General features: G+C 41.8%; 1 protein-coding gene across 3 annotated transcripts; it reads left to right on the top strand.

Moving 5' to 3' along the window:
- Window positions 1–40,472: 40,472 nt before the first annotated feature.
- Window positions 40,473–123,997, top strand: LOC137465599 (protein ARK2N-like). Of its 3 annotated transcripts, none has more exons than XM_068177669.1 (5): window positions 40,473–40,708; window positions 61,982–62,792; window positions 86,218–86,400; window positions 114,253–114,379; window positions 123,343–123,997. In XM_068177669.1, the coding sequence occupies exons 2-5, from the start codon at window positions 62,075–62,077 to the stop codon at window positions 123,419–123,421; spliced, it is 1,107 nt and encodes a 368-aa protein (XP_068033770.1). In that variant the 5' UTR covers window positions 40,473–40,708; window positions 61,982–62,074; the 3' UTR covers window positions 123,422–123,997. The 3 variants fall into 3 exon arrangements, with proteins under 3 accessions (XP_068033770.1, XP_068033769.1, XP_068033768.1); XM_068177667.1 differs by lacking the exon at window positions 123,343–123,997 and adding an exon at window positions 117,986–119,511 and having other exon boundaries at window positions 40,474–40,708; XM_068177668.1 differs by lacking the exons at window positions 86,218–86,400; window positions 114,253–114,379; window positions 123,343–123,997 and adding an exon at window positions 67,299–67,884.
- The last annotated feature ends 20,182 nt before the right edge of the window (window positions 123,998–144,179 follow it).

Raw genomic sequence — 144,179 nt, 5'->3', positions numbered from 1 at the left:
AATCCGGGGAATTGGGCATGTATAAGAATTTATGGATGCCCCACTGTTTTCCATATTTGTATTTGAGTGGCTTGCAAAAATATGCTATCTCAGGTTGGCCAGTTGCTCCCCTGACCCTGACATAATCATTCCCTACTGGCACCAGAGCTTTGTTTAAAACTGAAAATGTTGCTCCTGTGTCCACCATAAGTTCCACCTCTTTTCCCTCCTTCCCCAGTTTCATTTTTATAACCACTGGATCCCTTGGGGTAAGGTCCTCTGGTCCCCTTCAGTCGCTTTTTATACAAGCAACCCCCACCTCCCTTCCCCGGTTCCCTTTCCCATTTCCTTTTCGTTCAGGGCACTCATTTTCCCAGTGTCCAAATTTTTTGCAATTTGCACACTGATCTTTGCCCAGCCAGGGTGGTCCTTGCCTAGGTGGTCCTTGTCTCTGCCTTCCTCTTTTACTACTGCCATTACTTTCTCATCCCTTGCTTATATCCTTCTTCTCGATTGCTGAAAACCCTCCATGCCTCATCTAGCAAGGCCTCCAAATTCCTTCCCTCTGGTCCCTGGAGCTTCTGAAGTTTCCTCCTGATATCTCCTGTAGATTGCCTTAAGAACAAATTTATTAGCTGTTGTATCCCTATCTCAGATCCAGGATCTAATGGTGTATAGCGACGCATTGTGTCTCTCAGGCGATCTAAAAACTGAGAAGGTGTTTCAGATGGGGTTTGCTTAATTGCATACATAGCTGACCAATTTATAGTCTTGGGGATGGCTTGTTCCATCCCCTTTGCTACCCATTCTTGATAATTGTGTATTTTTATTAATTTCTCTTCATTATTTGGATTCCAGTTTGGATCCTGGAGGGGAAAAAATGTCCTTAATATCCTCTTCTGTTGTTTTGCAAAAGTTTTCTGCTAAATCCCCTGCTGTTTTTAAAACTAGCTGTTTTTCCGTCTCTGTTAACGCCTCCAAAAATAACTGAAGGTCTGACCAGTCTGGGTTATGCTGCTTAATCATATATCTTAACCTTTTAGCTGTTCCTGTCAGGTCAGTCCTATAGTTCTTGGAAAATCTTTCCCACCCTTCTAAGTCAATTGTAGAAAAAGGGACTTTAATTAACACTCTTTCCCTCCCAGGTCCCACTGCCTCACTTATAGGGGCTAGTATTATTTCCTTTCTTTGTTTTCTAGTTTGAGATACTATGGGACCGCTCCAGCTCATGGAAGGTTCCTCATCGCCACTATCACTATCAAGCAATAGGGGATACAATGTTGTTTGTAATTCAGAAGTGGGTGGAGGAGCTGATGGTCCAGCTGGCCTCTCTTCCAAGGGAGCTGAATCTACTCCTCCCCTTAGACCCCCTTTGCTTCTCAGGAGGTGGTTCAAATAAATCCAGCAACTCTTGTTTTTGTATCTCTGCTTGATAAACCTTGACATGATGTGTGCAACACTGCTTTATTGAGCAGGTACTACAACATCGTTCAAGCTGCTTTCGATTAGCTTTTGCTTTCCTTTTCAAGGGCTAATACCAGGGGATTAGAGGGGGGCCTGATCCCACAATCCCTCAGCCATTCAAGGTGATATTGGAGGGAGAAAAAGATATCCGCATACGAAATTTCAGACCATTTACCCTCACGTCTGAGAAATAACATTAGCTGCAATAAGGTGTCATATTCTACGCTTCCAGTAGGGGGCGACCTGGCTCCATTTTCCAACCGATATAATCGCCACTACTGGGTGCAGTACCTCAAAAGGGTACATTTGGATTCGGTATTTCTTGAGCCTTCAAGAAGACCTCCGGAAGGAGCCTCTAGAAAGCAAACCCCCCAAGGCCCCTCCCCCACCTGGTTCGGGAAGAATTTCCTTGGAGAGGTGGGAAAAAAAAAACCTGTTTATTTAACAAGCAAAACATTCCCCAATACAAAAACAACACCAGATGACAAAACTCTTTCATCGTTCTGAAGAGATGGCAAATTCAGAAAGCCTCTCCTGGGAGTGGTCGCCCAGTTCTCGGTCTCCGGTGCCAGGGATGGCTGCTGCAGGTCACAAAATGCAGACTCTCCGTCTTTCTTGGTGTTTCCCAGGTCCCGGTGTGGAGCAGGTTCAGATGATATTCAGGAAAGGGAAAGGGAAAGGGAAAGGGAAAGGGAAAGGGAAAGGGAAAGGCAAGAAAAAAACAGTTCAGGGTAAAAATTGGACTGCCTAGCTAAACTAAGTAATAAGCAAAAGCAAAGCGAAAGCAAGCAAGCAGGCCAAGCCTCTCCTAGACACAGACCATGGGGGGAGGTGAGCTGGCTGATAACAAGACAAAACTGATCTTTTGGCCACTGTCCAAGCCAGGAGTCCAGATTCATCTGGTTTCAGGGGCCCAAGAAGCCTTGTTATCTCAGCCTCCTTGCATACTATATCCTGTTCTTGATAATCATCCTTCCCCTTATCAGGCATCCTTGCATTCTTTCTTGCTGTTTTGCACATATGCCTTTCCTTTCTCACGAAACCAAGGGTGCAGCAAATATTAAGCAATGCCCATCATTTATGTGCCTATTCTTAATCAATACCTTCTAATTTCTGTGATTAATATATCCTCTAGTTTCTGAGCCCATGTTTCACCTAGTCCTTTTCCAGGACCCTGACCCCACCAGGGCTCTGCGTCCCTCCTAAACTCCTCCCATAGATTCAGTGGGAGCTGAAATCTCCAAGTGAGCGGGGAAGACAGTGAGGTTGAAACCAATAAAGGGACAGAATTAGGAGCAGAAGTCAGCAGGAAAGCCATAATCAACAAAGAAACAGAGGTAGGAGCAGGCGGTTACAGAGTCATGGGCGGGGATGGGAGTGATCATGGTCAGTACGTCAGTACAGGCGGGCAGGGCTGAAACTCCTGACACAGGCAGAGAAGCTGATATGGGTAGGGAGACCGGAGCTCCTGGCATGAGCAGAGAAACTGGAGACAGGGAGACGCAACATTTCCAGGGGGTCCCAGCCCCTTTCTCTGGCTCCCTGTCTCATTTCTCTATGAGAAATCCATTCCCCTGACATCCAGTCTATTCCCCTGACAACTTGAACACCTCCCACTCTTCACAGCACAGAAAAATACAATCCACCTTCTTCCAGAAAAGTTAAACTCCAAATCCACAATCCATATCACATATACTTTCATTCATTCACACTCACTTTTATTTCTTTAATATGTCTCACTCACTCCCACTCACAACAGGACAACACAAAAATAAGGTACCTTTGTTCTCAAGTCACTTGTTGATATCCACCCACGGGTATTATAAAATCTCAAAATGTTATTGGCCAACCCCGGATGCTCTTGGGTATCTCTCAATCCAGCTGTGTTGTTCAACCCCGGATGTTCTTGAGCATATCCTCAACCAGGCAGAATTTAGTTCAACCCTGGATGCTCTTGGGCATATTTATCCCTCTACCCAGCATGTTCTATCCTGGATGCTCTTGAGCATATTTATCCCTCAACCCAGCAGAATTTTTAGGGGCCCCCTCCACTTTTTATCCCACTTTTCCAGTGGATTGTGCCTGGAAAACCCTCAGCTCCCTTCCTCCAAGGGGTCCCACCCCTTCCCTGAGTCCAAGTCCCAGTTACCCCAGGGGATTCTCTGACTCCTTTTATCTCTCGCTTCCTCTCTTTACTGGCCATTTTTCTCGCGAAAGAACCAAACCACAGCGTGGGAGACTCATCACTCACTTAGCAGGTCTGGGATAGCCAGCCCACCTCTCACTCACAAACATTCATCCCCCCATGTTTGCCCCCCCAAAAGAATACTTTACCAATCCTCTTTTCTTCTTTGAGTTCTATGTGCACAAGAATTTATGGAGCGATCTCAGTTTTAAGGGGCCTTTTCTTCCCTTTTCCTTTGCTTTACATGTCTCTTGTCCAGCAGGTGTTCTACCTGCAACCACCGATCATGCCAGGAGAGACAGAGGGAGGCTGCCTAAACCTGGCAGGGTGTGCCTTCCCCGCTCGGGTTCTCCTGCTGGTCTCAGGAGTGAGATGCTACATCCGGGACGAGTGCCCATTTGTGAAAAACATGTTCACTCTCCTGTGAAAATTTAAACAGTTTAATAAAGCACAATAGGAGACAAAGACAGTAAAGCAAAGATTATTACAGGCCGGGTGCAACTTGGTACTTAGCCAAGACCACGCTCTTACCTTTGGGGATACCCCTTAAATACCTTTTCCATTACATCAACCTGTTGCATATTCATAGACCCTTATGCATATCCATAAACTAGCTTACATTTTCCAGGAACTATTTTACATGGTCCCTCCTTGGGTTCGCCTTTTTAGAGCATGTGTGTTTCTTGGCTATGGTTTTGGCTCCTTCTCTTTATCACCTCCAGTTTGGGCCTTGGTCCACACTGTCTTCAGAGGGTGAATGCTGATAGTTGGCACATCTGCAGCAGATGTCCTCATCCTATGTTCATTGGATGTTATCTCATCCAAGCAGGCATTTTAACACAAGCATAGCTATTTCACTACTAAGATTAATTAACAACAGAAATAAAAAACTATCTTTATAACAAAATTACTTTATCATCACACATATAAAATCCATTTTAAAATTTGCAAAAAGCCAATCATATAATATGTATCTATAACAAAACCTTTCTACATTTTTGGAAGTGAGCAGCATTTCTCACAGCAAACAATTTAACAATTAGCTCGAGCTTAAAGATCTAATAATCATTAGCGTATGATCTGCCTAACTTGAATCCTGATTGTTATGTGTAATATGGATAATTTGCGCCTATAGGGTGATACATGGCTAAAGTTTTATATGATTAAAATATAGACATAAAGCATGCGAGCCAGAGCCAGAGGCTTGCCTCACATATGTTGAAACCATTGCCGATAAGACTTCATTTACAAGTTAATACATGTAGCTCGCCTGGAGATGGGTCATTTCTCAAGATGATCTAGGAACTCCCAGGCGATGATCATCCTGACAACTACCTGAGATTGGGATCGCTGGAACCACCGAAAGATACATCTCAATGCCGAGTTCCCGTAACTCCATCATTGATGTACATCGCTTGCCGGACCTCAAATTGTTCAACTCAGCGCAGAGAAAAGAGACTTTATGAATATGTGGGACTTTGAATGGAAAGAAAAGGCTGATCGTCGAAATCCCGGCCTCGAGCAAAATAAACTGCATAAGAACCGCTCACGCAGGACGGTTGGTGTAAAGCATAGGAAATCCTCTGCTGGAGTGGTCAAACCTGTGTCTCATCCAGCACCGATCCCGGGCTCGGCACTGTCCTTTTCTTTGTGGCTGGCTCAGATAGAATTCAATCGCTATAATAAAAATTGTTTTTTTCATTTTTAATTTGGTTGGGTACAATTTTTACCTATAACAATCTTGGTGACCCCGACGTGATCTGACTTGGGGCATCTAAGGGCTCCCTGCCCTCGGTCTGGGCAGCACACCGCTGATTTCAGCGGCCGGACAGGATCAGGGAAGGCCACAGAACCAATCAGATTCCGAACCAAAAGCCACAATCAAAAAAGGATAAAGACGGGCCCAGAGCACTCGGGTATTCAGAGTCTGACCCTCCGAAGATGCAGCAGCAACTTTTTTCACTCATAAAATCTCTGTGCATGAAGAATCCACACGGGAAAAAGGACCATAAGTATCGCGTGATTGAGTGAGGTGTGATCGAACGTGTGTGTGTGAGACGTGACATTGTCACGGGGCGAGAGTGGACCCCAAAATTGCAGTTCCACTATCCCGCGAGAGACATGGTCGGTTGCGGTGGAAGCGAATGAAACCGGGTGAACTCACATCACATAATAAAGCCTGCAATTCGGAGGATTCAGGGGTTCAATCACAGGAAGATCAGAGAAGGAAGGAACATTCTCAGGTACCCGAGAATTGGGAAACCTTTTCGGTCCAGGACTTGGGAGTCTAGGGAAAGGTAAGAGAGCTCATTTTTATCAGCCAAAAATCCACAGATCGGCTCACTGTGCGACTAGTAGGCTGGTAAGACTCGGTTGGGGAAGGACCAGGTCACACGCTCGGCAATGGCCGGTTGGTTTTGGAGTCATTCTTGGAATTCGACACAGAGGTACGGTAAGGAGATTTTAAAATGGGACAAATGAAAAGTAAGATCCAGGGGAAAACCCAAGAGAAATCAGGGAAGTCGGAAAAGGGGAAAATGGATAGGGTGCCCAAGATCCCGAGGGAGAGCCCCTTGGGATGAATGTTAGAACATTGGGACGATTGTCCTGCAAGGCAGAGAAAATTAAAAGAGAAAATGATCCATTATTTTGTAGAAGTATGGGGAGGTACGGAAATTGGGAAATACATGTTTTGGCCCACGTATGGCATGTTTGATACGAAAATGTGCCAAGCTTTATCTGACTATCTATATGGGGAAAGTGGGTTGGACAGTGAGGAGATGGACTACGCCAGGTTATGGGAATACACCAGTGCAAGGCTATTCCCAGTCAAGACTTCTGTCAGCAAGGTAAGTCCTAGCAAAGCGTGGGAGCTCTTAGAAAATCTTCCGCCACCATATCAGGTCCCTCCTCCTCAAGCACAGGCCCCCATACCCGCCCCAGCAGCTCCCCCATCACAACCCACACGGGCACAGGCACCGCCACTTAATATACAGCCCTCGGCGCTAGCGGTGCCGGACACACTGAGACCTTCCCAGTCTCTCCCCCCACACAACACACAGATGATTATTATTCCCCACTTCACACTGGGGAAACCGTGTCTCCTCCTGACAGTAGAACCTGGCATAAAACGAGGAAAGATAATACTGATGATAGTGAGGAGGAAAAGGATAGACCCAACCTCTACCCCTTAAGGGAAGTACCTACCGCTCCAGGAGTTATCGGATATGTAAACGTACCGATTAACACGGGGGATGTGAAACCCTTTAAGAGGGAAATGGGAAAATTAATGGATTACCCTCTGAGGGTGGCAGAGAGGTTGGATGAATTCTTGGGGAACAGCATCTATTCGTATGATGATATCACCGCTATACTAAGGTCTTTGTTCACTGCCGAAGAGCAGGATATAATAAGACAGGCTGCTATAACGGATTGGGAATTCAGGAACCCCCAGGGAGGGAGTGGGGCCGAGAAATGGCCTGAGCAGAGGCCATCGTGGAACGCCCAGGAGGAGGAGGACTGGCTTAAAATGATAGGACTAAGGAACATGGTAATATAGGGTATCCGGGGGGCGGTACTGAAGGGACAAAATATTAGTAAAGCATTGGGGGGAGTGCCAAGGGAGGGACGAGATGCCCACCGAATGGTTAGAGAGGCTTAGAAAGAACCTCCAAATGTATTCGAGGATGGATCCTAACTCTCCCGTTGGGGGAATTTTGTTAAAAACACAATTTGTTGCTAAATCGTGGGAGGATATTTGGAAAAAATTTGAAAAAATAGAGATTTGGCAAGAGAAAAGCCTGCAAGAGTTGCTAAGGGAAGCCCAGAAGGTTTATAGGAGACAGGAGGATGAAAAGCAAAAGGCACAGGCAAGAGTGTTGGTGGTGGCGATCAGGGAAGCTCAAAGGCAGGAGCAAGCTAAAAACCCTGCGAAGCCAACACAAGCCCAACGGCCCCAGGGAAAGCTGAAGAAGAATATAAACAAACAGGTAAGCAGCCCTGAGTGCTTTTACTGAAAGCAGAAAGGGCAAGAAAAGAATAAAAGATGAAAGGATCTTCCAGGAGGATTAGAGGTGTCAGGGGCTCTATAATTTGGGGTCCAGAACACCTGGAGAGCCCTTGATAAAATTAAAAATTGGACCCCAGAAACAGGAACTGGTTTTCTTAGTTGATTCAGGGGCAGAAAGGACCACAGTCCAACGACTGCCACCTGGGTGTACAAAAAGTAAAGATTCAATGGTAGTTATTGGGGCAAAAGGGGAACCTTTTAAGGTATTGGTATTAAAGGATGTGGAAATAGAATCTAAAAATAAAATTTTTATCTGGAATATCTTATTAGTAGAAGAAGCAGATTATAACTTACTGGGGAGGGACTTGATGGTAGTCCTGGGGATAAGCCTGATTGCACAAAATTCACAGCTCACGGTAAGTCTATATAAATTATCTACTGAGGATGTGAAAGAAATAAATCCCAAAGTCTGGCACACTCAGGGGGAGGCGGGAAGGTTGGATATGGAACCCATACACATCGAAATTGAGAGACCGGAGGATCCTATTCGGATCAAACAATATCCCATCCCCATGGAAGGCAGACAGGGATTAAAACCTGTTATAGAGGATTTAATAAGAAAGGGCACGTTGGAGCCTTGTATGTCAAGGCATAACACACCTATCCTAGCAGTGCAAAAATCAGATGGGAGTTACCAGTTGGTGCAGGATTTGAGAGTTGTAAATCAGAGAACAAAAACTTTGTTCCCTACAGTCTCAAACCCCTATACCTTGTTGAATAACATATCTCTGGAGGACACTTGGTATAGTGTCATAGATTTAAAAGATGTCCTCTGGACTTGTCCTTTAGCCAACGAAAGTCAGGACTATTTTGCTTTCCAGTGGGAGGACCCAGAGACAAAGAGAAAACAACAACTAAGGTGGACATCCCTGCCTCAGGGGTTTGTGGATTCACCGAATCTCTTTGGCCAGGCCCTTGAGAAACTATTGAGTGAATTTGTGCCAGTACAAGGGACCAAATTACTGCAATATATGGATGACCTACTGGTAGCCGGTCCCAAGGAAGAAGATTTAAGGACTGGTACAATAGCCTTGTTAAATTTTCTGGGACAAAAGGGGTTGAAGGTCTCAAAATCCAAATTACAGTTCACAGAGCCCGAGGTAAAATACCTAGGACACTGGCTGACAAAAGGTAAGAAGAAATTGGATCCCGACAGGGTAGCAGGGATCATCACCTTACCCGCCCCCCCACAAACAAAAAGAGAAGTCAGACAGCTACTGGGGCTCCTGGGTCACTGCAGGCAATGGATCGAGGGTTACAGAGAGAAGGTAAGATTTCTTTATGAGAAGCTTACCACAGACAGGCTTAAGTGGACAAACCAGGATGAGGAAGGCTTCAAGGAGTTAAAAGAGACCCTTATGGCAGCTCCGGTGTTGAGCGTCCCAGATGTAAAACGACCCTTTCAGTTCTTTGTAGACATCAGTAATCACACTGCCCACAGAGTCCTAACTCAGGACTGGGCAGGGACCAAAAAGCCGGTTGGGTTTGTATCAAAACTCCTGGACCCTGTAAGCAGGGGGTGGCCCACTTGCTTACAAGCAATTTTGCAGTAGCAATATTAGTGGAAGAGGCTAAGAAAGAAACCTTTGTGTCTAGACCCCCCACAATGTAAGGAGCATTTTACAGCAGAAGATGGATAAGTGACTGACAGACACTAGGCTCCTGAAATATGAAGCCATCCTGATCCACTCTCATTATTTAGAATTGCAAACAACAAACAACTTTGGCACAAAATCCTGCTCAGTTTTTGTTTGGGGAAGCCACAGGGGTTCCTTCTCATGATTGTGCTGAGGTGGTGGAATTACAAACCAAAATAAGACCTGATTTGGAGGAAGAAGAACTAGAAGAGGGAGAAAAATGTTTTGTGGATGGGTCAACAAGGGTTATAGATAGGAAAAGGAAATCGGGGTATGCCGTGGTAGATGGGAAAACTGGGGAGGTGAGTGCCAGTTGGTCAGCCCAAGCTTGCGAGTTTTATGCAGTATATAGAGCTTTGCAGAGACTAAAGGGGAAAAGGTGAATGATCTTCACAGATTCAAAATATGCATTTGTGGTAGTACACACCTTTGGAAAAATCTGGGAAGAAAGGGGGCTGCTTAATACTCGTGGGAGAGGGTTGGTGCATGAGGAAATAATCAGGAAAATTTTGGAGGCCATTAGAGGGCCAGACGCAATTGCCATAGTCCACGTGAAAGGACACCAGACCAGAATGCAGTTTAGAACCCGAGGAAAAAACTTAGCAGACAAGGAGGCAAAAGCGCAGCTTTACTAAAGGTAATGTCTTGGTTCAGGGCAAAATTGGGAGAGTACCCCTAAAGGGGTTCCTCGAGAAAGCAGATTCAATTGGCCCCTCCCCCCCAACTGGTTCGGGGAAAAGGAAAAAAAAATTCCTTAGGGAAAAGTGGGAAAAACTGTTTATTAAACAAGAAAACCTAAACAATATTAAACATTAAAAACTTCTTGTCACTCTAAAAGAGGGACAAACTCAGAAAAATCTTCCCCCCCCACCAAGGCTGCTGCTCGGCTCACTCAGTCTTATCAGTCCCTCTGGTGCTGGAAATGCCGCTGCCCAGGCCCGGCCCACTGGGCCACAGGTACGAGCTGCTGGTGCTCTTCTTGGTGTTCAGTCCAGAGCAGGTTTGAGCAGGTCCAAAGAAAAGGAAAAGCCACAGTCCAGGGAGCTTCTTTGCCTCAGCTAGCTAAAACTAACTAAAAAGCAAAGGAGAGCTCTGTCTCGCTGTCTGTCCATCCGCAGACAACACAGTCCAGGAGAGGAATGTGGAGGAGTGAGTGCAGTTTCTGGAAACAAACTCTGCGCTTCTTCTCCCCCCCTTCACTCCTGGAACAAGTCTTAAAGGTGCAAAACTTATTATTCAGCATAAACAGGACAGACGATTGGGGAAAAAAGCATCATGCAGTCAACCTAGGACAGGTAAGCACTTCAGAGATCGGGGAGGGGGAAGTCTAAGAATACCTCCCCCCCATCCTTCTCAAAGGGAGATTGAAGGATACCAGAAGATCGGAGGTCGGCTGGAAGAAGGTAAGTGGCTATTACCAGACAGGAGGGAGTTACTGTCCAAAGATTATACCAGAAAAATTCTGGGGAGGTTGCATCAACAGACACATTGGGGGGGCCAGGCACTCGCAGAACAATTCTTGAAATTCTTCCGGTGTAAAGGAATCTAGGAATTGGCAAAACAAGAGGTACAGGGGTGTATGATCTGCCAAAAGGTTAATTGGGCAAAAACCCGGCAGGTGGCATTCGGTAGCCGCCTGGTGGCATACTGGCCTTTTGAGAGGATTCAGGTGGATTTTACTGATCTACCTAAAGTGGGGAGATATAAATTTTTATTGGTAATAGTGGACAAGCTAACCCATTGGGTAGAAGCTTTTCCATGCTCCCGGGCTACAGCCCAAACGGTATCAAGGTTCCTATTGGAGGAAATCATACCTCGATATGGGTTAGTAAATTATACAGATTCAGATAAAGGGACACATTTCACCTCAAAGGTCATTAAGCAGCTAGCCGATGCTCTGGGAATCCTCTGGGAATACCACACCCCATGGCATCCTCAGAGCTCTGGACAAGTTGAAAGAATGAATCAAACATTAAAAGCCCAATTGGCAAAATTAATTATGGAAACTAAAATGTCCTGGGTAAAATGCCTCCCCTTAGCTCTGTTAAACATTCGAACTATGACACATTCTGAGACTGGGCTCCCGCCCTTTGAAATGTTATATGGGATGCCATATGAGCATGGCATAACGGTGGGACACCCGAGATTAGAGGATGGGCAGCTACAGCCCTACCTTATAGCCATAAGTAAGAATCTTCAGGGATTGCGGAAATAAGGAATAATAATGCAAAATACCCCCCTAGGTTTCTCTGTACACAAAATACAACCTGAGGAGGTGGTACTCATAAAAACTTGGAGAGAGACTACACTAGTGCCTCACTGGGAGGGCCCCTTTCTTGTCCTCCTAACCACAGATACAGCAGTATGAACAGCAGAAAAGGGGTGGATGCACGCATTGTGAGTGAAGAAGACTGAGCTCCGGGAAGGGACACCGGAGTGGGAAATCACCTCCCCCCCTGGAGACCTGAAATTAACCTTGCGTCGGCCAAGTAAATGACTGATAGGGACTTCATAAGGTGCCCTGGACCAGATTGTGAATGTTATCCATTTGTGCATTTTATTTGCGAATATTGTAACAAGGTTTGGGTAAAGCACTGCAGAAAGGGAAATTGGCCAGGAGGGTTGTGTGATAAGTGTCTGGAAGAGGAGCAGTGCCTGACTAGCCGTGTTTTGGGGTTCACTACAAGGTTGGGAATAATTGAACAAGACTCTGCAATTTGGTTTTGCCTATTTCAGGACGGGCTAAGGGGCAAACTATGGTCAAAGGCTCGAATCATTACTGTTGAGTGTGGGAGGTTAAACAAGGTACCCTGCAGTGCAGACACTGTTAAACTACACAGGTGGGGCATTTTTAAATGGAGGTATGCTGTGGCAAGCACATTTCTCTCTCTCTCAGGATTTTTATAAAGGTGCACAGAGAGAAGTGAAAGAGAAAACAATTTCTATTTCTGCTCCTTGTTTTTCTCTTGTGGAATGTGTTTGGAGAATTGTTTACCTAGAGCGAATGCCTGGTTGGATCATGGTGGATTGTTTGGGCCTGATGGCCAATGAGATCCACCTGTGTCTGGATTCTGGCAAACAGGGTCACAAGTTGTGGGTGAGTTAGATATGATAGAGAGAGTAGCATGTAGTTTTTAGTATCCTCTTTTATATAGTATATTAATGTATCATAGCATATATATAATAAAGAAATCATTCAGCCTTCTGAAATAAGTCAGACATCATCATTCTTCCCATTGGGTTCGCCGACATCTGCAACAGGTATGCAGCTCGGTCCTGGCATGAAACCACAGGAAACTATTCTTGCTGCCAAGAAGATGGTTTACCCCACCGCTGGTTGCCATCCAGTGGGCGTCAGTGGAGGCAGAGGAATGTTAGTGGCGGGAGTAATGCTGATGTACCTGAGTCTAGTAACGTGCCTCAAAATTAGTACGCAAATAAGTAACACTAACACGTCCGACCTGGAGGGACGGTGCCCCGGCGGTGGGTGCGGACAAAGCATACTGACTGTCCGGGAAGGACAGGGGGAGTCGGAGGGTCCGACATTCCCTGCCCCAAGAAACTGCAGCAGGGGTAAAGCAAACAAACTTTTCTTCATGAACGGCACTCAGCAGGGGGAACACAAAGTAAAAGGAAGGACTGACACGTGGAGTCAAACTCTAAAACTCAGAGACAGAGTGAGTTTTAAAGTAGGTATGTTTATTCGGCCGGACGCATGTGGGACATTTCCCCAAATACATGCGTGCCCCTTGCTTACACACGTGTTCTTTTATCCCCTGGAGTGTTACATATGCATTAAGTTTCCCCGTGGATCATTTCCTGGCTCCCCTCCCTCTCCGCTCTGTATGCTAATCAGCTTGTGGGTCCTCTGCGCCTGCGCAGCTGTCTCTGGTGGTCGTCCCAGGATTCGGGGGTCGTAAAAGGGATGAAGTAAGAATGGTCTTCTTCAGGCTGACTTTTCGACCCCACCGCTTTGCACATGCCCATTGATTCCTTGGCCACGGTCCAAGCCAGGGGCCAGGATCCATCTGTTTCCAGAACATAAGGGGCCCCATTTTTCAGTTGTCTTTACACCCTGTATCCTGTTTTCCATATACATTCCTTCTCCTTATCAGGTCTCTCCTTGTTGCTCTGCACGTAGTCTCTTCCTTTCCCATAGGCCAGGATATGGTGTATTCTCACGTAACATAAGGATGTGGCCCTAAGCAATATCCATTATTTTATATGCCTATTACTATTCAATAACTTCTAATTTCTATGATTAATATCTTCTAGTTCTAACCCCATGTTTCAGGACCAAATTTCACTTGCAAGGAGCGACCCCTAAGGACGGGCAGTCAGTGCACAAAATACATAGGAGAAATGCCGAACCTGTATCAATCTCAGCCTGTGATAAATGTAACCACGCCATATGGGTTGGGGGGGAAATGGAGTCAGTATTTGTAGCTTATTTCCAGGCAAACCCCCTGTGCTATGACAACAACCAATTGGGAATGTGTGTAATGGGAGGTAAAACATACTGGGTTGGGAAGAATTTGAACCATGAGAGCAAAAAGTCCCTCAAAAATGAACCAGTTATCCTTGATATTTTAGAGGATCAGGATGACAGAGCTTGCTTCCAGTATGACAGGATATTTTGCCTTTCAAGGAATAAGGAAGGGGTGGACCCAGAAAGCAAAATAAAACAGGTAACACAGGACTTAAAAAACAGGAGGCAGAGATGAGGAAAAGCAGGATGGAATGGGAGAGGTTAAAAACCTTGAGTGTACAATACGAGCAGCTGGAAAAACAATACACTCCCAGGGTCTTGCCTGCATCAGATCAAAATTTGTTTGTGGATCTGATGCAAGAAATTGCAACGGAATTAGGTCTGTCCAATTGTTTGATCTGCGGAGGGCTCAAATCCGCTGAGAAGTGGCCTTGGAAAGGTGAGGGTTTAGCACCAGAGCAATTGCTAAAATGGGAAGATAGTAAGACTTTGAGAATAATTCAGAGGCCTGAGGGATGGATCCTAGACAAAAGGGTAATTGGAACATTCTGCCTTAGCCGGGAGGGAAAAGAGTACACTGAAGTGGTGGGATACACCCCGTGTGTATCCACTTTAACTGTAAATTCTTTTAAACAAAAGCAGGATCTGGCAGCCAGAGAACCCGGCAGGGTACTGGAGCCGAGAAAAAGGGGGTCAGTGTGAATGGAGTGACAAGATTGGACTCTGTTGGAACAAAAGCCCTGGAGCTAACCCTTACCAATCCCTAAATGGATTAAGTAAATACTGGAAGGAGCACGAAAGTTAGGTGGAAAGCCCCAAATGGTTTGTATTGGATTTGTGGAAAGAAAGCATACAGTGAACTACCTCAACGATGGAAGGGATCATGCACGGTAGGATTAATAAGGCCTGTTTTCTCTACCCTGCGCCGCTCCGAGGGCAGTTCATTAGGGGCCCCCTTATATTGAAATGAACAGGGCTAATGCATTTATTATGAAGAGTCTGTCGCTGAAGTCCAGAGCAGCAGCCGTCCCTTCTTTCCTTGTAGCACACCAGCAATCGAAGGGTGAGGAGACGTGCAGAGTCTGTTGCTGAAGTCCAGAACAGCAGCTATCCCCTCTCCTTCCCTTGTGGCAGCCTCCGGAAGTTCTGTCTTACCGTCTCCATTTCCCACAGCCTAGTCTAGTCAGGTGATGGTGGCGAGCAAAAACTTATTAGGGGATGTGTTTCCCTCTTCCTCAGCTAGGGCATTTGTCTATCCCCCTCTACTGTGTTTAGTTCTTTATTTAGGGGTGTCTTTATCCCCTAAAAACATTCCCATGATCCCAAGGGGTTTTTATTTGCATTTTAGTCCCAGATTGGCAGCATGGGGGGGGTGGGAGTCCAGTTATCTCCAGGTAGTTTAGAGAAAACAAACAGAGCAATTAGCTAATTAACATTTCAATATCGGTACTCAGCTAGAGTTAGTAGTTGTTTCAGTGTTGCCATGGGAACTAGGAAGGCCCTGCCCGGGAGTATAAAGAACTTTGTCCATTACAGTTCCATAAAGACGGAGAGAAGGTGGAAGAATGCTTGTCTTTTCCAATAAGGAAGTAGTAACTCTTTATGGGCCCCATCACTGCCATCTCTGTGCGAAGAATTTCTTGATTATCGCATCTCTTTCTTGAGCTAGTTAAAAAGTATCTTACATAGCATAGTTTCTATTTTAACATTGTGTTATAACTTAAAAATACATTTAACACACTACTTAAGATAATTAATACAGCATAACTTTCTAACATTACACATGTAATATTAATTGTAATATTTGCAAAAAGCCAATCATAAAATATACATTTTTCACAAGAGATATATCAGAAACTTTGCAGCTGAAGCTGGAACTGTGGAGTGTCCGGTCAGGTCGGGGCTGCAGGGCTACAGTGTAGCAAAAACCCGGAACAGTGGCAAAGAAATTGCGGGGGCTGAGCAGTGACAGTCCAGCTCCCGAACACGGCCAGGAAAAGCTCCCTTGAATGGGAAAAGGGCTTGGGGTCCTAGGGTTTCCCCTGAGGCACCCGAGATGGTGAAAGTCGTTTTTTTGGTGAGGTAGGGTGTTAATAAGGTCCCAGTTCAGTGGCTGCTCTTACGAGTGTGAAAAATGCATATTTTATGATTGGCTTTTCGCAAATATTAAATTGAATACTATATGTATTATGTTATATTGATTAGAAGTGCTGTATTAACATTTTAATAATATGGTATATGTACTTTTGTAGTTAAAATAGAGCCTATGTATGTGGGGTTTTTTTTTACTAGCTCAAGCAAGAGATGAGATAATGAAGAAACTCTTCACACAGAGATGACAATGATGGGGGCCCATAAAGAATTACTGCCTCCTTATCGGAAAAGACAAACATTCTTCCACCTTCTCTCCGTCTTTATGGAACCACCAGGATTAAGGGGAAGAAGTTGACAAAAACCAGAAAAGTTCTTAATTTGCAAGGAATTTATGCATCATGTATGAGATGTATGAATATGCAACAGGCTACTGCTTTTAAAGATTATTCCTTTGTTCACAAGGCATGCTTATTGGGCTTAAGTGCCCGAGAGCATCCGGACGTCCGTAATTCTTTGCTTTTTATTGTCTTGTAATTGTCCTAACTCTAAATTTTCATTACTCTAATTGTATTACTATTTTTATAACCATTTTATTATTATTAAACTTTTAAAATTTTAAAAACCAAGTGATTGGCGTTTATAACAAATGGTAGCAGAGGATGGTTCCTAACACCTCTCTGCCGGTGCCTTAAGAGAGTCAGAGTGAGAAGACGCGTCCTGCCCTGATTAGGCAGCCTCACTCTGCTCCCCTGGTGCTGCCGACAGATGCAGGTTATGATCCGATGGACAAAAGGAGACAATAAAACAAAGAAAAGGGAAAGGATTCCCTAAACCCGCGGTAATTAGCCCCTAAGACCAAAGTGTACACGAAGAACAAAGACCCAAGGACAAGGGATAGGTAAGTATTTGTTGGGATGGGGTGGATAAGGGGGGATGAATGTGTGTGAATGAGAGGCGGGCTGGTTACCCCAGACCTGCTAAGTGAGTGCAGTAGTCTCCCATGCTGCGTTTCCGTCTTTTTCGCGAGAAAAGCGGCCAGTGCAGAGACGAAGCGAATGATAAAAGAGTGAGAGAATCCCCCCGGGGAAAATTGGGATTGCTCGGGGAAAGAGTGGGACCCCTTGGAGAGAAGAAGCTGAGGGTGTTCCTGGTATAATCCATTGGGTAAAATAAAAGGTAAAAAGAGGGTTTTCTTGACATAATTAATTAGAGAAGTATAAAAGGTAAAAAGAGGGTTTTCTTGGCATAATTAATTGGAGGAAAAAAATTCAAAAGGTAAAATGTGTGGGAGGGGCCCCTAAAAATTCTGCTTTGGACAACACAGCTAGATTGAGGGATATCCAAGAATACCAACGCTGGCCAGTAACACCTATTAAGTGAAACAAAAGGTACCTTCTTGTTGTGTACGCGACGGTGGGTCCCGCACAAACAAGTCCCCTGAGGGTGGGAGCTTAGGCAAAACCCTGCAAAAACTTGAGTGAAAAAGTCTGCTGGGTTGAGATATTAACCTTCGAGAGCACCCAGGATTGAGTAACTCAGGGCCCTTCCCAGAGGCCCAGCGGTACTGAAACCCAGAGAGGCTGCCCCCAAAGCAAGGATGGCTCAGTATAGTAGGACCTTTCAGCACCGCAGCTGCGTAAAGTAGTCGTCTAACCCATTCCCCCTGGGGGGAGGGGGTGTGGGGAGTACAGATCGGGCAAGGTGTGGAGGTCCGAACCCCTGACTCTGAGGCTATCTCTAGGGAAGAGGGATAGCCAAACCTCAGGGAGGTGGAAGGGGTCAGGGTGGGGGCTTACACGATTCACGATTCTCTGGCAACAGAAATCCCTTTGTGTAAGTCTAAGAGGTTTGCTAACGTTTCCTTCCTCTGTGCAATAAAATAAAGGGAAATGTAGAAGTATGAATGGACAGGCCTGAAGGTGTAGATGTGTGTGCGAAAGTAAGTGGAAAATAAAGGTGAGTAAATAGAAATTAGTGAAAGATATGCAATGCAGATTGTTTGCTTTGAGCTAAATAAAAGTGAGTGTGCACGAATGAAAGTATATGTAACAGAATTGTGAAGTCCAGAAGTATGAATGAACAGGCTTGAGGGTGTGAATGTGAGTGAGAGTGAGCGAGAGATAAAGGTGAGTAAATGGAAATGAGTGGAAGATATGTAATGTAGATTGTTTATTTTGAGCTTTATTTTTTTAGAGGGAGATGTATAATGTCGAATGGTTTGTGAGAGAAAGGATTTTTTTGCATGGGTAGTTGAAAGAAGGTAGTATTTAGGATGTTAGAAAATGTGAGGAAAAAAAAAAGGAGCATGGAATGAATAGATAAGATTTTGGGAAAAAAAAAATGGGACAGAAAACCAGTAAAAAGGAAGAAAAAGGGGAAAAGGGAGTGGAACAAGAGGGAACCACACCACTCGCAGCCGAGCCGCTTGTCCCGGGCCCTGGCTCGCCGCTTGTTTCAGCTCCGTCTGTCCCAGTCCCGGCATTTGTCCCAGGTCCCAGCGAGCCGCTCGTTTCGGCTCCGCCTGCCCCAGTGCCGGCGCCTGTCCCGGTGCCTGTTTCGCCGCCCGCAGCCTCTGTACCAGTCCCCGTCTCGCTGCTCGCGGCTGCCCAACCGGTCCCTGCCCCCATCCCGCCTGCCTGGTCCATGGCCGCTCTGCCGGCCGCGCCTGGCGGGCTCTCGTCTGTCCCGTCTGTCCCATCCTTGACCGCTCCTCCTGCGGCTGTTTCCTCTGCCCCATCCCCAGAGACTCTGACTGTGCCAGCTGCTCTGGGCACCGCCGCTGCTGCTTCGCCTCTGCTGGGAAGAGCTGACCCAGCCGCCATTAACTACGGTCCTGGCTGGTATCCCCTGGAAATGCCCCCTCGTTTGGCGGTTCCGGCAGCGAACCCTGCCCATGCTCCCCTGAGCTCCGTTCCCCTGGTAACCGCAGCTGCAGCCAAAAAAAACTCGCACCTGGAGGACACCCCTTATAGGAACACGAGAAGTTCAGTTAGAAAACAACATTCTCCAAACTTTTCCTCACAACACGGGAGAAAGGCTATAGAAAAAGACTGGGATCTGTTTCCACTAAGAGAGGTCCCGATAGGAGGGGGTGGAACTGAGTTTGTAAATGCTCCTTTAACTTCTTCTGAGGTCCGGAATTTTAAAGAGGAAATCAAAGGGATTTTGAAGGATCCCATAAGCACTGCTGAACAATTAGACCAATTTTTAAGTTCAAGCATTTATACCTGGGAAGAAATGTGGTCAATAATAAAGATACTATTTTCTCCAGAAGAAAGGGAAATGATCAAAATTGCAAGCAAAAACAAGTAGTTTAAATTATTTCTTCCAATTTGCATTGTGATTTTTCATCTTGAAATTTGTAACTTGCTATACTCTAAAGTTGAGAAACTAGTTTACAGCTGTGACATAGCCAGACCTACTTTTAATTTATTTTGAATCGATGTGAAGCTGTTCTATCACATGGTTCTCAGTGTGTAAAGTTAAACTAAAGGTAACACCAGCTACTTAGCAGGTCAATGAGAAACATTTTTTCTTCCAGCCCGTCCTTTTACATGTACCCAAATGTGTTTTGCTTTCTTAGTTTTGTGTTTTGTTTGTGTTTCTGGAAGTGCTGACTACTTGCAGTGCACCTAGAACAGCAGCTAGAGTTGTGCATGCATAGCACTTTTGAAAAATAAGGCTCATTTTTTTTAACCTCGAATTGGAGATGGCTACATATATAAATGGGAACACACAAAGCTGGATGAAGAAAAAGTTTCAGTATCTTCTAATGTAAGCTGTTAATTTGTTACTTTCAGCATCACTGTGGTTGTGTGACACACACACACATTAAAAAAAAAAAAAAATTGGTGGGGGGGAATCTCTGCTTGCTGTAGTTTTATTTCTGGAATGAGTTAGACAGCTATGAAGAAGTTGTGGGTTCCTTGTGTGGTTTACCCAGGCCTGCAGGGAGGGCTTAGTCGTGATTCCTTCTGTGCTGCAGGTAGCCCTGCAGCGTGGCAGCAGTAGCTTGCCTCTAGTGAGTTTGCAGGCAGGGTGCTTCACCACTGCAGTGCTCAGGTGCTGTTTCCTATTGTGACATTAAAGCTTAAATTCAAGAGTGCCTCTTGCCATCCAATTATTGTTTGTACCACAGGAGCCTCTTTGAACAGTGTTTCCTAACGGTCAAAGAGAAGGTATTGCAGAGACAAATTCCTTACTTTCTGTCTCCCCCCACTGTATTCATGTTTTGTCCATTCTCTCTTCAAAATATGGATTTGTAAAACTCATGCTCTGTGTCCTCAGATGCCCTTCCCAAATCAAACCTTGGCTTCATTGCAAATTGCATTGCACTAACTAACATTGTCTTAAATTTTTTGGTGCAGGTAGGGTCACTTTGGAAGTAAGTTGTTGTTTACCTTGTTCTTACAACCTTTTTGAGCTTGTGAATGGAGAAAATTGTGATAGAAAAACAAGTCTTTAGTTTTAGTACTGTGTCAGCTGTGAGTGGCTAGTAGCCTTGGTGGAGAGTACCATGAATTGCATGCTTGAAACGCACATAACAAAAGTAATTTAATTTGTAAAGAAGTTGAAAAAGGGGGAGGGGTGTTTGGCAGACTTATCCCTCTGAGACATTGGAATGTGGACTGATGTTAGAAGGTGGACTGATGCTGGAATGTGGATGCTAAAATGTGAAGAGAGAGAAAGAGAGGGAGAGAAAAAGAGAGAGGGAGGTGAAGGACAGAGTTAAACGCAAGACTGTTAAAAAATAAATAAATAAATAAATAAAAGAAAGGGACCACCACTAGAGATAAGATCAAGGCAGAGATAGCTGACTTTCACAAAGTGATTTATTTGTTTAAGCAAGAACTCTTTTCTCTTTCTGGTTTTTGTTGTTAAGAAGAGGAGGCTTTTTGTTCTGAAGAATGAGTTAAATGTTGCCCAAAAAGTAAAAAAACAAGAGATGTGATACATGTCGTGTTAAAATTGGCCTGGTCTTTCTATTTAACTACTTACAGCTCACAAGAAGAATTGGCCTATGCAGCTATTAAAACTGCTGGATACAAGAAGAAGAAGCAGCTGTAGAAAAAGTTTTAGTTAAACCCAAAAAGTTTTTAAGAAAACTAATGGTAAAAGTTAATGCAGTATTGTCTTTCTTTTAACACTGTGTTATTAAGAAGTCCTTTCCAGGTACCACTAAAGCAGCAATCTGAACCACGGAAAGAGGGTGAATTCACAACAGCAAAATCAAAGAACTTGTGAAGAACCTTGAAGAATGGACTATCACATCTAAACCGGGTGATACCAAATTGACTTTCAACTGGGACTGGGTGGTAATAGTGACACGCAGAGCTAGACTCTAAAACTCAGAGACAGAGTGAGTTTTAAAGTAGGTATGTTTATTTGGCCGGACGCATGTGGGACATTTCCCCAAATACATGCGTGCCCCTTGCTTACACACGTGTTCTTTTATCCCCTGGAGTGTTACATATGCATTAAGTTTCCCCATGGGTCATTTCCTGGCTCCCCTCCCTCTCCGCTCTGTATGCTAATCAGCTTGTCAGTCCTCTGCGCCTGCGCAGCTGTCTCTGGTGGTCGTCCCAGAGATTCGGGGGTCATAAAAGGGATGAAGTAAGAATGGTCTTCTTCAGGCTGACTTTTCGACCCCACTGCTTTGCACATGCCCATTGATTCCTTGGCCACAGTCCAAGCCAGGGGCCAGGATCCATCTGTTTCCAGAACATAAGGGGCCCCATTTTTCAGTTGTCTTTACACCCTGTATCCTGTTTTCCATATACATTCCTTCTCCTTATCAGGTCTCTCCTTGTTGCTCTGCACGTAGTCTCTTCCTTTCCCATAGGCCAGGATACGGTATATTCTCACGTAACATAAGGATGTGGCTCTAAGCAATATCCATTATTTTATATGCCTATTACTATTCAATACCTTCTAATTTCTATGATTAATATCTTCTAGTTCTAACCCCATGTTTCAGTCCCCCCTTTTCAGCAAAATAGTAAATTCTTTTACTTAGTACAAGCTCCAATCTCTACGATATGTGTCTCCCAATGCTTTACCATGTATCTGGGATAAAGAGGTTAGTATTGTTATTCGTTGTAACAATTTGCAATTCCAAATGAGTATCACAAAGGATAGTGTTAAACTTATACCCACTAATATTAGTAAAACAATAATGGGGTGACATAATGTATTTAGGATTCCAGTTGCAGTGGGCGACCATCCAAAAAGTGAATCCCACCAACTGTGACTTGCATCTTGTTTCACTCTTTGCAGAACCTTGCTTATTTCTTTTATGCCATGATGGACAGTAATTAAGGTTTTCTCCCCATTTTTTTTTAATATTCTCTAGAATTTTGACAAGGTCCTGATGTTTGATTAATTGTCTAATTAAAGTGAGGTTCATTCCAATAGGCGTGGGTGACAACCTGTGGTACATCTTATTGTTGGCATTAATTAGCTGATGAGACACAACTGGTGCCAAATACAGAAAGTCACACCCTGAAATCCTAACAAAGTTGCAAATACAAAAGTTAAGATAATTCTTACCGAGCAAAGTTACATTACCCTTATCTATTTCTATAAAAGTACACGCAGTTCTCAAACATACACAACCTTGACCAATATATACAAGTACAGTCCTTTGATTCGTATCCGGATGAATCTCAAAGTGACAAACACCTTGTTCAGTATCAAGACATATATCTTGACCATCGATTGTGTTACTCTCACAAATGAACCCCTGTTGTTCCCGGGTAACGCAAGATTCTAGATTCACAGTTTGCCATTTTTCACCCACTCTCCGTGCCCATGCCCTGTGCTCTGAAGGGTGGAGCACTGACTGCTCATGATTCAGTCCCAGTGCTATAATAGGATGAATAACATAAACTGTGGCATTGCGTATGGTGAACACAAAGGCAGTAACTACGTTGTCAGTCGAGTCATAGGTAAAGTTTACCAAAGTCCACCAAGCCTGAAATTTCTTCTCAAAATCCATAGCACTGTCCCACACGGCCTTTCGAATCTCAATTGGAAAGGCTCCTTCGCTTCCTTCCCTTATAATTGAGGCAGCTGTTGATTGCAACCATAATTGTGCCTGTATACAGCTAAAGGCCAGAGACACATTATCTTGAACCATAGCAAGTGCATCTATGATTGACCCATGGTCTTGGTCCTCTGCCTTTTTCAACCTTGGCAGTATTCTCGAGACCTGCCACTGACTGGTTCCCAATGCTAGCAAAGATGACTGTAAAGGTTGTTTTAATTTAGTTAAATCACTTGTTGCAGTGGCTAATTTGTTCATTAATATTTCAGAATCAATTCCGTTTAGGACTCCCAGCCCTGTCCCTAATATTCCAGTCAGATCTCTTTGCATTCTGCTTCCAGTATATGCTTGTTTCTGCAGCCAGGTCATCCAACCTTCAAAGGACGTTTTTAAAAAGGGAGAGCAGGCTGGTTGAATTTCAGAGATGTTAGTTTGCATTAGTAATTCAACACGCTTAAGAGACCATTCTGGGTTAAACAATAACTGCTGTTGGCCTGTATTTCTTATTACATATGGGCCGATGTTGTAAATTTCAGGTCCAGGCCCAAGAGGTGTGATTTGGGTTTGGGCTGGGGTCATGGGCTCAGTTGTGGCATTTATTTTAAACTTGAAGGAGAGCCCAATGGTATCCTGGGCCCAGAGACAAACTACCTCAACAGTCTGTATTAATGTAAAGTTACACCAACAGTCTATTTCACTTGAACGACTACAAACCTCCCAGTTTTCGTCCGTGGGAGATGTTAAAACACTAATTTGGGTTGCTCTCCTATGATCGGTTCCATTGATCATCCGACACCCTATCCTAATTTCTTCTCCTATGGTTCCTTGAAGTGACCATATTCTTTGTCTCTGCCACTCTTGTCTTTCATATGCTTGGTTTCTGTGCATGACTACAGTTGATAGATGTTGCAGCAGATAGGCCTGCTAGGCCCCTCTGGAGATTAGCTGCCTAAGGGCAGAGAAAATGCATAGTCATGCTGACTAGCAAAAGAACCCCTTTTCCCGCGCCTCAGACCCTCTGTTATCTTCCTGTAAGACAATAGGTCAATTTGTACCCTGACCCACACCATTGGACCATTTCTCAAAACCCCTGTACCCTATAAAAACCCCTCAGTTTCCCTAGCTCGTTGGAAGTAAGCTGTCCCTGAACCCTTCACGGAAGATGAAATAAAGATCCTCCGGTGGAACCTCACACAGCGCTCCCCGTCTCTCTCTCCCTGCGTCTGCCCGAGGCACCCTAACAAGCCTATGAGCTGAAATCACTTTTAAAAGAGCTGAACTCTGCTTAAGAGCTGCATATCACTATAACAGCTTGCTGGGGCTAGCCTGTGCCTGGGAGCTCTGCCAAAGGTGCTTGGGCAGGAGGGTGTGCAGATACCCTTCTCACCCCAGAACACCAAGGCAGCCGAACCAACTGAGCCTGACCGGGAACAAAAACAATAGATAGATTCAGACCCTTTATGTCAGAGTATTTTCCCATGGATCCAGTGTAACAAGTAAAGGCTTGGGACCAAGGCCATTCAGCATTACTCTGCCTAGAGGTGGGTTTTAGTTCTAGGATTGTGATTAGGGTTGCTAACAAAACAATTCTCCTGGTTAGACTTTTGCAACCTAAATTGCTAAACACCCCCGACCGCAATATACTCATTTTGTTCGAGTGAATTTTAGTTTCAGTTCATTATCACCCGATGTTACTTTCCAAGGGGCCTCAGGAGCTTTCTTTACTCGAGAGTGGTGAATCCAGGTGTTCTGCTCTGGGATCTTAATCGCAGTGAAAGTGGTGAGAAGCACTTGGAACGGTCCTTCCCACTGCGGCTCCAAGGTCATTACTGTAAGAGACTTGACATACACATAATCCCCAGGCTGTATGCCATGCACTGGTCCATCTAGCCCTCTGCTCTGAGTTCCAGCCACGTGTTTTTCAATTTCTCTGAGCTGCTTACCTAAGGCCACCATGTAAACAGCCAGCCTTTCTTCCCCAATTTGGGTGGATATTCCCTTCTGTACACCATATGGTCTCCCATAGAGCATTTCAAAGGGGCTCAGCTTTGTTTTGGTTCTGGGCTTAGTTCGGAGTCGCAACAATGCTAGTGGGAGAGACTGGGGCCAAGGCAAATTAACTTCTTGCCCTAGTCTCACAATTTGTTGCTTAATCAAATGATTCATTTTTTCAACTTGGCCACTTGACTGGGGGCGATATGGTGTGTGAAGTTCCCAATCTATGCCCAGAAGCTGACTGACCTGTTGTACTATTTTAGAAATAAAATGAGGTCCCCTGTCTGAGGATATTGTGGCTGGAACTCCAAAGCGTGGTATTATTTCTTGTAACATCACCTTTGTTACCTCCCGAGCTTTTGCAGTCCTGGTGGGGAAAGCCTCTGGCCATCCTGAAAAGGTATCTGTTAGTACCAACAAATATCGATACCCCCCTTTTCTTGGCAATTCTGAAAAATCAATTTGCCACTGTTGACCAGGTCCATGGCCCTTTCCAATTTGGCCAAGTTTTGGTTTAGGGGTATTCTTAGGGTTAGTCTGGAGGCAAAGTTCACACTGCCGGGCTACCTGAGTGACAGTGGCATATAAGTTCCTAGCAATGATTTTTCCAGTCAAGTAGTTATGCAGGGCATCAATTCCCCAGTGTGATTTCTGATGTTCCTCTTTTACTAATGACCATAATAAATGGGAGGGGATAACTAGTTTCTTTTCTGCTGTAACAGCCCATCCCTCTTGGTTATATGTTCCCTTTTCATCTTCAATTAGCTTTCTGTCCTTCTTATCATACACTGGCTTACCTTCTAGGGAGATTTGGCCATCAGGAATTAAGGGTCCCTCCACTGTTACCTCACCTTTTGCTGCTTCTTTTGCCTCTCTGTCCGCCAGCTCGTTTCCCTCCTCCAATTCTGAGTTTCCTTTTTGATGTGCTTTAATGTGCATGACTGCCACCTTTTCAGGCAGTTGGACTGCTTCCAATAGTTGTAGTATCTCTTGCGCATGTTTAATGTTCTTTCCCTGTGAGTTTAATAGTCCTCTTTCTCTCCAGATAGCCCCATGGGCATGCACCACTCCAAATGCATATCTTGAATCTGTATAAATGTTTATTCCTTTTCCCTTTGATAACTCTAATGCCCGAGTCAGGGCAATTATTTCTGCCTTCTGTGCAGAGGTACCTGCTGGTAATGGTCCTGATTCGATTAGATCCCTTGATGTGGTAACTGCATATCCAGCATGTCGCTTTCCATTGATGACGTAGCTGCTTCCATCAGTGAACCAGGTTTCCGCGTCATCCAGAGGGGTGTCCTTCAGGTCTGAGCGGCTGGAATAAGTGGCTTCGATGGTCTCCAGGCAATCGTGATGAATTGGTTCTCCTTGGTTCCTACTGAGAAAGGAAGCTGGGTTGACAATGTTAGTTACCACTATCTCAACATCATCTTGTTCTACCATGATAGCTTGGTATTTCAGAAATCGTTGTGGGGAGAGCCAGTGGCCACCCTTGGTTTCTAGGACTGAGGATACTGTATGAGACACTAGCACAGTCATCTTCTGGCCCAGGGTGAACTTACGGGCTTCCTGAATGTTCAGTACAACTGCGGCCACTGCTCTGAGGCAACCTGGCCATCCTTTCGCTGCTGCATCTAGCTGTTTAGAAAGGTAAGCAACTGCCCTTCTGTATGGGCCCAGGTCCTGTGCCAGTATTCCCAGGGCAATTCCCTGTTTCTCATGAGAGAAGAGAAAGAATGGTTTACTCACGTCTGGAAGTCCTAGAGCTGGAGCTGACATGAGGGCCTTTTTCAGCTGACCAAAGGCCTGTGTGGTTTCTTTTGTCCACTGAAGGTCTCTGCTTCCATTTGCAATGAGCGAATACAGAGGTTTCACGAGCAATCCGTAGTTGTATATCCATAGTCTGCACCATCCTGTCATACCCAGGAATGTTCTCAGTTCCTTTATCGTCTGAGGTTTTGGGGTTTGGCATATTGATTCTATGCATTCTTTCCCCAAAGTCCGTTGTCCAGCACTGATTTCATACCCCAGGTAGATCACCTTCTGTTTTACCACCTGAGCCTTTTTCTTTGACACCCTATATCCCTGGAGCCCCAAAAAGTTTAAAAGGCTTACCGTCCAAGCCACGCACACTTCTTCTGTGGGGGTGGCTATGAGGATGTCATCTACATACTGCAACATTTTGCCTTCTCCTGGTGGGGCTTCCCAGGATTCCAAATCCTTTGCGAGTTGTTCTCCAAACAGGGTGGGCGAGTTTTTGAAGCCTTGTGGTAAAACTGTCCATGTGAGCTGAGTTTTGCGTCCACTTTTGGGATTTTGCCATTCAAATGCAAAAATTTTCTGGCTGGTTTCATGGAGAGGGAGGCAAAAGAAAGCATCCTTCAAATCTAAAACAGTGAACCAAGTTAGTTCTGGTGTTAAACATGTCAACAAGGTGTAGGGGTTGGCTACCACAGGGTAGAGATCCTCAGTGATCTTGTTAACAGCCCGTAAATCCTGCACGATCCAGTATGTCCCATCAGGTTTGCGGACAGGCAGGATAGGAGTGTTAAAATCGGACTGGCATTCTTTCAATAACCCCAGCTGTAAGAAATTTTCAATTATCGGGCTAATTCCTTCTCTATCTTCTCTCCTCAAGGGATACTGCTTAATTCTAACTGGTTGTTTTCCTTCCTTGAGCCTAATTTGTATTGGTGGTGCATTTTTTGCCCTCCCTGGTACGTTGGAGGCCCATACTCCCGGGAAGACTTGATTCAGAATCTCTTCACTAATTTCTTCTTTAGCCTTAATGGTTGTCAGTATTAAGCTCAGCACTTCTACATATTTTTGTTCATTCACCTCCAGAATAACTTCCCCATTTTTAAATGAAATAGTTGCCTCCAGTTTCTCCAATAAGTCTCTCCCCAGGAGAGATTCTGGGGAATTGGGCATGTATAAGAATTTATGGATGCCCCACTGTTTTCCATATTTGTATTTGAGTGGCTTGCAAAAATATGCTATTTCAGGTTGGCCAGTTGTTCCCCTGACCCTGACATAATCATTCCCTACTGGCGCCAGAGCTTTGTTTAAAACTGAAAATGTTGCTCCTGTATCCACCATGAATTCCACCTCTTTCCCTTCTTCCCCCAGTTTCATTTTTATAACCAGCGGATCTCCTGGGGTAAGGTCCCCCGGTCCCCTTCAATCACTTTCTGTGTGAGCAACCACCACCTCCCTTCCCCGGTTCCCTTTCCCATTTCCTTTTCGTTCAGGGCACTCGTTTTTCCCGTGTCCAAGTTTTTTGCAATTTGCACACTGATTTTTACCCAACCGGGGTGGTCCTTGCCTAGGTGGTCTTTGTCTCTGCCCTCCTTTATTTTCTTCTTTTATTACAGCCATTAATTTTCTCATTCCTTGCCTATATCCTTCTTCTCGATTGCTGAAAACCCTCCATGCTTCTTCTAGCAAGACCTCCAACTTCCTTTCCTCTCCCCTCTGGAGTCTCTGAAGTTTCCTCCTGATATCTTGACTAGATTGCCCTAAAAATAAACTTGCTAGCTGCTGTATCCCTACCTCTGATTCAGGATCTAATGATGTATAACGACGCATTGTGTCTCTTAAGCGATCCGAAAATTCAGAAGGACTTTCCGAAGGATTCTGTTTAATTGCATATAAAGCGGACCAATTTATAGTCTTGGGGATGGCCCGCTCCACCCCCTTTGCTATCCATTCTTGGTAGTGATGTAACTTTTTTATTTGCCCCTCATCATTTGGGTCCCATTTTGGGTCTTGGAGGGGAAAGAAGTTCTTAACATCCTCTTCTTTTGCTTTGCAAAAGCCTTCTGCCAAGTCTCCTGCTGCTTTTAAAACTAGCTGTCTTTCTGTGTCTGCATTAGTTCCAATGAGGTATCATAATCTAGGCTCCCAGTCGGGGGCCATCTGGCTCTGTTTTCCAGACGATACAAAGGCCACCACTGGCTACAGTATTTTACCAGGGTGCGTTTGGACTCGACACCCCCCGAGCCTGCAATCTTCTTCCAGTTAGCTAAAATGCAGCCCAGAGGGCTTGCCTTGGGAATTTATCTGCTCTCTCCCAATCCCATTATTTTCTTATCTTATGGCTTTTATCCGGATCTCTCTCACACTCTTACACAGTCTTTTCCTAATCCCTTTCTCCTAGCTCCAGATCTCTGGAATTAAATAGATCTTAAAAAAAACAAAACACCCTTTAAAATTTCTAGCTCTGGATTCTCCTGACTCTGCAGCTTATACTGAGCACAGTAACTGTGTCTCATACATGCCGGGCAATACCACCACTCCCTGCAGGTCCTGCACTCAACCAGCTCCCCCTCTAGATATTGCCCTTGTCAAAACAGAGGGTCCTAAGGTTCAAATCCAAAACCACTGGGGGAAAAGGATCCCCTCCAGCTGTCCTGCCATGGCTAGTAAAGTACACTAAACAAACTCTAAAAACAATACTCACAACAAAAACATCAAACAAATAGCAGTAGCTGAGAACAACATTTATCAGAGCAGGCTTCACAACGAAATACTTTACACAAAATACTCACAACAAAACCTTAGACTGCATTAAGCAAACCTAATACTCACAGCAAAAGCATCAAAACAGCACCAATAGTGCTTCAAATGAAATGCAATATCCAAAAACGACGCAAGGAGTTCAAAGAGTCCACACAAAGTTGCCACAATTATAACTTTTGACGCAAGCATCAGAAATATGCCACAGTTTCCCAAACACGAGTTACTTCACACAAAACCTTTAAAACTCACACATGCGCCCAGACAGCAACAAAGCTCACACACACATCAGTGCAAAATTCACACACATAAACACGAGTTACTTGCCACAAAACCTTTAAAACTCACACATCAGTGCAAAATTCACACACATAACAGACAAAACTCACATACACCTAGACGGACAAAACTCACACACACATATCACAAACCCAGACAGCAACCATACACCAAGGATTCAGTGAATCCTCCCCCGCTGCCTTTCCGTCGGTCAGCGGCCCTAACCGATAGCTGCCCTTTCAGCTACCGGTTACATGCAAGTCCAAACCAAACCAAGACCATGCTCTATGCGGTCAGACGTCTCTGATCGGCTTACCAGCGGTCACTACGGGGCCCCCCCTTTTTTAAAAGATACATACCGTTTCTCCGCTGGTTAGGAGGTCGTTCTCTGCCCCCGCAGTAAGCGACACGAGAAGCGGAGTTCCTCCAGAGAAATCCTGGGGCGCGCCTTAGGAAGTCCGCCCCCGTGCCGGTCCCACGGCTGGCAGAGAAGTCCCTTCGTGGTCGCCAATTGACACGCGGAGCTAGACTCTAAAACTCAGAGACAGAGTGAGTTTTAAAGTAGGTATGTTTATTTGGCCGGACGCATGTGGGACATTTCCCCAAATACATGCGTGCCCCTAGCTTACACACGTGTTCTTTTATCCCCTGGAGTGTTACATATGCATTAAGTTTCCTCATGGGTCATTTCCTGGCTCCCCTCCCTCTCCGCTCTGTATGCTAATCAGCTTGTCAATCCTCTGCGCCTGCGCAGCTGTCTCTGGTGGTTGTCCCAGGATTCAGGGGTCGTAAAAGGGATGAAGTAAGAATGGTCTTCTTCAGGCTGACTTTTCGACCCCACCGCTTTGCACATGCCCATTGATTCCTTGGCCACGGTCCAAGCCAGGGGCCAGGATCCATCTGTTTCCAGAACATAAGGGGCCCCATTTTTCAGTTGTCTTTACACCCTGTATCCTGTTTTCCATATACATTCCTTCTCCTTATCAGGTCTCTCCTTGTTGCTCTGCACGTAGTCTCTTCCTTTCCCATAGGCCAGGATACGGTATATTCTCACGTAACATAAGGATGTGGCTCTAAGCAATATCCATTATTTTATATGCCTATTACTATTCAATACCTTCTAATTTCTATGATTAATATCTTCTAGTTCTAACCCCATGTTTCAATAGTCTGGGAAAACCCAAATGAACCAAGGAAAGTACAAAAAAATAACACCTAACTGAGAAATAAGGCAAAGCTTACATCACTGGTTTTAAGCACTGCCTAAATAAGTCCTCAGACGCCTCCGACACCTCCTTAGGAGAGGAACATTGCCACTTCAAACAGGAAGATCAAGATTATTTTAATCAGTGTTCTCACATTCTGGCCTTAGCCTGTGACTTGTACAAGGAAGAAGGGAAATTACCATCAGTATTATACTGTATACTTTATTTGATTCATCCCAGTGCTGGACATGCTAACTGGGTTATAAGTAAATGTTCAAATTATGAGAATAATTGGTATTGGAGCTCACAAAATCTATGTTCTCATTGCAATAGGTATTGAGTACTGAATCTATCCCCTATACAGATAGAACTCAAAGCAACTGAGGTAATAACTTTGTTTTGTGGATGGGAATTATCAGTGCCTGTTGACTGAGAGATACCTGAGGAATGGTAAGAAACCTCAGTTAAGGAGTGTTGAAAAGGACTTGCCTAAAAATATTTAGTAAAAAGGAGCAACAAAGGAAACAGAGGGCAAGCCTGGATTGACCACTGTACTCGCCACCGAGAAGATCACACATACCTGCTATGGGAAGCAACTCCATAGGCAGGGGAGGTGGGGGTATAAGCCATACCAGACCTCTGTTATTCCTGTTTCTGTCTCTCATTTGTTGTCTTTTACCTTTTGAGATACTGGCAAGATTGTGTCACAAATGCTACAGAAAATATTACACGGAAAGAAACCAAAGTTCCTTTTTTGTTACACACACCCATGTCAACAGCCACTGTTATAACCCATCCAAACTGAGTACCTGCAGGAAAAATGGGGAAAAATATTGAATTACAAGGAACTTAGGAAAAAGTGGTACTAGATGGGGCATTGAATGTCCAAAATGAGAGATGGATTTGTTTTACATTTGATTTCAGAAATACAGTCCAAGATTTGGCGAAAAGGCCATTAGTAAACAAAAAGGTGAAACCAGCACAGCAATCTACCTCTGTATTAAACCCAAATTATATACTGAATCGTATTATAAGATTCCAAGCACCCATAGAGAAGATAACAAATAAAGCCGCTCAGGCATTGGAATTAATATTGAATCAGCAAAGCCAAACAAAAACTCTAGTGTATCAGAATAGATTGGCTTTAGACTATGTATTGGCTAAAGAAGGGGGTGTTTGTGGAAAATTTAATATATCAGATTGTTGAAAATAGATGACAATGGGAAAGTCATCCTGCGGAAAAAAAAAAAAAAAAGAATATGAGAAAGAAATAACCCAGATACCGGTCCAAATCTGGGAAAACAATGTTAAAAACTAACTGATGGGGTAATGTATTGAAGAATGGATAGTGGAAGAAATTAAGATTCTTCCTTGGATGTTTTACAACTGTTCTGATGTTTCTTCCTCGTTTAATCCCATCTTTTATTTGATTACTAACATAGTCTAAAGAATGCAATTGGATAAGAAATATTGCTCAAGCCAAATGATTTATAAACAATAAGAGGAGGGATTGTGAAAAATGCATATTTTATGATTGGCTTTTCGCAAATATTAAATGGAATACTATATGTATTATGTTATATTGATTAGAAGTGCTGTATTAACATTTTAATAATATGGTATATGTACTTTTGTAGTTTAAATAGAGCCTATGTATGTGGGGGTTTTTTTTACTAGCTCAAGCAAGAGATGAGATAATGAAGAAACTCTTCACACAGAGATGGCAGTGATGGGGGCCCATAAAGAATTACTGCCTCCTTATCGGAAAAGACAAACATTCTTCCACCTTCTCTCCGTCTTTATGGAACCACCAGGATTAAGGGGAAGAAGTTGACAAAAACCAGAAAAGTTCTTAATTTGCAAGGAATTTATGCATCATGTATGAGATGTATGAATATGCAACAGGCTACTGCTTTTAAAGATTATTCCTTTGTTCACAAGGCATGCTTATCGGGCTTAAGTGCCCGAGAGCATCCGGACATCCGTAATTCTTTGCTTTTTATTGTCTTGTAATTGTCCTAACTCTAAATTTTCATTACTCTAATTGTATTACTACTTTTGTAACCATTTTATTATTATTAAACTTTTAAGATTTTAAAAACCAAGTGATTGGCGTTTATAACACGAGCAAAGGCTCACCCACGACAGAAGAAGCAGGATAGGGATGAGCTCCGGCGGCGCCAGAGAATCTCCCTCCAGTAAGCAGCAACTCGACTGTCCTCCTCTGAAGCAGAGAGAGTAAGAGGGCTAGGAGCTGTGCCCAGCCCCCTTTTCCCCAGCCCAATTCTTGCGGTATCTGTGCCCTTCCAGGAGAAACCCCCAGCTAAGAGAGTAGCCAGCCGCACCCTTCCCGTGGCAACTTCTTTTGTCTCTCCTAAGTACTGGTCACTATGGTTTCTTAGCAACAGATGGGACAAAATTCCATGAGAGAAAGAAAAAAAGGGAAAATTCCTAAAGTGCAACACAATGTTAGCCAGCCATAGATTTATAGGGGCCCCTCTGGAGCAGCAGAGGAGAGCTACAGGTCTATATCATTGATTAGAAAGGGGGTAAATGATGCCTTAAGTTTTAGCTTTCATTTGAAAAATGCCAATCACTTGTTTTAAAATTTTAAAAGTTTAATAGCAATAAAATAGTTATAAAAACAGTATTAAAAATTAGAGCAATAAGAATTTGTACAATAACAAGACAATAAAAGAAAAGAATTACGGACATCCAGATGCTCTAGGGCACTAAGCCAGGAAAAGCATGCCTTGTGAACAAAGGATTAACCCTTAAAAGCAATAGCCTGTTGCATATTCATAGATCTCATACGTGATGCATACATTCCTTTCAAACTAAGGATTTCTCTGGTTATTGTCAACTTTCCTCCTTAATCCTGTTGGCGCCTCAAAGACGAGAAGGAGGTGGAGTAAAGTTTGTCTTTTTCCGATAAGGAGGCCTCTTGGGGATTTTGGTGTCTTGTTGCTGTTACCTCTGTGGGAAGAATTTCTTGATTATCTCATCTCTTTCTTGAGCTAGTTAAAAAGTATCTTACATAGCATAGTTTCTATTTTAACATTATGTTATAACCTAAAACTATATTTAGCACACTACTTAAGAGAATGAATACAGCATAACTTTCTTACATAACACATATAATATTTGTAATAAACGCCAATCACTTGGTTTTTAAATTTTTAAAAGTTTAATAATAAAAAAATGGTTATAAAAATAGTAATACAATTAGAGTAATGAAAATTTAGAGTTAGGACAATTACAAGACAATAAAAAGCAAAGAATTACGGACGTCCGGATGCTCTCGGGCACTTAAGCCCAATAAGCATGCCTTGTGAACAAAGGAATAATCTTTAAAAGCAGTAGCCTGTTGCATATTCATACATCTCATACATGATGCATAAATTCCTTGCAAATTAAGAACTTTTCTGGTTTTTTGTCAACTTCTTCCCCTTGTGAAAAATGCAGATTATATGGCTCTACGCAGATATTTACTATATGTATTATGCTAGTGTTATGAATGAGCACAAGAGGCTATCTGTGCCAATCAGTGAAATTTATTGATTACAGTATATGTATGAAAGCGGAAGCAAAACAGCGCTGGACGGCAGGGGAGTCAGCGCTCCGCCAACAGTCGCGCGCTTCACTTGAACCCGTCCCATTTTATCCTGTCGTCTTTCCGGGTACGTGTCAGTATGATCTGCGCCTGCGCCCCCTGTTGCTAGGTGGTCGTTCCTCTGCCTCTTGGTGGTCGTAGGCTGAAGACGCCTCATCTTCCTCGCGGTTGTCCTTGAAACCTGGGGATTTCTTAAGCACATACCATTGCAACATAGGTCCGCCCACATGCCTTTGCGGTTACATATTTACAGAACAGACTGACCTCAGCCTGTTTCTTATCTCAGCCTGTTTCTTGGAACATCTCGGTACGAACAAAAAGGTCATTTTTTTACACTAGTGTGAAAAATGCAGAATGTATGGCTCTACGCAGATATTTACGATATGTATTATGCTAGGTTGGAAAGTTATGCTGTAGTAACATTTTAATAATATAGTAAATGTAGTTTTGTAATTGAAATTAAGCTTCAGTAGTTAAAATAGAAAATATGTGTGTGTGGTATTCTTTTTGCTCAAGAGAAGAAGAAGATAATCAAGAAATTCTTCACACAGAGATAACAATTACAAAAACCCCTAAATCTTCCAGAGGAGAGGAATTTATGGCTTTCCTTATCAACAAAAAACCGAACTTCTCCAAACTCGACTTAGACTTCAAGGCGCCTGGGATTAGCAGGAATTCCTCAACAAGTACCAGACGAACTTCTTGTTTGAAATAAATATATGCATATTCATGAAGTGATTTGTGTATGCAACAGGTTACCCCTCTTAAGGAGGGAATTCTTTTTTATCGGGGTCCTTCTCCTGGCTCACTTTTGTCCAGAGAGAGGTACCCAGCCCGGGCTGTAACTTTTTGCTGTTATTGTCTCTTTAATTGTCCTAACTCTATTTGTTTAATCTTTATTACTATACTTGTATTATTTTTTTTTCCATTTTATTTTTATTAAACTTTTATAAATTTTTAAAACAAGTGATTGGCGTTTATAACACGAGGTTGGAAAGTTATGCTGTAGTAACATTTTAATAATATAGTAAATGTAGTTTTGTAATTGAAATTAAGCTTTAGTAGTTAAAATAGAAAATATGTGTGTGTGGGATTCTTTTTGCTCAAGAGAAGGAGAAGATAATCAACAAGTTCTTCACACAGAGATAACAATTACAAAAACCCCTAAATCTTCCAGAGGAAAGGAATTTATGGCTTTCTTTATCAACAAAAAACCGAACTTCTCCAAACTCGACTTAGACTTCAAGGCGCCTGGGATTAACAGGAATTCCTCAACAAGTACCGGACGAATTTCTTGTTTTAAATAAAAAATATGCGTATTCATGAAGTGATTTGTGTATGCAACAGGTTACCCCTCTTAAGGAGGGAATTCTCTTTTATCGGGGTCCTTCTCCTGGCTCACTTTTGTCCAGAGAGAGGTACCCAGCCCGGGCTGTAAATTTTTGCTGTTATTGACACGCAGAGCTAGACTCTAAAACACAGAGACAGAGTGAGTTTTAAAGTAGGTATGTTTATTCGGCCGGACGCATGTGGGACATTTCCCCAAATACATGCGTGCCCCTTGCTTACACACGTGTTCTTTTATCCCCTGGAGTGTTACATATGCATTAAGTTTCCCCATGGGTCATTTCCTGGCTCCCCTCCCTCTCCGCTCTGTATGCTAATCAGCTTGTGGGTCCTCTGCGCCTGCGCAGCTGTCTCTGGTGGTCGTCCAAGGCTTCGGGGGTCGTAAAAGGGATGAAGTAAGAATTGTCTTCTTCAGGCTGACTTTTCGACCCCACTGCTTTGCACATGCCCATTGATTCCTTGGCCACAGTCCAAGCCAGGGGCCAGGATCCATCTGTTTCCAGAACATAAGGGGCCCCATTTTTCAGTTGTCTTTACACCCTGTATCCTGTTTTCCATATACATTCCTTCTCCTTATCAGGTCTCTCCTTGTTGCTCTGCACGTAGTCTCTTCATTTCCCATAGGCCAGGATACGGTATATTCTCACGTAACATAAGGATGTGGCCCTAAGCAATATCCATTATTTTATATGCCCATTACTATTCAATACCTTCTAATTTCTATGATTAATATCTTCTAGTTCTAACCCCATGTTTCATTATTGTGTCTTTAATTGTCCTAACTCTAAATGTTTAATCTTTATTACTTTACTTGTATTAATTTTTTTTTCCAATTTATTTTTATTAAACCTTTATAAATTTTAAAAACCAAGTGATTGGCGTTTATAACACCCTTAATCCTGGTGGTTCCATAAAGACGGAGAGAAGGTGGAAGAATGTTTGTCTTTTCCGATAAGGAGGCAGTAATTCTTTATGGGCCCCCATCATTGTCATCTCTGTGTGAAGAGTTTCTTCATTATCTCATCTCTTGCTTGAGCTAGTGTTATAAACGCCAATCACTTTTTTCAAAAATTTAGAAAGTTTAATAAAAATAAAATAGTTATAAAAATAATACAAATGTAGTAATAAAGGTTACACAATTAGAGTTAGGACAATTAATGAGACAATAACAGCCAAGAGTTACAGCCCGGGCTGGGTACCCCTCTCTGGACAAAAGTGAGCCAGGAAAAGGGGGGACCCTGTTAAAAGAAATTTTACTCCTTAAAAAGGGTAATCTGTTGCATATACAAAACACTTTATGAATATGCATATATTTTATTTAAAACAAGAACTCCATCTGGTACGTGTCAGAAATTTTCTATAATCCCCAGGCGCCTTCAAGGTCTAAGTCCAGCTTGAAAAAGTTCGTTTCTGTTGTTAAGGAAAACCATAAACTCCTCTCCTCTGGAAAATTTATGGGTTTCTGTAATTGTTATCTCTGTGCAAAGAATTTTTTTTATTATCTTCTCCTTTTCTTGAGCTAATTAAAAGAATACACACATAATTTCTATTTTAACTGCTAAAGCTTACAAAACTACATTTACTATATTATTAAAATGTTAATACAACATAACTTTCCAACCTAGCATAACACATATAGTAAATATCTGCGTAGAGCCATATAATATGCATTTTTCACAGCTAGTAAAAAAAAACCCCACCTACATAGGTTCTATTTTAACTACAAAACTACATATACCATACTATTAAAATGTTAATACAGCACTTCTAATCAATATAACATAATACATATAGTATTCAATTTAATATTTGCGAAAAGCCAATCATAAAATATGCATTTTTCACAATATTCATTGTAATATTTGCAAATAGCCAATCATAAAAGATGCATTTTTCACATTTCATATTTTTCAGATTCTGTTCTTCCTAGGCGTGTAGTTCTGAGCTTCATATTAAGTGTTGGTAAACTCTCTTCACAGAATAGGTAGACAAAATGTAATAAACGCCAATCACTTATTTTAAAAATTTATAAAAGTTTAATAAAAATAAAATGGAAAAAAAATTAATACAAGTATAGTAATAAAGATTAAACAATTAGAGTTAGGACAATTAAAGAGACAATAACAGCAAAAAGTTACAACCCGGGCTGGGTACCTCTTTCTGGACAAAAGTGAGCCAGGAGAAGGACCCCGATAAAAGAGAATTCCCTCCTTAAGAGGGGTAACCTGTTGCATACACAAATCACTTCATGAATATGCATATTTTTTATTTAAAACAAGAAATTCGTCTGGTACTTGTTGAGGAATTCCTGTTAATCCCAGGCGCCTTGAAGTCTAAGTCGAGTTTGGAGAAGTTCGGTTTTTTTTGTTGATAAGGAAAGCCATAAATTCCTCTCCTCTGGAAGATTTAGGGGTTTCTGTAATTGTTATCTCTGTGTGAAGAATTTCTTGATTATCTTCTCCTTCTCTTGAGCAAAAAGAATACCACACACACATATTTTCTATTTTAACTACTAAAGCTTAATTTCAATTACAAAACTACATTTACTATATTATTAAAATGTTACTACAGCATAACTTTCCAACCTAGCATAATACATATAGCAAATATCTGTGTAGAGCCATATAATATGCATTTTTCACACAAAACAATTCCTTTTCTAGCTTGGGAGCAAGGACAACCATTATAAGTTTCAGGCCTAAGAGCATAAACAACGTTGGACTGAAGAGAGAAAACAAGAAAGATGGGACTTCATAATCTGAAGCTGTAATTGGACAATTAACTCCAATATGCTTATGGACCAAAACTTATAAAAGTGTGAGACCTTGTGACTGGTCGTCCACTTTGTGACCATTTTGGGTTCATCTTGGGTGTAGCCCTGGCCAGGCTCTTGTACTGCCCAAGGTGTATCCATTAAGGCCTTTTAATAAATACCTACTTTATTCTTTAACTCAATCTAGCCTCTGTTCTAGGTCAGCCTTCTTAAGGCATCAGTTCAAGAAGAAGCAGGAGAATCAGGAGATGAGGGGCCATTTTTTAATGCCTCTAGTGAAACAGAGTGGAAATTTAACAGGGTAGAAATCCATTTGAATTTAGGTGAAATGTGCCGCTTTGAATTATTAGTAGCTTGCTAGCATAGGTAAAATATGCTGTGTAGTCTGGTAGTTCTGCTGCACTAGTAAAAACTGCCTCAGCTGAGGAGAAAGAAAGCGAATTTCTAAGCTGAAGAGATAAGAGAGCTTGAACTTTGAAACGAAGAAAAAAAAAAACCAAAGCTGAGTCTGCAAGAGATGGACAAAGTGACCAGAGAGTTCTCTGTACAAGGACTGTTCTCTGTACAAGGACTAATTGCAAGTTGTAATGCAAAACCAGTAAAATGAATATGCATGAACCTATTGTGAAACTCTATACATATGTACTAGTAAGGGGGACTAAAAAAGGATCGGGAGTTCTCAGGAGCCCATGTTCTTTAAGGGGGGGACAATCCCCACATGTGTCCAGCGCTGGAATAAACATACCGGCTTTACAACTTTTACAAGTTGTGGAGTTAGGTTTTTTTCCGCAAATCACCATCCTGCTGTTATAAGTTAGGGTAAATAATTTGTCCAATCCTTTAGAGGTTGATTAGAAAATTTATTGATTACAGCAAGCAATGACAAGCAAACAGCGCTGGGTGTAGCCGGGGAGTCAGTGCTCCGCCAACAGCTCACACTATTTCCCTTTTCCCACGGTCTTTTATTCTCTCTCTTCTTCCGCGTTTGTGGCTTTTCCGGGAGTACTCTGCACGTGCGCCTCCAGTTGCTAGGGGGTCGCCTTCTGCTCTCTGGTGGTCGTCTGGATGAAGGCTCTCCTCCTCTTCCTCGTTGGGGGTTTATGACCCTGTAACAATCTTTCCATATATGGTTACACACCTCCCGACCCTAGTTGCACAATCAACTTAAGGAGTCAGCATATCCTCGGGTTTCCTGTTATTCACAAAAGCCTCTTCCTTTGCCTGAGTTCCTGTTTAATGATGAACAAAGAGACTTCTCTTATCTATTACAGTTTCCGACCTATTTTTAACAGATGCATGCACATGTTTTTATACTACCAACCCTATGACTGATTCTGTGCCAGAAGCAGTGGCTGTGGAGGATCAGGATCCTCCAAGGGTACCTCTGTTGTATGATGCATATTTAACACTTGAATTTCCCAGGCATTTGTAGGTCCGGATCAGGCATTAGGAACTATACTGAACTGATTGCTGCCACATGTTTTCAAATTGTAGAGCACTACCTGCAATGTATTGTGCAGTTGTGCAGCATATATACCCCAGGGATGAAAAGCTAAATACCCTGATTAAGAAACATCAGAAGGATGTTTAATGTATGCGTTACAATGTCGCCCTAATGGCACATCACCTTCCTCCTCAGTTCTTTTCCTTTAGTGAGTCGCTCCGACTACTGTGCTTGCTTTATACACTCTACTTCGCCACTGGCTAACTACCACCCGCCGCTCCTCTTAGGGTTTGAGGGTAGGGGAGGGAGGGGACGAGCCTCGGCCGCTCTGCGCCGTGGAATGGTGCTGGCGGGCTCGGCGGCCGCTCTGCGCAGTGCTCAGTTGTTCCGGCGGTGGCGGAAAAAGGAAGTGACGCCACATGCAGAGCCCTGCGGTCTCCGGTGACATTCTCTCTGGCGCTGGGGGTGCGGAGTGGCGTCTGCGCGGCTAAGATCCAGATCCTTCCGGCCACCCATGCCACAGCTGTTACCCCCCGGGTGGAGGCTAGGAGGGGCCTTGCGGTGTCCAGGTGAGTGGGGCCGGCTCGGTCAGGCCTCACCCGCTGCCCGCTTCTGTAGGGCCGGGCCACCTTGCCTCAGCTGCGGGGGCGCCGGAGCCTTTGCCGTTAGCCCGGCTGCGCGTGGGCGGGAGACGGCGAGGCGCCATGGGAGAGGCGGATACTGGCCTCGCATTTCCCCAACCCTACCCCGGGGCTGGCGGAGGCGGGAGGGCACACTTCGGGGGCCCGGTCCCATCAGGGTCGGGAAGGCCCGTGCCGGCCGAGGGCTTTTCAGGGAAACGTGAGAATCTGTTGGGAGCTTTCAGTACTGACTGCTTCGGTAATAGTGATCTCCATCACGGACCGGCCCGGTACTGGGACCGCGGGATCCAGCCTAGCCGCCGCTTTTTAGCTCTAACCTTGCCTGGAGTCAGCGGATGAAAGCCTCACCACAGCTCCTGGAAGCAACTTGGGCCACTTAGTCTTTCCTGGGACATCTGTAAAGTGCTGTGAGATCGTGTTAGCTGTTTCGAAAAAACCCTTTGAAAAACAAAGGGTGTAAACTGCTTCAGTTTTATGCTTCTCTAGTTTTTTGGCTTCTTTGTTTACCTTGTGGGAAGCTATATTTTATGTGAAAAAAAGTTCCAAATTGTTTGTTGCTTATCTAGCCTGAGTTCTCCTTGAGCTCCTAATATCTAGGTTGCAGTTAGTTAACACCTGTAATGACCATTTCTATGATATAAGAGCTGAAAGTCAGGCAGTCACAACAGCGCAGCTTCTCCGCTACTCTGGAAAAGGGTAACATCGCTTTTGCAGAGCAAATAGGTTTGTAACAAGCTCTAAGGAGTCATTAAATTACTTGTTATGTGTTTTCTAAGCCCAAATATCTTTCCCCCCCCTTCATGTATGATACCAAAACAGTGAGATGAAATGTGGAGAACTCAGCTGTCTGACAGCAATAATTTTTAAGCATAATTTTCTGAATATTTCTTACCTTTAGTGATCTAGCATAGTTTGATGCTGGCAAAAGAAGCTCCAAAGGGAGTGATTATGTGGCTGCTAAAGGCTTATAAAATAGTGCTTTTTGTGGTTCATATATACCATATATACCACTGGTATTCTGTGTAGGGACTTAGGAGGAGGGACTTATGGGGGTAATGGAAGATAGTATGTGAGTTTGGGCAGCTGGTATTTATGCCCAAGTATGAGGATAACACTTCTGACTCATTTTTAAGCACTTTATTTTTTAATTATAATGTGTTGACTATTTCTGTTTGCTCTTTAGCCTACTTGCTGGTTGACATGAAAAGGTGCAATGAGATTCCTGAGAAATCAGGAAGAGGAAAGTGACCATAGTCTTACACATTCAAGCATATGATGTGTATTACAGTACAGCCTGGGCATTTATGCTTTTGCTCGATAAGTGCATGCAGTCTGCCTGCCTGGTAGAAATTAAAGTGCACAAGCAACCTGGGAAATGAGTGGATACATTAAACTGGGTACTGTGAAGGGAGGGGAAAAGGTAGGGAACCTGATGCCAACCACAAGGCAGTTGAGAAAGGTCGATAGAGTGATCACAACACAGAAACTAAGCCCTGCTCTAACTGATAAAAGAGAAATAGGAAAGATGTTTGTGTAAATTTCACAAATGAGCCGATCACAGTGGCAGCTGACAGTGTGGAGGTAGGGATTAATCAGGTAAAATAAGATTGAATTACCAAGATTAAATATGGAGAATCATGAGAGGCTTTGAACACTAAATGTTAGGGAGATAAGTGGATATAACTTGATCTTGTTATAATGAGACCGAGTTATATACCGAGATCTCATTGATATAACTTGGTCTTGTGAGTGAACTGGTGATTGGTCACCATCTTGACCACAGTAACCAGGAAGCAATCAAGTTTAAAATCTCTGTTGCCAGAAGGAAAAGTGCCAGCAAAACCTCAACCCTGGATGTGAGGAGAGCAGACTTCAGGCTGCTCAGGGAACTAATGAGTAAGGTCCCCTGGGAAAACACTTTTGCAAGTGCTGGGGTCCATCAGTGCTGGTCATTTTTTAAACATTACCTCCTAGGAGCACAGGAGAAGGCAATTCCTAAATGTCAGAAGTCCAGCAGGCAAGGCAGAAAGCTAGCTTGGCTGAACAGGGACCTTCTTCTGGAGCTAAGGCAAAAGAAAAAATACTTGTATTTTGAAGACTTTCAGGCTAGCATTTTTGTTTCAATGTACGTGGATTGTGGATTTGATGTTACAGTGAGACTTTTGTAGCATCCTGCACAATGCTCTTCTGTTGTGATGCTTAAAAAATTCCTGGAAATGGGCAGAAAAAGCCAGACCTTGATTGGATAAGTGGTTTTTCTGGCTATGTTTCTGCTCTAATGTCTTGTTTCATGGTGCTTGGTCATTAACATTTCAAGACTTATTTAAGAGAAGGCAGATTTCACTTCCATTCATCCAAAATGGGTAGAGGACAAGAGACTCTCAGTAGCAGAGCTAGAAATAACTAAGTGCCAGACTTTATAATATGAGCTGTCTGCATGATGAAACAATTGCCATTTCAATAATTTGTTTTTCACTGGAAATAATTGCATTTCCATTATACCAGTTTGAGGTTGGTGCTCTATGTACTGTACTGTATTACTGTATAATAGTACTGTCAAACTTTCTGAAGTAAAAAGAAGCAACTTGACGTGATAGCCAGGTATGGTTAAGAAAGTGCTGTTCTCTTGTATTGTGGTTTTCTTATCAGCTGGTAATTCTCCTGACTCTTCAGCACACTCTCTCGATTCTTGCTCTCTTGAAATGCCAGCTCTGGCCAGAGGCAGTTCTAAATAATCTGGCAAAAGAAAAATTTTAGGGGAAAAATGTTGGTAAAGAGTAGGTCAGGAAGCTGTTTATGAATTCCATGTACTTGTGTCTGGAAGTAAATGTAAGATAAGTGGAGTTTAGAGGCTGTCTCCTAATGAAGTTGAATAAAATGCTGGTAGCCTAAGGCCTCCTCATGTTTAATAAGATGTCTTTTGGAAATGAAGTTTTCATTGTGTGAAAGAATGGGCTTATGGGTAGCAGTGCCCATGAGCTGAATTACTGATAAATACAGTTTGAGTTGTCAATAGCTGTGGTTCCTCCAGAGCTGGTAACACCTTTTGATCAGCACTATGCAGAATCTGTGAGGAGTTATAAAAAATATTGCTTTGAGTATTGTTTTTAGAAAGCCTTAAAGGTGAAGTTTTATTTTCCATGTTTCCACTTACTGTTATTAATAAATCATCTTAAAGGCAATTCACAGGCTTTGGATCCGCTCACTGTAATAAAGAAAATCCAGAAATTGTTGAATAGCATAAAACTAAAGTAGGGAAATACATTGAGTATCTTGCCAGAATTAATTTCATAAGCCCTCAATAATTAGCTATAGACCTCACCTCAATTTAAAGTTGGGTTGATAACAGACACTTGATTTCCTTTTTTTTTTGTTTTTGTTTTACAATATGTAAATGTTTTTTCTGCTTTTTTAACACCTGTAGTGGATTACACTGTTTGTATGGAGCTCATCAAGCTACAGCAATAATAACACTGTTGAATGAATGGAATGGGATTGAATCAATACTCCAGACTTGATGCTCTTTTTTCTTTTATCTCCCCTTTTGCTGAGCGAGTTTGTATATATTGTTTGTCTCCTGTTGCTAATTATTACTTTTATTCTTAAGAAAGCTCTGCCAGCTGAGCCACTTTTTCCTAAATCAAGACAAATTATGCAAAAAGTAATTTTGGGGTAATTGGTGCTTTTATTTAAAAATAAGTAAGGGTTTTTTGGTTGTTTTCTTTGTTTGTTTGGGTTTTTTCCCCTCTTATCAGTACTTGCATGGTACTGCTGAAAACCACCTTTTAATTTTCTTTTGCTCTTCTTGTAGCTGGTAGCTTGGTATCCTCTTACATACTGTGATTTAATTTCTGTAGTCAAATATATGCAAAGTCTTCTGTATGTCATGGGAAAAAAAATGTCTGTTTCCTGGTCTGTCTGTTATCTTCTTGAAGTAGAGGTTGAATTTTTTCACCTCTGCCAACTGGGAGTAAATACTGTAGAAAGTATCAGTAAAACCTATGTTAGAGGCATTATTCATAATGCACATGCAACTGGCTTTCGGCCTAGTCAGTTCTGGTTTTTTTTAAATACAAAAAGTAGCTTTTGATAATTTGTTGAACCAACTTGTGTTTACTTCATACTATTTTTTCACCTATTTGTCAAAAGCTTATTCTAAATTAACTCTCTTCTGCACTGTCCTTTTTCTCTACCAGGCTTCCTTTTTCTTCCATCACAGACTGTGCCACAGTCCTTATTATTCTTCCAATGCTCACAGATATTTGTCTATGGCTGTGGCATCCTACAAGAATTTTCTTTTTTGTTTGTGCTGCTTTCAGCTGGGGCAGAGTTAATTTTCTTCACAGTGGCTGGTATGGGGCTCTGTTTTATATTTGTGCTGAACACAGGATTGATAATATAGAGATGTTTTTGTTATTGTGGAGCAGGGCTTACACAGAGCCAAAGCCTTTTCTACTTATCGTGCTGCCACGCTGGCAAGGGGGCTGGGGGTGCATGGGATGCTGGGAGGAGACACATCCAAGACAGGTGACCCCAACTGACCAAAGGGATATTCCAGACCATATGACATCATGCTCAGTATATAAAGTGGGGGGAAGGAGGAGGAAGGGGGGGACATTTGGAGTGATGGTATTTGTCTTCCCAAGTGACTTATGCGTGATGGGGACCTGCTCTACTGGAGATGGCTGAATACCTGCCTGCTCATGAGAAGTAGTGAATTAATTGTTTGTTTTGCTTAGCTTGTATACGTGGCTTTTGGTTTCCCTATTAAACTGTCTTTATCTCAACCGAGGAGTTTTCTAGCTTTTACCCTTCTCATCCTCTCCCCAGTCTCATGAGTGAGAGAGCAGCTGTGTCAGACTTGGCTGATGGCTGAGGTGAAACCATGACATTGTTGCATTAGTTTCTTAGGAAAGCTCAACTAAGGAGGAGAATGTTAGGATTTATAAAAGATATACATTCAAAGGTTAGGTGTCTTGAGCTAGCTGTGCTCTTGAGTATGGTTCAGGGGTACAAGTGAGCTTTTTGGTTGAGAAGATAGCATGTTGCTTCCAGTGAAGCTATACTTCTGTCACAGTCTTCGCTTGTTGCGACTCCTAGTCCGGCTTGGTTGGGGGGGAACATGGCAAAATAAAGGAATGGGTGCAATGGACGTGCCCAAAAATAAAGACTTTATTAGCAAAATAACAAACATAGAAAATGCACGATTAAGGGTCAAGATCCAAAGATGGGAGAGGTGTAGCAAAGGCAACAAGTTATAGGGGTAATCTGAGAGCAGGGATCCAATCACGAACGCAAACTTGGAACATGACCTTATTTGTAACAGGTTCTGAACCAAGGGAGAACAGGAACCAGAAACCTGACCAAATATAGAATAGTTCCATTAACATATTGACTCCCATGACTACACTCTTCTCACCATGACTGATTTATTAAAGAAATATGGATATTGATCTAGTACCGATATCCAACTGTGATGGACAAAAACTCTCTAACAGTTTAAAGTTAGAAAGTGTATGTTTATTGCAACGCCAGGCAGCATGCGGGATAGCTCCCAAATATACACTGCACCTTTCAAATGATTACAGAGTCCTTTTATCCATACAAGTATTGAATACCCAAAATACAAATGCATATTCATAATTTTGGTAGATCCCATTCCTCGCTTTGTATGCTAATCATTTCAAAAGCTATTAAGCATGCGTAGTTTGTTCCTTGAAATGAGTCGGTGGTCCCTTTCATGGGGAGGGGTCCCAAAATGAGGAAGTAAATGAAGTCTTCCTCATTCTGACCTTTCCATCTTTTCAATGCAAATATCACAAATGAACCTTGGTAGAACTCCCATTCCCTGTCTTCAATTGGTTTCAGAACAGAGGAGGCCCACAATTGTCTTATGTTCCTAAAAGCTATTTGTCAGTTTCTATATTCTTCATTATAAACCTAGCTAACTAAACATTGTGTTGACAAGCAATCAATTATTAGTTAACTACTAACTCTTAACTTCATTGAGGCCTACTCGTTTATTTTAATTGACTCTAGTAAGGCTTATCTCTAACTAAAATCTTAGCTCCTCTAAAATCTCTAAATCCCTTAAAGTTTATGTTTCATTCCCCACTTCTTTGGAATGAGTAAATTCTTTTACTCAATATATAGATTCCTCTTCATCTGCCCAAGACATATGTCTACTGTCTCTCAATTCTAAACCATATGCTTTTGATAGCGAAGATAGGGCCGTCATTCGTCATATCATCTTCCAATTCCAAACAAGTATCACAATAGACAAAATCAAGCTTATACTAACTAAAATAAGCAACACAATGATAGGATGAATTAAAGTATTAGGTATGCCGGTTGCTGTTGGTGACCATCCAAAAAGCCCATCCCACCAATGATGAGACAAGTGTTCCTCAAATAGTTTAAAAACTCCTTTGATGGTTTCTGTGTCATGGTGTATAGTGATTAAAGTATTTTTCCCTGCGTCTCTAATCCCTTTCAAAATTTCTCTCAGTTCTTGATGTTTCAACAACTGAGCAACTAAAGTCAAATTCATTCCTATGGGCACAGGCACTATTTCTTGTACAGTAACTAAATTGGCTTTTATATACTGGTGTGATACTACAGGTGCCCGATAAGATGAGTCACATCCCTCAATTTTGACAAAGTTACAGACACAAAAATTAAACTGAATCTCATTCATGCTTAGATTGTCTATCATTACAGTGGGGCATGCTGTCCTGAGACAGACACAACCTTGTCCTATATATACAAGCAAAGTTGTTTGATTGCCTGAATGTGTTTCGAAGTGGCAAATACTTTGGTCCGTATCCAGACATGTGTCTTTATTACTTTCTAATGTCCCCTCACATATGTACCCCAGTTGTTTCCTCATGGAACAGGGCTCTAGGTTGATGGTTTGCCACTTTCCTCTAATTTCTCGCGCCCATGTTCAGAAGGATACAACACAGTCCCTTCATGGTTTAATCCCAGGGGAACTATTGGGTGAATTAAGCTCACTGATGCATTATGTATTGTTAAAACAAAGGCTGTTACTTTACTAGTCATAGGGTTATAAGTAAAATTGACCAAAGTCCACCAAGCTTGCAGTTCCCTTTCTATATCGGACGCACTATCCCAAACAATTTTACGGAGTTCAGCAGGGAATATTCCCTCTCCGCCTTCCCTGATAACTGCAGTGGCTACTGATTGCATCCATAGTTGTGCTTGAGTACACCCAAGAGCTAGTGAAACGTTTTCACTGGCTGTGCCTAATGCATTAATTATTACTTCATGGTCTTGCTCTTCGGTATTCTCCCACTCTGGTAATACTTTGGATAACTTCCAATGGTTGTCACCTAGTGCTAATAGGGAGGATTGTAAAGGTTGCTGTAATTTAACCAAGTCATTCCCCACTGTGGTTAATTTATTCATCAATACTTCTGAATCTATGGTGTTTAGCACTCCCAGTCTAGTCCCTAGCAGCCCAGTGAGATCCCTTTTACTCCTAAAGTTAGAGGGCATTCGTTTTTGAAGCCAAGTGGTCCAGTCCATGAAAGGATTTCTGAGAAATGGGGCACACTCTGGCCGGATGTCCAAAGCATTTACTTGTATTCTCATTTCTACTCGCTTCAGAGACCATTCTGGATTGACCAGCAGTCTCTGGATGCCTGTTTTCTTAATAGCATACGGCCCAATTCTAGTAATCATAGGAGCTATAGGCTGCTCTTCTACTTCTGGGATAATTGGTCTTTGGGTAGTAACAGCTTTCCTTTGTGTTGGTGGGGTAGTTCTAGTCCTGTTCTTATGATAATCAATACACACTTGAGTGATATTAAAGTCAAGATCATACTCTCTAATTGCGCATCCCTCTAGTTTTAGTCTAAACTCAGGACATTTGCTCAAACATTTGTCACAGCATTCAGGGCTAATCCGAATGGGTTTCATGGGCGGATGATAAGCCTCATGGAACCCATCTTGCACAAATGCATAGTTACATCCCCAAACATTTCTCCCTTCCCACAAATGTGCATTTGTGACCTTTAGAATCTTGTTTAGGGCCTTACAAGAGTGGGGATCGTAGGCCCTTCCTTGGCACCGGTATATTCCAGTTACGTTGTACCTGCGTGGTATTGTATCGGCTCCTGTTACAACTATGTCAGTGGCTATAATAGTTACGACCTTCTCCATCATGTCCATGATTTCTTTAGGTCCATCTATTCGTTGTTCCGGGTGAGCTTCAGCCTCAGTTCATTGTCGCCTGGTGTCACTTTCCAGACTCCTTCAGGGGCTTTCTTCACTCGGGAGTGATGGATCCAGGCCTTCTGTTCTTTGATCTTGACTGCAGTAAAAGTACTGAGGAGCACCTGGAATGGTCCTTCCCACTGCGGTTCCAGGGTTTTTTCTGCAAAAGATTTAGCATATACATAATCCCCAGGTTGTACATTGTGTACTGGTCCATCTAGTTCTCTGTTTTGAGCTCCAGCCACATACTTTTCAACTTCCCTCAGTAGTTTATTCAGGGCTACCATATACTTATGTAGGGTTTCCTCCCCTACTTGTGTCGGTGTGGTTCCTTCTTGAACCGCATATGGTCTCCCATATAATATTTCAAAGGGGCTCAATTTTTCTTTTGTCCTTGGTTTTGTCCGAATTCGCAATAATGCTAATGGGAGAGCCTGGGGCCAAGGTAGGTTCGCCTCTTGTCCCAATCTCACAATTTGTTGTTCAATCAAATTATTCATCTTCTCCACTTGGCCACTCGATTGAGGATGATATGGGGTATGTAGATCCCAGTCTATCCCCAGGTGGTGTCTAATTTGTTGCACAATTTTGGAAATAAAATGTGGCCCTCTATCTGAGGATATGGTGGCTGGAACTCCAAACCTCGGTATTATTTCTTGCAACAGTGCTTTGGTTACCTCTCGTGCTTTAGCTGTCTGTCTTGGTTTGAAAAGACAGGAGTCTGTGAAGGAAGGCAAAAGCCTCCTGTGAAATGGAAAAGGTAAACCCCCTCCTTCCAAATTATCACAATTTCAGAATTAAAAGGGCTCTCAGGCAAAGACATGAGAATGGGAATAACAGTCTTTTACTAGGAAGGAAAAAAAAAACTAAATAACAATGCAATTTAGCACAAGCAAAAAAAAAAAACCACTGGCAGAGTGAGAAAAACCTGACACCCTGAGAAGTCAGGGTGTTGATAGTAGTCCAGCCAGATGGTGGCTGCTCCTCCTGGAGCGGCAATCTGCAGAAGGGTGTAGGCCCTTTCTGAAGATGCGGCGAAGGAGCAGCTGGGCCTGGTTCCTGATTCCTCTGGGAAATCCGGCGAAGAAGGCTGTCTGTTGTCTCAGAAATGCTTGTTTTATGGTGGCAGGGATGCTTGGCTCCTCCCTCTGGGTGGAGCATCTCACAATGGGATGATGTAACTAGTCTTACCAGCCACAGTGAGTAATTCAATAGCCCATTAACAGGAGATTATCTTCCTGGCAGTGTCATTGTTCTTGAAAGAGATAAGAAAAACTGCCTAACTCCCAACAGATGGCAAAAATAGAATACATGCTTATTTTACAAGCCAGGACACTGTCCTAGTAGGAAAAGCTTCTGGCCAACCTGAAAAGGTATCAGTCAATACCAGGAGGTAACGATATCCCCTCTTCCTGGGTAACTCTGTGAAATTGATTTGCCACTGCTGCCCAGGTCCGCAGCCTTTCCCAATTTGTCCAACTTTAGGCTTTGGGATGTTTTTAGGATTAGTTCAGAGGCAAAGGCTACACTGACGAGTTACTTGTATTACTGTGCCCTGTAGTTTCCTAGCTATAATTTTTCCTTTCAGATCATTATACAGGGCATCTACTCCCCACTGTGTTTTTTCGTGTTCTTTTTGCACTAATGACCACAACAAATAGGAAGGCACTACAAGTCTCCCTCTGTTACAGCCCATCCTTCTTGATTATAATTTGCTTTTTCTGCCTTAATACGTTTCTTATCCTTTTTATTGTACACTGGCTTACCTTCAATAGAAATCTTTCCATCTGGGATCAATGTTGCCTCCACTGCCTCCTCAAATACCTCACCTTTGGCTGCGTCTTTTGCCTCTCTGTCCGCCAGCATGTTCCCTTCTTCCAATTCAGAGCTCACTTTTTGGTGTGCCTTAATGTGCATGTAGCTACCTTCTCAGGTAGTTGTACTGCATCTAGTAGTCTCAGTATCTCTTGTGCATGTTTAATATTCTTCCTTTGCGAATTCAATAGTCCTCTCTCTCTCCAAATGTCTCTATGTGCATGAACCACCCCGAATGCATTCCTTGAGCCCGTGTAGATGTTAAATCTCTTTTCCTTTTGCCAGCTCTAAGGCTCAAGTTAAGGCAATTATTTCAGCCTTCTGTGCAGAGGTGTTTGCTGATAAGGGTCCAGACTCTATTACCTCTCTGCTTGTGGTAGCCGCATACCCAGCGTGCCTTTTTCCACTGATGACATAGCTGCTTCCATCAGTAAACCAAGTCTCGGCACCTTCGAGTGGGATGTCCTTCAGATCCGGGCAGCTGGAGTAGGTGGCTTCAATGGTCTCCAGACAGTCATGGATCACTGGTTCTCCTATACTCCCACTGAGAAAGGAAGCTGGATTCACAATGTTAGTTACCACAATTTCAACATCATCTTGTTCTACTAGTATAGCTTTGTACTTCAGAAACCTCTGTGGAGAGAGCCAATGTCCCCCTTTTGCCTCAGGGACTGCAGACAGTGTGTGGGATACTAGCACAGTCATCTTCTGGCCCAGGGTAAATTTGCACGCTTCCTGGATGTTCACTGCCACTGCTGCAATGGCTCTGAGACACCCTGGCCATCCTTTAGCTGCCCTATCCAGCTGTTTGGAGAGATAAGCCACTGCTCTCTGATACGGGCCTAAGTTCTGTGCTAATATTCCCAAGGCAATCCCTTGCTTTTCGTGGAAAAACAGGAAAAATGGCTTACTCACGTCTGGAAGTCCTAAAGCTGGAGCTGACATGAGGGCCTTCTTTAGTTGGTCGAAGGCTTGGGTTGCTTCTTTTGTCCACTGGAGATCGCTGTACCCTTCCGTGATCAGGGCATATAAAGGCTTAACAAGTAACCCATAGTTATAAATCCATAGCCTGCACCACCCTGTCCTTCCTAAAAAGGTTCTCAGACTATTACTCTAATTTCTCGTGTCCCTTTTTCAGTATCCTTTTTCCCATGGTCTCAGGTTGATGCCTTCTGTATATGCTACTGAGGCTAAACCACTATTTATCCCAGCCAGCTCTGTTTCCACATACTTCTTGCTTACTGAGTCCCGAGACCACTGTCACAAGTGCTTTCTTCTTTAGGAGCACTTGGGCCTGTAAAGATTGTGGTATGTATTGTTAGCAATCTGGTGGATGCTGAAATCAATTGGTACCTCTTATTACTGGTCAGAAAAGATCAAGGTTTGGTCTTAAGAGCAGCCCAAGAGCAGGTGGTATCTTACTGTCAAATTTTCATAATTTGAATGCAACATGACTTTGCCTTTAGTGTACTGATACCATTTATTTTTCAGTAGTATGCCTACTACAAATCTATCTTGCAATATTTAGATTTTATTCTATGAGCTTAATAATTAAATAAACAAATAATATTAGTGTATTGTGGATGAGAAAATGACTTGAGGTGAGGGATTGGTTGGCTTACAGCTCCTTTCCAGCCTTTCTGTAGAATTTGGGCATGTCACCTGTTCTCTCAGTTGGCCAGACCATATGTCCTGGTTTCAGCAGCGATAAAGTTAATTTCCTCTCAGTAGCTGTTATAGTGTCGTCTCTTGGATTCAGTATGAGAATAATGTTGATAACACAGTGATGTTTTGGTTGGTGCTGAGTATCATAGCTAGAGCTGGTCTGTAAGCTGAACAGATGAAATAGACCATAACAGACCCTAACTCCCAGCCTAGTTCATTAGAGAATAGAAGAAACAAGTCCCCAGGTAAGACAATGATAGGTTGGATTCGAACTCAAACAGGGGACCCCAGCTAATCTCATTCAATCCTGAATGCAGACATCTGATTGGCCAGCGAGCTGGGCAGTGTTAAGACCTCGACCAATCAGGTGTTTAGGCATGGGAATTTTGAACCCCCTCACTAAAAGTTGGCTGTTGTTGCACGATCTCAGCGTGTTCAGTTGTGTGCCTATCTCCAAAACTGCGACAAATGTAACAGCTGAGTAGTGCTTACCCAGGTCAAGGACTTTTCAGTGTCTCATGCTCTGCCAGTGAGGAGGTGCACAAAAAGCTGGGAGCCTAGCTGGGACAGGTGACCCAAACTGGCCAAAGAGAGATTCTGCATCATAGATTATCATGTCCAATTATAAACTGGGGCAGTTACACAGAAGGGGGGCTAATAGCAGTTTGGAAATAGGGTTTGGCATCAGTCAGTGGGTGGTAACTGTATTGTGCATCACTTGTTTTTCTTGGGTTTTATCTTTTTTTTTTACTATTATTATTCTTACATTTAACTTTGTTTCAATTATTAAACTTTTCTTATCTCAACCCACAAGTTTTACTTTGGATTCTCCTCCCTGTTCTCCTGGGGTGAGAGGGATGGTGGGCAAGTTGCTGCGTGGTGCTTAGTTGCCAGTTGGACTTAAACTGTTGCCTTTTTCCCAACTTGGAAATGAAACTCGATATAATTTTATTAAGGAGGTAATATAAAAGTGGATCTTTATTTAAAGGCCTTCAGGGGCAGTTATGGAAAGATGTCCACAAAAGCCCACTCACACAGGTTGAATACAGTTTTTATAAGTTCACCAATTCAGCATAATTGACAACAAAGCACCAATTAGGAGGACAAGTGGTGATGCAATTCCCCCCCCCCCCCCCCCCCCAGGTTGAGCCCCTTCTCTGCAGCCTCTGCTTCAGCAGTAGCTGTACTTTGTCCATTAAAATGTATCTCAAAGAGTTGTACTCAACCTTGGTAGCCAGGAAGAACTAAGATAGCATAGGGGTCTTGTACCCCTCCAGGCTTGGAGCTTTGGAATTTGTTTTGTGTTTCTGCCTAGGGTAAGGCCATGGAAAAGTACTGGGAAAACTCGTCACTAATACAATAGACTACAGAGCTACAAAAATATGTGCGAAAAATACAGAGAGCATATAAAAGAAAAAAAAAAAAGACGAAAACCAAAACGGCATCAAAACCACACACCATAAAATGAGCAAGTTATTGCTCCATGCCAGGAAGCCTTAATGTCTTAGCTTAAAGCTAAGACATTAATTGGAATAGAATGAAAGTATTTTAAGCTTTAAAGTACCTGAGAGTTGCCTTTGTTTATTTCCTGTGTTTATATGCGTAAAAATGTCTGTCCTGGGTTGTAAGATATGTTTCTGTTCTATTTCCCATTTGTTAGAGGTAGGACAGTTATCTTCTGTTAATTGGGCAGTTTACTTTCTCTCTTCCACAATCAATCCTCCCTCTGGGAAGATATCTTCTGTTAATGGGCCATTGAATCTCACTGCATGACTGATAAAATTACATCATCCCATTGTGAGATGCTCTGCTCAGGGGGAGGAGCCAAGCATTCCTTCTTGGATATAATCTGAGATTTAGAACACCAGAAGCAGCCTTCACCCACTGTATTCCAAGAGGAGCAGTTTTCTTCTCCACTGGATTCCCAGAGGAAGACCAGACCCATCTACACTACCACTGGGCTTTCAGAGGAAAACTACACCCTTCTACAGGATCACTGCCTCAACAGAACCGTACCTGTCACTCTAGGAGGACTGCAGCTACCATTCAATTGGACTGCTACCAACACCCTGACCCACAGGGTGTCTGGTCGTATTCTGACTCTGTCAGTGTTTTTTGTTTGTTTGTGGGTTTTTTTGTACTATTGCATTTGTACTTTTAATTTTCCTAGTAAAGAACTGTTATTCCTGCTCTCATATCTTTGCCTGAGAGGTAGTTGTAGTGTCTGTTAAGTAGGCAGCACTGTTACTGGAAAGGAACATTGCAGAGAACCTGACAAAACAGCTCTATTATCTGCTGAGAGTCAGATGTCAAGGGTTGTGCAATTTTGGAAAACAGATCAGGTGAATCTCTAATGTTCTCCCTTGCTCCAGGCCTGTGGCTGCTGTCGGGCAAAATGCTCACCTTGCTGTCCTTCTGGACCCTGACTGATCTCATTCAGTCAACTATCCAAGGTGCATAGCTTTCTTCTGTGAAGTTGAATATCAAAAGGAGTTGATGGGGACTCACTGCCCCAGCACTGTGGATGTGACAGCCTGGTCAGAGAGAGAGAAAATGAGATAAGTTTTCTCACAGACTTGTGAGAATTTTAGGTCATTGTAGTGAAACAATGATAGCTTGTTATTGTAAACAACCTCCAGGTGGTGTTTTTCTACTCTTTGTTTTTCTGTTCTTCTCAAGGATTGTTTGTGAGAAAAGTGTTTTTGTTAATTAGCCAATCAGGTAGAATGTGTCAGGACAGTCTATAAAGAGGAGAGTTTTTTGAATTAAAGTTGTTGTTGTGCAAACCAGCCTTCTTGGAGTCTGTGCTGATTTCTTGCTCAATAGTGACAAGCATGTAGGCAGTTCTGTCTCTTTACAGCGTCAGTGACCTTTGAGATTAACTTAAGGGCTCCTGTAACTGCAGCCTGTGCCTCATGGCACTCATTTCTGCTTCAATATTGCCAAATATCAGCAATAGCAAGGTACATTTGTGCCTGTCTGTGCTAGACTAGATTTGATTTTTTTGAGAGACAGCACAAGACCTCCTCGAATGAATACTGCAGTACTGAGATGGCTTTACTACTTTGAAGTTACATTGCAGTTGTCCTGATCTGTTAATGAGTTATTAGTGAATAATTCAATGTTTGATTACTTTCAGGATATTTCAGATAATTTTTTTTAATCTGAAAAGTATGATTAATTTACTACTGTTATGCTCAAGCAATGTAAAATGTGGCTTTTTTTTTTGTGAGCATTACTTTATTTATTGACCACGGTAGAACAATAGATAAATAGATAAACATTTTTTGAAAGGAGGAGGTTTATTTATACAGAACAGCATGAACCAGAAGTGGAAACAGAATACATTTCTTTTGAGTAACAGAAATGGATAGGTAATGTGGGAAAATTTGTTAAAATCTTAGAAAAACATGGCACATCCTAATGATGATCCTCTGTAGTGTGATCTTCTGCAAACTAATATATAGCAGAGAGAAAAAGAAACAAAAAGTATGGCTAGCATTGATTTCTGGCACTGGTTTTGTTGATAGAATAATGAAAAATCTAAATGTGAGTCACTTAAATTTTTAGGAACAGGTAGTAATGAAGATATGTCTCCTCTGATTTTTAGAGAGCCTTGTAGTCTTTAAATTGCTGCGTACTTCAGAAATATGATTTCACTGTGAAAAAGAAATTAGATTTTTAGAAGGCTAAGTGCAGCCAACCTTGTGTACTTTTATCTGTGTGCTGATGAATTTATTTTTACTAGGACTGTGATTTTTTTTTTCCATCATGAGATTCCAGCGCAGCTGGTGAATGGGTGAATTTTTCTGGAAGCCTGTGTGCAGACTTATGAACTAACCCATAGCTGATAGTTATCTTTCATTTGAACAGAATACATGCATTAAGCATTGCAATGCAAAAACCTGTATTTAAATGTAAAGTATCGCTTCTTATTTACAATGAAACATGTTGCTTTTCAAGGTTGTAAAGCATGCTCCGCAAAGCTTTAACACATATACTTGGAATTTTTATTCAGTCTTGGATAATTTGTACATGCTTGGTAGGAGCAGCCTATTTTTAACCTTTGTTTATTTATGCAAAACCAGTTGAAACATAGCATTAGTTTAATCTTCTTTTGTTTTACTCTGCAATTCTTTTACTATGTTATTCCAAAGGGTCCTATTCTTTAGTATTGCTAGCAGGCCTGATTTATGAATCATCTGATAAAGAACCAGCTCCACTCCCAGAGATATGCCTTAGGTAGAATCGTATGCCAGTGAGTCAGTTTTAGGGCAGAATTTTCAAAGGAGCACTATATAAATTACACAGTAGCCCTGTGGGAATGTCTTAGTGTTATGAAAAATCTACTCTATAGCATTCTGAACACACATTCACACAGAGCTGAGTCAACTGTGTTGAGTTCAGTTAAATGAGTGCTAGTCACACTTCTGTTGTTTTAAGTGCATGGATATGTGTGACGCTTATGAGAAAATAAAAAAGAATGTATGCTATCTTGGGAAGGATATGAACAAGTCCAAAAGACAGCATTTGAGAGGTCCAGAGAGTGTTTGTATTTCTACATTTGTTTGGATGCAAATTAATTTTTTCTGATAGAGGTCTAATTATTTGGATTGATTAGTTTTTAGTTTTTTAGACATATTGCTGTTTGGCATCGGATAATGGCTTTAAATTGAAAGAGGAGAAGTTTAGATTAGTCATTAGGACGAAATTCCTTACTGTGATGGTGATGAGGCACTAGAACAGGTTTCCCAGAAAAGTTGTGGCTGCCCTGTCCCTGGAAGCATTCAAGGCCAGGTTGGATGGGGCTTGGAGCAACCTGGTCTAGTGAAAGGTGTCCCTGCGCATGGCAAAGGGGTTGGAATAAGATGAGCTTTAAGGTCCCTTCCAACCCAAACCATTCTGTGATTCTATGATATCTGTATGCATTATTTGTACAAGAATGTCACTGGTGAGTTCATTGAATTATGTGTCTTGACTTTTAATGGAAAGGAAGGTGATTCGAGAAGATTCTATGAAGTGGACTTGTGTGTTGCAATCAATTCTTCATTACCCAGATTGTGTCCTTTTTTCATTTAAACAATTTCTAGAACAGGCATAAGAAGGTGATACAGTTGTAAGCAGGGAAAAGAAGTGGTCTGTTGGACTCTGGTTATGAGGAAATATGTTGGTAATAAGCTTCTGAGAAAAAGACCTGGTTTGCATCATATAAACTAGGCATTCTTTATTAATAATCAGTTCAATAACACCTAAAATGACAATGTACAATTAAGTTTCGGCTGCCTTGGTTTTTTATTAAGTATTTCAGGCTGTTGAGAGATATTAGTTGTCTTGCATAAATGAGTAGGTTTTAAGTAGAATGACTTACATAGAGCTATAATACTGTGTGATTTAGGATGTTGTTTGCTTAGCTTTACTAGTTTAGAATGAGTAGCTGTATTTGCTGAAGCCTTCAGCTGCAAGCTGTGAACTTGCACCTAGACATGTTTTCAGCTGGAATGGAGTTAATTTTCTTAGTAATTTTCCTAATAACTGCTACAGTGCTGTGTTTTGTCTTTAGTATGAGAAGAATATTGATAACACTCTGATGTTTTAGTCATTGCTAAGTAATATTTATCCTTAGTCTAGTTTGCTATGCTCTACAAGTGAGCAGATGCACCAGAAGATCAGGAGACTAACAGTCAGCAGAAGCTGCAACTCCACAAGATTTGAACAGTTAATGGCCTGTCTGCATGGACACAGAAAAAGAACCCAATAAAATGTTAGAGGATCCCAGACCAAAAATTACCATTGGACCAAGAGGTGTGTCAAGAACATGTGAGGGGCAGGTACAGGTCATAAGGGTATAATTGCTCCGGGGATCTCTTTATTCTGGGTCACTCTCTGGAGACACACAGCTCAAGCTGACCTGCTGCTGTGCCACTCAATTAAGTTATTTTTTATAAATCCAGTGCCTAAGACTCTCCTACAGGAAGCCTAAGGTTGAGTCCAAAGAAGGAGGAAGTGTGCCCAAGATTGTGTGTGTGTGTGTGTGTGTGTGTGAGCAAGGAGTCAAAAGGGGCCCCTGTTGGCCCACTGAACCCGCCCACTGTGAAGGGACTCTGAGCCCAGCAGTTAGTCTCATGTGGTATTTGTGCGACTCCTTGAATAGTGTGAGAATGCTCAGTCAGTTGCTTGTCCTTTAACACAGGCCTTATAATTTGTTTGGATGAAATTAATTTCCTTCTGACATTGTAGGAAATACAATTATAAAGAACATTTATTGAGAGCAAACCAAAGAAAAATGTTGTAAAGTATGTATGAGTGGCCAATTATTGATAGATGAAGGGCACACATGCCATTTTCTATATAACTCTTTCTGCAGTAGTATATATTATGTATAGTTGTACTTTAAGAAGCTACTAACACCTCTGTTTGAATTTATTTTTTTGGTTTTGTAATAATTTTTATCTTCAAAAGTCTCAGAGCAAACAGTGCTGTGAAAGAAACACTCAGTACTCTCTCCTGTGTCTAGTCAAAACCTGTGAGTTTAAGGTGTGATGAGACCAAACAGCAGGTACTTTATCAGATTTGGATTTTTTTTTCTAAAGGGATGGTTTGTTCTTGCCCTCCTTTTTCTGCTTCCTGTAAGCTCTGGCATAAAATTGCACTTATTTTCTTGTTTTGTTTTCTTTTGACTTATTGAAATGAATCTACCCATGAAAGGATAAGCCAGTTCTGGTGCAAAGGAGGGACTGTGACTGCACAGTGACAATTAGGGTAGTAAAAGACTAGGGAATAAAGCTCATCCCTGTTAGTGGCAATGAGAGAGGCTGGACTGTCTCTGCTAATCTGACCTTCAAAATCCTTCTGTATTTCTTCAGTGAAGTGGAGGTTTTATAGTGTACAAATCATATGACTTTACAAATTATTTCATGATTTAAAAATATTTCCCAGATAGGGGTGCAGTTAGATGTTTAATGGCTTCTGCATACTGGTGTGTTCTATGTGTGGCTGGGAAATAAAATAATTTCTGTTGGAAAAATCTAGCACAGAAGTTTTTACGGAATTGCCTTTTCAAATAAGTTTAATATTTTTGCATCAATGAAAGGAGAATGATATTTCTAAGCAATGTCTGATTAAGTATCCATCTGTGTCGGTAAGCATCACAACATTTTTCAGTGCTGTGTTCTCATTTAAGTAAAAAACGTGTCTTTCTCTAGCATCACCTCAAGATTACTTTTTCTAGTACTGTTACTAGAAAAGTGAGTGGCAAGAAAAGAATGTGATTTTTTTCAGTATAGCCTCTTCCTCTCTCTGATCTATAAATTTCTCAAGTAGAACTAAATAAGGACATTAGTTTTTCTTTCTTTGAGACAAGGCTTTTCTTGGCATAGATATTTTCCCCTGAACTGTGTTCTTCCCTGCATCAAACTCTGAGTCACAATGGACTTTTTTTCCAATGAGATAAAGACAAAGTTGTATTTTATTTACATACTAATACTCAATTTTTTATGTCTAAATAGCCAGCTCAGGGGACCTAGAGAGTGCAAACCTCACCAGAGCAAGTATTTCTTCCATGCATACAGAAACACAGGTTGATGTTGACCAGATGTAGTGTTGTGAAAATACTAGTCCCTGTGCTGCCATCTCACTGAAAATATAATTCACTGATCACTGTATGAGGGATCAAACCAGCATGGTTTGAGTAGTTAAAGTTCCTACTTATTAATGAAAAAAATCTTATAAAAACATTGTAATTAGACTGTTAGCAAGGTGGCAACATATAGATTAAACATTTTTTTCTGGCTGATAGGCCAGAGAGATGGGAAAGCAAGTACAGGTGTTCTTATAGTCCCTTTGGAAGCTGCTTTGTAGATGGTATTTCCAAGTAGGATATTTGTAAAAAGTCTCTAGTTCATTTTGGCTGCCCTTTAGCTTCTTGCCAAACTCTCTTCTTTGTTCTCTGGGCTAAAGGCTGAATAGTGCAGAAGCTGTTCTGCAGTTATTAGTATGAATATTTAAATATATTTCTTTTTGCCAGACTGGTACTCTTTTGATATGTGTTTGAGCAACCAATTTTTTCTTTGCATGTACATTTAAAAATTCTTTAAAAAGCTGGGAGTTGCTCTAGCAGGTGCAATACAAATTCCACTGTATATAACACTTGGTTAGTCATTCAGTCATCAAATCTGTTTTACTTACCCATGTAATAGAAGAATTATTTGATAATGAAGATTTGTGGGTAAATAGATAGAAATAGTGATTTTTTTACAGTATAGGGATGTATTTATGTCTCAGAACATGTGTACTCATTTGGGTTTGTTGATGCTGTGCTGTGGCCTTGGAAATAAATTGGTTCCTACATTAAATTACAATCTCTGAAAATTCTTATTTTAAGTTGCTTTTAAGAGAGTTTTACTCAGTATTCACAAACATTTTTTCTTTATATGCACTTGTATTTTATTCCTATTTTTGTTTTTTTGGAAGTAAAATGCTTTGCTGTGTGTTTGGGGTTTTTCTTTCTCATTTAGCAGACCTGAACTTATCTTTCTTTTGTTGTCTGAGATTAACTAACCTTTCTTTCCTTAACACTGGTGTTTCTCTTCCATAAGTATTTTCATCATTCCCTTGCACCATACAGCATTTCATTCATTAGCCCAAAGGAAGCATGAACTCTCTTTTAATTTTCTTTATAAATGAAGTTTCAAAGTGGGTTAGGGTGGGCAGGACAACACTGAGCTTTTCACGGCATCTTTTAGCATCAGGGAAGTAGCCTCATATTGTGCTGCAGATGGAGGGGAGGAAACAGCATGCAATTACAAACATACAGGAAGCTTGGGATGGATGAGGAATCTGATGAAGGATTGTCAGGGTACTGAAAAATCTTTCTGAGCCATCCATGCTTTCTTGGGCTCTTCAAGTACTAATGCCCTTGTCTGCAGAAATGCATGTTTTGAAAGCAGTAAATTAAATATTCTACTGATTTTTCTCATCTACACTTTTTAAAGTGCTGTAAATTTATTGTTTCTATACTTCTAAACCCATAAATGATTTGTTCCATACCATTCATCTGTAAGCAAACGTATTGAATGAAATATCTTTATTATATCTTGAATTACAAGTGGAGAGGGACTTCAGCAAGGGGGAATGGCTTCAAACTGACAGAGGTCAGGTTTAGATTAGATATTGGGAAGAAAGTTTTGACTGAAGGTGGTGAGGCACTTGGAACAGGTTGCCCAAGGAAATTGTGGATGTCCCATCTCTGGAAGTATTCAAGGCCAGGATGGGATTTTGAGCAACTTGGTCTAGTGGAAGGTATCCCTGCCCATGGCAGGGGGTTTGGAATGAGATGACCTTGAAGGTCCCTTCCAACCCAAACCATTCTAGGATTCTATGAACCTACTGTCTGTAACTGAAAGCAATGTGTTGTTTAGGTAATACTGTGAAGAGCAGGACTGAGTTATTTGGGTATATTATTCTTCCTCTTCTGTTCTTGTTTAGGCTGCTGTATTGCTGAAGACCTTATCTAATTCACCCAGTCTTCCAGACCATGTGCTCCATGCTTTGACACCAGGAGGACCTTAGTGTTCTGAAATGAAGATGGAGACAGTGGGAAAAGCAGAACTTGTTGATTCAGTTCCACCAAAGACGTCTGAAAAGCAAGAAACTGCTCCTGATGAAGATGGACCTATAGAACTTGAGACACAAATTCAGAAAGACAACATGCACGCTGCAGCAGACTCAGCGGTGCTTTCTTCAATGCCTTGCTTACTGATGGAACTGAGGCGAGACTCTTCAGAGTCTCAGTTGGCATCTACAGAGAGCGATAGGCCAATGGGTGGTCGAGTTTATGAGAGTGACTCTTCTATTCACTGCATGCTTTCCCCTTCCTCCAGCGGGCATTTGGCTGACTCAGACACATTGTCTTCCACAGAAGAGAATGAGCCCTGTCGAGCTGAAGGTACTGTAGAGGGAGACCTTTCTGCAGTGTCTGGGGCTGCAGTTGGGAGGAAATCCAGGAGATCCAGGTCTGAAAGTGAAACTTCAACAATGGCTGCCAAGAAAAACCGACAGTCTAGTGATAAGCAGAATGGTCGAACTACCAAGGTAAAAGGTCATCAAAGTCAAAAGCACAAAGAAAGAATCCGTCTCTTGAGACAGAAGCGGGAGGCAGCTGCTCGCAAGAAGTACAACTTGCTGCAGGACAGCAGTACCAGCGATAGTGACCTGACATGTGACTCAAGCACGAGCTCATCAGATGATGATGAAGAGGTTTCAGGGAGCAGCAAGACAATCACTGCAGAGATACCAGGTAGAGGCTGTTTTTTAAACTGAACTGTAACACATCTGACATAATTTTTCAGCTGTCTGTTAAATTAGATAAGTCACACTTGAGAAAAACCAGAAGAACTGCAGCTCTGTGTAAATTTGAAGACTGCAGTGTATTAAGACATGGGCAAATTTTAAAATCTGTCCTGAGGTTTCAGATCACTTTTGCACACCAACAAAGCATAGAAATGGTAAATTGGAGGAAGGACTATCTTTGAATTCTGGAATTTTCAGATCTTTTCATTTATAAGCCTAGATAAGCTCTTGTCAGTGCTGTCAAATCCCATTAGATGGTGATAATCTAATAAATATATTCTGAAGATAAATAGCCAGCTTTGCTTTAATATCTTAAGACCACAGATTGGCAGCTGTGTTAGAAATAATACAGCATACCTCTTGCCTGTGTTACAGTAAGGCCCTGTTCATTACTGCACTGTGCTTTCAGCTCTATGTTTCTGTGCATGACAAACCTGCTTCGCCTTATTCTAAGTTCTTGCAGATTGCAGCTGGTCATGTATTTTAGGATATAAATATGAATTTGTTTACTCAGGTACCCAAGCTATATCCACACCTAAATTTTCAACATCTTAGACAAAGCTGTTACCATTTTCCTATGTCATAAGGATCTATAATTTCTATATTTTTAATTTTCTGACACATCTGTGTTAAGATTATAGGCAGCAAATTATAGGGACCTTCTCATCATTTTATTACCAAAAGAAACATTAATTCTTCAAGTTTTTTGTCTGCTGAGTCTTTGTTATTAGCTCAAGTGCTGTGGACAGGATTTTGTGTGAAAAATTATTTCAGCATATTATACCACAGAACCATCATCATATAGCAATCAAAAATAAAATCACATAAAAATAAACTTTTTGGCTTGCTAATTTTTACTAGATTACATGCCTTTATGCCTCTTGTGTTAGAAGTTGGGTGTTGGGGTTTTTTTTGAGATAAATATCAGCTTACATAGGGCAAGAAGATTTAAAGGAAAACTGCAGTAATTAGTCTTGAGTTTCTGAACTAATGTTTGCTAGATGAATTAAAATATTTGCATCAGATTTTACAAATAGCTGTTTTAACTGACTTGGTTATGGTGAATGATTCTGTCATCGTGAGAATTGGGATTTTTCCCACATATTGCTAGGAAGCAGGTTGCACAAACTAAATGTTTATTAATAGAAAGTCTGGGAAAGGCATAGTCTATAATTATTGTGTAGTAAACTTTTAATAGAGATCTAAAAATATTTGCCAATTTAATAGTTACTCAGACTTCTAGCTTTTATAATTTGATGCCTTTTTCTTTGCTATATTTATACTTTGCTGGGCAATTAAAGCCTCATTTAAAGCCTGTTGAAGAAGACTATGTCATTGAGTTTTGGGACAGGTTTCTCCCCACCTCACAAACCCTCTAGGGTGCTTTGCGTTACTAGGCTCTTCTGTATTTGAGTTCTTGCTATTAACCTTGCAATGTTTGCAGTGAAGAGGTCCCATTGCAGTACACAGAAGAACTTGATTATTTAGTGAAGGCCCAGTTTTGCCTGTGATGCAAGATATGAGAGTGCACAAACCATCCGGAGGAACAATGACACTTATTCGTAGCACATATAATTTGCTTTATGCTAACTTCCACTTATGACATTCAAATGTTTGAGCTGTCCTTTTGCTGCAATTAGGTACAATGTGTACCTGCCACATTGTGGTTTTCCTTTAAACAGAAATTACTTTGGTTTGTGGGAAATGTTTTCCAAGTACAAGTGAAAAACAATGTCTATAGACATAAGGACAAGGTTGGCCAAAAATGCATCCTATGCTACTTGTGGTTAATGAAATATTGTGGTCTTAACAGATGCTGTGAGTGTGAGTAGGACTTCCAGCTCTCCATTGCAGTGGTAGGTTCACATGCCATTTGCGATCCCTCTTATTGGAACTGGCAAAGTACTTAAATTCTTTTTCTTGACTAGAAAGCTGCTTTAGTGCACTTGGTATTACACTGTGAATAGCTTCAAATTTTAGGAAATGAACACATAGTTAGAAATTATTACAAGGTATCAAAAAACATTACTGGAAATTCAGTGCATGAATGTCCTCTGCACACAGTCAAAAGAGGTTTAACTTGATACTTGAACTTGAGTATCAGGACATAAGCATGAAAAAACTTTTGTAGTTACTTTTGAAAAAGTCTGTATGCATTGATGCAGAAGAGTTTTACAGGTAGTTGTGTTCCCCTCAGTTTTAGTGTATTTGGACATTTCAGCTGTAGTGCAGTGTAGTGTAGTGTAGACATAAAAATATAGAGCTGTAAGTTTACAGATAGCAAAGAGACCAGTTAGATAAATGCTAATATTTTTAATATAAAATGCATTTTTATTAGGCTTGATTTTTTTAACCCTGAAAGACACAAATAAAGAAAAGATTGAATAAGGCTTGTTATAAGAACTGCAAGGGAAGCATTTGAAACACTGATTTACTGCTACTGTAAATTGTATATGTACTATGAATTATGCCTTTTAAAAATAGTATTGCAGGGTACTATATATTTCAATACCTAGTTTCTTCAGTTTGCAAAACAATTTTATCAACTTTGACCATGCTAGTTCATTCTTAACTTTAAAAACCTGGCTAGGTTGTCTCACATACCATCATCAATAGTTTTTATTTAAATTGCAATTAAAACTTACTCAATGTTACTTAGAGGTGTCTGTTCATAAGCCTGTGGAAATCAGAAAGACTGTCATTTAGTTACTTGATTTTAGGATAAGATCCCTGACTAAAGATGAACAGTATCATATTGGATGTTCAATACTAGGAGTATATGAATGGAAGGAATTTTTTTTTCAGGGAGGAAAAAGACATTGAATATAAAAAAGGAACCACATTTTAGGAAAAAGGTACCATTCTACATAATTATTTTAGTTAAAATGCAGTCAGAGGAATGTTAATTAGTTACTATAAAGTATATATTTATTTTTGAGTAGAAGACATGAATGCTAAATTTCCAGCCTGTCTGATAGGTAAACAGATGGGGGTTTAATAGAATATTTTTGGCCCCTGATGGTAGTGTTGCTGCTGCTTGGAAAAAAGATGATAGTCCTGGGCTTTGTTTAGCTGTTACTGAAGGTCTTATATATACCCCATTTATATAGCTCCAAAAAAAGAATGTGTTGTTTAAGCAATACTGTAATTTAATGTACACACTGAAATCCCAAAAAAATTTTAGTGCCTTATATTTTTATTAGTAAATATTTGGTCAGGTTGTGCAATGATTTCTCTCATTCTTAGGATATTTTCTATTATTCTTAAGCTAGAGGATCCCACAAGTTTCATATTTACATATTAAATGGTCAAGTTCTGTAGCTGCTTTGTGTATTTTAATATGATTCTTGTCTTGTTTCAGAATTACCTTAGGTAATGTTTGTGTGTTTGGATGGCATGCACATATGGTTTATTATTTCTCAAACAGGTACAAAGCCTCTGTTTTTTTTCGGTTTTATTGCTGCCTAGATGATTCCTGAGTGAACTCTAAACATAAAAATATAGATACTACTGCCTTTTGTTATTGATATGTAGAGTAAGGTAATGAGGATGGCCTTTTCTTCTTGCTGCTAAAGTTCTTTCTGATAATCCCAAAGCCAGTCATTTTAACCATCATTTTGATGGATAGAAGGAAGGAGAACAATTTCCTTCCAACTATGCCCTGTTTTCTGCCTTGCCTAGGATTAATGCTAGGAATGCTGCACAGCTGGTGGCTCGTGTGAGAAAGGGCACATTTCTAGTTGTTGTGAGGTTGATCACTCCTACATGTCATGTGTATTAACCCTGTGATGGAGCTGTGTCCATCAGACCTAACAGAGGTTGTTTTTACCTCATATTTTAGCATAGCATTCACATATCTTTTCATGCTTGTGTGTTTTTGTTTTTTTCGTCATTGGTGTTTGTGTTTTCCAAAATTAGACCAAGAGCTTTGGGCTTAGCTACTTTGGATGCTGCAGTCACTATATCAGCCTTTATCTCTCTCTCATGTAGAATTTTGTCTGTGTTTAACAGTCTGTTATAAAAAGGTTCAAGTATGTAAGTACAATATGCATAATTATTCAGATTTACAGTTAATAGTATTTTGGATCGCAGCTTAACAGAACTAAACATGTTATTGTATGATGTTTTTTGACACCTTCAGTTGAATTAAAAATAGAAATTGCAAGGGAATTGGAATAATTTAGTTTATTTATAAAATAAAACCTTTGACAGAATTGTCTGAGAATTCTAGAGTAAAAATAATTTTGAAGCCAAAATGTCTATTATAACCTCAGTGAGTGTAAAATTTTTTTTTACAGTAATACTGTTGGCTGATATTTGCTAATTCCTCCCCAGTTGACATATCTAAGGGACAGCATTAGAAAAGTTGTTTTCTTGAGTTAGCATGCCTTAATAAGCAATAATATGTTCTTACTTAATGATATCTTATCAAATGGCCTCAATGTCTTTAAAGCTGGCTTCAGTCGTGCTGGGGGATCTGGAGAAACGACCAGGGAAATTCCAGGATTGCTTGACAGGGGCACCGTGTGGGATAGGAACTGCATAGGCAATGTCCTGGAAGAGGCCATGAACTGCTTTGCCGAGATGCAGAGGCAGACAGAGGAGAAATTTCGCATGTGGATAGAAAAGCTAACTCATCTTGACAAGGACAAAGAAAGCAAACAACAACCGGAGCCCAGAGAACCTAAAATTCAACTAGTTGGCCAAAGAACCCCCCCTACCACACAGTCAGGGGCTTTCATACAGATGCCTGATAGCCAAGTACTTCCACAAAAGTTGTTTAATTTTTACATGGGCTATCAAAATGTCAATGCTACATTCGAGTTTCCAGCGACTTTTAATAATAGTTTTCTATCTATCTTTTCAGAGAATGGGAATATTGCAGAGCCTGATCTGAATCAATCATAAACTGGAAAAAAAAATCTCGTCTTTGCAATTTTGATGTTTCTTTGGATTATGCTAAAAACAAGGATTCCTCTTCTCTCCATATGTTTGTTTTGTTTTCTCTTTTGGGTTTTAATACCATTACTTTTTGGGTTTTTTTTTTTTGTTTTTCATTTTATAGAGAATATATATATTGTTAAAAAAATCCTCAGTATATTCACATGCATGTGTCAGCACACACATATAAACACCTTTAAAGATATGTAGGAGAAACCACCCTAAGCTTTCATCATGAAACTTGAGAAAATATAACTTAAAATCCTTGTTTAGATACCCCAAAATCAGTAGAGCTATGTTTACTACAGTAGGAGCATTCATCCAGATGGTCCATTTGCATGTTAAAACATTTATATAAGTACCAGACTAGATACAAACTCATAACATTTTCTTAACTATGTTTACTTCCGAGTTTTTCAGCTTGAACATGTCATACATTAGTGTTCTTTTTCATTTTAGGCAGAAATAATAAATAAGCTTACTTTTAAGATTTAGCTATATGTAACAAATGTGCACAACTGATTTTTTTTGTCTCCCATTTAGTGGTTAATTTTCTGTCCAAAGTTTTTATTAATGTCTCTGCTATGTTGCACATGGCATGTTTATGGAGGCAGCTGTCTTATATTGTGTACACAAATAGGCACATGTACACATATATATATGTGTTTGGTTTGGGTGGAAGTAATCTCTCGTTTTAGGTGTTTAGTTTGCTGCTCCCTGAATCTCCTCCTGAGTCAATGGGAAGAGAGAAGCACCTACAGAGGATACCTTCTAGCAGTCTTTCTCTTGCATTAGTTGTCTAAACCTTCCTTATCAACAGTTTAGAATAGATAACTTCTGGCTGAAATGAGGTGAGATAAATCACACCCAACTGCATGTGCATGCATGACCTGTGCACACAAAATACTTCTGCTTTCTTTCTGTTTATGCAATCAAACTGTATCCTTCATGCTAGAAAAAAAATAGCCTTGTCAGTCCTAAGATAACCAGCTGTCAGTGGATGGATTGAGCCTTGGCACAGGATGTTAGAGGAAGGCCTGACAGTCAGGTAAATAAACTGCAGTGGTCTGGAGATTGCTGGTCTGGGTCAGACAGCAAGAGCTTCGGAACCATGTTTGAATGCCACTGAAATAATTATTTATTTCTGATGGAGAATGCCAGAACATTAGTTTCATTTAATTAATGCAAAAACTTGCTATTGTATGGATCTTTTTATACTAATAGTTATCCTGAATAGACAGGCTTGAAACTGTGATGTTTAAAGTTGGATTAATTTAAACTATATATTAGAATTCTTTATTTAATTCTTACTATTATCACTATACACTGGGATTTTATTGGTTACTTTTCCATTGAGACCTATCTTCATGTCAAATAATTTCTCTGTAACTGCCAAAAATGTATATTTTTCATCAGTTAAACTTGCTAAAAGTTTCTAATGTAAATTAAATCAGAATTTTAGTAATGGAAATTGAAAATCTTTATAGACATAGTTTAAGTAAAGAGAATGCTATATGTCTCCATAAACGCTGCTATTTTGCTTTTTGAAAGAGACACTTTTCCCCTAATTATTTTAGTGTTATTCCCTTTCTTTCTATTGGAAATATCCACTGTATATTCTGTAGGTCTGATTTTTTTTTTTTAATCTCCCTGAAGTCAGTGGGAGTTTTTTCATCATTTTATATTGGGGTTTGGATCAAACATGTAACAAAAACTCAATAAATTATTTTTTATCAGTATATTGACACTGGCATTTTTACATTATTCTTGGCCTGGACTTACTTTTATTTTAAGTATGTGATGCCTTCATTAAAAAAATGAGATTAGAGAGCTATATTATTTTCAGAGTAACTGTTTGAAAGACTATGCAGGAGATCATTTTTAAGTACTGGAATGATTTCTTGCCAGATTACCTTCATGTATAATTTTGATATAGATTTTGATATGAGCTTGTGTCTTGGTTTGAAAAGACAGATGTCTTCTAAGGAAGGCAGGAGCCTCCCCTGAAATGGAAAATATAAAGCCCCTCCCTCTGAATTGTTATAATTTTGAAATTAAGGGGCTCTCAGGCAAAGATATGGGAACAGGAATAACAGTTCTTTATTAGGGAAGAAAATTTAAAAAAATAAAATAAACAATGCAGTAATACAAAACAACACTGACAGAGTCAGAATATGACCTGACACCCTGTTGGTCAGGGTGTTGGTAGCAGTCCAATATAAATGGGGGCTGCAGTCCTCCTGGAGTGACAGATGTGGTTCTGTTGAAGCAGTGATCCTGTAGAAGGGTGTAGTCTTTCTCTGAAGATCCAGTGGTGGTGTAGATGGGCCTTGTCTTCCTCTGGGAATCCAGTGGAGAAGGCTGCCCTGGTGTCCCAAAATATCAGATTATATCCAGGAAGGAATGTTTGGCTCCTCCCCCTGGGCGGATCATGTCACAGTGGGATGATGTAATTTTTATCAGTCATGCAGTGAGACTCAATGGCCCATTACCAGAAGATATTTCCGGGAGGGAGGATTGGTTTGTGGAAGAGATAAAGAAAACTGCCCAATTAACAGAAGATAACTGCACCACCTCTAACAGATGGCAAAGAGAATACACACTTATTTTACAATCCAGGACAGCTTGTTACAAAAATCCCTTGTCTAAAATTGTGTGCATTTCAGGTAAAAGTTAAGTTATTCTATGTTTGATTGTAATTTAATAAACTTGTCCTCATCTCTTTAACATTTAATGTCCTTCAGGGTAGATTATTTGCTGATATATATGAAAACAATAAATCAAATGCTTCTGGTGTTCAAAGATTAAGTATATATCTATAAATACCTTTATGATGATGATAAGAGAAGCATATTTTAAAGCATGCCAACTTTACAAGTGTTCCCATGCATGTAGAACCAGCTTTTTTCAGTGACTGCTTTCAATGTGTAAGAGTCCCTGTCCTGGCTTAGGAATGGTATTCTCCAATTTAGTGTTCACATTGAAACCACTCTGAATCACTTGCTGCTTGCTCACAGAGAATTGGAGGCACAAAAGGTAAAGATCATGTGTTGAGATAAGAACTATTTCCTGGAAACAGCAACGAGATAAGAAAATGAACAGTAACAGCTACAATATTAATAACAAAAGTGTGCAAGAGAGGCGAGCGATTCACTGTGCAATTGCTCACCACTGTACCACCAACAGAGCCTGACAACATGCAACTGCTGCAGCATTACCCCAACCCAGAAGGGACCCCTTTCCCCATTCCAAAAAACTTGTGTGAAGGAGTATGGAATAACCTCCCGGTCCTAGCCATGCCCCATCCTGGCTACTGTAAAAATTAACCCTGTCCTGGACAGAACCCGGACATTATCCAGTGCTTATTCTACACCATCTATGTCATACCCAGATCCTACACCTTCCAACTATATGCACACATGTATATATATATACATATACAAGCACAGGTGACATTTCCATAGTCAACAACAGATGTTTGTTGAGTTTATTTAGTCCATGACTGTGGGTTCTGTCCATCTTAGATGTCTTTGTGGGCAGCAAGGCTTGTGAGTTGTTGGCTGGTTGCTGTATCACGAGTTCATGACTGGTGTATCTGGAGCAGTCCCTCTTCATTGTCTATGGTAGTTATGGCATACAGTGGCAGTGTCATTCCTTAACCAATATTATACAATTCAACATTGCTGACTGTTCTCACCCAAAAATCAAATCCCCTTGAGATATACATTGTATTTCCCTGTCCCTCTGCATTACCCACCCAGGCCCTCGAGCAAAAACAATCCCACAGATGGGTTTGCCTTTGCTTGAGGCAGGACTAATCCAAACTGTCTTCCTTAACACATTCCTCATATATATGGGCATGGCCAGCTCAATTGGCAGCGCCTCTAGTGTTAACTGACCAGGTGGCCTTTACTATATGTAGATCCCAATGTTTGAAGGTTCCCTCACCCATTGCTTTCAGTGTGGTTTTTAACAGTCCATTGTACTGTTCAATTTTCCCAGAAGCTGGTACATGATAGGGAGTATGATACACCCACTCAATCCTGTGCTCTCTGGCCCAGGTGTTTATGAAGCTATTTTTGAAATGAGTCCCATCATCTGACTCAGTTTTTCTGGGGTGCTATGTCACTGCAGGACTTGCATTTCAAGGCCCAAGATGGTGTTTTGGGCAGTTGTGTGAGTCACAGGATGTGTGTCCAGCCATCCGGTGATTGTTTCCAACAATGTAAGCACATAGTGCTTGCCTTGGCAGGTTTGCAGGAATGTGATGTAATGAATCTGACAGGCCTCCCCATATTTATATTTTGACTACTGTCCCCCCCATACCACAGAGGCTATACCTGCTTGGCCTGCTTGATTGCAGTGCATGTTTCACAGTTATGAATAACTTGAGAGATGGTGTCCATGGTTAAGTCCACCCCTTGGTCACAAGCCCATCTGTATATTACATCTCTTCCCTGATGACCTGAGGCATCACGGGCCCACTGAGCCAGAAATAATTCAGCCTTACAGTGCCAGTCCAGATCTACCTGAGACACTTTATTCTTGGCAGCTGGATCTACTTGTCTGTTGTTGCGATGCTCCTCATTAGCCCAAACCTTAGGTATGTGTGCATCTACATGATGGACTTTGACAGCCAACTTCTCTACCCAGGCAGTGATCTCTTGCCACAATTCAGCAGCCCAGATGGGTTTTCTCCTGCACTGCCTATTGGTCTTTTCCCATTGGTCCACCCACCCCTGCAGAGCATTTGATACCATCAACAAGTCAGTGCAGAGATGTAGTGTTGGCCATTTCACTCATTCAGCTGGAGCCAGCTGGATGTCTTTCAGCTCTGCAACCTGACTTGATCTGCCTTTGGGACAGTTTGTGATGATCTCCAAGATCCCAAGGCAGTTAGGATTTCCTATCTGAGATTACTGTGTGATCAATGATCCACTTAATCCATGAAGCACCAGTGGCATGATGTGTGGAAGGGACTTTCCCTTTGAACATCCAGCCCAGCACTGGCAGTCAGGGTGCCAGGGGGAGCTGTGCTTTGGTGCCAATCACTTCTGAAGCAGCTTGAATCCGTTCATCAACTGCCAGTATCTCTTTTTCAGCAGGGGTTTAACGGGCCTTGGATTCATTGTATCCCTGACTACAGAATCTGAGGCCATGTTTGAGTCTTCCTGCGTACTTCTTTTCAGAGACTCCAGGAAGGACCATTCTCCCCATCTGTGGAGTAGAGCACGTGCCTCGCATCCTGTCCTGACTGGCCCAAGGGATACTGCATGAACAATTTCCTGTTTAATTTGTTCAAAAGCTTGTTGCTGTTCAGGATCCCACTTGAAATCATTCTTATTCTGGGTTACATGATAGACAGGTCTGTTCTTACTGAAGTTCCAGCATGCCCAGCACAGCGGGACTCAGTGATGGCGTGACTTTGTTCAGGCCACAATAGTCCACTGTCAGCCTCCACTCTCCATTGTACTTATGCACTGGCCATATAGAACTACTGAAGGGTGAATGAGTCTTGCTGACCAATCTCTGGCTCTCCAGTTCACAAATCATCTCATGGATGAGAGTCCAAGTTAGTGTGGTGTTGTCAATGGTGCAGTGTTGTGGTAGTGATTGGTACCTGTTGTTCTTGGAGCCTCAGCAGTCCCACAGCAGAAGGGTCCTCTGAGAGACCAGGCAAGGTATTAAGCTCTCTAATTTCCACTGCCTCCACAGCAATCCCAAAAGCCCCACAATACCCTTTTGGGTCTTTGAAATACAGTCGCCTGAGGTAATCTATGCCAAGGATGCACGGAGCCTCTGGGCCAGTCACAATGGGGTGGTTTTGCCATTTGTTCCCTGTCAGGCTTACTTCGGCTTCCAGTACAGTCAGCTGTTGGAATCCCCCTGTCACCCCAGAAACAGAGATGAATTCTGTCCCTACATATCTCAATGATATCAGGGTACATTGTGCACCAGTGTCAATTGAAGCCTTATACTCCTGTTGGTCTGGTGTGCCAGGCCATCAGATCCACACAATCCAATAGATCTGACTGTCCCCTTTGTCCACCTGGCCAGAGGCAGGGCCCCTCTTGTTCTGATCTGATACATGGGGTTGTGGGTTGGAGACAAGACACCCAACACAACACCAGGGGGTCATCAGCAAACAGCCATTAGTTTAATATGGCTGCCCCTTTTATAGGGCTTTGGATTTCCCGGGCTCAGATAGTTGATTGGATGAGACCTCTCTCCACCCAGCTCTCTCTGGCCAGTTGTGTATGTGCATCTCAGCTAGAACAGGGTTGGCTGAGGTCTTTGATTGGGTTTGAATCCAACCTATCCCCACCTTATCTGAGGACTTGTTTACTTCTAGGTTGGTTGAGTTTAGGGGGCAGCTTCAGATCAGCTGCAATGCGACAACACTGGTCATAGTACTCGTTGCTCACTTCATGTAAATATGCACTGGAGGTCACTTCAAGAGGATCTGAAGTAATATCAGCCCTTTTTTCTGTCTGAGGACTTGCACACTAGAAACTGGTGTAGCATTTATCCCTGAAGAATTTCCTGTGGTGGTTGTTCTTCCTCTCATTTCACATCCCCGTGCTGCTAGGCCAGGGGCGGATTTCGATCCCACTTCCTCATGTCTTCTCCATGGTCATGCAGGTAAAACCACAGGTTACCTGGTGGTTTGTACCCTTTCTAGCAGGGAGCGCTTGCCCCCAATAGCAGAGACTCTGGTCTGTACTTGCAGGGCATGGGACATTTCCTTTCTAACTTACTTGAGTCTTTCAAGTCTGTCTGCAGTCTTGGACAGTTGTTACAGAGCTAAGGTGCAGGTCAGTAGGGAGGAAAAAAGATGAGATTACTGGAGTCAAGTAGTCAGCTAAAGCACTGGTTGTTCTCCTTCTTTCATTGACATCAATGCCAATGAGTTGGTGTACAATGATGACACACTGTACAAACTTCCATCACACCAACTGTGTACACTGGACCTCATCTGGATCTAGAGGGGACTGCTTGGTATTTGAATCCCTATAGATTACCTCCAGCACAGCTAATTCTCTCAGGTACTGGATACCTTGCTCCATGGCATTCCACCTGCTTGGGTGCACTATTACATCATCCTTGAGAGAATACCTTTCCCTCACACTTGACAGATGTCGCCTCCAGAGGCTGAGAGTTTCTGTTCTCTTCCCAATCCCCTCATCAATGCCCATGGATGCCAGTTGCTTGGCTTTACTACCATCTAGTTTCATGTTATGGGCCATGATATCACAGCGTGGGAGCAGCCAGGTCACCAGGGGCTCACCTGATTGGTGACTGAAATATTTTTGCATGTCTTGCGGCTCACTCAGGGATAAGGATTGGACAATTATCTCTGACTCTACCTCTTCCTCCTGTTGTGAGGGCCCTACTTTCTCTTCATCCCCCACTAAGCAAACTGATTTGATCTTGGATTTCTGCTGTATAGGAGTGACTGCTACTGGTACAGGTTGTTCCTCTGGTTCAGCTGCAGTTTGAGTTGCCACAGTGACTGTTGGTCTGCTTTTCTCCTCCTCCCTCTGAGGGTTCTGTCTAGTATTAAGCCATATCCAATAAATATTAGACATTGCCCAGCATGTTGCATAACTTCGTGCCTCTCTGGAATTTCCACATCATTTTCCTTTCACATATTTTTTCACTTTAAGAAGGTCCTGTAGTTGTTCGGGGGTGAATTTCCAGACTATCAGAGAAGTCCTCCAAATACTGGCCCATGTCCTCCCACATTCCATACCACCTATGACTATCCACCTTTGAGGCAGATCTTTGAATGACCTCCCTAGAAATCTCTTTTGTGACTCTAAATGGGGTGTGGACCTCACTGAGGAGACCTGGCAGACTTACCAACAATAACATGATTTCCTTAACATTCAAAGGAAATTGAAAATTCTCAGAACCTTTTCTACCAGGTCTGAAGGAGGTAAAGGGGGTGAAAGGCTGGGGAAAATCATCCTTCCCTGTTCCATCCACAGACTGGGTATGATTATTAATGTACTCCCAAAAGTAGTGCCTGAAGTAAGGGTAGGAGAGCAGCACTCCTCAAATACACATCCCAAATGACACTCATTGCCTTTGATGTTATCATGTCATAAAGTGATATCCCACAGTATAGCAACAAAGCAATCCTGATCCTTTCTCCCTGCTCTGAAAAAGACCACTGTGGATGGGCGCATTGCATATACAAGGAATATATACCGGATTAGGTTCCACAATCACGTGAACAGACCAAGCAACATTGTATCCAGTGGTTCATTGCCTCATACAACAGATGCTTAGATCAAATTTGTTTCCAACCCGCTCTAGGCAGACCTGTTGCTATCTCAACTCTTTGTTCCTCACATTGGGCACTAAATAAGGCTGTCATGGTTTAGGAATGGTATTCTCCAATTTAGTGCTCCCCCTTGCTCACTCCCCCTTTCCTCTCCTCTGCTGGTCTGGAGAAGAGAATTGGAGAAACAAAAGGTAAAGATTACAGGTTGAGATAACAATTTCCTGGAAACAACATAAGGAACAGTAACAGCAACAATATTAATAACAAAAGTGTTCAAGAGAGGTGAGTGATTCACATGCAAATGCTCACCACTGTACCACCGGCAGAGCCTGACAATACCCAGACCTTTGTCTGGTCTGGGAAGGTCCCTTCCCCGGGAAGGGACCCCTTCCCTCCTTCCCAGAAAATGACACTGAGGTGGTATAGAGTAACCTTCTGGTCCTAGCCATGCCCAGTCCCAGCTACTGCAAAAATTAACTCTTTCCTGGCTGGAACTAGGACAGCCACTTAACTCAGTATGTGTAAAAGCATGCCTTTAATCTTTTTAATAAAATAGTATATATGGAGCAATTAGGTATTTGTTATCAAATTGTGTAAGGAAATCAGTTTAACTTATTTATCTCTCAGACTGAAACACCTTTATATATGGATCTCATAAATGGATAATAGCTTTGTTCGGATTTGGAATGTAGCCAGAGAAATTTCTGCTAAGCTTCAATGTCTCGGGTAGTCTTAAAAAAATTGCAATAATTCTGTGTATTAATAGATAAAATTTGGATTTGGTTAATAAGAGTCAAAATTTAAAACTTTTTAATTTCATCAGTTTCAGTTAATTGTTTATTTCAGTGCAAGCAACTTTGAATGTGAATGAACAAGCAGAGGATAACAGCAGCTGAGCATAGATTTGAAAGTTGTGCTCTTTTCAGGATAAAATTATCCCAAGGTACCCAGAAGACTGAGGGAATAGTTCATATTAGATATAATTTAAACCTAATTTCCCCATAAAACCTATCTAATGTTAAGAACATTTGTGCAAGATCAATGGTTGTAAATGGTAAATATTAATTTCTTTGGTCACTCTTTTCACTTGCCTCAAAACTGGAGCCAGGTCTTCAGCTATCATAAATCAGCTCCTCTGAAATGAAAAGTGTGTGTTGATTTACACAGTTGAATATCTGGTCCATGAGCTTGTTTTCCATGTGAAGCAGTATGCTTCTCCCTCTGCAAACTGAGAGGGGAACCCCACCTTTCTGTTGTTGTTCAGGTGTAGTATAATCTACCTGATGAAGGATTTGGCAAGCTGTGCCATTAAACAGGAACATCTCTTTTCTTGCTTTGTATTGTGAATTTGAGAGATTCAGAGCCCTGAAGAAACCAACCTTCAGATACCAATAGTAGTGATGAGTGTGTATTTTCAATAAGTGTGCAACAGACTTTAGCATCACTTTGAGAAAAAAGATTCCCAATACATATTTTCAGATTATTGGGTTTTTTTTCTTCTGGGAATTCTTTTGCTATATTAAATGCAGCCATATGTTTTGTCATGATTTCCATTATAAGGTCTTATTTTTAAAGGACTTTGACTATGAATTTTTGGGAAGTTAAATTTGCTTCAGCTGAAATTTTCATATACATTTTAACCTCATCCATTCTGTATTTCATTAAATCAGTCTGACTTATTTTAAGATTATCAGAAGGAAACTCCTACTTTCCAACTCAGTTACATTTTGAATGTATATTTATGCTCACATCTCAAGAAATTACTTGAAAACCACCAAATGTAACAAGTAGAGGAGAAATCAGTAGTTTTTCACAGATGTGGAGAATCACAGATGATAAAGTTTCTCTAATTTCCCTAGGTTTTATACTTCATAATGGAGTAAAGAAACACTATTTTCTTTAAATAATTTTACTTATAGTTTCAAAGATTAAATACATTGAGTCAGATCACCTGGTGTAATTCTGGTGTATTCCTAGAGGTCAGAGAATCACAGAATAGTTTGGGTTGGAAGGGACCTTAAAGACCATCTATTTCCAACCCCTCTGCCATGGACAGGGACACTTTCCACTAGACCTGGTGGCTCCAAGCCCCATCCAACCTGATCTTGAACACTTCCTGGGATGGGGATTCACAACTTCTCTGGGCAACCTGTTCCTATATTGTAATTTTTAATACTTAATTACATGTTTTCTAATGTGGCAGCTGTTTCAGCATAGGAGTAATGGGACACCTGTACCACTCTGGAGTTAGGATTTTGCAGCAGGTGAAACACAGCTTCCTTTGCAAAAGAAAAAAGCCTTTATGTAAAGGCTTCATTTAAATGTCTATAAATGTCAAACTGACCGCTCAGTAAATGAAAAATTAAAGGATTTTATCCTAGAATTTGACTTTTTTTAGGAATCCTTGAAAGTCCAGGGGCTTTAATGTGCAGTGGTTTTGCAGGCTTGGCTGCATGTTGTTTCCCAGGCATTTGTGCTGCTTCCCTCCCTCAAGTGGGGTTTGGCAAGCAAGGTCTTTAGGAAGTTCTACCCTTCACACTTTTTAAAAATCTGAATATCTGGAATTTTGCTTCAAACATCTGAATTCTCAGGTTTTATTTAGAAAAAACATTGAAGTAAAGGCAGTGAAACTTTTTTTCAGTTTTTTCCATTGCAAAACATAACTGAGCAAGGAAAAAAAAGAAAAAGTCTTAAAACTTTCATATATACTACACTTCAGTATAATTTTTAACAGTATTTTGATAAAATAATTCAGGCATAAGTATACATCTCTATTTTTTTAAGTTCACAGTGTCTTTTGGTGTTTTTGCAGGATAGTTAGGTTATTTTATCTGAGCTGCCAGAGTTAAGACTGGAGGACCAATTTTAACTTCAATGAAACAGGATTATATTTGGTAGTTATTTTACAAACTGAAATGTGTTTACTTTCACTGATTGCTTTTGTAATATATTTGCCTCTTCTTGTATCCACATACTGTAAATCTCTTTTTTTTTAAAAAGTAATATTTCGAGTATGTTAAGAAATTAAATTCTAGCCCTATTGATGTTAGTAGAAGTTTTTGATTGGTTTTAATGGGGCTAGCATTTAATCTCATTAGAAATTAAACTTATTCTGTAGTTTTTGGTCAGATCCTTCAGATTAATTTCAGGGGAGTCTTTGCCTGATGAGGGTGTATAAATCAGACCAGTTGAGTAGATGTTTCTAAAATAATTGGAGTCTGCACTGTGACCACTGCAGTTACATTTGGAAGCAGTAGAAGAAATGCACTTTGTAATTTGTACTGTAAAAGCTAAAATATTTGGGCTGATTGATAGAGATAGTACCTTGAAAACATGAAGCTAGAAATCAGTCTTTCTCACAAATTTTGTTAGTCTCATAGTGTTAGATCATCAAAATGAAGGCATGTGAAAAATAGGCTTATTATGTTAGAAGCAATTTCAAGCACTCTGTTAAATCTCACCAACTGATGGGAGCAACGGATTAGTCTGGAACATCAAAAGCTTTGCATCAAGGCTGTATCAGTCCTTCCATGGGAAAGTGCAGTTTGTACTTGCAAAAATGAGATGTTTTCTGGAGAGGTATGGTAGGGGGTGTGTGTTTGCTGCCTTTTCCTAATGTAAGTGGTATTTACACAGGGAATTTTTTTTTAACTGTCATGGCTATATAAGAGTGGAGGTTGTGATGGTTTCCAAAAGCCTCCTGATAGACTTTTGCAAGTAAAACTGGGGAAGAGATCTGTCTAATATATCTGTTTCCATAATTAATGAATCAGTAGATGGCACCAGGGTAAATAAATCCTGTAATGAGAAATAGAGGCCACTTCTCGATAATTTCAATGCACAGCCATATTCCATGTGCCTTTGCTTAACACAATAAAAAAGACTTTATTATATCTTTATATATAATTTGATGAAACAAATCCAAGATATTTTCCATCTAGTCATTAAAAAGCCTGAAAGAATGGATGTTGATCAGCAAGACTTGAATTTTTGAGATCTCTTTTGATGTGATATATTAAAAATGATCCAGTCTGAGAACAGATACTCATTTGATAATGTTGTTTTGATTTTATTATTTTATTATGGTTAAAAAAACAAACACAAAACCTTTACTGTGTGAAATTAAGGAAAATGGGAGGAAAGTGGGTTCACCAATAAAGTTCACTTTATGATTTTGGAAGGAATGATGTTACACTATTTTTTTAATGTATTTACAATGTATTCTTTGCCTAACTCTGTACATTTTGAAATGTAACTATTGTAACCTCAAATAAATAAATAAATAAATAATCATCACAATTAAGTGTTTCATGTTGCTAAACAACATTAAAAAAGCACAGATCCTGCCCCCCATCCCCTCATGGGAATTGTTTTAGGGTTCAGCTAGTTTATGCCATTTGAACTGTGCATACTTTATGAAACAGCAGCTCTAGGTCACATTTGAAATAATAACAGGGTTGTATTGGTTATCTAAACAAAAAGGCTTTTAGCCTGTAGTCTTTTATATGAAGCCTTTCTGTTTGGATCAAAGTTACTGATGTGTCTACTGTAAAAATATTTTAGCAAGTAATTTAAGAAGAATCTTCTAGGTTTTGGCACACAAAATATTTCAATTACTGTAATGATCATCTGATCTTAAAATTTATATAGGTCTTAGACTCTATTGCATGTTTTGTGTAATCTTGAAGTAAATTGCGTTATTGCTTAAATTTAAATGCCAAGTGTAATTGAGTGCATTCTTAACTCCTATTATTTTAAAATAATGTTTCAGTATTTCCTTTTGTTATATAAAAATACATCCAATTTAGTTTGAGAGATTGAGACAAAGCAGTACCTATATTCACAGTAAAGATGTAGAGGTGAGGCTGGAAGAAGCTGTGTCTCCTTTGGCTTTCAAATACTTAGGTGACTCTGTGTGTCACCGTTTTAGCTTTTGCACATTTCATGAAAGCATTCCTAGACACTATTTTTAAGCTCCTCAGTAATTTGAGGGGAGTATTGTTTTCACCAAAGCTGCACTCTTCTGCTTGTTAGCCTTGAGCAAGCTGCGAATCTCTGCTTGCCTCAGTTTCCTCCATAGGCAAAAGGAGATAATTAAGCACCTCAGAGGTCTTTGAGATCCTCTAATGGAAAGCTTTCTGAGAGGGTAAAGTGCTGCAATTATTATTGCTAATATTATTGTACCTGTTATGTGTGTTTTAAAGCTTAGTGTGATATTTACACTTAAATAAGGCTCCACGTGTCCTTCATTGTAAACACACTGACGACTCCAGAGGGCAATTCAGACCACCAAAATTAACCTTTTAATTCTGAATTTATTTTAATCAGAATAGCCTTCTGGAGATATCAGTCTTTTTCATCTACTTGTAGAGAAAACAAGAAAGTTTAAATCCCATCCCTAAAGCTGGAATTAATCTTGCTGAACTTCAGAGATGTATAAGTTAGGTGCCTTGGCTAAGGTGGCTGCCTAAGGTCTTTGTGTTTACTGGGGAAGGAGGGGAGATGGTGATGCTCCAAGCTGCAATTTCCAGACTGGGATTACCTTACTCTGAACAACTTGTCTCTGGCTACAGTGGTAGGGAGTTTAGGTGATGATGAGCTTGGCAGAACTTGCCTAAATTTAGGAAAGCTAAAGTAATGATTTAGAATCAGTCTCATGGAATGGTTTGGGTTGGAAGGGACCTTAAAGACCACCTAGTTCCAACCTCTCTGCCATGGGCAGGGACATTTTCCACTAGACCAGGTTGTTCAAAGCCCCATCCAACCTGGCCTTGAACACTTCCAGGGATGGGGAATTCACAGCTTCCCTGAGCAACCTGTGCCAGTGCCTCACCACTCTCAAAGTCAATTCCTGTCCAATATCTAATCTAACCCTGCCCTCTGTCATTTTGAAGCCATTCCCCCTTTTCCTATCCCTCCATGCCCTGGTCCAAAGTCCCTCTCCAGCTCTCTTGTAGCCTCTTTAGGTACTGGAAGGTGCTCCAAGGTCTCCCTGGAGCCTTCTCCAGGCTGAACAACGCCAACTCTCTCAGCCTGTCTACATAGATTTAAAGGTCTAAATTCCCCATTCAGGTTCTGCTAGCCAATATTTTTTTATTTCCTGTGCATTGATACACAGTGGTTGCAGTGCAAAAGTATGGTGCTTCTTATAGAATCACTGCTTTTAACCTGAGATTTTAGTGTTGATTCTCCCATTTTACTTGTGTTGCCAATATAATGAAATAAGGGATAATAGGAGCATAGTTCTTACAACACAGTTTAGATCACTGAATGTTGAAATGTGGCTCTATGAAGAACATGGGAGCAGATAGCAGATAAGAAATTACTGACTTTTCTATGTTGCAAGCTTAAAGTGAAGGTTGATATGTGTAGACATGGATTTTTGTGCATGTGACTTCTGATTTAGTTGTCCTGAGTGGAGTTAGTTTTAATGTGTAAATTAAGGGAGAATTGGACACTTGGAAACATTGACCCCAAGCTGACCTCTGCCTCTGAATTCTTTAAAAATAAAAAATGCAGTCTTTCCCTCCCCCTATTAAGATTAAATGTAAACAGCTGGATTTTTCTGCTGGTATTTGCTAACTTTCATATTTTCCTTTTTCAAGCATTGATTGCTTTAGAAGTGAATTATAGCTTATCACCAGGGATATATACATCTTCCAGCTACCTTTGTTGCCTTTTTCCCAACCTGGAAATGAAACTCGAGATAATTTTAGTAAGGAGACAATATAAGAGTGGATCTTTATTTGAAGGCCTTCAGTGGCACTTATGGAAAGATGTCCACAAAAGCCCATCCCCTCCAGGGATGAGTACATATTTATAGGTTTTAGGAAATTAGCATAATTGATAAAACGCAACAATTAGGAGGACAAGTGGTGATGCAATTCCCCCCCAGGTCAAGCCCCTTCTCTGGAGTCCCCCCTTCGGCAGTAGCTGTACTTTGTCCATGAAAATGTATCTTGAAGACTTGTTCTCAACCTTGGTTTCCAGGAAGAACCAAGATAGCATTAGGGCCTTGTACCCCCTGGGGCTTGGAGCTCTGGAATTTGTTTTGTCTTCCTGCCTAGGGAAAGGCCATGGAAAAGTACTGGGAAAACTAGTCACTAATGCAATAGACTACAGAGCTACAAATATATGTGCAAAGAATATAGAAAACATAGGAAAAAAGGCAAAACCCAAGCCAGCATCACCTTGACTTCTCAAAAGACACGATTTTTCTTAAATAGATTGTTTAAGTTACTGATAAGGGAACCTCCTAATTGTGTTACATTGTTTTGATTCTGGCATGGTCTGTTTTGGTGTGTTTTTCTATCTGTTGAAATCCTATTACAGTAAGTAATTGCAAGGAGTGGCTCTATTGCAAAGAAAAGATTATGAAGTTCCATTTTGCTTGTCGTTAATCCTTTTACCTTTTCAACCTGGAAGCCTTTTTTTTACTTTATTTCCTAGCTGAAGCCAATAGCCTTTATTTCTTGGTACTACACATAAACTTTGCATCATGTCACCAGGTGATCACGTAGTTGGCTAAGGAAGTATTATTTATTTCCAAATTTAACTGCTCCTGTCCCATCCTTATAGCACTGAAAAGGAAACAGGCTTTTGGGAACAGAGGATTTTTTTTATATGCCGTTGCTGCAACTTTTATCTAGTTGTAGTTCTCTACAACTTATTGCTTGGGTATTTTTAAACACACATAGGCATTTATTGCTTATTTCTTCTTTTATACATGCTGAGAATCCAGGAACTTCTTGCAGCATTGTGGCTATTGTCTTTATTGGTCGTTTACTTGTGATAGATATGGTTAAAACTGGTGTTGGGCCCTTTTGTTTTCAAATCTGATTCTAAAAGGCAAGGTTAAGAAAAAAATAGATCTCTGCTGTGATTGCTTTGTATATAAGCAGCTTGTTTTTTTCCAGATTGGTAAATTGGTGGCTCTTACACTGACAGATGTAATGACAGTATTTAAATTATATTGAAAATATTTTTGTCTGTTTGATGTATACTAAATTGAAGCGGAGTTATATGGTGTTCTGTTTGGAATTGTGGAAGATACAAGAGTGGAGCTACAGATAACAAGTTATGCTTGTATTTCCTACTGATGAAGACTTTCACACAAGTTATTTCTATGGGTAGGTGATGAAAATATCACTCTGCATGTATATACATTTATAATACATTTTTGCATGATTACACATGTAGGAGTGGTACAATTTTGACTTGAGACTATTGGTGCCTTTTGTCCCAATGCAATTTTATTTGTATAGACATGTCTATCTAAAAATCAAATTTCACTTCTGCTTTTGGAGATCTGAATAAGAAGTGAGAGAAACAAAGACCTGAAGAAACAGTACATAGCTCCTGAAATTTTAGATAACCTATTGAAAAAATGGGCAAATAGTCAATATTGTACTTGACCCTTGTATCTTCTCCACTCAACTGTTTATTTTTATAGCTCACGTTATATATGTTCATGTTGAACTCTAATGATAATACTGAAAGACAACATGCCTCTCTATGATTCAGTCCAGTTGTAGCTTATGCATGTAATTTAATCATCAGCTGTCACAAATAATTAACTGAACATCAGCCAGCTTAATTTTTAACTTGGTCTCTTGGTCTTCCGTTATTTTGTAAGTCTTTTAAAAAGACAAAGATTGCCTTTCAGTTAATCATCATGACTTCTTTTCCAGTCATAATCATCAGCTTTTCATGTTGCAAAAAGTTTGATCTTTAATACATTGTCATTTAACTACACATTTATTTCTGTCAGGTCTGTTTGAAATTTCTAATATAACATCATTTTATTAAATTTTTGTTTTGGAGGCAGGTCTGATTGGAAATATTTTGTGAATTTCTTCATACCTTGTTGCCATACTGATCTTTAGACTTAAGCGATATGGTCGCTCTTCAATGAAGTGTGTTGCTGATCACAAAATAGGCACTTCTGAAAATAGTGAGTTGAATTATGTTTCAGGCACCAAGTTACAAAAACCCAAAGTAAACAAAACCAAAACAAAAGAAACCCCACCCGAAAAACCTCAGGAGAAACAGATTTTAAGAGAATTAAATTTGAACCTTTTTTCTATTTCATCCTTGATTTTGTTGATGAAGTCTTGGCCCAAAGAGAGTTTTGATTGTCTCATTTGGGGAGTGGGAACTCCAGACACTTTCATCCACTATGAGTCAATAAGCTGTAGCTGGGGTGAACCATTTGAGTTAAACTGCACATACTTTCAGAATTATTTTTCCATTCTCTCTGCTTCTACATTAATCTTTGTCTTGAATTTGACTTTTTTCTGAGCCTCTTCTGTTTCTAGCATGCTTTCCAATTATAAGTGATTTTCATTAATTACAAAGAATATAGTTGGTCCTAACAAAATAGACCAAAAATAGCTTTTTGTTACTCCTCAGGAACAGATTTCAGAATCTCATAAGCTATTTTCTCTCCCTCTTTCCTTCTTCACTTTGGTGACCAAAAATGCATATGGTAATCATATTGAATTAAAAACATATTTATCACTGCACATGATAGTTTTGTTTCTTGCTATCCTTGGTTTTAAAAAAACAACACCAAAAAACATTGCTACTTTGAAAAAATTCCCTGCCCTTGACAGGTAAATGTTATGAAAGGAAAGTTACCTAATGTTAAATTGATTGTTACTGGATCAGTTATATCAAAAAGTTAGTCTTATTCAATCAACCATAATGTAATGTAAGCTCTCACTTGACTTTTGTAAAATTCTCTAGATATTTTGTCTTGCCAAATTTATTGTCCTGCATCTTATTATTTTTTATTTTAAACTAAAGTTTATCCTTTTAAGATTGTAAATATAATGTCATCAGATATGGAGATGTTGGTGTGTTAATGTAAAAGATAATACACAAATAAGTGATAATTTCATAAATGTGTTTTTCTTACATTTGTGTTTTCTGTGTATGCAAAAGTTAAAATGTCTCTGTAATCTCAGAGTATGTTCATTAACTGAAGTTTAATGATTCATATAATGAATGTATCACTATAAACTATAAGCTTCATGTAGGAGATTGTATTAATGCTTAAATTATTGGACTTTGTACTTTTAGAGGGGGTTTTCACAGTATGCAGACTTCTAATCTGTGTTGTTTTTCTCTCCTTCTGCAGATGGACCTCCAGTTATAGCTCACTATGATATATCAGACACAAACTCAGACCCAGAAGTGGTAAATGTGGACAATCTGTTGGCAGCTGCAGCAGTTCAAGAGCACAATAATTCTTTAGGAAATCAAGACTCAGGATCTACCTGGAAAACCAGAGGGCTGCTAGATGAACTGAGTGCTGATACAGGTTTGGTTAAATTCTCTTCCTCTGACATTTGTTCCAACATCTCAGTAGGTATCTCTCCCTTTCTTGCTTTCAGTATTTATAGTTTATACATCTTTAAAAGCTCCCTAAGTGGATTTGGCAAAAAAACCCAGTACCGGTGCTTATTAAAAAGGTCTGACATTTATTCCAAAATATAACTAATAAAAACTGACAAAGATTCCTGCAATATATTTTTTACACTAATTTTCTTATTTTTTTTTTCATTTGTTTCCTTCTAATTACTATTTGGAACTTAAGTCTGGGGTTTTGGTGTTGTTTTTGGGTTTTTTAATGAAAATGAGCTAAGCTTGTTACTGAATGATTGATTATGATGACCCATGCCACCAGCTATTAAACTTGTCTGCTAAAGAATAGGTTGGAGCCTGGGTTCTAAGGCAGAGTTAGTTTATTTCAGCTCAAGCTGGGAGCCTTCAGAGATGGATCCTGAACAAAGAAATTTGTGAAAAACACCAATCACTGGGTTTTTAAAATTTTAAAAGTTTATTAGTAATAGTTATAAAAAAATAGTAATAAAATTAGAGTAATAAAAATTTGGACAATGAGGATTAGGACACTACGAGACAATAAAAAGCAAAGAATTATGGACGGCCGGATGTTTTTGGGCACTAAGCTGCCAAAAACATACCTTGTGAACAAAGGAATAACCCTTAAAAGCAATAGCTTGTTGCATATTCATAAATCTCATACATGATGCATAAATTCCTTGCAAATTAAGAATTTTTCTGGTTTTTGTCAACTTCTTTCCCTTAATCCTGGTGGTTCCATAAAGACGGAGAGAAGGTGGAAGAATGTTTGTCTTTTCTGATAAGGAGGCTGTAACTCTTCAGGTTTCGTGTCTCTGTTATCTCTGTGCGAAGAGTTTCTTGTTTATCTTATCCCTATACTTGAGCTAGTAAAAAAATATCTTACAGCGCAGAGTTTCTATTTTAACATTGTTATAACCTAAAACTATATTTAACACACTACTTAAGAGAATTAATACAGCATAACTTTCTAACATTACACATATAATATTCATTTTAATATTTGCGAAAAGCCAATCATAAAATATGCATTTTTCACAAAATTCCTGGACCTTTATACCCTTGTGCACCTGATCTTCACACAACCTTCACACATCTCTTGGTCCAATGGTGATTTATGGTCTGGGGTCTTCTAACACATCACTAGATTCTTTCCCCATGTCCACATGGGCAGGCCATTAACTGCTCTTACCTTCCAGCTTGGGCCAGGCTTGGGGGCCTCCAAGGTCTCAACCCTTATCTGAATGTATTCAGCCTTTCTCTGTTTCCTCATCTGTTTAGCCATCCATGCTAATAGAGTTCATTTAAAGTTCACTGATCCTAAGCTTTAAGCAGGGCCCGCTCATGCCAAGCTGTAAGCAAGTTACAATTAAACTTAAACCTATACAATTAATTTCTGATATTTTGTATTTAAATGTAAACTTAATTTGATCCCCAACAGGTCATAATCGAAGTATTGGAATTGTCTGTATCTTTTTTCTTTCTCTTCATTTCTTTAAAATACAAGCAATAAATCTTCCCATATTCCTTCTGGACCTTAGAAAATCGGACAGACCAGCATCAGATAAACATGAAGGATAAAAAGGTGCTGGTAAGTGAGGTTAGCATTTTATTGGGTTTGCATGGCCTGGTTTAGGCAGCGAGGGGGCTACAGGAGTGACTTCTTTGAGAAGCTGATAGAAGCTTTCTCCATGTCTGGCAGTCAATTCCTGGCAGCTCCAAAGATGGATGTGCTGCTGGTCAAGGCTGGGCCAATTAGAAATGGTGGTAACACTTCTGTGATAACATATTTAAGAAGAAAGAAAAAAAAAAGTTATTTGGGCCAGAGAAGAGCAGAGTGAGAATATGTGAGAGGAGCAACTATGCAGACACCAAGGTCAGTGGAAAAGGAGGGAGAGGAGCTGCTCCAGGCACCAGAGCTGACATTGCCCTGCAGCCCATGGCGAAGACCATGGTGAAGTAGCTGTCACCCTGCAGCCCATGGAGGAGACCCACACCAGAGCAGGTGGATGCCTGAGAGGAGGTTGTGACCCCGTAGAAGGCCCGTGGAGAGGGAAGACCCCCTCTGGAGCAGTCTGTTCTTGATGGACTGCACCCTGGGGAAGAGTGATCCATGCTGCAGCAGTTTGAAGGGTACTGTTGCCCATGGGATGGACTCATGTTGCAGCAGTTCGCAAAGAGCTGTTGCTTGTGAGATGGAGCCATGTCAGAGAAGTTCGCAGAGAGCTGTCTCCTGTGGGAGGGACCCTACAGTGGATCAGGGGAACAACTCTCCCTGAGCACCGGGAGAAGCCACGAGTGATGAACTGACCATAACCCCTATTCCCTGTCTCCCTGCACCACTGGAGTAGGAGGTAGAGCCAGAAAGGAGGGAGGGGTGAGGGGAAGGTGTTTTTAAGGTTTTATTTTACTTCTCATTATCCTGTTCTGATTTTGTTAGTAATAAATTCAATTAACATCTCCAATTCTAGCCTGTTTTGCCTGTGACAGTATTTGATGAATGATCTCTCCTTGTCCTTATCTCAACATATGAACCCTTTGTTATATTTTCTCTCCCCTGTCCAGCTGTGACGGGGAATGATAGAGAGCAGTGATTCATGGAAAGACTCCACAACTCATAAAGTTGTAAAGTAGGTATGTATTTATTTGGCACCAGGCGCATGGGGGATAGTGGGATAGTTCCTCCAAAAGCACGCGTGCCTCCCGAGAAACCTAACCCTCTTTTTATTCTCTAAAATACTACATATGCATCAAGTTTTGCAATAGTTTCATGCATATTCATTTCCTAGCCCCGCCTAGCCCCGCTTCGTATTATAATTAGCTTATCAGTCCTTCTGCACTTGCACAGTGCTCTCTGGTGGTCATCTGGTGGTCGCAGGAGGAAGGGCAAACAAGTCTTCATCAATGTGAACTTTTCCCCTTTTCTTCCTGGTGCATGTTCTTTAGTCTCTTGGCTGTAGCCCAAACTATAGTGCTGGTCTAAGCTGGTTTAGAGTCCGAGGAGCCTCTCTTATCTCCAACAGCTTGCAGGCTCTCCCATTCCTTCTACCTTGTTTTAGGTAAGGAGCTCTTCTTATCAGGATCCCTGCATTCCTTCCTGTCCCATATTCACAGGCCTTGCAAGCAAGTTAATCAACATACATCGTCGAAAACAGCTATCCTGAATCCTAAATTAATGTCTAACCTAAATTAATTTCTAACCCCCATGTCTCAGCAGCTTTGGTGGATGCTTGGAATCCAGCCAGCATCAACCCACTCTTCCATAGGGTGCAGTCCTTCAAGGACAGGCTGCTCCAGTGGGGGCTCCTCTCTCCACAGGCCTACCACAGTGTCACAGCCTCCTCTCAGGTATCCACATGCTCCAGCATGGCTCTCCTCCATAGGCTGCAGGTGTATATCTGCATCCCCCGTGGACCTCCATGGGCTACAGAGGGACAGCTGCTTCACCGTGGTCTTCACCACAGGCTGCAAGGCAATCTCAGCTGCGATGTTGCGTTCTTTTCCCCGGTCCTGCGCAGCTCCAGAGAGCTTGGAATGGCACCACTTCTGGCAGGACTTGGGGACGCCACTTGTTTCCGGGTGCTCTTGCATTTGCGCACCGGGGATGGCCTGGCCGCGTTCTGCTGCTGGGCGCGAGGGGCGAGGCAAAGAAGGAAGGAATTGTCCACTCTGTCCGCGTGGTTGGCTGAAGAGTTTTTATTGGCATGTGGAGCTGCGATGGAGAAGCGCTGCTGCTCTCCAACGCCGCGTGGACAAAATGGCTGCGAGCATAGAACGGAGTGGGGTTTTATAGGTTTCAGGCCAAGGGAGGCACAAACCCCCCTCGCTCAATGGGAACAGGCTACGAGGGTGTGACGTGGACTGGGATGGCCAACGGAAACGCAACGGGGCGGACATGGGCTCCGGGGCGAATAGGGTTTCAGGGGATGAGGTAACTGACAGGGAAACCTCAGGAAGGCGTAGGGGGCGGTTGCTGGAATTGATTTGGGGCTGGACATCGTGGGGGGAACAGGGGTCTACAAAGGGATACACAAAACTGGCAGAGTAATACATATCAAAACCCCTAATCTGAACCCAAAATCCGGGATGCAACTCTCAGCTCCGGTCCCTGGAGCACCTTCTCTCCCTCCTTCTTCACTGACCTTGGTGTCTGCATAGTTGTTCCTCTCACATATTCACGTATTCTCACTCTGCTCTTCTCTGGCCACAATTACAACTGTGCAATAACTTTTTTTTTTCCTTTTTTCTTAAATATGTTATCACAGAGGCGTTACAACCATTGCTAATTGGCCCTGTGGAAATCATGTTCACTCTCCTGTGAAAATTAAAAATGTTTAATAAAGGACAATAGGAGACAAGGACCATAGAGCAAAGGTTATTACGGCCGGGTGTATCTTGGCACTTAGCCAAGACCACACAATTACCTTTGGGGATACCCCTTAAATACCTTTTCTCTTACATCATCCCTTTGCATATTCATAGACCCTTATGCATAGCCATAACTAGTTTACATATTCGAGGAACTATTTTACATGGCCCCTCCTTGGGTCTGCCTTTTTAGAGCATGCGTGATTCTTGGCTGTGGTTTTGGCTCCTTCTCTTTATCACTTCCAATTTGGGCCTTGGTCCATACTTTCTTCAGACATCAGATGCTGATAGTTGGCGTATCTGTAGCAGGTGTCCTCATCCGGTGTTCATTGGATGTTATCCCATCCAAGCAGGCATTTTAACACAAGCATAGCTATTTCACTACTATGTCTAAGCTTAATTAACAACAGAAATAAAGACTGTATCTTTATAACAAAGTTACTTTAACATCACACATATAAAATCCATTTTAAAATTTGCAAAAAGCCAATATGATAATATGTATCTATAACAGCCCAGCCTTGTCCAGAGGCACATCTGACTTTGGAGCCACCAGGGACTGGCTCTCCCAGATATGGAGGAAGCTTCCAGCAGCTCCTCACAGAAGCCACCCCTGTAGGCCCCAGCTATCAAAGCTTGGTCACGCAAACCCAATACATTCCACTCTTTGCCTCTGTGAATCACATATTTAAGAATTATCATTAAAATTTGGCTGGCTTGCTCAGTCGGTAGATCATAAGACTCTTAGGGTCATGGATTCAGGCTGCACATTGAGTGCCAAAAAGGACTGTATAGGGTTGATCTTGACTGGTCACCAGGTGCCCACCAAGCCACTATCACTCCCCTTCCCAGTGAGACAGAGGATAGAAAATGAGATGGAAAACAGCTAGTAGATTGAGGTAAGGCAGTTTAAGAAAGAAAAAAAAAATTGCCCTTGCGCAAGTAAAGGGGAAAAAAAATTATTCTCCACTTCCCATTGGCAAGCTTTGTTCAGCCACTTTCCAGGAAGAAGGGCTTCAGCATGCATAGCAGTGGCTCTGGAAGGCAAACATTGTAAATAACAAATGCCCTCCCTGTCCTTCCTCCCTCCCTTAGCTTTTATTTCTGAGCTGATATCACATGGCATGGAATACCCCATTTGGTCAATTTAGGTCAGCTGGCCTAGTTTTGTCCCCTCCCAGGGTCTTGCCCACTCCTGGCCCCTTGATGGAGGGCAGGGGGGGTGTCGTGGCGCATTTCAGGCGGGGGGGGCCCCAGGGGTGTCCCCGGGGGGCCCCCTAAGCTGTGAGTTCACTGGTAGCAGCAGGCAGGCAAGGAGACTTCACACGGCTTTCTGAGAGTGCTAATTAGATGAGGGTTTATTGGGGGTCCTACCCCAGGAGGCAGCATGGTTTCTGAGGGAGAGGGGGGGAAAGGGGAGTGAGGGGGGAAAGGGGAGGGGGAGAGAGGGGCTGAGAGAGCACCGGCCACGAGAGACAGCTAAGAGAGAGAGCGAGACGCGTCCCCCTGGCACACTTAACAGGGAGATTCAAAGTGGGCGCGGAACAGATTGGGCCAATGGGATTACAGACACATGATACTTCAGGGGAGGATCACAGGCTTGGAATAAACCATACATTTTCAAGGGGTGAGACAGAGCATACCATTTAACTAAAATATAACACCACAGGGGGGGTAATGTTGAGAGACAGCACTGATGCTGTGACAGCCCTGCTCAGCAGTAGCCAAAACACTGGTGTGTTATCACTACCTTTCCAGCTGCCAATAGAAAGCACAGCACTGTGAGGGCTGCTATGGGAAAATGAACTCTATCTCAACCAGACCCAATACATCTTGGTATACTTCTGAGTGCACATTTGTCAGTACTGGCCTTTTCTTACAGTATCTAGGATTGCACATTTGGAAAGCAAAATTTTCAAATCTTTCATCTTGTTCACAAATTTCGTCTTCAGCCAGTATCTAGTTTAAGAGACATTAAAGGATGCGTACCCATGGGAGAATAACAACATAAACTTTATCTTGTTGCCGCAGGTCCCCAGCCAGGTAATAATTAGAATTGACTCCATGATTGCAGAAGGCTGATCAATTGCTTTATTATATCATCCTATACTATATTATACTATACTCATTAAGAAACTCAGTAACCCTTCCAGCCAGTCAGATACAGCTTTGACCTAATTGGTCAATCAATCCAAACACCATCCAGTGTCCAATTAAGAAATCACCCTTTGGTAAACAAATCTCCATGACACATTCCAAATGCGCACAACAACAGGTGCAAGTGGAGATAAGAATTGTTTCTTATTCTTTCCTCTGATCTTCTCACAGCCTTCCCCGGGGAAAATGCCTGGGAAAGTCTGTGCCTGCTCTCTGTGGCCAGAGACCTGCTGCCACAGTTCACCCTTTTGTGTTTAAAGAAAAAAGGCTGTGTTTGTGGTCCTCTGCAGGGCCCTTTGCAGGAAGGAGAACAAACACAGCTCAAGAGGTTCCCTTAGCAATTTGCTGGTTGTCAATCAGAACCTCAATCAGATGCTGACTTAGAATGGTCAGGGAGATTCTTTACCTGTAAAATATCTATTTCTATCATATCATTACAACAAGGTTTAGAATATAGGAAAACCAAACAGCAACGCAAAGAGTGATCATTGTTTCAAAGTCCAAACAGCTGAGTCTCAGGAGAAGGTCCATTGACTAGAGATGTTGATCTTTGACATCCCTGAATGTCCTTCTTGGTCCTGAAACAGAGAACTGCTGAATCCTGAAACAGAGAACAGCTGAAGGTTACTAACAACTATTAGAAATCCATCAGATGTGGCATTATATAATTATCAGGCACTATAGCACTGACTGTCATCCCAGAGTCTGCAACAACTGAAAACCTTAACTCAGCAGAGTTGAAAATCATGTCCAGATCATGATTTTCCAAACTCCCTTTGAGAGCAAGCTCATCTGTCATATATATTTGTGGCCAAATTGCCAAGCCAAAATGACTTGAATCCTTTGGGCCCCCCCAAGAGAGTTTTGGTCCCAGAAAAATGCTGTTCCCCAGAAAGTCACTGAGTTTCAGAGTTCTCAGCCGGACGGCACCGACTGTGAGCTGCCGAGCGGCGCCGGCTCTGTGGAACAGGCTGGGGGGGGGGGGGGGGGGGTGGGATGCTGGTTGCAGGCCCTGAAGCAGGCGGCGAAGCGGAGAGCGCAGCTGCTGGAGGCGGCAGAGCGCAGAGCGGAGCGGAGAGTGCAGTCTCCGGCGAGGCGGTGGCAGCTGCCGCGGCTTGCAGGGGCTGCCCCCCCACAGCATGGTGCACCGCCAGTCCAAGCGAAGCGGGCGGCAGCGCGGGGGGGGGGGGCGATCGGCGCCGCTGCCACGATCATTGGATTGGCGGGGGGGGCAGGGCCGCCAGGGGGGCCACAGTCGCGCAAAGAAGCGCCGCGGCGGTTTCTCTTGGTCCTGGCAGGAGCGGCACTGACTGGCGGCATCGGCGGCGGCCACGGCGGCAGTGGGCTCGGGGCTGGCCGAAACAAAGAAACACCGGCTGCTCCTTCCAGAGGGGGGATGGGCTCCGCCGGCAGCCGCAGCTGGGCGGCCCGCAGTGGGGGTGAGCCCATGAGTCCTTGCAGGGCAGGGAATGCCGGAAATGCTGGCGAGTGCAAAGGCACCACTGTCGCCGCTCGAGATGCGGGCAGAAATGGAACGGGATGGTCCGTCCCAGTCGACCAGAACATGGTTCCCGGAGCCATCGCAGGCGAAAAGCATGTTGGTTTTGTCACTTTTCTGTTCCTCAGGGTCTTGCCTCGAAGGGCTTTAGAAATGCGTCTCCAGGTGGGGCCCAGTGCGGACGCGAGTGCATCCCCCCTGGAAATCTCCTCACACAGAGAATCGCCTATGTCTTTCCAAGTTCTCAGGCTCAGTGCAGCGCCCAGATCTACCGGGAACCTATGATCTCTGGCCCAACCCAGCAGATCGCAGAGCGCTTGATCTGAGATTGCAATCCCCATGGGATGTATAAAAGCCCTCCACACGGTCAGAACTAGTTGTTTGTCTCTAGAAGGTTGGTTCCCCATTTTTCAGTCACCTCTTCCCAACCACACCCCATCCCGGGTTGCGGGCAGTGCTTATTGATGGGAGATCTGTTCCCCGCCCCAGCCTCTAAGTCTATGGGGCCAAACGTGGTCCGAAGGGACCGATCTTCTCTAGGAAGACGTGGGGAAAGGTTATTTTTACCTCTCCCGGGGAAGCAGAAAGATGTCCGTTTACTAGCGGGCTGCGCGGGGCACCGCAGGTCCTAGCAGGGGTCCGACGCGTCCTGGAGAAATCCCGAAGGAATCCTGGCGGAGTCCTGACGGGGTCCCAGCGCCATCTCCCCCCCTCCTGCAGCACCACAAAGGGTTGCTGGACGCGATTTCTGTGAGGCTTCAGCGGACCCTCCCGTGTTCAGCCTCAGCTGCAAACTCGACTGGATCCATTAGGGTCCTGGTTCTTTAGCCTAGGCTGCACCCAACGTCAGGGTTTACCAATTGTCCTGCAACTCCACGAAGGGGTGATCGATGCAACACACGAGGGGTCACCAATTGTCACTCCCGAAGATCGATCACAATTACCTCTCTAGGAGGGCAGAAGGTGTCCAATCCGTCTTGCAGGGAACGCTGGAGGTCAGCCTGAGTTTCTCTGATGGAGAGATCTAGATGGTCTCCAGTTCGTGCCAGACACACAGCTAGGGTCAGTAATAGTCACCTCAGTCTGTCCATACCCTCAAAGGTGTCAGCAATGTCAGGCCGATGTTCGGACACACTTCAGAGGAGTCATCAAAAAATCAAGGCAGCATGTTCATCCACACGAGGGGTCACCAATTGTTGCCGCAGGCCCCCAGCCGGGTAATAATTAGCATTGACTCCATGATTGCAGAAGGCTGATCAATTGCTTTATTATATCATCCTATACTATATTATACTATACTCATTAAGAAACTCAGTAACCCTTCCAGCCAGTCAGATACAGCTTTGACCTAATTGGTCAATCAATCCAAACACCATCCAGTGTCCAATTAAGAAATCATCCTTTGGTAAACAAATCTCCATGACACATTCCAAATGCGCACAACAGCAGGTGCAAGTGGAGATAAGAATTGTTTCTCATTCTTTCCTCTGATCTTCTCACAGCCTTCCCCGGGAAAATGCCTGGGAAAGTCTGTGCCTGCTCTCTGTGGCCAGAGAGCTGCTGCCACATTATCTAAATGAAAAATCTTATTATGATTGTATGGTCCGGTATCCCCATCATCTATCGTTTTGGTCCAGATATAAGTCTTGTGCCTTTAAGATTGAAAGGGGGGGAGAAGTAGTGGAATGCTTTTTCTTCACTTCCTCCCCTGAATTCTTTTCTCTTGGCATGTGTTTCTCATGGGCTCAAGAAAGTGGGCCCAGCTAGCTCAGTTGGTAGAGCATGAGGCTCTTAATCTCAGGGTCGTGGGCTCGAGAAAGTGGAAAGGGGCAAATCAAAGCTCCCGTGGCAGTCAGTAGTGGGATCGCACCTTTTAGCCACTGCAGCATAGCCTGGGTAACACAGACATGCGGGCTTCCCTTTTTTTAGTTCATAAAGCAGTTGGGGGAGGGGCTGCTGGAATCCGCCTTTTCAGAGGAGACACCTTTTGGACGTTTCCTCCGAAATTTATTTCAAACCAGGACAATAGGCAAATATTTTAGACTGTTTTGCAAGCCCTGATGTTGTAGGGCAGACAAAACACATTGGGCATCATCCTAATGTTCATGAAAAGAAATTAACAGCATTGACATGTTACTAGGCATGAAATTAATATGGCCAGAGGCTGTAAATGTATCTGTATGTTATAATCTTGATTGACACTCAGCTATGCTTACAGTATTTACTCTGCTAATCATGGTTTCTCTACTGCTATTTATTTTTTATGTCTGAACTTAAAGCTATGGTAAGATATGGATATGCTTTTGGAGCTCCCCTTTATACATCTGAGGATTATTTTGGGGGCTATTTAAGACCCAGCTTGCTTTGCTCCTCTTCCAGTCATTACCCTTTCAAGCAAAAGGTGCAGAATGGTGATATGTCATCAATACATTAATACAACATAATAAAGTGGGTTGATATCCATACCAGTTTGTGTGAATCAATGGCCAAGGATTATGTTGCTCTTCTGCTGCCTGTATTACCAAAAATTCGGAAAAAAAGCCCCAACTCCTTAACACCAATGTAGCATTAAGAAGCAGGCATTCTTTATTTGGCCAGATGCAAAAGGGGATATCTCCTTCAAAAATCATGCATGCTGAATACAGGAAAGTTTCTGTATTTTACATACATATTCATTGATTGTCCTAGAATAAACATACATATGATAATCATTTCCCCAAAATTGTTAACATATTTTCTCTCCCCTTTACACATGCATTCTTAGTGGTCAGGGACCCCAATGTTATAGCTGACCTGGTAACGATGGCAGAACACTGGAGCTGGTGAACTTCCAGTTCTTCTTATACAATGGGCATTGTGCAGTTCCATAAGCCAGTGGTTTTTGAAGAATAAGCATTGTGTTATCTCACCAGGCATAGACAATTTATCATCTGGTAACATCCCTCCCCTTTGAGACTTGTGAAGCTTGTCTTCCCTTCAAGCCTTCATAAGCCTCACTTTGCATTTTTACTAACATCATATAAGTTCCTCACATTGCATTAGCAACCATGTTTTTTATGCAGATTAAAGCAAGTAACATAATCACAATTATTACTATGATCACAATTATACTTTGCAAATGTGAGGACAACCAACCAGTTAGAGAAAATTCAAATCCTTTAAATATTTTATTTAGCCAGTTGCTTTCTAATCCTGCCCTTAGTTCTCTGCTAGATGTAGCAACTGATTTTATCCTTTCTACCTGATCATCCAATTTAGCAGTCACATTCAGAATGTGCACACGAGTATTGTTTAAATTCAAGTATCCACATACTCCATGTTCATGCAACAGCAATAGGTCTGAAGCCAAACTGTTTTGTAAGGCCATTTTAGTCATGGCTTGCAATTGTTCATTTATTTCAGTAAACCTCAATTGAGTTGCATTTGCTACAATTTCTATTTGTAGAGTCAAATTGTGTATAGCTAGTCTGTTCCTAAAGGTAGATATTTGAGGAGTAAGGATGGATTCTTGTATCCATCCCACTATTGTTCCCTTTATCTTTCCCACATGTGTTACCAGATTTTTGTCAAATTGCTAAAGCTCCCCACAGAACTGGATTTTCTGCAGAGGTTGGTGTTAGCAAATAAGCTGTTATAGAAGTTAAATTCTGTAATCTGCCAAAATCTTGCACTAACTTGAAGACCACATTCCCCTTCCCAGAAGATAAGAACACAGTTTCTATTATTATTATAAGTATGCAATTATTTATCATCTTCATCTAGATCCAATAAATAGTACCCTCTTATAAAATCATATTCTTTACCTAAAACAACAGGATTTATATATTAAAAAACCTACACGGTGTTAGTCAGTCTTGTTTCTGCTGTGTTTGATGTGTGGTTGCTGGTTTTACCTGCATGTGATGAACCCAGTGCTTGATTCCTTCTACCTTGAGTGCAGTGTAGGTTACCAGGAAGACTTGATATGGTCCCTTTCACTTCTCCTGGATTGATCCAAAGTTCCAGGTTCTGATGCACACCATATCTTCTGGTTGGAAAAGATGTACATGCAAGTGCAACCCCAGTTGTCTGTTAATAACAATGTACCTTTTAAGACTTGAAAGAGTTAGTCCCAATGCTATTAAATATTAATTTTCGAAAAACTTTTGACACTTCCCTTGCCTTGTTGGTGCAACATGGAAAAGTTTCTGGCCATCTAGAAAAAGTACCAAAATACTAAAATGTACTAATCCCCATTCTTCCTGGGCAGTTCTGCAAAATTAATTTGCCAAGAATCACCCGGTGAATTCCCCTGTTTTACTAGCCCTGGAGGTGGTCTTCTTTCTTCCTTGAGATTATTAAGCAAACCAAATCACATATTGCGACGTTGCGTTCTTTTCCCTGGTCCTGCGCAGCTCCAGAGAGCTTGGAGTGGCACCCCTTCTCGGCAGGACTGGGGACGCCACTAGGTTCTGGGCGCTTTTGCGTTTGCGCACCGGCGATGGGCTGGCCGCGTTCTGCTGCCGGGCGTGAGGGGCAAGACGAATAAGGAAGGAATTGTCCACTCTGTTCGTGTGGTTGGCTAGAGAGTTTTTATTGGCACATGGAGCTGCGATGGAGAAGCGCTGCTGCTCTCCAGCGCCGCGTGGACAAAATGGCCACGAGCATAGAACGGAGTGGGGTTTTATAGGGGGCAGGCCGAGGGAGGCGCAAGCCCCCCTCGCCCAATGGGAGCAGGTTACGAGGGTGTGACGTGGACTGGGATGGCCAATGGAAACGCAACAGGGGCGGACACGGGCTCCGGGGCAAATGGGGTTGTGGGGGACGAGGTAACCGACAGGGAAACCTCAGGAAGGCGTAGGGGGTGGTTGCTGGAACTGATCTGGAGCTGGACACCGCGGGGGGAACAGGGGTGTACAAAGGGATACACAAAACTGGCAGAGTAATACATATCAAAACCCCTAATCTGAACCCAAAATCCGGGATGCAGCAACATATTTTGCAACAACTGATCTATGAATTTCTGTCATCTTTGTGCTTACTATATTCATTTGTAAACTAGTTACCATATTGTCTATTTCCTAATGTGTTTCCTGATGTTTTAGTTTCATTATCTTATACAGTAATTGTGAAGGTACAATTATCTGCCTGCATGAGGTTACCAATCACCTTCTAATGATGGGGCTAACTGCCTGTCCTGATTACTATAATTTGGTTTTTGTTCCAAGACATTCAACTTTTGCTAGGTATTAGTGCAAGGATACCTTTTTCAGCAATGTCTTTAGCATTTTTGTCGCTTAATTGAATCTCTGTATTAACTCGAGAGTCTCCAAACTGCTGAGCCTTACAAGGGCACCATGGCCACTTATTTTGACTTTTACTTTTGCACACTCTGTAGTCGTTGACTAACTTCTTTGTACTTAATAGGAGACATCTGTGCCAATAACAATCCCATTTTTTTCCATATGGTTTCATGGGAGTGTATTATTTCAAAAATATTTTTTAAATCAGTCCATATGTTCACTCTTTTTCCTTCAGTGATTTCTAGCACTCACTGTAAGGTCATTAATTCTGCTTTTTGTGCTGATGTGTTAAAAGGTAAAGCCTGGGCTTCTATTACCTGGGTCAAGGTTCCCACTGCATACCCAGCTGCCTATTTTCCATTTTGTACCATGCTGTTCCTACCAGTGTGCATATCCAGTTCTGGCTCCCAGATGGAATTTCTCTTGAGATCCAGTCTGCCAGAACATACTTGTTCAATAGTTACCATGAAGTCATGGCACAAAAATATCTGGGCTTCTTCTGAAGCTTGGAGAAACATGGCTGGGTTCAAAGCAGTGGTTACCTTAGGTTCAACATTGTCCTACTCCAGAAGGGAAACTTGGTATTTCAGCATTCTGCTGGCGATATCCAATGTCCCCCTTTTTGTTCCAAACCATCTATTATCATGTGGGGTACATATCAGCTTTTGTGCTTCTCTGTAGCTACCACTTCTCTCAAGCATCTAGGTCATGGTTTACTCACATTATCCAATTGTTTGGACACAATTCTTCCAGGATCCCAAATGCTGTGCCAGTACCCCTAGTGCCAGGTGCATCCTTTCACGCACAGATAACGAAAGTGATTTGGTTGTGTAGGAATCCCAATGCAAGGGTTGGCATTAAGGCTATTGTGGGGCTTAAAAGGCCCTCTGACTCTCAGGAGTCCATACCAAGTAATTTTTCATTGGAGGACTATAGAAGGGTTTTGCCAGTACCCCATAACTGACAATCCATAACTGACACCATCCAGCCATACCTAAGAAGGCTTGTAGTCCTTGGCTCTGGAATCTGGCAAAAGGCTTTTTTTTCAGCTGCTTCCCAAGCTTCTTTCTTCCTGCAAGATCTCAAAACCAAGGTATATTACTGCTTTTCTGCCTATTTGTGCCATTTTCTTTGACACCCTGTATCCAGATTGTCCCAAGAAATTTAACAGATTTACAGTAGCATCAAGGCACTTCCTTTCAGTCTTGGCAGAATATCATCTATACATTGTAGTAAAGTTCTGTCCCGATTTTTTTTCCAGGTTTCCAAATTTTTTTTTTTCCCAACTGATTGTCAAATATAGTGGGACTCTTTTGAAGCCCTGGGGTAGCACAGTCCATGTTATCTGCGCCTTCCACCCAGTGTTTGGATTTTCCCACTCAAAAGCAAACAATTTCTATCTGGGTCAAGAGGTATTACAGAAAAAGGCATCCTTAAGATCAAGCACTGTGAACCATTTGTATTCCCTTTTCAGTTCTGTCAAGAGTGTGTATGGTTTTGCTACTACTAGATAAATATCAGGTACTTTTTATTAATGGCCCTTAAATCTTGTATTAATCTATGTTCCTCATTTTGCTTTTTAATTCATAATATCGGGGTGTTATATTCTGACTCATACCCTTTCAGTAACCCATATACTAAAAATTTTTCTATAAGATTTTCCAACCCCTTCCTTGCCTCTCAATAAGATAATGTTTTTGCTTTACCAGTCTGGCTTCAGGTTTGAGAGTAATTCTCACTGGTTTGTCCACCTTTGATCATCCAGGCACCTCAGTTGCCTATACCAACATGGTTACAGCATTCTTTACCTCCTGTGGGATTTCTTCCAACTCTTTTTATTCCTGTGATATAAAATCTTTGCCTCAACAGCTTTTTATTTGGGTATTTGAATTTGTATTTCCCCATCCTGGAAAGTTATTTGAATAACCAGTTTTCCCAATAAATCTCTCCCCAACAAGGGGATTGGGCATTCAGGCATATACAAATTGATGTGGTCCCCCCATTGTTTTTTTAATTTAAATAGTAATAGTTGTAAAACAGGCCTGTTCTCTTTCCTCCCTGTCATACCCACAGTGCTTACAGGTTTCAAGCTAAATTTTCCTTTGCACATATTCAGTACTGAATAAGTTGCTCCTGTATCAATTTAAAAAATTCACTTTTTCATTCCCCAGTAATAATGTAACCAGGCACTCAGCTAAAGATGATTCCCCTGGTTCCCTTTCAGGGTAATTCTTCATCTTCACTTAAGGTCTTGAGCTTGATGGCTTGAAGAGTCGGATTTAGTTTTTATGTCTGAATTCCCCTGCCTTGGGGACACTCCCTTTTCCAATGTCCCCTTTCTTTACAAATTGCCAAAATATACTTCAGCCACCAATCACTACAATACAAATTGCCAAATATACTTCAGCCACTAATTATTACAACAACCAAAGTATACTTCATCCACCAGCTATCAAAATAATCAACCAATTGTTTTCGAGTGAGAGGGTCCTGAGTCCTAATTATGGTTTCAAATACTTTAGCAATTCTAACTGAATCTTCCCTATAAACTCCTGCCACTTTTCTCCATGACATTGAATCCACAATTAAAAATGTGTTTTTACTGTTACTGGACCAGGATTCCTGACCACCTGCTGGAAGGGAGCCATCAGAACTTCCCCAGCATCTCCCCCAATATCTCCTTTCTGCCTTCTGGTGTATCCCACAATCAGACTAAAATCCTCCGATCCCCTAAAAAATTCTCTCCATTCCAGTACAGTTTCCCACAACCTCCTCATACATCTAAACGTATTCCTGGGTGATTGATCATTCCCCCTCCATTCTTTGCCGAGGAGCAACCATCAGCTCTAAATCCTTCTCCTATTCTCACCTGCACTTTAAGCATCCCTGTCCTATTCTACATGCAGAACAACATATCTTCAACTATTTGCCTCTCTTTTCCTTTTCAGGGGCTAAAATGAATGGATCTTGTGGGGTTGTCCTGCATTTCTTTTGCTATTCTGGATGATTTCTTAGGGTGAAAAAACAAGTCAACATAAAGAACTTCATCCCACTTATTCTCCCTTCTACAAAACAGCATTAATTGCAATATGGTATTATACTGTAAGGTTCCATCCTTAGGCCACTTTTCTTGATCTTCTAGTATGTAAAGAGGCCACCACTGATTACAAAATTTTATGTTTTTCTCGTGTAAGGGGATCACCTCCAATTTGTTTCCAGTGTTTCAAGATATACTGCAGTGGTGACACCTGTGAAATCCCTTTTGAGGTTTTGTTTCCCATTACAACCAATTACCATTTAGGAGCTCCTTGAAGGGACTCTAACCCTTCCCCGTTCCCTCCCACCTTAGGTACCTTTAAACCAAACCCTCCAAAGGTTTTGCTGGGCCTAACAGGCAGATTACCAGTTAACACCTTTAAAGTAAAGTAAAGAATGCCTTTATCTTCCCAGGGGTCTTGCTCTGATTTTCTTTGGACTGGGGCTTGAAGGTTCTCCCTGAGAACCCCTTGATGATGGCTGGAGGTCATGCAATCCCTTGGATCTGTTGAAATTCAGGAGTATGTTCCACCTGAGTTGCCAAAACTGTTACCAAAAATTCGGTAAAATAAAAAAAAAAACACCTTAACACCAATGTAGTATTAAAAAGCAGGTATTCTTTACTTGGTTAGATGCACAAGGGAATATCACCTCCAAAAATCATGCTGTAGCAGCAGTGACATTCAGAAGAGAGGAGATGAGAATCTCTGAGATGGTGATCATAAACTCATCAAATGGTTTAGGTTGAAAGGGACATTAAAGATCATCTCATTCCAACCCTCCTGCCATGGGCAAGGGCCCCTTCCACTAGACCAGGATGCCCAAAGCCCCATCCAACCTGGCCTTGAACAATCCCAGGGATAGGGCAGCCACAGCTTCTTTGGGCAACCTGTACCAGTGCCTCACCACCTTCATGTTAGCATCAGGATCCACACACAATCAGAATTGATTATATATGAAGGTGTTTTATTGAAGCGCATGGAAGCCCAGGGGTGAGACCCCAGATCTGGGCTTCAACGATACAGCCGAATCGGTAGCTTATAACCCCTTCTGTTCCCACCCCCCCCCCCCCCCCGCCCCCCATTAATTATTAAACTTATATTGTTCCATTCTAGTTCCCATTCCCACACAGGTGCAGTTTCGCTTGATCTACTGAAGACTATGCTTGATTTACTGAAGACCATGCTTGATTTGGTTAGGACAATTACTGTTACAGGGCTATCATTCACTCCCAAGGCCTGGCTGTCCTGCAGGTCCAGGCCTGTTCCTTCTACCTGCCTGCTCTGGCCACCACCAAACCCCCCCGATACAGTTTAGAAATCATTCCTATGATTTCATTTCTAAGCTACTAAATTTAACCCTTACTCTATCATTTCCTCCCTTTGAAAGAATTTTTCACTATAATATGTGTAAAATGCTTTCACTAGATTCAGTCCATTTGGCTTCTGACAGTCTATTCACTTTCTGACTTTATACTTGATCTTCTTCGAGTCCATGCTTGTTGTAGCCATTATGGGTGCTGTCATGAACCGGGGGACCGGAAGGTGATGGGCATGGATCTTTGTCTCGTGTCAGTGCCTTTATTATCTTCCGGTTCCAAGACGTCTTCTTCTGTATTTCTCTCAACCAAACGATTAAATCAACCAAACTACTAAAACTATGATTAGTATCATAATTAAATTCTCAATGATAGACTTAATCCATGAGCTCACATTCCATCCTAATCCTTTGAAGATTTTGTCTAACCAGCTTGTAGTTAGTTCTTTCCCTTCTTCTTGTGCCTCATGCTCTACTTGTTTTAACTGACTAATATCATGTTCTACATCAGCCGTAACATCCAGGATGTGGATGCAACACTGATCAACCCGCCCTTTTAGGAGTCCGCACACTCCATGTTCTTTCAGAAGTATCATATCTAAGGCTAATTGATTTTGTAAAGTCATTTTTGTTGTGGCTTGTAATTGAAGATTTGATTCTTTGAAGCCTTCCTGTGTAACTCTAGCTAGCCTGTTTACCTGGCCTGTGAGTCTGTACAGCATCTCTCTATTCCGGTAATTTGCTACTGGACCAAACAAGGACTCTATGGCCCACCCAATTTTGACTCCGCTAGAGGGTTCTTGCCATGTGTCATCTTGATCCTTATCATCTGGGGCATCTCGTTTTGTTCTTATCTCTAGGAGCTCACGGCTCCCATTAAATGGGGACCTCTTCCAGATTGGACATAAGGTGGGAATACCCAGAGTAATTTCTTTCACTTTCCCATCTACAGACAAATGTGTTGTCCATGTGCCATCACTTGTTGCCCATACAAATTGCCCTGGACTCCAAATTGTACTTCTACTACATCCCACTACAACCCTGGAATCTATTCTGCCTTGTTTGTGTTTAATTTTCCTGCATGCACAACCAATTCGTAGCTTGCAGTATATCATCAACATACTGTAGCAGCAGGTACTGTTCTCGTGATACTTGCCCGTTCTTGGTCCAAATCTCTAGCTCCTTCACTAGTTGACTCCCAAATAGGGTGGGGCTGTTCTTGAACCCCATCGGTAGCCGGGACCAGGTGAGTTGGGTCTTCCTTCCGTTTTCAGGATGTTCCCACTCAAAGGCAAATAGTTTCCTACTTTCTTTGTCAAGGGGTATGCAGAAAAAGGCATCCTTTAAATCAATCACAGTAAACCATTTATATATCTCTTTTATGGATGCTAATAATGTATAAGGATTAGCAACCACTGAGGGAATATCTTTGGTTATTTCATTTATTGCCCTCAAGTCCTGCACTAGCCTGTAATCCCCATTTGGTTTCTTTACTGGGAATATTGGTGTATTGTATTCTGATTCACATTCTTCTAGAACTTGGTATTTCAAAAATTTATCTATAATCTTTACTATTCCTTGGCGTGCTTCATGTTTTATGTGATATTACTTAATTCACACAGCCTTTGCTCCTTCTTTTATTTCCACATGTACTGGTTGTGCTAGCTTTGACCTCCCCAGAATATCTGTCTCCCAGACTGAAGGAATTACTGCATCCTCTACCTCTTTAGGAACACTAGAAACCGGTTTCTCCTTAAGCATTAAAATTTTCCCAGTATTTGATTCAGGTATCCGCATAACTAATTCCCCGTTTTCAAAGGCAATTACCGCATCAAGCTTTGCTAATAAATCTCGTCCTAAAAGTGGCATTGGGCAATCAGGCATATACAGAAATTCATGTGTTAAGACTTTGTTCCCAAATGCTAGATCAAGGGGTTGCATGAATGGCCGACTTTCCTCCTTCCCGGTGACTCCAACAACTGTCGCAATTTTATCTCCAATTGGCCCTTCTAAATCATTTAATACAGAGTACGTAGCCCCTGTGTCTACTAAAAAATTAACATCTTTTTCCCCAAGTTGAATTACCACTACCAGCTCTTCATTTGCTTTTGTTCCCTGAGCCATCATCAATCTTTTTACCTCACCGTCTTGACTGGGTTGGTTGCTCTGGTAAAACCGGTTCGGACACTCATTCTTCCAGTGTCCCTCTTGTTTACAATAGGCACATTGGTTTAACCCTAACCTAGAAACCCCCCACGTCCTCTGTTACCCCTACCTAAACCACGAGCACCCCTGCCGCGGCCCCTAATATTTGGATTCCCTTTTCCTTGTATTACTGCCAAGAGATTTTGCTGCTGCCGCTTACTTGCTTCCAGTTCCCTGTTATTATAAACCTTCCAAGCAACATCCAATAACTTCCATTGGCAATAAGAACATAGAGAGGTCTGACAAGCAGTCCATAATTATAAATCCACAGCCGACACCACCCTGCCATGCCTAAGAAGGTTCAGAGTTCCTTTATTGTCTGGGGTTTCGGGGTTTGGCATATTGCTTCCTTGCGAGCCTGCCCTAATGTCTGTTGCCCAGCACTGACCTCGTACCCCAGGTAGATTACCGTCTACTTCACCACCTGTGCCTTTTTCTTTGCTACTCTGTATCCTTGGAGCCCTAGGAAATTTCAAAGGCTTACTATCCAGACCACACATGCTTCCTTCGTCCGAGTGGCTACTAGAAGATCATCCACATACTGCAATAGCCTTCCTTCTTCCTGTGGAGCTTCCCAGGACTCTAGATCTTTTGCAAGTTGTTCCCCAAACAGAGTAGGGGAATTTTTGAAGCCTTGGGGTAACACCGACCATGTGAGCTGGGTTTTACGCCCACTTTTAGGGCTTTCCCATTCAAATGCAAAAATTTTCTGGCTGGCTTCGTGGATAGGGAGGCAAAAGAAGGCATCTTTCAGAGCTAAAACAGTAAACCAGCTTAGCTCAGGTGTCAAACAAGTTAGTACGGTGTATGGATTTTCCACTACAGGATATAAATCTTCTGTTATCTTATTGACAGCCCTCAAATCCTGTACTATCCGATATGACCCATCAGGTTTCCAAACAGGTAGAATGGGAGTATTGAAATCAGATTGGCATTCCTTCAATAACCCTAACTGCAGAAAATTTTCAATTATTGGTCTAATTCCTTCCCTGTCCTCTTTTTTCAGGGGATACTGCTTAATTCTTACTGGTTGTGCTCCTTCCTTAAGCTTAATTACTATGGGCGCGGGGGCGTTTTTCGCCCTCCCTGGTACATCAGAGGCCCATACCCCAGGAAATACTTGACTTAATACCTCTTTGCTAATTTCTTCCTTATTCTCAATGGTTGTTAATTTTAAACCTAACACCTCTATATACTTTTGATCATTTGTTCTTGTACTAATTGTTCAGCAATCTGCAGCCTTTCTCCTGAAATTGGCCACTGCTCAATCCACACAGGTGTCCCAGTCAACCAGGTGATCTTGAGGATGGCTCTGTAGTGGCCACTAAGAAAAATGCTGGTCTGTGGTCAGAACCATTCCAAGCTGGGAAAGCACATCTCTGCCTATCAATCCTGGAAGCAATTTGGGCAAAGGCATGACATATAATTGAGTCACAATAACTTGATTGTCTTCAAAGATGATGCTGATGGGGTCTCTGCTTATTGAAGGAATTTTCATTCCACCCACACCTATGATGTGGGAACTTGGAGCTTGCAGAGGCCAGTTAGATGGACAGTACATCTGATTAATAATTGAGACATCGGCGCCTGTATCAAGGAGTGGTTCTAATTTGATACAGTGGGAACCACGCTGCAATTTTCTTTTCTTGTGTGGGCGATCTTTCATATCAATTGTGAGAAAGACATCGTGTCCCATTGATCCAAAGGCATTGTCCTTTCTTTCGAATTCGGTTGGCTGTTTTGGACACTGGTGATGTGGGAATATATTTTCCATTGCTATAATTTGTGCAATTTTGCTTCCTTTTGGAATCGTCACAGGTGGCTGCAAGGCATAGGCCATTATTTTCACTTGTCCTGTGTAATCTGCATCAATGACACCTGGGATCACAATCACACCTTGTTTACTTGTGGAGGATCTTCCCAGCAACAAACCTCCAACTAAAGAAATTGTGCTGTACATTGGACCATATACATTGGTAGGAATTAAAGTTACCTTTTTATCATTTAGAGTGACTTCTGCTGCTGTGGCCACATCCACTCCGAGGCTTCCCCAGGTGGCATTCTGGTCTCTTACAACAACAGGACATGCTAACGATTTGGCGGCATCCCAGTCCCCATCTAAAATATCATTTTTCACCACTGAAGCCCACCGGGATCATATTGGATTGTGTAAAACAGCGGGTAATGTTAATTGTTGCTCAGAGGAAGAGTCCTCTAATTGAGTTGGCTGAGCTGAGAGATTGGCAAGCTGGGCTATTTTTTGCTGTAAAGTATTTGTTTTCGGTGTTTTATGTTGTGATCGCCTCCTGTTACGATTATTAAAATTGGGAGGGTCTGAATCTGATTCGTCTGTGTCAGAATTCGAGGGGAGCGGACAGTGTTGTGCAACCTCTGTGTGACGTGACCGGGCTGTTGCAGGCTGTACCTCTATCGTCTGTGTCGTGGCTTCTGCTGTCCCGCCACCTCGGCCAGGTTCAAAGCCGCCCCCCCGCGCACGCATCTCTGCCGGCAGCACTGGCTGCGGGGTGGCTCTGCCGCGCTCACGCGCGGCAGCGGTAGTGGCCGCGCCTCCTGGGGGGTGCAGGGGCAGTGCCGCCTCGCTCCCCTCGCTGCCCTGGTCTCCGCCCTGGTTTCCGCTCCAGTGTTCCGTCACCTGAGCCAGCCCCGTTTTGTCATCAACTCCCCTTGTCTCCTCGGGTTTCCCCCCGCCCCAGGAGTGGGGCGGCTGTCTCCCTTCCTGTTGTCCCTCATTCTGCCTGGCAGGCAGCTGAGTCACTTCCGCTGCCTGCGCTCGTGTCTCCAGGCGAGCTACAACTTCCTGCACGGAGGTGCTGACCACAGCTTTCTGTCCGCGCATTGGCCGCATATTATGAACACCAAAAAATTTCTCGACCCGAGATGGCTTCGGAATTTCTGTTTTTTCAACCCCGGGTCCCTCAAACGCCTGAATTTCTGCCTCGGCTGCTCTCTTTTCAGCGGACATACTTTGCAAGGTTCGTAAGACTTTCTTTGCAACAGATCTGAACTCTAAAACGGTCTTTTTGTCCCTTCCACCCTCCACAGCCGAATTCCAAAGTAGTTGCCCTATTTCTTGCCATTCTGTCTCGCTAAAGAGGAGTGAGGGCTTCTGTAATTTGCCCTTATCTCTCGCCCATAGGGCTAATTGCTCTAAATCAGTGTCCTTTAGTTTTTCACCTCTCTTTGAAAGGATATAAATCAAAAGTCGCAAAGCCGTGTCCCAATCATTATCCATTCTGACTGCTTTCCTCTGTCTCGGCTCGCGGCTTACCTTCCAACCACTGCGGGGCGCTCCGTATCTTCCAAATGACACAGCCACGACACCGCTCCAGCCACCACGCTCCGTCTCGTCCACCTCCGCCGCGCAGGTATTCTACCTCTGCAGCGCGGGCAATGCGTGAACTCCAGAGGCTACCGCGGTCCCCAGTTGAGAAAACACAAAAACAACCTGGAGACCTTTCACAGGAGGCTTCAATGTTCCAGCATTCCAATCCCCGTCACTTTTAAAAGTGATTTGGGATCTGAGGCCCCCGTCGCTCCCTCCTGCAAACAATTTGGGGGCCGTTCCCCATCAACTATCATAGAAGTGACAGTCGTTATTAATGCAACGACTTTTTGGAACTCTTTGGAGTCTTCCTGTCCCTGTTCACGGGCGCCACGTAAAGCAGGGACCTATAATAAAGAGGTAGGCTGGACAGGAACAAACGCAGATCCCAACCAATATGGCTAATCATGCATTCTCCGTTTGTTGTTTACAGACAGTAGTTTTTATACACTTCCAGATAGTTTACAATCGTGAGCACACTCTCATTGGCAAGCAAACATTGTTTGTTCCTGTCTTAAGGTGGCTAAAGTTTCACACTGCAGACCTATACTAATTCACACCTAGATAGCTCAGTACACTGTGTTATACCTTAACATAATTTCTGACTGCACCGCAAACTTATTCTTAACTGCGCCACAGGCTTTAAGGCCTCCGAGGCCCACATCTGAGGCCTCAGCTGGGGTAGCTCAACCTTCACTCCAAACATATAAATCATGAACATCCAGATCATGACCCCTTTCTCTCAGAAATTGTTCTACATCTTTCTTCTTGGCTGGGATGGTTTTACAAGCACAGCATAGCTAACAGACTAAACAGCATATTTTACCTATGTTAGCAAGTTACTACACAGCACATTTCATCTAAATCCAAATGGATTTTCTAACCTGTTAAATTTTACTCTGTTTCATCAGTGGCAGTGCAGGAACCTGGTGTCAAACTGAACTCAGCAGGGAGAGATACTCACTGCCACTGCCACTGCCATAGAGACGGAGCTGGAAAACCTCCACTGCAGGTCTGGAGCTGCTCCTCTGGAGCTGCTCCAGGCAGCTCCAGCACCCCTCATCTACCATCGAAATCACTCCATAAGCCCCTACCATCTTGTCTTTGTTTCACAGAGGCCACATGGGCTGCCCTGGAATGGCAGCCAACTTTTCTTTGTTTCAAGGGGGCCCAATGACACCTTGCTTTTGTTGGTTAAACCATTCCCTCTTTTGCACAATTTTCTTTTCTATTGTGCTTATTGCTATTTTATTTTAGTAAAATTGCGGCTCTAACCTTTTTTAACCTCTCGCAGTTTTGGTTTTAGTTTTTTTCTTCCCTCCATTGTCATGGGGGAGGAAAGGGGGAAGGGGCTCATGCAGTCTTAAACTTTTCTTCACTGTAAATCCCTTAAATTTTTGCTGTCCCGTGTGGGGTGTGAGACAGAAGTTAGAGTCACAATTTTAATCGAGGCATTCATGTGTTGGAATATAGAACCCCCTGGCCATCATGTCTATTCAAGTGGATGTGGCACCTGGACATGTATATATTCTCATATGCACTTGAGATATTTTTAGTAAGGAGGTGTCCTGGATTAGGGCAAATTTGGGAGAAAACCTCCAAAAAGGGCCCCCTCAGAAAGCCAACCCACACAGCCCCTCCCCCCAACCGGTTTGGGAAAATTTCCTCTGAGAGAAGTGAAGAAAAAAACCCTGTTTATTTAAACAGGCAAAGCATTCCTCAGTGTTATAAACGCCAATCACTTGGTTTTTAAAATTTTAAAAGTTTAATAATAATAAAATGGTTATAAAAATAGTAATACAACTAGAGTAATGAAAATTTAGAGTTAGGACAATTACAAGACAATAAAAAGCAAAGAATTACGGAAGTCCGGATGCTCTCGGGCACTTAAGCCCAATAAGCATGCCTTGTGAACAAAGGAATAATCTTTAAAAGCAGTAGCCTGTTGCATATTCATACATCTCATACATGATGCATAAATTCCTTGCAAATTAAGAACTTTTCTGGTTTTTGTCAACTTCTTCCCCTTAATCCTGGTGGTTCCATAAAGACGGAGAGAAGGTGGAAGAATGTTTGTCTTTTCCAATAAGGAGGCAGTAATTCTTTATAGGCCCCCATCATTGTCATCTCTGTGTGAAGGGTTTCTTCATTATCTCATCTCTTGCTTGAGTTAGTAAAAAAAAAACCCACATACATAGGTTCTATTTTAACTACAAAACTACATTTACCATACTATTAAAATGTTAATACAGCACTTCTAATCAATATAACATAATACATATAGTATTCAATTTAATATTTGCGAAAAGCCAATCATAAAATATGCATTTTTCACACTCAGCACACAAAATGAACACTACCAGGTGACGAAACTCATTAGTTGCTCTGAAGAGATGACAAATTCAGAAAGTCTCTCCTGGGAGTGGTCGCTCTGTTATCAGTCCCTCAAGCACTGGGAAAGGCTGCTGCCCAGAGTAGGCCCCGGTAGGACACAAAGTGTGAGCTCTCGGTGTTTCCCTGGGTCCCAGTCCAGAGCAGGTTCAAACGGATCCCAGAAAAGGGAAAGAAAACCAGACCAGGGAAAACTTGGACTGCCTCAGCTAGCTAAACTAACTAAAAAGCAAAGGAGCCCTTTGTTCTGCCCCGTCCCTGCCCAGACAACACAGTGGAGTTTTGTGTTCCATCATACTGTGGAGGAGTGAGTGCAGGCTGATAACAAAACTTCGTGCTTCTTCTTGTCCCCGCCTTCACTCTCCGAGCCAGTCTTGAAGGCACAGAATAGAATATCCAGCATAAACAGAACACCCGATTGGGGATACAAGCATACTAACGCCACCCTAAGACAGGAGGTAATATAAGAGCAGATCTTTATTTGAAGGTCTTCAGGGGCAGTTATGGAAAGATGTCCACAAAATCCCATCCGCCCAGGGGTGAGTACATTTTTATAGGTTTTAGGAAATTAGCATAATTGATAAAACGCAACAATTAGGAGGACAAGTGGTGATGCAGTTCCCCCCCAGGTCAAGCCCCTTCTCTGGATTCCCCCCTTGGCACTAGCTGTACTTTGTCCATGAAAATGTATCTTGAAGACTTGTTCTCAATCTTGGTTCCCAGGAAGAACTAAGATAGCATAGAGGCCTTGTACGCCCTGGGGCTTGGAGCTCTGGAATTTGTTTTGTCTTCCTGCCTAGGGAAAGGCCATGGAAAAGTACCAGGAAAACTAGCCACTAATGCAATAAACTACAGAGCTACAAATATATGTGCGAAAAATACAGAAAACATATAAAAGAAGAAAAGGCAAACCCCAAAACATCATCAGCACCTTGCTTTTTTTGGTTAAACCACTCCCTCTTTTGTACAATTTTATTTTTTATTGTTGTGTTTATTGATATTTTATTTAGTAAAATTGTGGCTCTAACATTTTTTAACTTCTTGTAGTTTCATTTTTTGTTTTTTTTTCTTCCCCCCACTGTCATGAGGGAGGGAAGGGGGAAGGGGCTCATTCGGTCTTAAACTTTTCATCACTGTAAAACTGTTACATCCTCTCATCTTTGAAGAGATGCCTATTAAAGCTAGATATACATAATATAGTCACCTTCTCTCAAATTTCCTGCTTGACTACTGATTCTTCCCATGTGTAATACAGATGAGTGAGTGGTTCCCAAGGAGTAGGTAGTGTCATCTGCTTCGAGGCTGCCCAGCATCACCCAGGTTACTGCTAAAGAGACAGTAGAAGTAATTGTCTTTTTTTGTTCCCTAAAACAACATTTTTAAAAATAGAAGTTATCTTTTTCAATTTAAATCTTATTTTTAATTGATTTTTTAAATAATGTATGTACTGTAAAAGAAATATTTTGGTCTAGTTTATGTTTTCTTTGAAAATATTATTTAATATGTCCCAAAAGAGCTTCATTAATTGGGGTTAAGAACCTTCTTAGTATTTAGCGAGGACAGACTGAGGAACTGGAGATCATTGAGGAATTGTAATTTAAAAAAACACTGCTGTATATGGGACTTGAGAAAAACAGAGGGTTTTTTTAAAAAGTCTTTGCAATAATGTTAGAGCAGATGTGTGAAGCAGCATGGCCAGAAACTGATGGGTTTCTTGGTTTTTATTTCATTGACTGGCTTCCCCTTTAAAAAAAAAAAAAATTTTACTCAGTGTGTGAGATCTATGTCCAGCCTATAGGCTTTATTTGTCACAGTACCACTGAGTTTGATTTATTTGCATTAGATGGTCTTGTTTCTTTATTTCAAAGGGGTTTAGGCACAGTCTAACTCAGTATTGTCGTAAAATAACAGCTGGAAATCCTAATTAAATTGAATGTTCTTGATGCAACAATCGGACTTGGTTCACATTTGTGTGATAACACCATCACTGGAGCTATTGAGACTGGATAAATCCAGTGGTCATCCTGTATTGGGTGATAAACAGAAAGTTGGATAACTTAATCTAAAAAACATTTCCATTTGCAGTGTTACAGTATTTTTTTGTTGTTCACTTGGGAAATTCCTTTTTCAGCTAATTTCTGAGTTATGTAAGTTGTTAAACATTGGCTGTATTTGCATTTTCCCCATCTATAGGTCATTTGGATCCAGGCTTCCTTGCAGGTGACAAAATATCTTTAAGTAATGACCAGATCAATGAAGAAATTAATATTGCCTCTTCTGATAGTGAAGTAGAGATTGTTGGAGTTCAGGAACATGCCAGGTATGAATTCCTTTTTCTTGTTCTAATATTTATTTAATTTTATCAGAATATCTGTATTGCCAAAATTAATAAAGAAAAAAAATCCTGACTTTCACTGCTGTGGTTATCCATCCATGACTGATGCCCAAGAGGTAGCAAATGTTGCACTCATTTTGTCTATTCCACTGGTCACGGTGATATCAGAATGTATTCTCCTTTAGAACATTAACAACTTGATAAGTATTCTTATTAAGCTTGTGATTTGATATCAAACATTAACAGGCTAAAGATATGTACTATTAAAGTACCAAATATTGAGATACCAAATGTATAGACATCAGGAATTCAGATTTTAAAGGCATAGTGTGAATATGCAAATAATGAAATGAAAATATTTTTATAGGTTCTTGTTTCCTTTCAAATATTACCTTTAAGCATTTAATCAGCTTCCACTTTAATTAATCAGTAGTTGTAAAAATGCTATTAACTTTTCAATAGCTTATATCTTAAGATAACCCCTTTAGATTGAAAATCATATCTTCACGAATCTTGGTTTTATTTCAGGATACAAGAGTTCAAATCCCCAAAATAGAGGAGAGTAAGGAAACCAGAGGTTGCTCTCAAGCTCAGATAGAAAGCTGTCAAGCTGTGCTTCAGGTGTTGTTCTTACTAGGCATGTTTTGGATGTTACTCTTCATCTTTAGTCTATGATCTTTCCTTGATTTAAGATATTACGAAACAGTTGGACAAGACTGGCATTTGCATATAGTATGGAGTGTCAATTTGGTGGAATAAAAGCAAGTTAAAACAGTATATGGACAAGGTTCCTCTAAAACTAGTCTGCTGCCTGGTGGATATGGTGGATGCTTGGAGTCAGAAAAGGCATGTGAGGAACAAAGCAGAGCTGTTCCTTGTTGTGCGTTCACCACATCTTTCTTGGTGAAAGAAGGAAGGTGTGTAGGACCCAGTTTCCCAGGCAGGAAACTGTACAGATCGTATGGGCACAGTCCAGTGCTGTTGAATATGAAAAAAGGAAATTTCAAGGTCCCGAAGGAAGAGATTTAGTCTTTGCTTTTAGAATAATGGAAGACCTTGAGTGTCTAACTCTTCTGGAAGATACTAATTTCATAGGAAGTAGCTCTCCTGACTGTTTATCCAGCAGACCCAGGGCTTGGAGTATCTTTGTGCCAATAATAAGCAGTGTGGACTTGTCCTCCAATACTAGTTTGTGTAAATCTGTCTAGCACTATGCATGCACAACCCTTCTGTTTGAGGTCCCCTATTCAAAAACTTTCCATGCCTCTTGCCTCAACAATATTTACTGTGTACAAGAATGGAAATGTGAAGTAAATGCAGAACTGCCATTTAAAATCAGTTTTAGTAGATATGGACCGAAATAATTTCAACAAAGAGACTTAAAGCACACTTGTGCTTTCCTTTGTTCATGTAACCATCTATCATCTCCCACAGACTAGTTTTTACTGGCTATGTTAAATATTCACGTGTTTCAGTTGCTCAAATACTATTTAGAATTGTATTTCTCTTGCAGGTCTAGGCTTGCAGCTATGAAATATTGGTGGGCTTCTTTCAGGATTGTCTTTTGGAAAAGGTTTAGGTTTTTGATCAGTATTTTTACATGCTTAGCATGGTGTTTGGATTCTGTTCTCTTGCTCACACTTTTTTTTTTTTATCATGCTCCGTATTCCATGTCATTATTGGACTGGTGTGAGTCATGATACCCTGGAGTTTGTCCATCATTTGTAGTTTTTCAGATTATTAACATATTGGTGCAGTTTTTCATAATTAGACTATTACTTGGCATCTACTTAAGACACCAAGACTATTTTTTTAGTTTGTTTAATTTTTTCCAGTTATGCTTAAAAATATTTCTTCTTAAAAGAAAGAAATCAGCTACATTTGTTAGAGTTCCAGTCTCTTATTGCTAATTCTTTGTAGATACATGTCGCCGTTGAGGCAGGATGGAAATAAAGAAGACTCCAAGTCAGAAAACAAGAAGAGAACTGAACTGATTTATTTCAAATACATTGCTCTTTTTATAGAGAACATCATGCAGACCAATTTCATTGGTCTTAAAGTAAAAACATCTCACACCATTGGTGTGCTGTGAATGACGCACGGTGGCAGAACATATCTATAAACAATGTGAACAACGAGAGATAGTGAATTATTTACATTCCTTTCAAACTCTTTCCCAGGCTCAGCCTGGTAGAAATCTCTCCTTTTCTCTCTGACTGAACTGAGAATATCCATAGATACGTACTTTAAGCATGTATTTTTAAGACTGAAGTAGTAATGAAAAAGTCATTCTAAATATCAAAACATCACATCCAAAAATAAATAGTGTATCTGAGAAGGCAATGAGACATTTATATTCAGAGAAGTTACAGCTCATAGAATGAGATTTTTCATTCTATTTCATGAAATGCTAACGAGAACCAAGAGACATGAGCATAACCTAAGTAGTTCTGGAGAAAATAAATTGCATGACCTCAAAATAAATAAAAAAATAACTAAAACATAAATGTCAGGGATATTTGAGCAATGCAAAAAATTTAGGTTCCTGAAATACAGTACATGCACATTCACAAACAAATGGGAAAAGCTTACCCCAGCAGCCAAAGCACTTCCTACTTATGTGTGCAGCCACCATCAGTGCTTATGAGGCAAACCAATTTTTGGAGCACTAGGTATCAAGTTTTCCTAGTGTTTGTTTAAGATTTATAGGTGAAAATGATCATCTTAAATACTCCAGTAAATTCTTGTCATCACTTTATCATATAACAAAATTGGTCTTTCATTGTATTGAGTTGTTTCACTAATTATTATTAGCTTGTACTTCAATCATAACATATCTACTATGAATGTAATAGGTAAAAATACTGTGCAAATAAGTAGATATGTACCTCACTTCAGCAAGGCACTTGAGTGTGTGTTTATCTTTAAATACATGATTTAGTCTCGTTGACTATAATCACTGAAAGATTCATTGTTTTGCTGAAGTTGGGCTGTACTGTTATCAGTGAGCATTTCTCAGAATTACTGTAATTTTAGTTAAGAAGACCAAAAGAAGTATCAAATGTAATGGCTGTAATAATCAAATTGACAAGCTTTCTTTTTTAATTATTGTAATGAAAGTGTCATTACCTCCTTATTTTAACATGGATTTGATTTCATATAGAAAGACAGCTTTTCTTTGTCTCATCCAACCTCACTTAAAATTTTTCTCTTTTTAAGTCCAGCAGGTAAAAGTGCTATCAGGAAACTATGCTTCTCAGTAATGCATGGTATTACACATAATAGGGCAGACTTCTTCAAGATCCTTGAGATCCATGCACATATTTTGTAAGGAATATCACTTTATACCCCCTGTCAGAATTCAGTTCTTAAAAATCATTTAATCACCACCACCACCAAGTTTAAATTTAGTCTCAGCTTTGTTTACTGGGTATTTAAGATGTGATGGACTCTACAAATGAAAAATCCACAAGGACATTTTAGAGAGGGGCATGTTAACAAGATGCCTAAGTGATAAAACACTGCAATTAAGAATCTTGCTCCTGAATTCAATAGTAGCTTTAATCCTTTGTGGTTTTTGCCTTGCTACAGGTATGTGCATCCCAGGGGAGGTGTGATTCAGAGTGTGTCTTCTTGGAAGCATGACTCAAGCTCACAATATATTAACAGTCACCAAACACAATCATGGACAGCAGTGACTCCCCAACAGAACTGGTCTTCACCCCCAGAAGTAGTAGACCTCACTTTGGATGAGGATACAAGACACAAATATCTACTGTAATGCAGCGTACCTTTGTTTCTGTCCCCACCTCTTCTCCCCTTTGTGGCACAGAAGTTCATTGTTAAAGTTTCAACTTCAGAAGCTCCCTTCTTGGCTTTACAAAATTCAAACTCATTATCTTTTTCATTTCCATAAGAATGTAGTATGATTTCAATATAATTTAAAATGGTTTTACCTTCTCAAAGAAGGATTCGTCCCAGAATTAAAGCCTAACAGTACCAAATTTAAAACACATCTACAGTTTCTAACATGTGCGTGTTAATCTGAAGAAATAACTGTGCAGACTTATGTCCATCCACCGTTTCTCACCTCCAATTTCAGAACATTTTTAGTTTATCAGTGTATTGAGTTTGTTAGTAGAAGTTAGTGTTTTGCTGTGTGAGCATCAGTGGTTTTGAGAAATGCTGTGTCCTCACTGATTTCAGTGGAACTGGGGGTATTCAGTACTTCTGAAAATTGGGCCAAGAGTATTTTTACCCAAACTGATTTGGATATTTTACCAGCAGGAGGGACTGTCTTTAATGCAAACGGCCCATAACATATGCACTGAACAGCTTTTATTTGAAGCATTTTTATTTTCAATATAATTTCTAGTTTGCACTCTTCAGTTCTGGGTATTCTGACGATTGTGTTTCACTGATCATTTACCATGTCTTGTTATTGTTTAAAATAGTAATAATAGTGACTTAGTAGCAGATGATTATGGCAAAAGCACAGGAAAAAGAAAAGTAATGAAAAGGCCCAGCATCCCTCTCTTTTTTAAATAGAGCTGATTTTTTTTTGCCTAAATCAGAGTCTTGCCTGGAGTAGGAGAGAAATGAAACATTTTGCTTGCAGTCCTCATTTCTACTGTTGCTTATTTGCTTCATTCACCATCTCAAAAAAAACCCAACCCCAAACAAATTCCAAAATCCCAGTCTGGCAAAGCACTTTAGCAGATCTGTAACATTCATCAGGGACAGTTTGCTGAAACTAGATGGACCGTTCAAGTGCTTAAAACTCTGTCCTAAAAGGTGTTGCAGGATTAGAACTTAAGGTTGCGATTTTTTAAATTATTATTATTTTTTAAAATAGATCTGTACTATTTTCCTGGCTTTAGGTCATGTCTCTTATACTAGTTTTGGAATTATTTTTTCAGATATGATTCAGGAAACACTTTCTACCAGAATATTTACTGAAATCAGCAAAACTACTTACTTTAGCAGGCTGTAGTTTCTGTAGTGTACATGGAAATTCTTGACACTCACCTGTCATTTTGAGCCTTTCTCAAGGCAAAAACCAAAGATTAGACTTTACAAGATTATATTCACTTTAAATGTCTATTGTGCAATTAAAACATTTCTTTGTATTCCTGTTGTTTCTAGTGGGAATTTTGTACAGCTCTATCATCATATTTTCTGCCATTTGAGGCTGAACAGGCAGTAATGAGGACATGGGAAGTTCTGTTTTCTTTTTGTGTTGGCTGGTTTATAAATTTTATTTGGCTTCCAATAATTTTATCTGCAGGCAAAAAAAAAAAAAGCAGAACAGCTCAGATGGCACTTTAAAGAACAATTAGGTAAGGGATTGATATTCCAATTTCAAGCTTTCTAAAACATTTAATATAAGTATATTGCATGGCCAGAAAAATGTATGTGGTGCTTCTAGTGACCGATTTCTTTCTCTGGGGGAAGGAAAGAGGTAGGGAGAGGAGTATGGATGGAGCCCGTTCACACTACAGTAGGGAAAAGCCCCGTGCTATTTAGGCACTATATTCAGTAGTATTTTTTTTTTATACTGTGGCTGCTTTTTCCTGTTTCACAAAGTCTTTTGAACATCAGTTGTGAAGAAAGTTGCAGAAATCCATTTGTAGTCCTTCTATGAAAAATGCAAGCTAATGCTCTTGTTTTTCAGTTTGATGTGACTTCTGTGTATATATAAAAACAACTGTGTCCTAACCCAGCTTACTCCAATTGTGCACTGTGTTTGTTTAAACAATTCATGCATTGTAGTCTGATGCAAGTTTTCTTTTATTTAAAGGCTACATATTTTTTCTTATTCTTAACAAATTTGAAAGGGTGATGAGCAATCTGAAAACTGCAATCACTGGATAACTAGGAAGTTGTTTGGTTTTTTTGTTTGGTTTTTTTTTTTTTTTTTTTAATAAGAGTAAAAGGTGCCTGTGTGATTTTGCTCTTCTTGGCAGGAAAGAGAAATTATAGCCATTGTATGGCTAAGAACCAATGCACTTGGGCCTGATCCAAGATGAACTTTAGTAAGCATTGGCTCAAGCCCTTCAGGGTTTAGCAGTTCCTGAATTGCTGGAGTGTGAACTTGGCATCTTCTATAGTGAAAAGAAATCATTGCTTAGAATATAAATGTTTAAAACATGCAACTCTAGTTAAAAATTCTAGATTGTTCTCAACAGTCGTCATTTAGTTCTCATTTTCCATCTAGTATTTAATGGTCTTTGAAGAAAAAATAATAATAAAACAGACTGATAAGACCTTCTGTTTTTTAAAACAAGTCTGTAGCATAAAGGTTAAACTATTTGAAGACAAAATAAAATGGTGTATTATTTAAATAGTATACATTTGTTTGGGATTTCTTTCCACTTTCATCAATCTGCTTTGTCACATCTCCAAACTAAAGCCCTAAGGCCCTCGTTACAACTGTCCAAATTCAGCACTTTTCCCCACTGTAATGTGTTTAATTTTGTACATTTAGAATGTAAAAGTGATTTCCTGACTGCAAAAGCTTGCTTTTATCTGTCAGACAAGGGCAGGACCATCACTTCTCCCTGTAACACTAGTGGGGGATGCCAGGGGATGTGCAGGTACCAGTAACAAGCAGCTGCTGGCCATCATAGAACCATACAATGGTTTGGGTTGAAAGGGGCCTTAAAGACAGTTGGCAGGGACACCTTCCACTAGATTAGGTGGCTTCAATCCCCATCCAATCTATCCTTGAACACTGCCAGGGGATTAAGCAGCCACAACTTCTCTGGGCAACCTGTGCCAGTGCCTCATCACTCTCACAGTCAAGAATTTCTGTCTAATATCTAATATAAACCTGCCCTCTGTCAGTTTGAAGCCGTTCCCCCTTGTCCTATCCCTCCACGCTCTTGTCCAAAGTCTCTCTCTAGCTCTCTTGTAGTCCCTTTAGGTACTGGAAAGTGCTCTAAGGTCTTCCCAGAGCCACCTTCTCCAGGCTGAACAACCCCAACTCTCTCAGCCTGTCTCCATAGCAGAGGTGCTCCAGCCCGCTGAGAATCTTTGTGACCTCCTCTGGACTTGCACCAACAGGTCCACATCCTCCTTATGTTGGGAGCCCATTGTGCTCTGCAGAATCCCTTCTAGGCATGTGGTTTCTGCACAGCCTCCATGTCGCCACACATGGCAGTCCTTAAGGTGTCTGAGCAACCTTCACACCAGTATTTCTCTGACTGTATCCCCTTGTCCCATTCTCCCAGCTTTCAATGAGCTCTCAGCTGGTCAATGAGACCAATGTCACACTCAGATTTTCTCACAGACAGATAGTGCTGACAAACTCAGACCTACTGCCATTTGAAATGGATGTGTAGACTAGCTATGAAGCTCTGGGCAGGTCCTTGCAGACCACGAGAGGTGGTGCCAGGCTGAACTGCATTTGGTAACCACTAAATTATACCAGGGAATTCACAGCCACAAGTAAAGAGAAGGATGGCAAGTATAACTGCTGTGCTAAACTTGGGGTCCCACTGCCTGTCAGTCTTCTCATAGGCAATATGGAAATAGCAATAATAATAACAACTCATTACATTTCCAGCTAAATAGGGAGTTTGCTTCAGTTCTGAAGTTTTTATCCTGTGAGAAGGCTCTCAGTGGTGAGAGGAGAGGCATTTATCCATGTATTTTAAATATCAAGATGATAATGAGAGTGAATTGAGTTGGTTTTCAGCCCCATTGAGTTCTTGGCTTTTGTGAAGCTTGAAAATACAAATTCTGGGTCTGATGGTGGTTGTGGAGCTGGACACCAGACTCGGATTTTATTTCATGTATATCACCAGCTGAGGGAAAACATTGCTGTGGAGGTTGGTGCAGATGTGGGAAGAGGAGAGCTGACACATCTGAATTTTTTTTTCCACCAGCAAGACATAGTCATTTTCTTTAGACTTAAGGATACATTGAATGGAAAGCTTAAAATTTCTCATGCGGTACTTGACACCTTGTGGCTCAGGCCACTTTGCTTTTATGTAGGAGTCACATGGCTTTGGGGCAATTGTTATTTCAGGGGCAAAGTAAGAACTGATAAAAACTACCCAAAGAGGTTAGATTTTGTATTGCTTTCTCCAGAGAATTTGTTGCAATGCAGATTAATTTTGTGGCTGAAAATTTAGTTTGTCTGCCTTGAAATGGAGACTGAAAGCTTTTTATTAAGTGGATTAGTTCCCCAGTTCCCTGGAGAATCTGTAAATTGTGTAAATGTGAGTTTGCGGGCCCCACGTTGGGCAACTCCCTGAGGGCTCCCCTGGCAGGGGGAAACCCCCTTGAAGCAGTTCTTTGTTAGGAAAAGCAGACGCACAGGATTTTTTTGGTCTTCAGGTTCTTGTTTTATTGTTATCTTATCAAGACTTCAGCACACTGTCTGCACTCAGACCTTACATGCCTGAAAACAGCACAAAATGGCAAACAAACTCGCGCCCGCAAGGTCTTTTTAAGTCTAATCTAAAACTAAACTACCCAATTAAGAAGTGACACCTAGATTATTTCCCTTTCTAACCCAATAACTGACCCCTAAAGACCCACAATGTGGATTTTTCTGCCCAATTACAAGATACAACCCAAACCCAAGAAGAAGAAGGAAGAAGAAGAAAAAAGAAAGGAACTCGACACAACACTCTGCATCCTCCATATTGCATCTATCTACAATATGCTGAAAATCCTAAAATCTAAATTTCTCACCCATGTGACATACTAAACTACTCTCTACAATCTCTACAGTCTATTTCATACTTTTGTGGTCTCTGGTTTACTTTGAGGCTTAGGAGGCCCTTTCCATGAATGAGGGTCAAAGTCAGTGTTTTCCTGGGAATCAGAGCACCCCAGGGCAGACAGGGGGATATCCCCTTGCCCTGGGTTTCCACACTTTGCTGAGTGCATCACCTCCATTTGCTGAAATACTACTTGATTTTGCCTCTCCTTTTTAGGGTCTTTATCTATGAATGTCAGCTGCTGTGGCTTTCTCTCCAGAGCATCTCAGGGACGCAGTTTCCCTTCTGTCTGTAAAGGAAAAGAGTGGCATGCCTGCAAAATGCAAACTTGTGACGGACAAACCCTGCATTACTTTTGTCATTTGGTGCAAAGAAGGTGAATGTCTTCCTTTTACTAAAACTGAACAGCAGATGAGGATCCAGCCCTCCCTGGTCTATATTTTGATACCAAGAACGTTATGAAAAGTAAATGAGTCCTTACAACTACTGATTCATAAATGCCCCTTGGAAATTTTTTTCTTGGAGCTGGTTAGTCTTCTGGATTTGTAATTCAGTTTAAAATTAAAATTGAGTGACAGCTACTGGGAAGAAAGCATTTTTCAGACAGTAAATATTATGGAAAAGCTGGAGTGGACAGGGGAAAACTGTCTGAAAGTTTAATTTCAAATAATTTTCTACATTTACTAGCTGCACTGGCAGCTTTGTGTGAATCCAGAGCAACCACAGCAGAGCTGGGAAAAGAAACAAGTAAGAGTCTCCTGTCAAAATAATTTTTCAGAGCTGTAGGCCACGCAAATTGAATGTAGAACTCATGGATCCTGATGAGTGCCTTTTCAAGGGGGGTTTCTACATGAGCCTCTGACAAAATGCCATCTTGTACATCTGAGTGTCACTGTTGAGGCAGGGACGGAAATGAAGAGACTCGATTCAGAAGGCAAAGAATAATCTTTATTAACAAGTAGCATTCCTCTTTTATAGCCGGGATCGCTAAGGTGAAATATGATTGGTCTCAAAGTGAAAACCTCTCACACCATTGGTGCACTATGAATAGTACACTGTAGTAGAACATATCTATAAACAATATAAACAGAAGGAGAGATAATAATTGTTTTCTTTCCTTCTCCTAACTTTCCCAGGCTATGCCTGGTAGAATTCTCTCTCTTTTCTCTCTGACTGAACTGAAAACATCTACATCTGAGGATTGCATTTGCTTTATCCATGGCTTAATAGCATTGACAGCTCCTGGCTGGCTCACAATCAAGGACACCCAAATCTCCCATTTCCATTCTGCCATGTCTTTGTGTGTCTACCTCAGACTTGACATCACTGAAGTCCAGTGTCATGCCCATCACTCCAGTTCATCCAACCTCATCCACATCTTCCAGTACTGGCAGTACTGCTACACTGTATCACAGTTGAGACAGACATGACACAACACTCCAAGGTTCATGAGGCAATAGCAAACTTTATTATTCAGTATTTGCTATTATATGATTGACCCCAATTTGCTAGAATCTTGGTGCCACCCGGTTCACTGACCAATAGCTGCCTGCGTACATGCTTGTCAGGGATTGGCTGGCTTCTGTTCGCTGCAGCCAAGTCCGTCCACCTCTCAGTGCCCTCTCTCCCAAAGACATTTCCTTTCTATCATAGGTATAGGCTGATCAAGTTAAGGTCAGGGTCACTTGTGCCTGTGAGGCTTTCAGGCCAGTTGTTAGCCATCACAACACTGCTCGGTGGGATCAGCAGTTTTTAGTAGAAATCGCCAACTCTATCTGCCTAAATCACAGATCACAGAATATTCTGAGTTGAAAGGGACAGACAAGGATCATCAAGTCACTCATAAAAATAGTGACTTGCCATTGCTTCCTTGGAAATGCATCTTTTAGAATGTTACCACTGGCAAATGTAACTATTTGCATCCTAAAATACTCTTTATTCCCCCTCATCATTACAACTATAGCCCTCTGGATGCCCCACTGTATGGCCACATGGACCTCCAAGAGAGGCTGCCATTTCAAAGCAGAGGACATTCAAATCCTCCCTCTGAGATTGTAGATACATAGGAAGTATTTATCCATGTTGTTATGAGCTGTGTTATAGATACATATTATAATACTGGCTTTTCACAAATATTAAAATGGATTTTATATGTGTGATGCTAAAATAACTTTATTATAAAGATGTAGTTTTTATTTCTGTTGTTAATTAAGCTTAGACATAGTAGTGAAATAGCTGATATAAGTATACTTGTGTTAAAATGCCTGCTTGGATGGGATAATATCCAATGAACATATGAAGAGGAAACCTGCTACAAATATGCCAACTATCAGCACTCAGTGTCTGAAGACAGTGTGGGCCGGGCCCAAAACTGAAACTGATGATAAAAAAAGACGAAAACCACAACTGAGGAATATGCATACTCTAAAAAGGCAGACCCAAGGGGGAGCCATGCTAAACAGTTATTGGAATATGTAAACTAGTTTGGGAAAAAAGTTTACTATGCATAAGGGTCTATGAATGTGCAAAGGGCTGATGCAAGGAAAAAGATATTTAAGGGGTATCGCCAAAGATAAGTGTGCTCTTGGCTGAGTGCCAAGATGCACCGGCCATAATAACCTTTGGTCTATGGTCCTTGTCTCCTATTGTCCTTTATTAAACTTTTTAATTTTCACAGGAGAGTGAACGTGTTTTTCACAACTGGCAGTGTTCCTGTAAATCCCAAGAGGAGCTTTCATGTTTGAGGTGGTTGGGCTGAAGTGATGCTTCTAAGATCCTAATGGGAAATATGTCACTTGTGTTATGGATTTTTGCTCAAAGCTCATCTTACCTGGCACAGAATATGAGAGATTCATGGCAGGGCAATTTTTTTGCTTTTCCACATGATTACACATCCTGTTTAAGTCCATTTATTTACACGATCCCTGAACTGCGTGTGACAAAACCACTGAATAAAAATACCCCTTGCAGAAGTTCTGCCAGATTAAAATCACTGGCTGAGTGCCTCAGATCTATATTCTGACATTTCACTAACACCTCCTTTCTGCTAAAATTTCATGGCTCTAATGGGATCGGTCATCTGTACAAAGAGCCAAGGTGAAGATCTCCATGATGCACTGGAAACCACCTCCTTGGCTGGGCTTTCCTTCTTCCCTTGGTCAGCAGTATGTCTTCAGGAGAAGGATACCCCCTCCTCACCTCTGTATTGCTAAGAGCAGCAAGGGGGGAAGGACACCTTCAGAAAATTGTTTTGCATTTAAATAAAGTGGTGATGTGGTTTAATGAATATATTTGGACAAAGTAGTGGTTCTTCTGAGCATTTGAAGTTGGGTCATGAAGGTGAAGGACTACACTTGCTCAGTTTCCTATCTTGGTTGCATGGGAGTTGGGAATAATGAAGGCGTCCTCCCAACATGGGGTACCAACAAGGATGAGACTCACCAGAGTGGGATGTCATCAAGGGCAGCTGGTGAGTGACTCCTTAACAGCTCCTCCAGCTTTGCCTCTTGCTTCTGGAGAAAATTCCCAATCTCTGGACAGAAAGGTCATCTCCAGCATGATGGAAAGATGTGACCAAAACTTCAGCTTCTAAACACATCCCTGGTGGTGATACAAGGGAGTTAGGGGTTAAAGAGTCATTGATTAGGGGTAGCTAACTAGACAATGCTTAGCATTTACTGTGCTTGCAAAAGCAGGATGAAAGAATGCAAGGCTATTGTGATAAGGAAGAGACTGCTTGCAAAAACAGGATGAGGGGATGGAAGGCTAGCAAGGCTACTATGATAAGGAAGACTGTTCAGAACCCTAAACTGGACAAAACCAGTCTTGCAGTTTGAACTGCGACCAAGAGACCGGGGAGCATGCGCACCTCTGAGGAAGACGTTTGAAAGCTCATTTACTTCCTCCCTATGACCACTTCAGAGAGCAGTGCGGTGCACAAGTGCAGAAGGATAGCCCATTAGTGGAGATAGCTCCTGGAGGGAGTTATCAGGGCTAAGTCATGGAGAATATAAAGAACACTGCCCCGCATATCTTAAGGGCTTATGTAGATGGTAATAGAATACATACTTTTGGTTACAACTTACATTGTAACCTAAGACAGAGGCATAAAAGGTAAAGATCATGGGTTGAGATAAAAAATATTTACTGTAAACTGATACTTATCTCTTCGAGCCAGGTCTCATAAGCTCTCAGAGAAAGGTATCACACTCGAGATAGCTCAGCTACCTCAGAAGGCATAAAATTAGCAGGATGGCTTCTGAGACAGTGTTGGGAACAGAAAAGTTTTAATAAAAGGCAAAATAACAAAGCTCTTTGCAGAGAAAATCCAAGCGAGGGCAAGAGGTTCTTGCTCCTGCTAAAACACGTCACAAAAGTGATTACTTCCTTTGTTCTCTTGTTTTTCTAGTGAATTACCTAGGTGGGACCTTTTGGCTTCTGTCCAATTGGGTATCCTTAGATTTGAGGTGAAGTCCCCAAGGTCCTATGAGGTGTCTTTTAACCAAACTGAGGAAAGAAACTTCTAGGCTTTTTTCCTTTTTAAGGAGACAAAGGATAATTTGGTCACTCTCTCAACAGGGGGCACATTCCTACAGGAAACAGCAATTAAATAAGAAAATGAATAGTAACAGCAACAATATTAACAACAGAAGTCTACAAGAAGAGAAACATTATTGCTCACCCCTCTAAGGAAACCCCTGACAATAGCCAACCGCTCATTTTACCATGCTACCCCAACCCGGAAGTGAGCCATTCTCCCCTTCCTGGAAAATGACATGAGGTGGTTTAGAATAACCTATGGGTCCTAGCCTCGCTCCCTCCTGGCTACTGCAAAAAATAACCCTGTCCTGGATGGAACCAGGATACTATCCACTATGGTTGTGACAGCCTGGTCAGAGAGAGAAAGCCAGATAAACTTTCCCAGGAATTGTTCTGGGGAGTTTGAAAAGGCTGAGAGAAAGAATTAAAAACAATCTTGCAGCTGGTGTTTTGAACAGTTGTTTCTCATAGGGTGTTTACCAAAGGGTGTTTTCTTAATTAGCCAATGGTGACAGTGTGCTGATTAAAGGCCCAATCAGGTCCACCTGTATTGGAATAGTGTATAAAAAGGAATGGGTTTCTAATAAACAGGATTATTAGCCTTCTGGAGACCTAGAGTCTATGTGTCACTTATTCACCTGTTCCTGACTCAACGGTGACAATCCACCCCTGTCTTAGGTTGCAAATGGGGGTGTGTATTCTATTGACATCTATTAGAGGTAGGACAGTTATCTTATATTAATTGGGCCACCTCTTAAAACCAGATGGGGCAGGTTTCTTTATCTCGTCTACAACCAATCCTCCCTCCAGGAAATATCTTCTTTTAATGGGCCATTGAGTCTCACTGCATGACTGATAAAATTACATCATCCCATTTGTGAGACGCTCCACCCAGGGGAGGAGCCAAGCATTCCTACCTGGATATAATATGATATTTACAACACCACAGGCAGCCTTTTCCGCTGAATTCTCAGAGGAGCAGCTTTCTTTTCCACTGGATTCCTAGAGGAAGACCAGGCCCATCTCCACTACCACTGGACATTCAAAGGAAAACTACAGCCTTCTACAGGATCACTGCTTCAACAGAACCACACCTGTCACTCCAGGAGGACTGCAGCCACCATTTAATAGGACTGCTACCAACACCCTGACCAACAGGGTGTCAGGTCATATTCTGACTGTCAGTGTTATTTTGTATTACTGCATTTTTATTTTTTTTTCCTTAATAAAGAACTGTTATTCCTACTCCCATATCTTTGCCTGAGAGCCCCTTAATTTCAACATTATAACAATTCAGAGGGGAGGGGGTTTACATTCTCCATTTCAAGGGAGACTTCTGCCTTCCTTAACAGACACCTGTCTTTTCAAACCAAGACAACCCCCTATACTATACCATCCATGTCATGCCCAAATCCTACACCTTCCAACTATATATATATATGTACATATATACACAAGCACATGTATCATTCCCATAGTCAGTGACCATCCCTCCAAAATGTCTGTTGCATTTATTTGGACCATTACTGTAGATTCTATCCATCCTAGATGTCTTCAAGACCAGTAGGGCTGGTGTGCTGTCAGGTTTCAATGAGCTTTTTAACAGTTTATTGTACCATTCAATTTACTCAGAGGCTGACGCATAATAGGGAATATGATATACCCACTCAATACCATGATCTCAGCCCCAGGTGTCTATGAGGCTATTTATGAAATTAGACCCGTTGTCCAACTCAAAATTTTTCTGGGGTGCCATGAAACCACAGGAATTTTTCAAGGTTTGCAGGAGTGTGATGTAATCAATCTAACAGGCCTCCCCATACTTATATTTGAACGATTGTCCCCCATAGCACAGAGGCTTTACCCATTTGGCCTGCTTGATTGCAGCACATTTCGCAGTTATGAATAACCTGGGTGATAGTCTCCATGTTTAAGTCCACCCCTTGGTAACAAGCCCAACTGTATGTTACATCTCTTCCTTGATGACCTGAGGTGTTATGGGCCCATCGAGCTAGAAATAAGTGACCTTTATGTTGTGTCCTAGATTGAAAAACAAGATGTATTCTATTTGCCATTTGTATGGCAGTTGTCTTGTGTTAAGTGGGCAGTTTTTTTCCTTACCTCTTCCACAATCAATCCTCCCTCCACTGAGACATCTGCTGATAATGGGCCATAAAGTGTCACTGCATGACTGATAAGAACTATAACATCCCATTGTGAGATGCTCCACCCAGAGGGAGGAGCCAAGCATTCCTACCTGCATATAGACCTGAGATTCTGGCCCACCAACACAGCTTTTTCTGCACTGGATTTTCCTAGAAGAACAGCTGCCTCTTCCACTGCCTCTTCAGAAGAAGACTGCACCCTTTTCTACAAGATCACTAGTCCAACAGAACCACACCTGACACTCCAGGAGGACTGCAGCCACAATTCCAACTGGATTGCTACCAACACTCTGTCCAACAGGGTGTCAGGTTGTGTTCTGACTCTGTCAGTGTTGTTTTAGTTTATTGCATCTCGGGGTCTGAAGATCATGGTGACACCGAGAATGTAAAAGTCCTTGCTTCCCAGCTCGCATAACCAAAGAAGAAGTCTGAATGCGTAGGGTCGGCTTTTCAAGGTTGTTTATTTTCTCTTATCTATTACATTCTTTCTCTGACATGCTAAGCTCTGTCTAGCAAGTCGGCCATGGCATTCTGTCTGCCCTCTAGGGCGGTGTTCACATTTTATACTAAAAACAACGTGTACTATGTTTACAATAACGTGCCAATATCTATTATTTATGTTGGACAGTGTGTCTCTACCTTAAACCAGTAGAAAAGTGTCACCATCACAGCAAGACATGGAGGGCAAGAAGAAGGAGAGGAAGGTCAGGACACGCCCAAATCCCTCCATCTTGTCACCTTGAATCCCATTCTAAAAAACCAAAAAATTCTACTTTTTCACCCTGTGTTAATTCAACTGCCACACTACTCAAACCCTTGTGGCTTGTAATTCCTCATACAAATTTGGCAGCTTTTTCCACAGGCTAAAATCGAAGCCACAGGTGTTTTTGACTTTGTGCCAAGGTCTCCGAGCCCCCTGCCAGGGTCTCGAGATAGCCATGGCAGGCAGAGGGATGTCCTGGGTTCCCACAACTGCATTGTTTATTTTATCTTTTTATTTTCTTCCCTAATAAAGAACTGTTATTCCTGCTCCTATATTTTTGCCTGAGAGCCCCACTTAATTTCAAATTTATAACAATTTGGAGGGAAGGGGTCTACATTTTTTCCATTTCAGGGGAGGCTCCTGCCTTCTTTAGCAGAAACATGTCTTTCTAAACCTAGACATGTTGCCAGTCCAGATCTTCCTGAGACACTATTCTTGGCAGCTTGATCAATCTGTCTGTTGTTGTGATGCTCCTTTTTAGCCCGACTCTTAGGTACGTGTGCATCTACATGATGTACTTTCACAGTCAACTTCTCTACCCAGGCAGCAATCTCTTGCCACAATTCAGAAGCCGAGATGGGTTTTCCTCTGTGCTGCCAATTGGCCTTCTTCCACTGGTCCACCCATCCACACAAGGTGCTTGCTATTATCCAGGAGTCAGTCTAGAGGCAGACTGTTGGCCATCTCTTTCTTTCAGCCATATATAAAGCCAGCTGGATGTCTTTCAGCTCTACAACCTGACTTGATCCACCTTGTCCCTCAATAGCTTCTGTGACTTGTCATGTGGGACTGTGTAGAGCAGCTTTCCATTTTTGATGTATCCCTGTAAAATGTCAGGACCCATCAGTGATGAGAGCATATTGCTTTTCATTTTTGGGTAGCTGATAACATGATGGGGCCTCCTTAGCACCTCTCACCTTGTCCTCCTCCTCCTCCTCTTCTGATGATAATTTGAAATTATCATCTTCGGGACAGTTTGTGATGACTTCCAAAACTCCTCAGTGATTGGTGTTTCCCATCCAAGCTCGCTGTGTAATCAGAGCCATCCACTAAAACCACTAAGCACCAGTGGCATGATGTGTGGAAGGGACTTTCCATTTCAACATCCAGCCAAGCACCGGCAGTCAGAGTGCCAGGAGGAATTGTGCTTTGGTGCCAATCACTTCTGAAGCAGCTTGAATCCGTTCATCAACTGCCAGTATCTCTTTTTCAGCAGGGGTTTAACGGGCCTTGGATTCATTGTATCCCTGACTACAGAATCTGAGGCCATGTTTGAGTCTTCCTGCGTACTTCTTTTCAGAGACTCCAGGAAGGACCATTCTCCCCATCTGTGGAGTAAAGCATGTGCCTCACATCCTGTCCTGACTGGCCCAAGGGCTACTGTGTGAACAATTTCCTGTTTAATTTGTTCAAAAGCTTGTTGCTGTTCAGGATCCCACTTGAAATCATTCTTATTCTGGGTTACATGATAGACAGGTCTGTTCTTACTGAAGTTCCAGCATGCCCAGCACAGCGGGACTCAGTGATGGTGTGACTTTGTTCAGGCCACAATAGTCCACTGTCAGCCTCCACTCTCCATTGTACTTATGCACTGGCCATATAGAACTACTGAAGGGTGAATGAGTCTTGCTGACCAATCTCTGGCTCTCCAGTTCACAAATCATCTCATGGATGAGAGTCCAAGTTAGTGTGGTGTTGTCAATGGTGCAGTGTTGTGGTAGTGATTGGTACCTGTTGTTCTTGGAGCCTCAGCAGTCCCACAGCAGAAGGGTCCTCTGAGAGACCAGGCAAGGTATTAAGCTCTCTAATTTCCACTGCCTCCACAGCAATCCCAAAAGCCCCACAATACCCTTTTGGGTCTTTGAAATACAGTCGCCTGAGGTAATCTATGCCAAGGATGCACGGAGCCTCTGGGCCAGTCACAATGGGGTGGTTTTGCCATTTGTTCCCTGTCAGGCTTACTTCGGCTTCCAGTACAGTCAGCTGTTGGAATCCCCCTGTCACCCCAGAAACAGAGATGAATTCTGTCCCTACATATCTCAATGATATCAGGGTACATTGTGCACCAGTGTCAATTGAAGCCTTATACTCCTGTTGGTCTGGTGTGCCAGGCCATCAGATCCACACAGTCCAATAGATCTGACTGTCCCTTTTGTCCACCTGGCTAGAAGCAGGGCCCCTCTGGTTCTGGTCATTGTACTCATTTCTCACTTCATGTAACTATGCACTGGAGGTCCCTTCTTGTGGCTGGACGTTCCCCCTACCACAGAAGAGCTTATCTGCTCTGACCATCAGCTGGTGCAATAGCTCTGGACATTCTCCCCCCTCACATGAATGGATGAGATAACCCAGACCAGCCTGTCTGGCTAATGAGTTGTCTCTTGCTAGTGAGTGTCTCAGTTTTGAGACAAATTTCAGGACAGAACGCCCTAGAACGAGCGTTTCCGCTAAGGAAAAGGACTTCAATAACTCCCTTTCATTCTGCCAATGAGAGAAATGGATACCAGGGGGTATAAGTGAAAAACCCACGTTTATTAACAAAAAACAAAACCAAAAAAAAGCTAGATATTGAAATTGCCGAACCTTACCCCCCCCCCCCCAGAAACCCAGTAACAGCCTTCTCTTGGCTGCAGGTACTTTCCCCTTTGGTGTAGTTACGGTTGCAGCTGCCAGGGGCGCTGGTGGCTCCCCAGCCGGGCAGGGCAGGTGCGATGATTCTCCCGCGGCTGCAGGGACCGCTGTGGCGAGAGTTCGGCCGTCTTTCTCCACGTGGACAATGGCGGGTACAGCTGGCGGAGAGGAATGGAGAAGGGGCTTCCTTTACATCTCACAGGGGCAGCCAATCCTGGTGCCCCCTCTGGATAGCGAAAGGGACTGTAGCAGGAAACCTCAGAAGCAGCTAAGCCGGAACAGCAGGGCGGGTTCCCCCGGGGCAGCAAGCAAGAGGCAGCAGAAACTGCAGCTGTAGCTGGACCGCCCAGCAGGCAGGGGTGAAACAGCTACAGTGTAGCAAAACACCCCGGAGCAACAGTAGAGGCACGACAGGGGATGGACAGGCAGCAGCCTGGCTCCCAAACACAGCAGAGAGAGAGACTCCCCAGGATTTCTCATTGGCGCTGGCTGGTCCCTGGGGCCAGGATGTGCAGAGGGTGGGGGGGGTGGGGGGGAGGGGCAGCCCCCCCGGCGGGAAATGAGGGCGGTCCCAAGTCCCTGATGGGACATGCACTGGCTCTGGACTTCCCGACAGCAGAGCAACAACAGAAGCCAAGCCGGCAAGCTCAGTCACAGTGACAAAGGAAAAAAAAAAAAAAAATCTGGTAAAACCCACAGAAATAGCAGGATCCCTGGTCAGAGATACCGGCTGCGTGTGTCCAGTCGAGCAGCCCATGCCGAAAAGAGGAAAGGCTGCCTCTCGCCCCGCCCCCAACTCCCTCTGGATACTCCAGCTTGGCTCCCATTCATCACCATAGCTCCAGAGCCAGGGAAAATGGGGAGTGTGGGGTGTGGGGCAGGGACATTAGCCACACCGGGCAAAACCAAAACAAATCAAAAACCCCAAAAATGGTATGGGATAATAAGCCATACTCAAGACAGTGAGTTATGTCTCTCTGGTGCCAGAAGTGGATCTCTCAGTTGACAATAAATATTTTGCCTTGAGAACAAGATGTAGGGAGATAAGCTGCTGGATTTTTGGATTGACAAACACTTCACTTTAGAAACTGTTATAGATGAGTAATGCGATGGTTGACTCTGTTATAGGTAAAAATTAATCGAGCAAAATTTAATATTTAATAAGAAAGAGATTTTTATTATGCGACCGAAATTCGGTCCGAGATAGCCAAAATCCAATCAAAAAGGTCAGTGCCGAGCCCGGGTATCAGCGCAGGGTGAGACACAGGTCCGACTGTTGCAGCATAGGGTCCCCTATGTTCACCCCGACTGTCCCATCAGAGTGACACGCGGAGCTAGACTCTATAACTCAGAGACAGAGTGAGTTTTAAAGTAGGTATGTTTATTCGGCCGGACGCATGTGGGACATTTCCCCAAATACATGCGTGCCCCTTGCTTACACACGTGTTCTTTTATCCCCTGGAGTGTTACATATGCATTAAGTTTCCCCATGGGTCATTTCCTGGCTCCCCTCCGTCTCCGCTCTGTATGCTAATCAGCTTGTCGGTCCTCTGGGCCTGCGCAGCTGTCTCTGGTGGTCGTCCCAGGCTTCGGGGGTCGTAAAAGGGATGAAGTAAGAATGGTCTTCTTCAGGCTGACTTTTCGACCCCACTGCTTTGCACATGCCCATTGATTCCTTGGCCACGGTCCAAGCCAGGGGCCAGGATCCATCTGTTTCCAGAACATAAGGGGCCCCATTTTTCAGTTGTCTTTACACCCTGTATCCTGTTTTCCATATACATTCTTTCTCCTTATCAGGTCTCTCTTTGCTGCTCTGCACGTAGTCTCTTCCTTTCCCATAGGCCAGGATACGGTATATTCTCACGTAACATAAGGATGTGGCCCTAAGCAATATCCATTATTTTATATGCCTATTACTATTCAATACCTTCTAATTTCTATGATTAATATCTTCTAGTTCTAACCCCATGTTTCAAGAGCAGTTTTTATACTGTTTATTCTGCCCGAGGCAGAGTCCCTTTTCTTCCTTTCAGAATCTCACATATTCATGTGGAGTTCTTTCTCTGCGATTAACTGAACAAGGCTCGGCTATGTCAATCTTAGATATTTATCACATATTCATCGTCCTGGATCACCTTGGAGAATGACCCATCTCCGGGCTGGCTAAGTTCCTTCGTTTGCAAATGAGGTTCTCCTTCGTCTTGTCCACAGTGGTTTCAACACACTGTGATGAAGTCCCTGACACTGACTTGTGTGCTTAAAAATCTTTTATAAGAATGTTTCTCACCAGCATAATATATAAGATATATATATAATTTTATACGCACGAATTATCCCATATACACATAACAACTCTGACAATTGAGGGGTGAATATTAAATATATGTTAAGAGAAGTTTTGTAGATGTATGGTTATGTTTCCCCTCCCCCTTACATTGTTATCACAGTAGTCAGGGCATTTGGGAGGGTCGGCTTGTTACTATGGCAACACCTGACCTCCAATCAAGATGTAAGAAAGTGATCTCCACCATTGGACAGCGAAAAAGGAGTCAATTGACAAGACTTTGAGAAGATCTAGAGGTAGAAAAGGCAGAACATCCATTTTGTAGATGAGCACATGGTGATTGAATCCTTTGCTCCCAGTGCTGTATTTTTCCTTATTCAGTCTTCTGTTATATTTTGATAAGGTTTTAATAAACCTTCTAAATTTTTAAGAGTGAGTATCATTTCTCACAAATGGAGATTCATCTGGGATATATACCTTGCCCCTGTGGCCCGAGGAGTTTTCGAAAGAGAAGCATGCCCAGCTACAAGTTCGGCAGTTAGATCGGACTCTCCCAGGACCACTGGTGGTCGCAAGTCGAAACCCTGAGGACACCAAGAGAGTGAATAACAAAAAAGAAGAAGGGGAAGGTGAGTGCCATCTTCATAACTATTTTGTCCAGATTGTTATTCTGTAATCTGGATATAGAAACATCAGCTTCAGACAAGTAATTCACGGGAACCGTCCTAGTCTGTTGAAGCTTCAGGATAGTGGACGGTAGGAAAAAATGGGCGAGACGTGGGAGAGGAAAGCGGGGACCCTGTGGCCAAGAGGAAAGCAGGGATCCCGTGGCCAACAGGATGCGTAGACTCAGGAGCAGCGGGAGGCATTGTGTTGAGAGTCCCCAGGTTTGTGGCAGGGGTCACCCATCAGTGGAGACTGTGCTCATGTTGGGGCGAGGAGTCGGGGTGATTTTCCCAGCCCATCGGCACAAAGGAAGCCAGTGAGCTGCTCCATGTGGAGCGGCGGGGGGCTTCTAGTGCGTGGTTGCTGCAATAATTTCCAGAACCCACCGAGCCAGGAGTGAGGCGGAGCCACCGCCCGCTGAGCCAGGAGTGGGGCAGGGCCACTGCTCGCTGGATGGGGAGTGGGGCAGACACCGGGCTGTGCGGGCTCCCCTGTAATACACGCTAGCATAATGCCATGAGACCAAAGCATCGCGCCAATGAGGAGAGGAACAGCAGGGACCAATCCAGTGATACAAGAGTCCCTGGATTGTAGGTGAGTTGTTTTTTTTTACTTTTTGGAAGGTAAAAGTTTTTTTTTTCTTTTCTTTCTTTCTCTTTCCTCCTTTCTGTTTTTCTTGTTTCCTTCCTTTCCTTTCCCCTCTTGGGAAGGCAGGCCTTATTAGGAGGGCCTGTGGTTATCTGTCGGGATGGGATTGAGAAGAAGTAGGGAATCCCCCGGGGGAGAAGGAGGAAGTGAGGAGGTACCAACAGGTATACCCCCAGATAGCACACTGAGAAGGAAACTAGCCTGGTGGAAATATTACCCCAATACCAGAGATAAGGACGACCTCAAAATGATTCAGTACTGCATGGTAGAATGGACTAAAAGAGAAATTACATATACACTGGCCGAGACATGGATCAGACAAAAGATGGATATGTCGGGCATGAAACATCTATGCAAGAGCTAAGAAACCATTCAATCAGGAAGAAAGCAACTATGCTGCCTGCTGGGAAGGGAGACTTCAACCTTGAAGGTGAGCATGTTTAAAGTATCAGAAAATAAAGAATGGGACCTGTTAGACCATTTTCCCCCTCCACCTCCATTACCATCAACTGCACCTCCCTTGCTCCTGATAGGCCTAGTCAAAACACTAGAAACAGTGTGGCACAACAAGAGGAAAGCAGATCAGGAGATGGGAGCCAAGCAATAGGATTATATCCTATGAGGAAAGTACCACTGGGTGGGGTACAGGGAGGAATTGGATTCGTAACCATATCACTCAATTCCCCTGACGTGAGAATGTTCAAAAAATAATAAAAAAGATTACTAGAGGACTCCACTGGATTAGTGGAACAGTTAGACCAGTTTCTGGGGCCCAATATTTATACATGAGAAAAGATGCAATCAATAATGACCATGTTATTTGCACTGGAGGAAAGACAGATGATCCGGGTGGCTGGAATATGGATATGGGAAAGAGAACATATGCAGGGACTTCCTGGGGACCTGAAAATGCCCACAGTGTGCGCCAATTGAGACCACAAAAGCACTGGGGGAAGGCAAGACGTGGAGGAGTATAGAACATTAATTATAAGCAGTATCAAGGAAGCAGCCCCATGAAATCAGGATGCTCATAAGGCTTTTGATGAGTAGAAAAAGAGGGAAGAAACCCCAACAGAGTGGCTAGAAAGATTAGGGAAAAATATGAAGCAATATTCAGAGATTGACCCTGATACAGTGGCCAGACAGATCTTGCTAAAGATAAATTTCATCACTCACACTTGGCCAGATATATGGAGAAAGTTAGAAACGTTAGATGGTTGGCAAGAAAGGAGATTAGAAGATCTTTAAAGAGAAGCACAGAAAGTATATGTGAAGAGAGATGAAGAGAAGGCCAAGGTGAAGGTCAGAGTAATGGTAGCTGCCATTAGGGAAGGAAACCAACATGTAAAGAACAACCCATGTAAGGGAAAGGGACCCCAAATGCGAGAAGATAGACGGAGGGGGGATGCAGCTCCTTGGCACTAAACACAAAAAGGAGAATTTGGGAAACAAGGGAACCTGTTGCAGTTCTTTAAGGAATGGTATCACCCTGCAGAAGGCTGTGTATGTGCCGTCCCTGTACTTCTGTCAGGATTACCAAGCAGCTCTGCTTTCCTAGTACAGGCTTCAATCATCTGTGGAAGACTAGGTGATGGATCTAAAGGAAGGCTCAGAATAATTCTCCGGCAGGTATCGTTTGCGTTGCTTAAGGCCATTTCCTTAATTAGTTCTGCTTGTATCACTGGGTGTCTTGGTTTGAAAAGACAGGAGTCTGTGAAGGAAGGCAAAAGCCTCCTGTGAAATGGAAAAGGTAAACCCCCTCCTTCCGAATTATCACGATTTCAGAATTAAAAGGGCTCTCAGGCAAAGATATGAGAATGGGAATAACAGTTTTTTACTAGGAAGGAAAAAACTAAATAACAATGCAATTTAGCACAAGCAAAAATAAAACCACTGGCAGAGTGAGAAAAACCTGACACCCTGAGAAGTCAGGGTGTTGATAGTAGTCCAGCCAGATGGTGGCTGCTCCTCCTGGAGCGGCAATCTGCAGAGGGGTGTAGGTCCTTTCTGAAGATGCGGCGAAGGAGCAGCTGGGCCTGGTTCTTGATTCCTCTGGGAAATCCGGCGAAGAAGGCTGTCTGTTGTCTCACAAATGCTTGTTTTATGGTGGCAGGGATGCTTGGCTCCTCCCTCTGGGTGGAGCATCTCACAATGGGATGATGTAACTAGTCTTACCAGCCACAGTGAGTAATTCAATAGCCCATTGACAGGAGATTATCTTCCTCTCAGTGTCATTGTTCTTGAAAGAGATAAGAAAAAACTGCCTAACTCCCAACAGATGGCAAAAATAGAATACATGCTTATTTTACAAGCCAGGACACTGGGTCTGATACCTGTCTCTCCACTTGTGTTCTGAGATGATCGACAAACTGCAAAAAAAAGTTTCTGAAGGAAACTGTTTAATTTTAACGTAGCTGCTTTTGGTTTCCATTGTTGGTAACTGATAAAATGTTTTTTCTGCAGCAGTACAGATCCTATCTAAAATTTGCTTAGATAATGCTTGAGTTTTTTTCTCTGGACACTGCCAATCGCCCTCACCACATAGGTGATTCATCGTTAAAGGGATTCCATCAGGAACCTAGGACCAGTTTGCTTTTACTGTAAAGAGAATGGGCATATCAGGAAAAATTGCCCCCAAAAGAAAAGTCTATGAGACTGAAAAAAGGAGAAGCAGAAGACTAAGGGTGTCAGGGGCTCTAACTCCTGGAGAGAGAATACCATCAGGAGCCCTTGATAACTTTAAAAATAGGTCCCCAGGAGAAATAATTTAAATTCTTAGTAGACACGGGGGCTGAAAGAACTTGTGTTTGTAAAATTCCAAAGGGATATAAAAAGGGTCAAATTACTGTGCAAGTAGGAGGTGCAAAAAGGGAAGAGTTCGAAGCCTCAGTTATAAAGCAAGTAAAGTTTGAAAGGACAAATAAAACAGGAATTGGGGATGTTTCGTTAGTTCCAGAAGCAGGGTGCAATTTATTAGGATGTTAGTTACAGGTACAGTTGAGTACTCCCAGAGGATGGGAAAATAGTAGTTAAGCTTCTCCAATTAAGGGAAGAAGATGAGGAAAAAATTCATAAAATGGGGTAAGCAAAACTGAAAAACCGTGGTAAATTAAACATGAAACCTATAGTAATAAAAATAGTTAAATGAGAACCATCCAGTTCGGGTATGACAATACCCACTGTCCTCTGGTCGGGATTGAAGGCACCTGAGACTATAGTTCACGTTCAGACTCAGGTGTTTATTATTTCTTATCAATGTTACAGCCTCACAGCAGTGAGTTCTGCAGTCCTCCATTAACAAGGTGCAAAAAGGCTCACTATCTCTTGTTACAAGGTCTTTTAAGGCTAAACTATCCAATTAAGAAATAACACCTAAATTATTTTCCCTTTTAACCCAATAACTAATCCCTCAAAGTCTGCACTGCAGACTTTTCTGTCCAATTACAAAATACTACCCAAACCCATGAAGAAGGAGGAAGAAGGTGGTGAAGAAGAAGGTAAAGAGGAAGGTAAAGAAGAACAACTTGCCTCTGCTCTAAAACCTCCATCTTGCTTCATATTTATTTCTATATTCTAAAACCCCAAACTCTAAGTTTTCCACCCTGTGATATTACACACTTCTAACCAGCTACACACCCGTAATCCCAGTGCTATTAATCAATTTTGGAAGCCTGTTCCACAGCCTCAGGTCAAATGCAGTGCTCTCCTGGGGGTCAGTGCCCGCCAGTACAGAAAGACTAAAATTCTCAGCATCCAGGGTTCCAACAGGAGACGAGGATTGCAGCCGATGATCCAGGACCTACTTGAAGAGGGGACCTTAGAGCCATATATCTGTCCCCATGATACACCCATATTACCAGTCAAGAAGTCAGATGGGACTTACAGGTTTGTCCAAGACTTGAGAGAAGTGAATAAAAGAACAGTGAATTGATACTCAGTAATGCCTAACCCCTATACACTACTTAGTAATATTCCCTCATCACACCTGTGGTTTAGTGTGATAGACCTAAAATATGCTTTTTGGGCTTGCCCACTAGCAGGGGAAAGTAGAGATATATTTGACTTTGAATGGGAGGACCCTGATTCTGGGAGGAAGCAACAGCTTCAGTGGACTAGGTTACCCCAGGGGTTTTCCAAATCCCCAAACCTATTTGGTCAAGCACTAGGAGAAGTACTACAACTTTTCTCCATCAAACCTGAGATAAAATGTATCCAATATGTAGATGATTTGCTTCTCTCAGGACAGGAAGAAAAAGAAATTCGGGGATCCACCATAGCCTTGTTAAATTTTCTGGGGGACCAAGGACTTCGGGTATCAAAAGGGAAACTCCAATTTGTAGACCGTAAAGTAAAATACCTAGGACATGTGATTTGTCAAGGGACCCGGCGACTGAGCCCTGAGAGAATTATGAGGATAGTCTCACTTCCACAGCCAAAAACTAAGAGAGAAGTTAGAAGGTTTTTAGGCTTGTTAAGATATTGTAGGCTATAGATTGAAAGATACACGCAGGCCATCAGGTTCTTATATGAAAAGTTAGTAGAAGAAGAGATTAGGTGGGAAGAAGACGATGAGCAAAAGTTTGAAGCTTTAAAGCAAAAATTAGTCAGTGCACCAGCACTGAGTCTTCCTGCCTTAGACAAACCCTTCTATTTGTAGATATAGAAAAAAGGGGTAGCTCATGGAGTACTAGCCCAGGACTGGGGATGATCCAGGAAACCAGTGGCCTATTTATCAAAACCGCAAGACCCTGTCAGCCGGGGGTGGCCAACCTACATTCAGGCCTTGGCAGCAACTGCTGTACTCGTAGAGGAAAGCAAAAAATTAACCTTTAGGGGAAAATTGAATATATATACCCCACACTCAATTAGAAGTATCCTAAGCCAAAAGGCTGAGAAATGGCTCACTGATTCCCAAGTGTTAAAGTATGAAGCCATCTTAATAGATAATGATTAAGAACTAATCATGAGTAACCAACTCAACCAGCCCAGGTTTTGTACGAAGAACCAGATGAGGGACTAGTACATAATTGCTTAAAGGTTATAAACTATTAAACTAAAGTAAGAAAAGACCTAACAGATCAACCACTCCAAAGAAGGGAAACAATTGGACATCGATAGATCTTCAAGGGTAATCCAGGGGCACCAGGTATCGAGGTATGATGAAGAGTTAGCGGCCAGAGAAAAGGGAAAGTTACCTTCCAACTGGTCAGCCCAAGCATGTTAGTTATATGCCCTAAAACAAGCTCTAGAAATATTAACACAGAAAAGAATAATAATATATACAGACTCAAAATATGCTTTTGGAGTAGTGCACACCTTTGGAAAAATTTGGGAAGAGAGGGGGCTATTAAATTCTAATCCCTTCTACAGGATCACTGCTTCAACAGAACCACACTTGTCACTCCATGAGGACTGCAGCCACCATTTAATAGGACTGCTACCACCACCCTGACCCACAGGGTGTCAGGTCGCATTCTGGCTCTATAGTTTTCTGTTTGTTTATACTATTGCATTTGTATTTTTAGTTTTCCTAATAAAGAACTGGTATACCTATTCCCATATCTTTGCCTGAGTGAAGCGATAGGCGGAATAAATAAATAGACTCCACAACCTGGTGTAGTTATGAAGTGGGTATGTATGTCAGCGCCTGGCACAAGTGAGATATCTCTCAAAAAACTTGTGCCCCGAGCCTCGGTCTGACCCACATCTTTATTCACAAAGGTGTTCCATATGCAATACATTACACAACTTTTCCATGCATATTCAACCCCTGACCCTGCCTGTCCTCGCCTCTCATGCTAAATAGGTCCACGCCCTTCTGGGCATGCGTGGTTTGCTGTGGTGGTCATATGGGGGGTCTCTCGGTGGTCCTGAGGCTGAAGATTGTGGTCTTCCTCATGATTGAACTTTTGAACTTTTGCTCTTTGCGCATATGCTTTTGGTCCTTTGGTGCTTATCTGAGTACATCTGTCAGTCTTGATAAGCTTGGAGACAGAGGAGCCCCTTTATCTGGGTTCTTTGTATCTTTGGCTTCCTTCGGTATCGTTCTTTATGCAAGAAGCTTCAGAAATGTGCATTTTCCTATGCCCTTTCTACCACGGCAGAGGTTTCTTAAGTAAAAGGTTAAAATTCAACACGTAATTCTACAAACTAAAATTTAATTAGGTAATTCATTTTGTTAATTCAAGTGAACTCCAAATATGTCTATTTCATGAGCACCTTTTAAACTCAAAATTATAATAATTCAGAAGGACGGGGTTTAAATTTTCCATTTCAGGGGAGGCTCCTGCTGTGAAAAATGTATATTTTATTATTGGCTTTTTGCAAATATAAACATGAATATTATATGTGTTATGTTAGAAAGTTATGCTGTATTAATTCTCTTAAGTAGTGTGTTAAATATAGTTTTAGGTTATAACATAATGTTAAAATAGAAACTATGCTTTTTCTTTTTCTATGTAAGATGCTTTTTAACTAGCTCAAGAAAGAGATGAGATAATCATGAAATTCTTCGCATGAAATTCTTTGCGCAGAGGTAACAGCAAGAAGACACCAAAATTCCCAAGAGGCTTCCTTATCGGAAAAGACAAACTTTATTCCACCTCCTTCTTGTCTTTGAGGCGCCAACAGGATTAAGGAGGAAAGTTGACAATAACCAAAGAAATCCCTAGTTTGAAAGGAATGTATGCATAATGCATGAGATATATGAATATGCAATAGGCTATTGCTTTTAAGGGTTAATCCTTTGTTCACAAAGCATGTTTTTCATGGCTTAGTGTCTGAGAGCATCCGGGCGTCCATAATTCTTTGCTTTTATTGTCCTTTATTGTCTTAACTCTGATTGTCCAAATTCTTATTGCTCTAATTTAATACTGTTTTTATAACTATTTTATTCCTATTAAACTTTTAAAATTTTAAAACAAGTGATTGCTGTTTTTCACACCTGCCTTCCTGAAGCAGACACCTGTCTTTTCAAATCAAGACAAATATTTAACAAAATATCAGCCATATTTCATAATACCATAAGGGGTTTATAGCACATCCTAAAATATGGCACTCACCTTTACTTCTCTGATGTCCATGTGAAATGCTTACATCATCTCAGACAGTTCAACAGTTAACGGAGTCACTCTTGAGTTTGACAATAAAGTACAAATAGCATCTTCAGCAATTTAAATGCTTTATTCAGAATGATTCAGGAACCTCTCTCCACACTATAGGTCAAGTCACCATGCAATTGCAATGCAAAAAGCACTGATCTGCTGCAAACATGAGGAAAAAACTCCATGAGTAGCATGGCTTTATTGGAAATAAATAATGCTAAAAAGTGATCCTTAACAGGTACAAAAAATCCAAC

Source organism: Anomalospiza imberbis (assembly GCF_031753505.1).
Source record: "Anomalospiza imberbis isolate Cuckoo-Finch-1a 21T00152 chromosome W unlocalized genomic scaffold, ASM3175350v1 scaffold_31, whole genome shotgun sequence".
NCBI lineage: Eukaryota > Metazoa > Chordata > Aves > Passeriformes > Viduidae > Anomalospiza > Anomalospiza imberbis.
Note: the sequence above shows the minus strand (reverse complement) of the source record. Positions and strands in the feature narration are given on the sequence as shown.

Bases quoted from the DNA above. Each gene is read 5' to 3' on its own strand.
- LOC137465599 (XM_068177667.1), top strand. From the start codon at position 62,075: ATGAAGATGGAGACAGTGGGAAAAGCAGAACTTGTTGATTCAGTTCCA. The intron at 62,793-86,217 runs GTAGAGGCTGTT...CTCCTTCTGCAG, and splicing joins AATCACTGCAGAGATACCAG to ATGGACCTCCAGTTATAGCT. The intron at 86,401-114,252 runs GTTTGGTTAAAT...CCCCATCTATAG, and splicing joins TGAACTGAGTGCTGATACAG to GTCATTTGGATCCAGGCTTC.